Below are 117,279 nucleotides of genomic sequence, written 5' to 3'. Positions count from 1 at the left end.
GAAGCATGCAGCCGGCTTCTGAAGTTTGTCTTTAGTTACAACTTTTCACAAGAAAGCAAGCAAGGCTTTCAACCCCATAATAAAACTCTTGACCATATAAATATCAGGTGTTACAGCTAGGACAGATGCGTTTTCGTAGCTATAAGGGAAAGTAATCAGGAGAACAGATGGAAAGTTCAGTGTGACAAAGAACTAGATATAGTTTCATTTTTTAATCTGTTAGAGAAACATTAAAACAGTGGAAGTGGAGCTGCTGCTCAGAATGAACTTCCAGACATGCTCGATGCTTTCCGAAGATAGAAGAGTTTTCTAATTGCATTCTTCATGTCCTTGTTTCTCAGACTATAAATGATGGGGTTGAAGAATGGGGCAAGGACAGTAAACATCAGTGCAATGGTTGTGTCCAAAGCTGGGGGGTAGGTGGCATTGAAACGCAAGTACATGAGGGACACACTGCCAAAGAAAATCAGGAAGACAGTGAGATGGCCCCCACAGGTAGAAAAGGCCTTCTGCCGACCCTCAGCAGAGGGGATCCTCAGGATCACAGAGACAATTCTGATGTAGGATAGGGCAATGATTAGGATGGTGATGATGATGGCCACAGCGTGGATCACATCTTCAACCAGAATCACGGACGTGTCTGTACAGGCCAGCCTCAGCACTGGCACCAAGTCACAGAAGATCTGATGGATTTGGTTGGGCCCACAGAAGGGCAGTGTCGAAATCGTTACAATCTCAGGAAGTAGGATGAGGAAGCCAAATATGCAGGAGCCTGCAGACAGCTGAGCACACAGCCGGGGGGTCATGATCATCTGGTAGCGGAGAGGGTTGCAGATGGCCACGTACCTGTCAATGGCCATAGTGATCAGCAAGATCCCCTCTGAATTCCCAAGGGAATGGAAGAAGTACATCTGCAAGAGGCAGCCGGTCATGGAGATGGTCTTCTTCTCACTGACCAGGTTGGAGAGCATCTTGGGGATGGTGGCTGTGGTGTACCAGACCTCCAAGAAGGAGAAGGTGCTGATGAAGTTGTACATGGGGTTGTGGAGGCGGGCGTCCATCCTGACCGCAAAGAAGATCAATAGATTCCCAACGACAACAAAGGCGTAGATGAAGAGTAAGGGGAAGAAGTACAAGAGGCCACCATCCTGGAGCTGGGGGAAGCCAGTGAAGACAAATTCTGTCACTGCTGACCGGTTTGCACCCTCCATGTGCCCAGCACAGCTCCCTGTGAATGCAGGAGAGGGCACATACCAGCTCACGGGGAGGAGGAGAAGAAAGGATGATGTACAGCTAAATAACTCCAATGCATAACAGGATAGAACTGGAAGTTTTTATTTTTTCCTGATGCCACATGCTTGTGCATATTGATTAATATTTGACATGTTTTCTAACTCCTTCAGAGGCACAATCACAGAAACAGGTGTCTCCAAGTGTTTTTGATCGTCCAGGTGTGTTCAGCTTCACCTGTAATACAACTATGGGAATTTTGTAAGTTACACACAATTACTATATTATGATCTAATAATTCAAAATATATGTGCATATTATAATGAATTTTAGAAGTAAGGGACAAGAATAAAAATAAACACAATAGAAATTGTATTATTTTTTTCTTTCTACCCCAATGAACATTCTTGCACATTTTTCCTTGGAGCTTTCTGTTCTAGGGGATTGGAATGTAGACCAGTAGTCTACACTGAAACCCCAATCGAGTCTCTTACTACCTACCCGTCTTTTGGCAAATTACTTAATCTTTTAGGCTCAAGTACTCATTTGCAAAATGAGATTACAATAGTACCTATCTAATAGGGAATCTGTAGGATTAAGTACATATATTCACAGGACTTAATCACTGCTTAACAGGCAGCTTCTTGGACAGGTGGTAAATTCCAACTCCCCACACCTTTCGTTCTCCTACAGCATGGCTGCGCGCTCGCTCCCCCACTTCTGCACTGAAGCTCTTCCAACCAAGCTCAGCGTCGCCCTGCCTGCCCATGTTAATGGAGACTCTGTTGTCCTCTGGCTCTGGACACAGTTCATCCCTTTACCTGAGGCTTTCCTCCTCCACTTCTATGATTCCATCCCTAAGAGTAAGGGGCATGAATAAAAATAAACAGAAGTTACATTACATATTCCCAATGGCTCTCAGAAGTGGTTCTGGTTTTGTCTTTTTCTTTTGTTTCACTTATTTTCATTCATTCTATCATCCTTACTCTTCTCTTCTCTCTCCCACTAACTGTTCTCCAAGTGCTCACTTCCTGCATCTACTCTGTTCTCAATAATTCTATTTGCTCCTGTGGTGATCCCATCCACTAACAAGATCTCAATTATTACTACTTGCAGATGTTTTTCTCCAGCCAACTGTCTTTCATGAGCTCTAAGCCCACACATCTGACTCCAAACTTGCTCCGGCTTCTCCTCCTAGCATCCCCAGTGCCGTTCCCCCAGAGTGCCCTCATGCACACTGCTTTGCGGGATCACCATAGCTCCTGTGTGTATCATGTCCTTGGACTGTAGGATAGCCATTCCCCCTCTGCTTACAAAAAATAATGCTTAATACTGGTCATGTTTCTGCATGCTCCCCACCCCTTATAAACCCCCTGACTTAGCTTTTCTATGCCTTTAATTCCTCTCTTGTAAGATGGAGAAAATATTAATACTGGCACATAATGTTCAAAGAACGGGAGACCTGTATAATAGCAGTAACAGCGTTCTAGAGTGTGGTGGGGTATCAAGTCACTTACTGCACAAGCAATGCCCAAAGCGCAAGCTATACTTACTACCTAATGCTCTAAAGAGGTAAGATTATTCCCACTTTACAGATGAAAAGACATGAGCACAGACAGATGAAACACTTGGCCCAGGGATTCTCAGCTGAAGTCAGAACGTAAATCCATGCTCTGTAACCTCTAGTGATGCGTTTCAACCCAGACACTTGGCTGCCTCTACAGATTTGTGGGACATCTTTTCAATGCCTTAAATAGTGTCAGGAATATAGTAAACACTCCAGAATGTTGGGCACTATGACCCTGGGGTTTCTGTCATGTATGTATCATGTTTGATAATAATTACCGACTACTTGTTTTGTCTTCTTTAAACAGGGTTCCTCCTTCAGGGCAGTAAACTAAAAGAGGGTTGGCATGCAAAAGATGGTTGGTGTCAAGTAAATTAACCTGGAGCCAAGCTACTGGGTGCAATGATCATTTAGCCCACAAGACAGCCATGGACAGGGAACAAAGAAAATTAAGGACTGTTTGGAAAGGGAAGTATGACAATCCACTTTGAGTAAGAGTCCTAATCAAGTCTGGAAAAAATGACCTCTCAAAAGATGGCATCATAACGGGAGTATCCGGCTTCACATACATGTGTACCCAGCACAGTCTCCCCCATATGTGCCTTTGCACCTTAGCAACATTTGAAGCTTTTGAGTCCTCAGGTTATGACGTTCTTATTCTTACACATGGTGAGTGAATTCTTTCTCGAGACTTGGCCTTCTGCACTCACCTCTACCAAAGACCACAGGGACTCCTCTGTCTGTCTGGGTCTCTGCATCCTTGATATCCCTCCAGCCCTCCACAGGGGGACCTACAGCTACTTTCACAGATATCCCAGGGAATAGCAAGGAGGGAAGTGGGTGCCATAGGGGATTCCTGCCTTGCACCACAGTGGAAAGGATCACTTTCCCTCATGGGGTTAATTAGCAGAAAGATCCTCACTGTACTCTTCTCTCATTAGATTTTAGGATCAACGTTTTTTTTTTTTTCCTATTTGTACTTATCACTCCGAACATTGCAAACTACTTTCTCCAGCAAAGTGCTTATTGCCCCAAGTATGTGTGTCTACCAGGACGCCACACAAAGAGCACGTTTGTGGCAGTGCTGCTCTTCTTACATGGACACACGTGCGGAAAGTCTCAAAAGAAATGTACTGACACCAGAAAAACTTGAGAAAATATTTAACAGAAAATAAGATCTTTTCATAACAGACATGTCATTGAGATTTTGTGCCAATACTGAAGTGTGAGGACAATGCATGTATCTCTCTTACCCTAAACAATTCACATTGGTCCTACTCACCTCTCCCTTGAAAAAGTCTCACAGGATTTTTTCTGTACTCCATGTGCTCAATACACTGCTCTGTTGAAAACTCAAAGTATTTTTCTTCCTTCTCCTCCTATCCTTCTTCTTTTTCTCCTTCTCTGCTGTGTCTTCCTTCTTCTTCTTCTTCTCTTCTTCCTCATCTCTTCCTCTTCCCCCTCTTCCTCCTCCTTTTCTTTCTTCTTCTTCTTCTTCTTCTTCTTCTTCTTCTTCTTCTTCTTCTTCTTCTTCTTCTTCTTCCTATTCTTCTTCTTCTTCTTCTTCTTCTTCTTCTTCTTCTTCTTCTTCTTCTTTTTCCTCTTCTCTTTTTCTTCATCTAGTTGTTTTTATCATGTAATCTTCTTGGAAATATGTATCAGACTTTGGATGGGAAGACATGCTTTCTTTCTCTCTTGAGTTTTGTCTAATATGTCTTCCTGTGACTTGGGGGCCTATTTTCCTTGTCTAACTTCTTATAATATTTTTTCTTGAAATTAAAAAATAGTAAGCCATGGGAATAAAAGACATAGCATAGGGAACATAATCAATGGTGCTGTAATAGTGTTGCATGGTGACAGATGGTGGCGACATTTGTGCGGAGCACAGCATGATATACAAAGAAGTTGAACCACTATATTGTATGCCTGAAACTACTATAATATTGTGCATCAATTATACTCAAGCTAAAGAAGAAAATCACATGAGGGGATCTGAAAAAAAATTTTAATTGTCAAAATTGCATTTCCAATGATTTAACACAGTGTGGAAAGGTCTATTTCATTTTTAACGACTTTATTGAGATATAATTTGTATACAAAGAACATATTTAATGTGTACAGTGTGATGAGTATGAACATATACAAACACCATATACAATCACCATAGTGATGGTAATAGGTGTATCCAACGCCTCCCAGGGTTGCTTCATGTTTAAAGTAACAAATATGAATTTTAACCTCTTCAATAGATCTTACCACTATGTTTTGCAATCTGTAGTTGTTACTAATGCCTTTGGAATAATAATAAGGATAATATAATAATAATAATAATAATAATAATAATACTTATATAGTAACAATAAAATTAATGTTTATAAGATCTATTTTAATTATTTAAACATTATATTCCTTTCTATTATCTATCCATCTATGCTAGTCAAAACAAAAAGTCCATGATACATGAAATGTGTATAAATAAACATGTACATGGGGAGATGGGAATAAATAGAAACTATCAGTGTAACATTGAATTAGTTATATGTTAATTTTATGATTTAGTATGTCAGAGTAACATCTATAGTGAGAGGTGCCTAAGAACTAGCATCAACTTGCAGATGCATTAAACACTTTCTGAAGGCAGAGAAGCTTCTTCAAAAAAAAAAAAAAAAAGATTATATCTACTTATTTGAGAGAGAGAGAGAACCCAAATGGGAGTAGGGGAGGGGCAAAAGGAGGTGAAGAAACAGGCTTCTTGCCCAGCAGGGAGGCTCAATCCCAGGACCCTGAGATCATGACCTGAGCCAAAGTCAGACACTTAACCAACTGGCCACCCAGGTTATCCAGGAAAGAGAAGCTTCTTAATAGCAATCTTCATATCCTTGTTTCTCAAGCTATAGATGATAGGGTTGAAAAAGGGAGCAAGAACGGCAAACATCAATGCAATGACTGTGTCCAAAGTTGGTGGGAAAGTGGCAGAGAAACGCAGGTACATGAGAGAGACACTGCCATAGAACATCAGAAAGACACCAAGATGAGATGCACAGGTAGAAAAGGCCTTCTGGTGGCCTTCAACAGAAGGGATCCTCAGGATCACAGTGATGATTCTGATATAAGAGAGAGCAATGATCAGTACAGCGATGATGATGGCCACAGCATGGATCACATCCTCAATCAGAATCATGGACGTGTCTGTACAGGCCAAGCATAGCACAGGTTCAAAGTCACAGAATATCTGATGGATTTGGTTGGGCCCACAGAAAGGCAGTGTGGAAATCCATGCAATCTCTGGGAGTAACACAAGAAAGCCAAAGATGCAAGAGCCTGCAGAGAGCTGAGCACACAGCCGGGGGGTCATAATGGTTGGGTAGCGGAGAGGGTTGCAGATAGCAACATACCTGTCAATGGCCATGGTGGTTAACAAAATCCCCTCTGAATTTCCAAGTGAATGGAAGAAGTACATCTGCAGGAGGCAGCCAGTCATGGAGATGGTCCTCTTCTCACTGACCAGGTTGGAGAGCATCTTGGGGATGGTGGCTGTGGTGTACCAGACCTCCAGGAAGGAGAAGGTGCTGATGAAATTGTACATGGGATTGTGGAGGTGAGCATCCATCCTGACTGCAAAAAATACAGTGAGATTCCCAACAATGATAAATGTGTAGATGATGAACAAAGGAATGAAGAGGAGGAGGCTACCATCTTCAAACTTGGGGAAGCCAGAGAAGAGAAACTCTGTCACCATAGAAGTTTGGTTAGCTCCTACCATGGTCTCAATGGCCTTAATTTTATGGGTAGAAAGACACAGCTCACTCCCTAGATGAAATATAAAGAGTTAGATCTCTTGGCTCATGTAAGAGTCAAAGAAAGAAATGCTTTAGGTAGATGATTTAACTCCATCACTCTTGGGTTAATTAAGCAGATATCCATTTAGTGTCCATTATGGGCCAAGCACAACTATAGGTTTATTGAATTCAGTAATGAAGAAAGTACTCTGTTTTCATGGAGCTTATATTCCAACAAAGAAGACAAATAGTAGTAAACAAGCTATTAATAATGTCATGTTTAAAAACTATACTAACTAAAATAAAGTAGGATATTAAGGATACTAATAATCATTGCTTTTTATAAGAATTCCCCAAATCATTTTGAATCCATACCAGATAAATTCTCTAATGTTTTCTGACTATGGATTAGGCAATTACAATTTTTAGTTTCCTTTCTACATAGTTACTGTAAAGTTGTATTCTGCATTTTCTGGAAAATCCCGTTTTTAGTATTATGTTCCTTTTCCAGACCAGAGAAGAGTATGGTTAGAGAAGAAAGTAAGGCTTGTAGGCAAATCTATCAAGCTGAAGCTATGGTAGGAAACTATTCCCAGGATCAGAAAAGATAGAACTAGTGGAAACTGGTCAGCACAGAGGGAAGGGACGTGTGAGAAACTGCGCTTTAGTGGGTTCTGGAAGAACAAAGAAAGTCCAGTGGGTGAACTGGGAGTTCTCTCTTTAGAACTTAGTTCTTGAAATCTTTCAATCAGGCTTCTAAATGTCAGTCCATTAGAGATATTGGAAAGAAGCCAAGAATCTTAATGAAATAGCTAAGTGTCTCCACACAGATCATTTATACCTTGATGAAGACCATCAAGGAATGAGAAAGTGAAGGCCAAAATGTGAGAGTCCAACACAATTTGGGTCTCTTGAAAGTGACATGAAGCATGAAGAGGTCTCTAAAGGTAGTCCATGGAAACTCATCAGGTGCATCAGGATCTAGTCCCCTGACAACTCAGAAACCTGATCTAACAGAGAAGAATCAGTTAAAGAGAAATGTTGAGAACACCAAGAAATCTGAAAGATAAGTTCTCTTTGGAAATAATGTAGAGCCATGTAAAAATGAGCTTCATATGATTAAATTAGATCACTTGATTATGCTTTATGCCAATATTCCTTGGAAAACACAGCCAAATATTTCCCCTTAGCTGATACTATTAGAAAATTACTTATAAGCAGAATTGATGTAAAGCTTATAACTTTATTGAAGAATGGCATTTGAAATTCCAAGTTAACATGAGGCATTTAAAATATAAATGGAGACAAAGAAAAATATTTGACTCATTCTGAGATTTTTCAGAGATCTCATTACAAAACTGAATATATATCTTGAGAAAGTCCTTTTAAGAACTGCTTTATATAAACTAAATTTTGTAAACAGCAGTTCATCAGCTTCTAGCAAAACAAGTGCCCACAAAGTATTAAGAAATATTGATTATTACATGTATACATGTAAACCCTTCAGGTTTTCATAGAATAAGATTATTGTAAATGTCATTATACAGATATCAATTGTCATTAATTTTTCTGCTGGCTATAGGACATTTGTTTCATGAATATGCATATAAATGAATGTATACACTATACGTTATATATAATACAGAGATTTGTTCAATGCAATCTCAACTAATATCCAGGTAGGGGTTTTTTAATAGATATTAAGAAGCTAGTTCTAAAATAAATATATTAAAAGATAACGGACTAGGCAAAGCATCTTGAAAAAGAACAGATTTGGAGGACAGAACTGCTGATATACATTTCCAGATTTACTGTAACGCTAAAAAAAGTCAAGACACATTGATCAATAGAGCCAAGTAGAGTACAAAAATAGACACTCGTATATACGGCCAAGCAATTCAACAGAGAGAAAACAGTATTTTTGGCAAATGACACCAGGAAAACTGGAAACAAATGTGCTTTTAAAAAATCTTGTATCATACGTGAGAATTCACACAAAATGGATCATAGACCTAAGTGTAAAACCAAAATGATAAAAGATCTCCCAGGAAGTAGAAAACATCTTCATGACCTTCAGTTCAACAAAAATGTATATGCTATGGCATCAAAAGCACAATATGTAAAAGAAAAAACTGCTAAATTGAACTTGACCGATTTTGATTGCTCTGCAAATTTCACTGTTAAGAGAATGAAAAGAGAAGCCATTCTGGGAGAAAATGTTTGTGACTGCGTATCCAGTAAAAGACACCTCCAGAATACACGCAAACTCAAAACTCTTAAAACCATGACAAGGTACGTCAGCATAATGCATCTATGAGAACAATCACATTTTCTTTTTTTACAAAACAGCTGGCGATGCCAAGTGCTCGTGAGAATATGCAGCAACTTGATGTCTCCTATAGTGCTGGCGGGCATATTTACCCAAAAGAAGTGAAAGTTTATATCACTAAATTCTACACCTGAAATCAATTTTACCATATACATTCCTAAGTAGAATTTAAATAAAAACTTGGGAGAAAAATGAAAGTTTATGATCACACCAAAACCTGTAAACAAATATTTATAGTGGTGGCTTTATTTATAAAACTGTAAACAGCCCAAATGGCCTCCAGCTGGTAAATGGATCCATGAACTTGGTACATCCATGTAGCAAACTATCACTCAACAGTGAAAGTGAACAGTATACACACAAGGTGGGTTAATCTCAAATGCATTGTGTTAAGAGAAAGAAGCCAAAGGCTACATGGTGTAAGATTCCATTTATAGGACTGTTGTGGACTGAATGTTTTTACTTCCTGCTGCTCACATCTTCACGTTGAAACCTTACCTCCCAATATGATGGCTCTAGGAGATGGGGCTTTGGGGAGCTGAGCTGATACGAATTAGATGAGCTCATAGGTGGCATTAGTACCCTTCTAAGAGTCTGGAGAGAACTTGCTCCTCTCTGTCATCTGCCACATGGGGATACAGAGAGAAGCAGTCATCTACAAACCACACACCAAGTCTTCCTGACCTGGACCTCAGGCTCCCAGGCTGCAAAAGTGCTAGATATAAACGTATGTTGTTTAAGCCACTCTGTCCATCATAATTCTCTTCTAGCAGACTGAGTGAATGAAGATAGAAACCCATACCAAGAAGTAAGGGTACTACTCTAATGAATACCTAAAAACGTGGAAGCAGCCTTGGAACTGGGCAATAGGCAGAGGCTGGAAGAGTTTAAGAGAAAGCATTTTGTGTCTAAGAAAAGCTCAGTCCCAGGTGGATGGAATGTTGTAGTGACTCACATCTGTAGGACGATCATCAATAGTAACTTTGGCTCATCACTCTAGGCTCGCCAAACCCAACACCAAGGAGATCAGGAGAGCGGAGCTGGCCTGAGGAAGCCCTTTGGAAAAGATTTGCCCTTCTTGGTCTTCTGGACCCTGTAAAGCTTAGAACAGGTGAGTGGAGGAGCTTGGAGAAACCCAGGAAAGGATGAGGACCAGGAATGTTAGGCCGGTCCAAGACCCAAGGGGCTGGAATCAGCTTGTGGTTGAGAAAGGGAAGACATTTAAGTTTATGCAAAAGTTTTTGAATAAAGGACTTAAGAGTCCAAGGCATAGGAATAAAATAATAAGGGAACAGACTATCTCTCCTATCTACCCTCCACCTCTAAAATATATACGCACTAAGGAGTCTGGCTGAAAACCTCTATGATTTTCAGACTGATTGCGGGCGATTACAATGACTTTCCCTGGCAGGCCCCCCAGAAAAGTTGCCCCCTACCCTCCAGCACCTGGTTGCAGCTCATGTCCTGCAGCCTCTAAAAGAGTTGCAGCAAGGACTAGGGCTCTTCTGGCCTCTCATGCCCTTTGCATGTCTCCAGTCACCCCAGCAAATGCACGCCTACATTGCTAGTTGCAGCCTTGGGCCAAAGTCCTCTTCTGAAGCTACTTTAGGGGATGAGGGAGAGAAACCCTGGTGTCATTTCTCCCTGCTCTAACTTTGTCCACTCTGTATCCTCCTTTCTATCTCAGGGTCCATGAAACTGCTGGAGACTTTGGTTCAGGGGTCCTTTGACAGTGAAATGACCCTCACGTCTGCACTGATGCATCAGACCCTTGATCAGGGCTATTTCTCAGGGGATATGATGTGGGGGAGGGAAAGGGGCTTTCTCTGCTTTCAGCCTTTTGCTCAGACTATCATAGTAAGTGATTCTCACAGTATGTGTTCGAAAGCTTCGTGGTTACATTTATTTCGGCTCAAGGTTGTTTTAATCTGCTACTCTGACACGCGGTAATTCAATTCTCTCTTAACTCAGCTGAACCCCTGACACACACAAGGAGATTCAGGGAAGGGGCAGAGCAGGTTCATACTATCTCCATTTGCAAATCAGTGTAAAGATGTCTGCATCTTTTGGGGTATTTCAAACCCCAAAGCAGTCGGAGTTACTGTCTTACTGTGATTCTGGCATCTCTACTTATTTCCCCTAAGTGAGTGCTGTTAATCTTTTTAATAGAATCTGGGTGCTTATGTTTTAGCGAAATCGGTGTTATACTTTACAGAAATTAATGTGCCAATTCGAAGTTTATCCATTGGAGACTGAAAGGAGAGAAATGAGCTGACCCAGTCCCACCAGGAGAAAGGATGGTGAATATAAAAATTAGCCCCGGCGAGGGGTTATAGACTGTGTTCAATTGGACCGATTGGATTCCAATTCCTTGGAATAAGATTTTCAGGAATCAGCTCCTTAGACGTATAGATGTATCTGACCCCTTTATTCATGATCTTTTTTGGTTTATATTCACATGACTGGGAACAGAGATCGGTATGTAAAGTGGTGTCCTCATGGATCAGAATTAATTTAGAAAAATCCTGAGGCTATGAAATCAGACGAGCAATATCATTGCTAGGGTACAAGTCTTATTATTCCATTATCACAGCACAGACAAAACAGAGCATCATCACTCATTTTTAATCCTACAAGTGTATCTCCTCTTCCAAGACGAATTCTATGCAGCCATTCATGGAATCTAGAACATGTCCCCAAATACTGCGATTTAAGTCAATAGAAGGAGCACAAGCTAAATGTCCTTTTCTTCTACCCAGTAGGCAATTCACGTTCACCTTGACTCAGGGCAAGCCTGCACCTTGGACACACATGCTTCTCCTCTTACCTCCAGCAGAGACAAAGGGGATCCTTTCCTGGGTTTACGTGGCTGAAGCCCCTCCAGTTCATCCGGTGGACCACTGAGTCTGTTTCTAAAGCCTTCTTGGGTAGATTTCTCTACTGGAGATTTCCCTGATGACCAGAGAAAAACATCAGTTTCATTTCCCCACAGATTAATTAGTGGGACCCCCTCTTCTGATCTTCCCTCATTAGTTCTCCTTAGTGAGAACAACTCCAAAAGTCTTTTGAAAGTATGAGTCTCCTTTGGCATTTGCTCAGAATAAATAGATTATGTGAATACATATTTTTTCCTGTTTTATTGAAAAAAAAAAGCTGACATTCATCACTGTATAAGTTTAAGACATATGGCGTGATGGTTTGATTTGCATCTATTATGAAATGATTACAATAGGTTCAGTTAGGACCCACCTTCCCATGTAGATATAATGCAAAGAAGGAAAAAGGAAAAAATGTTCTCCTTGTGACAAGAAGTCTTAGAATTTCCTCTTTCCTATATACCATACAACAGTGTCAGCTCTGATTGTCATGTTGTGCGTTACATCCCAAGGACTTATTTAGATTATAATTGGAAGTTTATACCATTTGACCACCTTCCTTCAGGTTCCCCTCTCTTCTCCATCACTTCTACCAGAGTCAGATCTCTTTCTATGAGTTTTTTTTAAGATTCCACATATAAGTGAAATCATATAGTATTTGTCTTTCTCTGATGTATTTCACTTAGCATAATGCCCTCAAGGTCCATCCATGTTGTGACAAATGGTAGATTTCCTCTTTTCATGGCTGAGTAATATTCCACTAGATATATAGATCTATAGCTAGAATATATGTAGATCTATAATGGAATATTACATATATATCTAGCAGAATATTTTTGTGATATATATATATATGAATGAATAGGGAATATATATGAATGAATAGGGAAAATGTGATATATATATATCACATTGATGGACACTTAGGTTGTTTCCATGTGTTGATGCTTGTAAATAATGTTACTGTGAACATGGGAGCTGTGAGTGTGAGAATGCAGATATCTTTTTGAGTTGGCACTTTCATTTTCTTTTTAATTTTTTGAGGACACTCCATACTGTTTTGCACAGTGGCTGCACCAATTTACTTTCCCACCAACAGGGCACAAGGGTTCTCTTTTCTCCACATCCTCGCTAACACTTATCATCTCTTGTCTTTTTGATAATGAACATTCTAATAGGTGTGATGTGATATCTCATTGTGATTTTAATTTGCATTCTCATAATGGCTAGTGATATTGAGTACCTTATTATGTACCTGGTGGCCTCCCACTTATCTTCCGTGGAGAAATATCTATTTAGGTACTTTACTCATTTAATTGCATTTTTGCTCTTCAGTTGGATGAGTTATTTATATATCTTGGATATTAACATCTTATCAGATATATAGTTTGCAATTTTTTTTCCCATTCCATAGGTTGTCTTTTCACTTTGTTGATGGTTTCTTTTGATGGTTTTGTCCTCCTCTCCCCCAACACAGGTTCTCTTTCCCTACTAAAGGAACCCAAGGCTCAGGGAAAGCCTCCTCACGTGCTGGCCTAGGGGAAGAGTAATGGGTCAACTTATAGCCACTACTTTTCCCCTTCTACTGCAGTCTGTCATGGTCTCTATGGTGGAGGGGTGCTTCAGTATCATCCTTGAGTTCTGGGGTTCTCTCAGTGGTGACTTATTTTTGAATAGTTGTTATTTGTTCCTGTGTGGAGGAGCAAAGTCAAGGACAGCCTATGTCATCGTCTTGGTGATGTCGCTCCAGAATACACATTTTAATGAAGAATTGCTTTCAACTGGATTAAGGATTTTTTTCTTCTCTACTCTCTGAAATGATGGTGGCATTTTTCTAGGTGTGTTGAGTTTCCCTGGCACATGGTTTCCATTGCAATAACATTGTTGACTACGTAAGAGGCAGTGCTATGAGCGGTTTGTTTTCTTTGCTGAAGATACTCCTTTACTACCATTTCCAAATATAGACCATTACCCTACTCTTTGAGTCCATATATGTGATTAGTTCCACTGGTTCCATTGAAGATTTCAGCACAATGTGAGGATATCAATCTCTACGTTGCAAAGGAATATAAAACTCCTCCCTGTATCCATGCCCCTTACAAGGTGATTTGGCAACTCTTACCATCAAGAGGTGGAGTCTCTTTCCCTCCTCTGAGTCCCTCTTGTGATGTGATTTAACCACCAAATACAGTGGAACACATCATGTGCCAGTTCTGAAGCTAGCGCTTAAAAAGCCCTACATACTTAGCCAGTCTCCATAGCCCCCATTCTCAGAGTAAAGGAGAAAAATATAAACCCTTACAGTGGCCTTCAAGGCCCTATGGGATCCATCTTCCACACTTCTCTGCACTCACTGCAGTGGTCTACCTCCATTTCCACTCCACTTCAACCACAGTGGCCTCCTTGAGTCCTTGAACAGACCAGGGTTTGCCCACCTGGAGGCTGTCTCAGAAGCTTCTCCTGCTGCCTGGATTATTCTCCTTCCACATATCCATACAACTAACTCCTTGTCCAAATCCTTGTCTAAATGTGACCTTCTACTAAATGAGGTCCAACACGACCATACTACCTAAATTATGATCTCCTTATGCACACCAGACCCTCTTATCTTGCAACATTTTCTTTTATTTCCCACAGAATACAGTTTCATACAACTTATCAGTTTTTTTGGTTTATTACTAATATATATTTTAAAATATCTCCCCTCACTACAGTGTTAGTTACATAAAGGCAGGAAATTTTTCTCAATTGTATCCCAAGCACCTGAAACAGCACTTGGCATAGCAGTCTTGGAAAATATTTGTTTCAGAAATGGGTCACATAATAATTTCTGTAATGGGTTAGCATCTTTTAAACTCAGCAAGATTTTACAGCTAACTGTAGAAATAGGTATTAGAATAAAAACCCACTATTCATATTTTGCACTAAGTAATTTATATATATATATATATATTATTTTATGTATTTGTGTTAAGACAGTTTGACCTATTAGAATACCAAACTAACTTGTAATTTTAATTTTAAATTTGTAAGAGAGCAAGTAATTTATACTTTTAAAAAAATCAACATTATTGAGGTAAAATTTATAGTAATAAAATTCAAAATATTTGGCTTGCTATTTAAAATTGAAATCTTACCACATTTATATACTGCATCTTCTTTATCCATTCATCTTTCAATGGATACCAAGGCTCCTATATATATACAATGGAGTATTCCTCAGCCATTAGAAATGACAAATACCCACCATTTGCTTCAACGTGGATGGAACTGGAGGGGATTATGCTGAGGGAAGTAAGTCAATCGGAGAAGGACAAACATTATATGGTCTCATTCATTCGGGGAATATAAGAAATAGTGAAAGGGAATAGAGGGGAAAGGAGAGAAAATGAGGGGGAAATATCAGAAATGGTGACAAAACATGAGAGACTCCTAACTCTGGGAAACAAACAAAGGGAGGGGAAGGGAAGGTGGGTGGTGGGATGGGGTGACTGGGTGACGGACACTGAGGGGGGCACTTGATGGGATGAGCACTGGATGTTATACTTTATGTTGGCAAGTCGAACTCCAATAAAAAAAATACAAAAAAGAAAAAAAAAAGAAAATAACTCAGTCGAAAGAAAGAAAGAAAGAAAGAAAGAAAGAAAGAAAGAAAGAAAGAAGTCTTACCATGTTTATCACAGTATGGAAACATTTCAAAGAATTTAGGACTAGCCATATTTATAATTTTTTTTCATATTATAAAGGTTGTTTCTAAAATCTGTGGAGGCATTGTTAATTAAGTCAGAAAATTGTGGAGCTCAAAAAAATACTGTATACCATATTTAAATGTCGTTTAAAAGGATTTATTTGCCAAGTTTATAAATCAGAGCAAATATTTATCAAACATCTCTAATAGCAAATGATTAAATCTATTAGATTTATAAATAGAATACTAAGGTTTCTAAGCAGGAACTCTAATATCAACTAGATTCCTTAATGTTTACCTCAAATAAATTTAATTTGATTTTATAACCAAACAAACTTCTGTATAACTTTCTTTGCACAGAAATTTTTTCTTGAGTTTCTAAAAGCTCACAAAAATATGAGAGGGAATTTGCATTTCCAGGAGTAAGAGGATAAAAGATGCCCCTGGGGCCCCCAGGACCCAGCCAGCTCTCCTTCCATGTCAGCTCTCCCAAATGGGTCCAAGAATTCATCCAGCAGCAAGGCTGGAGCTGACCGAGACTTGTTTCTTGTGCCCTATCCTACTGACTTTCCGTTCTTGACAACTTTCCTGTCTTCCCCCACCTTCTGGTTCACTTCTTCTCTTTATGAAACCACTGACAATTGCCCTGTGTCCTTGGTTTGCTTCCCACAGGAGCTGAGCCAACACTTCTTTTTCCCAGAGACGTTTCACTCAGCCCCTAAAACTACTGGTGCAGTTTGGGAGGAAGGCAGAGACCTTTATCCTGGTGGATAGCATGTGTGTGAGCTTTTTGAGTAGGTTCCAAGGCAGAGGAGGCAGGGAGAAACAATCCAGGGCAGAAAAGCAGTAAGAACAAAGACACCAAGGTGATGTGGATATGACATTTTATTAAAACCTAACACAACATGGAGGATTTTAATATAGTGACGTCAATTTAAAAAATGGACACATATACACCCTTACATAATTCATATATTTCCTGTTTTGGTCTCAAGCCTAAAAAGCTCATCTATTTAATCTTCAAAGTTCCAAGAATGTCTGCTCTGGAATTTTTAAGGCAATGGGAAACATAACCACAAAGGAGCTGATGAGAACAGGATGACACAGATGTGAAGCCAGTGGCTCTATGTGCTGCATTGTCACTGTCATGTGTCAGACCACAACCCAGGGAAGGTGAAGGTCTCTGGGATGAATGTTAGGAACTAGGGTTTCTCATGCAGGCCAAATCCATCTCACTGCTGCACATCTTGTTAATTTTTAATTTTTTAATTTTTATAAGATTTTATTTATTTATTCATGAGGCATGCAGAGAGAGGCAGAGACACAGGCAGAGGGAGAAGCAGGCTCCATGCAAGGAGGCCAACGTGGGACTCGATCCCGGGACTCCAGGATTACAACCCTGAGCCCAAGGTGGTACTAAACCGCTGAGCCACCCAAGGATTCCCTCTTGTTAATTTTTTAAACTGAAAAAAAAAAAAAACACCACCCTGATGTAAGACTATTGTGAATATAGAATAAAAGAGCAGGAAAGGAGAGTTTTCAAATGTGTAAGAAATAAATATGATTATTATTCAGCCTCATATTCTCCTTTGATTTGAAGAAGATAATACCACGCTATGTAGAGCTCCAAAGTGGAAAAATATCCCATTATATTCTGTAAATGATGTAACGATGGGTGAATCACAGAAGACCTCCTCTCTCGGATCAAATAATAGTTCCTAGTTTAGAAAGCTGGAAAAAAATGCCCAAACAGCAACATGAAAAGTGTACGTGGTAATTTTAGAAACTGATTTGTTAGCATTTTAAATGGAGGGAGATATTTGAACAGATGCCTGTGAACTCTCATTGGCTACCAGAGACATTGAACATTGATCGGAAACAGAGAACTTTCCTGATGGCATCTTTCATGTCTTTGTTCCTCAGGCTATAAATTATCGGGTTGAAAAGCGGGGCAAGGACAGCAAACATCAGTGCAATGGCCTTGTCCAGTAGAGGTGGGGACGTAACAGAGAAGCGCAGGTACATGAGGGCCACGCTGCCAAAAAACAGCAAGAAAATAGTAATGTGGGCCGCACAAGTGGAGAACGCCTTCTGACGGCTTGCCCCTGAGGGAAACCTCAGGATCACTGTGATGATTCTTAAATATGAAAGGCTGATGACAGTCACAGAAGTCAGGATGGAAATAGCATGGATCACGTCTTCAACCAGAATCATGGACGTGTCTGTACAGGCCAAGCGCAGCACAGGTTCAAAGTCACAGAAGAGTTGATGGATTTGGTTGGGGCCGCAGAAGGGAAGAGTAGAAATCCACACAATCTCTGGCAGCAGCATAAGGAAGCCAAAGATGCAAGACCCGGTGGAAAGCTGAACACATAGCCGAGGGGTCATAATGATTGCATAGCGGAGGGGGTTGCAGATGGCAATGTACCTGTCGATGGCCATCACCGTGAGGACTAGGGCTTCTGTGACCCCAAGCGAGTGGAAGAAATACATCTGCAGGAGGCAGCCAATGAAAGAGATGGTCTTCTTCTCACTGATGAGGTTGGAGAGCATCTTGGGGATGGTGGCTGTGGTGTACCAGACCTCCAGGAAGGAGAAGGCGCTGATGAGATTGTACATGGGGTTGTGGAGGCGGGCGTCCAGCCGGACAGCAGAGAAGATGGTGAAGTTTCCCACAATAATGAACGCATAAATAAAGAGCAGAGGAGTGAAGAGTAAGAGGCTGCCATTCCCAAACGGAGGGAAATCGGAGAAATAGAACTCAGTCACCCCTGTCTGATTCTCCAGATCCATGTTTTCAGCAAGGCCGCTTGTCAGCAGATGGAATCAAATACGGACAGTCAGAGCCCCACCTGCATTTAAATGATGGGGCCTTTCTTTTCAAGCAGCTCAACAGCCTGGAAATGAGGTTCATAAGTAAAATGTGTATGTGAGTTGCTTTGCAAATGATAAAGTGATCCTGTCTGATTTGCAAATACTTATCAGTAACCCTGAGCTCTTACAGTATCAACTATTCTGTTAGCTAAGCGGACAATCTTGCTATTTGGACATTTAAGTTGGTACGAACTCCCCTAAATGACATTTTGGCGATTTTTTACTGAGACTCTTGAGACTGTTTAGAGCCTTTCACCGTAGAGCATAAGGAAAATATTTTGAATGTTAAAATATTATGTACAAAGATGCATTGGAATATCCATTATAATAGTAAGTTGGAAGCAACTTAGGTAGGTAGGCATTTTTATTGTTTGAGGTGAAATGTCGGAGACACAAAATGAATTGTGACGGAATGATCCCCTCTGTGGGTAAGAGTAAGACCATTCACTGTGAGTGTCTGAAACACTGAAGTGCTGGTGCAGGCTTCCCTTGACCAGCCTCATCATTAACCAAGGAGTAAAAAGATAAAGCCAAATATGATGCTAAATTTAACTTACTTTAAAATATAAGAGCTCAGAGCCATGCAATATGTCTGTATGTACAAATTAATCTTACCTGAATCCAAAGATGATTAGTTAATAGTTGGAGTATATTAATCTAGAAATCAAGCTCTAGGAGGGTTTGGTGACATTTGAAAGAGTGATCAGCAGTCTACACCCAACAGCAGGTTGGCAAGAGCTTCAACTATCCATATCTGTACCCACACCACATGGCTCTTTAATTAGCACGGAACAGGTCTTCGCAACCAACATTTGGACCAGATGATTCTTCGCTGGAAGTGAAACATGGGACACTTTCCTGTGCATTGTAGGATGTTTAGCAGCAATGCTGGCCTCTACCCACTAGGTGTCAATGGCACAGACCTCTCTCCTAGTCACGATCACCAAAATGTCTCTAAAATCACCAAATGTCTCAGCAGAGGAGGAGAGGGAGTAAAATTGCTCCAGTTGAGAACTAGTGGCATACAGAACACGAGAATCTGTGGGAGGTGAGGGAAGAGTGAAAAACCAGGTGATGAAGATGTGTGGATTGGCTAGAAGTACACGTAAACCCTCCCAGGAAGTGATAAAATAAGACAGTGACCCAAGCCACCCCTAAACCCGAGAGGGCACAATAGGTCCATGAGGCATTCATTCCTGTGCTCACCCTAACAGAGGATCCACCAGCTGATCTCCATCACTCGGTTGGCTTTTCTTCCAGGGAGAATTTTGTTACATTTTGTCTTTGACAGAAACTTTTATTCCTTCCTCTAATTGGAGAGTATAAAGTATAGAGATTTGGGTGAAAGAGATCAAGAGGTACAAACTTGCAGTTATAAGATAAGTCACCGGAAAGAAAAGTACAGCATAGAGGATAAAATCAACGATATAATCACGGTGAATGGTGACCGGCGGCAGCCACCGTTCTCATGGTGCACATGTGTAGGGTTCACAATTGCCAAGTCTTTATGTTGTTCACCCCAAACTCATATAACATTATATGTCAATTATACCTCAATAATAAAGAAGAAAAAAAATAAAGTTGGGACTTGCATGAGCTTCTAAGAACAGCTTTGACTATGCTTCGGCGCCAGCGGACTCATAAACGTCCACACGTGAAGCAGATTTCTGAGACTTGCCTTCACTGCATGAAAACACCTGGTGGTGAAGGTGTTGGTGATGGGGCCTCCACGTGTACATGACGAATTGGCAGTGCGACAGCGGTCAGACTCCGGTATATACCAGAGCATCACGCCAACATACATACTTTTTTTTTTAATTAAGTTTTATTGGTGTTCAATTTACCAACATACAGGAAAACACCCAGTGCTCATCCCGTCAAGTGTCCGCCTCAGTGCCCGACACCCATTCCCCTCCAACACTCGCCCTCCTCCCCTTCCACCACCCCTAGTTCGTTTCCCAGAGTTAGGAGTCTTTATGTTCTGTCTCCCTTCCTGATATTTCCCAACATTTCTTCTCCCTTCCTTTATATTCCCTTTCACTATTATTTATATTCCCCAAATGAATGAGAACATACACTGTTTGTCCTTCTCCGATTGACTTATTTCACTCAGCATAATACCCTCCAGTTCCATCCACGTTGAAGCAAATGGTGGGTATTTGTCGTTTCTAATGGCTGAGGAATATTCCATTGTATACATAAACCACATCTTTATCCATTCATCTTTCGATGGACACCGGGGCTCCTTCACTTACACAATGTTAACTGCCAATTAAATCTCAATTTTTTTAAATTAAAATACGTAAAAACATAAATGGAGAAAGCTACTGATATCTACCCTAAAGAGATGACTGTGAGTTGGCAACAGATATAAAAAAAAAATAGATAAAATTATTTTGAGATCAGAATACCAGAGGATTTAAACAGACAAAAAGTCAGCTTGGTATATGACAACCAAATAGTTTCTTAAAAATTTTTTGTTCTTGCTTTTTATAGATGCAGCAGATTATGAAATCTGTGTTGAAACAGGAGAAATATGGGAGATAAAATTTCCCTTTGTTTTTCTGTAAGAAAACTTCTACCTAAAAAAAAAGAGAGATTCACAAGAAAAAATAATGTGTGCTTTGATGGTTTCTTGCCTTAATTACTCCTACCTAGATTCATGTTTTCAACCTTGATTTGTCTCAATTTTCCCTCCACCCAGCTCCTGGAATAATTTTTCTTAAATGCAAAGCTGTCAATACCGTGTCTGAAAATAGACCTGGAGGTGGATCACACAGGCTTCCAAATAAAGCCTGAACTTCTTAGCATGATAAATAATATGGATGTATATGAGATTTTTAACTCATTTTGACATCCCAGTATCTCTTGGTTCTATTATCCCCTATTTGAATTCCTCATATGACAGACGTTAACGCTGTTATAATATTCTCAATTCTTCTTTCAGGGGTAGCCAGGAGATAAATAGGGAAATCAGCACTGTGCTCAGTGGCCAGTACATTTTCAAATTAGGAAATTGAAACTCAGAGGAGGGAAAAATTGGCAGGTCATCAGAAACTTGAGTCTTTAGGAAGGAAAGAATATTCATATATATATATATATATATATATAGTGCACATGTGTAGGGTTTATATATTATATATTATATATATATAATATATATATAAAGGCAATTCGAAGTAGATACTTGGGCCTCAAACCATATCTAACTGGACTCCTGTGTTTTCTGGAAGGATGGGTAGCTCAGAATCTCAACTACTTAGCTCAACCAGTTGCCACAGCATTAAGAGGATTTTCTGACTTGACTAAATAAAATGCAAGCATCCTACATCAGAATTTAACCCAGAAATCAGAGGTCAAAAGAGTCATAGAGCTAGTGGCACAGACAAAATTAAATAGATGCTTGTTATGGCTGTCCAGTAGTCCTGAGACCCAAATTCACCAACCCGTTCATCCCTGAGCTAAGAATCTTTTCCCCCCTACCTCATGTGTCTGCAAAACCTCAATGAAGTTTCCACAGGTCTTCACTGAAAACCAACAGAAAAAAAAAAAATCTGGTCGTGTGACAGTCTTCCTTAATATATAGCAAAACGCCCCCCGTGCACCCACCAAAGCACAGAGTCCACCCCTCATCCCATAGCCACCTCTTTCAGAACTTAGGGAGACACTTCCGTTTGCCAAATGTCTTGGTCTCCATTGTTCTGTGGCCCAACAAACAGGACTGTTATAACTGCAGCCACAACTCTAGGTGTCTCAGGAAGCCTCCAGGGGGAGAAAGGCTTTCTTCAGAAAGGCTCTCCCCTGTCACAGGGACAGCAACTCCACGTCCCATTTGGTTAATTAGGGGAACACTTGTCGCCATGCTCCCCTTTCGTGATGTTGGCACACCTTTGGGAAGCTGGGTCTGTGAGTCAGGCTAGACATCAAATGGAAAGAGACGCTTGGTTTTCTTTTTTGTTAAAGGGGTGAGAGAATTGTTTACATATAAAAGTATCTGCTGAGACAGAGGAAGGATGAGGAACAAGAAGGGCCAAGCTAACAAAATGTGGTTCAAGGCAGAAGGGTTTCTCCTCTTTGCTATGAAGCAGCGGTTCAGTGGCACACAGCAGCTCTGAAGTGCATCGCTGAGGAGTCCGCCAGCAGCTGCCCAGCATGGCTCAGCAGAACTTCTCACGGGGACCCAAGAGGTCACAGAACCACTAGCAGTAGGGGCAGGAAGGAGAGGCTCCCATCCATGATGTGTCGCATGCTTCGGGCGTCCCAACGGCAGGTGTCCCCGAGGGGTTGGAATGGAAGGGGTTTGAGGACAGCCTTTCCTCAACAGGAAAGATGTATTGATGAGCACATATAAGCTAGCCCTTAGAAAGACCTGCGGTTCAAGAAGCTCCCCCTATAATGAGTTGGGAATACACTATGGCAGTCTCTCGTGGAGCTGAAGATGTGAGTGCTCCTCAACACAAAATGTTCATGCCCCATGAGTGATTAGTTTGTATCACATTAATGTAAGACAAAAGTGATTTTCTTTTAAAACTGCTGCACCCCAATGTTTCTAGCAGCAATGTCCACAATAGCCAAACTGTGGAAGGAGCCTCGGTGTCCATTGAAAGATGATGGATAAAGAAACTGTGGTCTATGTATACACTGGGATATTCCTCATAAATATAAATATAAATTTATTTTTTATTGGTGTTCAATTTGCCAACATACAGAATAACACCCAGTGCTCATCCCGTCAAGTGCCCCCCTCAGTGCCCGTCACCCAGTCACCCCACCCCCTGCCCACCTCCCCTTCCAACACCACTAGTTCATTTCCCAGAGTTAGGAGTCTCTCATGTTCTGTCTCCCTTTCTGATATTTCCCACTCATTTTTTTCTCCTTTCCCCTTTATTCCCTTCCACTATTTTTTATATTCCCCAAATGAATGAAACCATATAATGTTTGTCCTTCTCTGATTGACTTATTTCACTCAGCATCATACCCTCCAGGTCCATCCACATCGAAGCAAATGGTGGGTATTTGTCGTTTCTAATGGCTGAGGAATATTCCATTGTGTACATAGACCACAGCTTCTTTATCTTTTCATCTGCCGATGGACACTGAGTCTCCTTCCATAGTTTGGCTATTGTGGACATTGCTGCTATAAACATTGGGGTGCAGGTGTCCCGGCGTTTCACTGCATCTGTATCTTTGGGGTAAATCCCCAGCAGTGGAATTGCTGGGTCATAGGGCAGATCTATTTTTAACTCTTTGAGGAACCTCCACACAGTTCTCCAGAGTGGCTGCACCAGTTCACATTCCCACCAACAGAGTAAGAGGGTTCCCCTTTCTCCACATCCTCTCCAACATGTGTTGTTTCCTGCCTTGTTAATTTTCCCCATTCTCACTGGTGTGAGGTGGGATCTCATTGTGGTTTTGTAGACAGGTAGGACAACTGGAGAAGTGACATCTCTGTCCGAGATGACATGAGCCCAGAGCTGGGGGTGCAAGCAATGTGTCTTAGCTGGTAGGGTGCTTTTAGGGAACCAGAGTGCAGGAGGTGAGCAGGAGAGTGACGACAGACCAGCCAATCACTGGGTCACTATCTGACTCTTAAAATTAGTTAATTCACTCTTTCACCAATTATTTATATTTATTTAACCATGTATCATGCTTCAAATGCTTATCAGGGGTCAGTTTTAAAATACCACCTTTTTGCTGAACAAATGAATGAATGAATAATTTTGTTATAATTAATGGGGGACACCTTAACAAGGTGATTTATATTGCAAACAGCATGTACAAGTGTTTAATTAAAACTCCATTGTGTGAAAGTAAAATAAAATAAGATAAGATAAAATAAAAAAATAAAATAAAATAAAATAAAATAAATAAAATAAAATAAAATAAAATAAAATATAACATCACCTTTTAAAAAACTAGTTATTGAATAATAGAGTCCTCTCTGCTCCACTCTATATATCCATTTCTTATCAAGGTTTTTTGTTTGTTTTTTTTTTAAACTCAAATCCATTTTCAAATTCTGTTTCCTTTCTACATCCATGTCTACCAGATGATTAGATATTTAACACTTCATGTCTTTTTGCAAAAGGATAAAAATCAACTTGTGTTGTATATTTCTTTTTTCTCTGGCTTTACTCACATGGGGGTAAATTTTAGGCTCAAGATTTAGTTTAAAAAGGAGAAGAAGGAAGGAAGGAAGGAAGAAAGGAAGGAAGGAAGGAAGGAAGGAAGGAAGGAAGGAAGGAAGGAAGGAAGGAGGGAGGGGAGGGAGGGAGGGAAGGAGTCCTTCTGATTGTATTCCCCACTCACTATGAAAGCTCTGCTCTTGCCAAACCCAACACCATGTAGATCAGGAGAGTGGTACAGGCCCTTGGAAGTCCACTGTTTTTCAAGGTCTGTATTCTATCAACAAAGCATGAATTTCTATATTGCATATCATTTCTAGCATTTTGAGTTGTCACATTGGTTCCTGTTTGGCTGTGTGTATAAAAAGTTCCCTGTTGTTTAGATTTGCATTTCTTTGCTTATCAGTGAGGCTGAGTCCAGATATGTACGTGTGTGTATGTATCATACGTGTTTATATATAATATATATATTCACCTATAATAAAAATCATTTTATTTTTAATTTGTAAGAGCTCTTTATATATTCTGAGTAATATTTGCTTTCAGTTACATAATTTATAAATACAGACTCCTAATGTGTAGTTTGTCTTTTTTACTTTCTTTATAGTACCATTGGGTAATTGGAAATATTAATATACCTGAATTTAATGATCTTTTTTCCTTTATAGCTCATATTTCTATTGAATTGTTTATGATTTTTCCCCACTTGAAGTGATTAAATATTCTTCCAAATTTTATTTTAAAGTATTACAATTTTAAAAATATTTAATCTTTGGGGGGATAAAAGGGAGTGCCTGGCTGGCTCAGTCGGTAGAGCATATGAGTCTTGGTCTCAGGGTTGAGTTTGAGCTTCATGTTAGGTGTAGAGATTACTTAAAAATAAAATCTTTTAAAAATTAAAGTATTAAAGTTGACTTCTCATTAAAATTTTGTTCTAGCTGTAGACTGTGGGAATGTAATGAGGCCAGGACAAATACTATTTTATGTGTCTCATATGCTTAAATAACGGTTCTGGGACCATTTATTAACAATCAGCCCTTTCTCCACTGACCCCTTGAACCAACTTTCCTCATGCTCCCCCAGCATTCTGCTGTCTCTGTCTCACCATATGTCAAAGCTCCATACTGCGTCCATCTGTCTCCTGGCTTCCGTTAGCTTGTTAAGCTGCTCTATTATAACGTTTGATATACAATAGGACAAACCTTCCCATTTTAAACTTCTCCTTCAAAATATCTTAGTCTTGTCCCTCACCTTGACACACTCCACTCCCCCCTACCCAAATGGAATTTTGTTTTTTTTTTTTTTTTTTTTTTTATGATACTCACAGAGAGAGAGAGAGAGAGAGAGAGACAGGCAGAGGGAGAAGCAGGCTCCATGCCCCGGGAGCCCGACGTGGGATTCGATCCCGGGTCTCCAGGATCGCGCCCTGGGCCAAAGGCAGGCGCTAAACCGCTGCGCCACCCAGGGATCCCTGGAATTTTGATTGAAGTTACATTGAAGGCACAGATTGGTTTGTGTAGAATTGGCATGTTTCCACAACTCAGACATTCTATTCATTCATACATCGTATCAACCAATTTATTTAGATGTTCCATGTCTTCTAATAACTTTATAAAGTACTACATTTATGTATAACACATCCTTTAAAGTTCCTTGTTTTTGTTGACATTCCAAATGAGTTATCATCATTATTATTTTTAGAGCAGCAGAAGGAATGGAAAGTGAAAAATGAGCAAAGTAGTGTTTACTTTTACTGAGTGTTTCCAGAGCAGTGTGGTCCCAACAGGTCTGGTATGACACCCACAGCTACTTTGTCCCCAATGTCCAGTTTACACTCCCCTGTGAGAACGGGGTATTTGGCCTTAGGGAAGCTTTTGAGACTTGACCCTGGGGAATGTCTAATTACTGTGTGACACTTTTCCCTTAATTTAACCCTCAGAGAGGAGAGCAGAACGCACCACTTTTCTTGAGATCCTGCATCATCTAAAGAGAAAGTCCCCGGAAAGGATTGTTTTCCACTCTACAAATTCCCCCAAGAGCCTCCTAAGACATCAATATCCTTGCCTACAAACTGGCAGAGGGGAGGTAGCTGCGGAGACCAAGGAATGTCGTGGTGGCCTCAGACAAGGTAAGTGTGGAAGATTGTTGAAATTTATCCAGTCGAACTGTGCACCTGCCTCTACTCCTCCTCTACTTTCCTTGTATTTGGACCCAGATTTGCCTTCGTTTTCTGAGTAAAGTTTCCTCAATGCATGGGGTAAAACTTCATATTTTAGAACTTGATTGCATGAGTGAAAAGGTTAAAATAATAAGATATGAAATCAAGAAGAGCCATTAAAATGAGCATAGTGTAGCTACCAGGTAAAAATACTGATAATATGTAAGGTCTTCCCAACACTAAAATTTTGTTGAAGCCTAAAGAATTATGGATTCCTGGGGAGTCACAGAGAAATTCACTATTTTTTTTTCCAGGACTAAAATCAAATTCAATTTTTTTTTTTTTTTTTTTTTTTACTATACAAGGGATATTTATAGGCTGAACTTCTTGGGCACAGCTGATTATTTGTCATTCCAGGAATCTTTCAAGTGTTCTGTACATATCTCAGGAGTAAGAGTAATGTTTTTTCTACCTTCACGTAGCCCTCGAGCCTATGGCAGTGGTTGGCACCTAGCAGAGGGTCAACGAACATGTGAGAGTCAACTGAACAAATGTGTGAATGATGAACAATGGTGCAGTCTTCCCAGTGAAAAGGGTCTCACCCAGGGCAGCAAAATAGACACTCTCTTGCCTTTTATGAGACAATTTGTGCTGAACTTGCTTGTCTTTTCTTATAATCTCATAGCCTCCTGTTTTGTCCAGCAACATTCTCCATAAGGACCACTCAGCATGGCCATTCTCTGTGCTTTCGGCTGAGAAAGGACGGAGAAGTGCTTGCTTCAGCCCGAGGGCACTCTGATCTCACGCCTGTCTCCATGCAGGCTCTGCCCTTCTGCCAAGCACTGATGCTTCCTCCGTCCCAAAGCCTTCCTCAAGACAAGAGGCACTTTATAGGAATTCATTTTCCTAACCTGCGATGCATTTATTTTAATCTGCTTGTGACCTGAAAAGAACAAAACACACCTCCACTCTCTCATTTCAGATTTGGGGTAGTCCTGAGAATATAGGGGTACTCAGAGTAGGAAGTAGACAGGGTGACTGGTGGCTCCTGATCTAAATTTCCCACTGTGGTGCAAAAACTAATAGTGGAATTTAAAATAATAATAATAATAATAATAATAATAATAATAATAATAGAATTTTAAGGTCTACAGACCAGGCTTCCAGTTATTGTTTTGGATCGCAGAAATGTGGATTTGAACAAGTTGTTCCTCATCTTTGGTTCTCAGTTTTTCTATTTATAAAACAATAATAATAATCTGTCAGTCATAGGTAAAAATAAATGGGATAAAATATGTAATGTGCCTGCTATCATGACCATCACATGGGAACTCTTCACTAACACTACCTCATTCATCCTTTATGGTTCCTCCTGTGGAGCTTTCAGGCCGTGGTTGGGGGGCAGGAGTGGGGAGATACTGCTGATACACAAATATTTGAAGTGTGAGAAGCTTAGAAGTCACGAAAGAGGAGAATACCAAGCACTCATGGGGGTCGGAGGAGAGAGTGTTCACTTCCAGCGGCGCAGATCCATGAGAGCTGCAAGATGATAGGAGTGTTTGTTGGACGCTGGCAACGAGGATTCCAATAGGAAGAGAGTGAGAGAATGGAGGGAAGGAACGACATAAGCAAAAATAGAAACACAGGAAATGCGTCCCGTTTGGCTGAGCTAATGAGTATGTAGAAAAATATTTGGCTCTAAAATTTGATTGGAATCAGATCAGAGAAGACAATAAATATCAAGCTAAGATCGGTGAGGCTTATCCTTGAATCATTTTGAAAAGAACAGGGACAGTAAAAGCCATACTTAGGCACATTCATCTGCAGAATGGCTTGTTGGAGGTAAGAAAATCATGAAAAAGTTGTTAAAATAGTCAAGGGTGAGAGGTACTGTACATGACTATCACGAACCTTAATTCACCTTGCAAAAAGTCTAGTATATGACAAGTAGATGTGGGTCTGATTTCTACTGCAGCTGCATTGTGTGATGTCTCCTTCCCAAGACAGTCTTAGTTATGTTAGAAGTGATTTTTTTTTTAATTCCACGGCCCTTAGGTGTGGCCCAGGAGGGGGGGATGTGCGAGGTGGAGTTATATGCTTGTCCAACATCCAGTGACCAACAGGCACAGTGGTTCTAGAGAGACTCTTGGCCTGAGCAACTATCATGTCAACTACTGAGAGAGAGGAGAGGGAGGAGAAGCAAAGGAATGTGAGGAGTATTTCCTAACATCCGGGCACTTAGCATCTAACAAGAAACAGATGTCACCATGAAACGAACAGAAATGGGGCAGAGACGAAGATGACTATTCAGCCAGCTCAGATCGTGGATGAGGGCCAGAAAAGGTGGGAAAGCCATGGGAGGAATTATTGAGACCAGGGCTCCTGACAGCGTCTCTGTATTTTTTTTAAACCACTCTGAAGAACAGGAGGGGGGAATAGTTGAAAAGAGACGTGCACATTTTGGGGGGGCCTGGGTGGCTCAAGCAGTTGGGCGTCTGCCTTCTGCTCAGATCATGACCTCAGGGTCCTGGGATGGAGCCACCAGTCGGAGTCCAGCATCCAGCTCAGCAGGGAGCTTGCTTCTCCCTCTCCCTCTGCCCCTCCCCTGTTCGTCGCTCATGCCCTCCCTGCGTGCATGCACGCTCTCTCAAATAAATAAAGTCTTTAAAAAAAAAAAAAAAGAAGAAGGAAGAAAAGTACACATTTTAAAGCTAAACACAGAGGGACAGAGGGTAAGGGGGGAAGAACCAAGAAATTAATGAACCTCCAGAAAATATGTCCAGATAATTAATTTGTTGTGTGGTTTGTGTTTTCTTGGCATCCACCGAAGATGTTTACAAAAGATGCATTGAGGGGCCTCAAAGCAAATATTCCAGATGTTTCTGGCCGCAGGAGCTACAGCTGAGAGATATTTCCAACTGGCCTATCTAGGCCCCCCAGAGTCAGCTTACGGAGCTGACCGCGAAAAGGAGTGGGGCGGTTTTCAGTGGCTGGGCACCACCCCCGTTCCAGGAGTTTGTCTCCTTTCTTCCCCTTGCAGATGACACGGCTGGAGACCCTGGGGAATCAGACTATGGTGACTGAGTTCTTGTTCTCTGTGTTCCCACCTCTGCATCAAGGTGGCCTCCTGTTTTTCATCCCCCTCCTTCTCGCCTATGGATTCATCATCACTGGGAACCTGGTGATAGTCATTGTGGTCCAGCTGGACGTGGCTCTGCACACTCCCATGTACTTCTTCATCAGTGTCCTCTCCTTCCTGGAGGTCGGGTACACCACCACCACCATCCCCAAGATGCTCTCCAGCCTGGTCAGTGAGCAGAAGACCATCTCTCTGGCCGGCTGCCTCCTGCAGATGTACTTCTTCCACTCCCTGGGCATCACGGAAGGCTGTGTGCTGACAGCAATGGCCATTGACAGGTACATCGCCATCTGCAGTCCTCTCCGTTACCCGACCATCATGACTCCCAAGCTGTGCACCCAGTTAACAGCTGGGTCCTGCCTCTGTGGCTTCCTCCTTGTGCTCCCTGAGATCGCGTGGATTGCCACCCTGCCTTTCTGTGGCCCCAACCAGATCCAGCAGATCTTCTGTGACTTCACACCTGTGTTGAGCTTGGCCTGCACAGACACATCGCTGGTGGTCATCGTGGATGCTATCCACGCAGTGGAGATCGTGGCCTCCTTCCTGGCCATCGCCTTATCCTACGTCCGGATCATCGTGGTGATTCTGGGGATGCCCTCGGCCGAGGGCCGCCGCAAGGCCTTCTCCACCTGTGCCGCTCACCTTGCTGTGTTCCTGCTCTTCTTCGGCAGTGTGGCTGTCATGTATCTGCGGTTCTCAGCCACCTACTCAGTGTTTTGGGACACAGCAATTGCTGTCAGCTTTGTAATCCTTGCTCCCTTCCTCAACCCCATTATCTACAGCCTGAGAAACAAGGACATGAAAGATGCTATTAGAAGGTTTTTCTGCCGTCGGAGGAGGGCTGGTGGGGTCAGAGGGTAGACCTGGAGGCTGGACTCTGAAAAACCTCCTGGAAGTTCAACATTTCACCATTTCCTGACATGATCTTTTTCTACTGCAGAAAAATAACACGACTCGCTCTATTGTTGCAAATAAGAACAAAAAAACCGCCTCGTCCAGGTTGTGGGCGGCAATGTCATGGCCTGTTTGCGTCAGTGCCCCTGCTGTGTTATGTCACCATAGCAGTACACGTGGCTTCTACTGCTATTGGGCACAGGCTGGCTTCCTCCTTGCCTGGCCAGCCAGGCTCCTGCCCTTCTCTTCTGCGGCCGCACATGCTGGTGAGGCCGGACAGCGGGACGAAAGGGATGAGAAAGACATTGTAGTTCTGATCATTGCTACTGTCAACTTGCCCCAAGTCCTCTTTCCATCCCTGAATCCCCTTGTTCAGAGAGAGAGGTGGTTTCAACCTCAGGGCTCTACTTTATTCTCTGTCCTCAGTAAACACATAGTTTTGTTTGATCTATTTGGTGTTCAAGAAATGAAATTATACCGGGGCGCCTGGCTGGCTCAGTTGGTTAAGCGTCCAACTCTTGGTTTCAGCTCAGGTCCTGAGATTAAGGGCCAGGGTCAGGCTCTGTGCTCAGCAGGGCGTCTGCTTGAGACTCTTTCCCTCGACCCCCCACCCCACTCCTGCACATGCTCATACTCTCAAATAAATAAAAAAAAGTCTTAAAAAAGAGAAAAAGAAATGACGTTATACCAATCAATGTCTTTCCCCAAAATTTCATGAAACCCACCAGTCACTGATTGTAGGAGTCACTGACTCTGTCCTCCACGGGCTTCCAGTCTTCACTGGGGTGACTGTGGCATCACAGAAACACCGTCCAAACCAGATTTTATACCTTGTTTTGCCACTAAGTTGTGCTGTTTCTGTATCTGTAATACTTCTGGCTGGATCAGATCAGCGATTCCCCAAAACCAGTTGGTCATCAGAACTTATGATTTAGAAAATCTGAAAGTGAAGCCCATGCATGCATTTGCATTTCTTTTGTTTTTTTTTAAGATTTTATTTATTTATTCATGAGAGACAGAGAGAGAGAGAGAGAGAGGCAGAGACACAGGCAGAGGGAGAAGCAGGCTCCATGCAGGGAGCCCGACGTGGGACTTGATCCCGGGTCTCCAGGATCAGGCCCTGGGCCGAAGACGGAGCTCAACCACTGGGCCCCCCGGGCTGCCCCTGCATTTGCATTTCTGAAAAGCTGACCCTAACTTTCTGAGGATGGGTCAGAGTTGGTCACTAAGATCATCTCCAGCCCTGGGGCCCTTGCATATTTATAAGGGCTGACATTTTTTAATAACACCTGAGCTTGTGGTAAGTATCTTACACGCACTGTCTCTTGTGTACTCATGACAATCCTGTGGAAGCAATATTAACCCTGGTTTCTCCCAATGAGAAATGCGAATCATAGAATTTCAATAACGAGTCCGAGCGCATGGAGTTAATGATTAGGAATCCAGGGCAGAAACACAACTGCAGCTGCCCCCAGAGCCAGGGCCTATTCACTGTAATCCGGGCTGGCTTCACGCAGCCTTCATCCCAAAACCAATTACTAAACCCAGGAAGAGGAAATGTGGTCACTAAGTATTATCCAGGAAGTGCTGATAAGGGTTTGCTCCTCCAGATTTCAAGATTGATTTATTAAAAAAACTTTTAAGTAGCAATTCTATGTTAGTCCTGTGCTAGGTGCAGAGGATCCATTAGCGACTGTCACACGGGTGGCTTGGCCTTTGGAGACCTCAGAGTCTCGAGATTCAGTAGCTGCTCTTGATAAGAACGTCATTGTCCGTCGAATTCTCTGGTTTTCTTGGCTTGAGAAGCAATGGTCCTTGTACACTCATTGTTCTCTTATTTTACTTCCTTTAAACCTTCCCAAATGTGCTACTTGTGTTCCACACCTCTTTGAATACACACCCTTTTGTGTTCTTTGCTCTATCAACTCTGTGCATTGATTCTCTTCACGAGGACATCCTTAACCTATGGGATTATTTTTGCCGCTGTCGTCCCCTACTTCCCAACATTGCTCCAAAGTATCAGAATCATCAAGAAAGATTCCTCACACTAATATCGCCACCACCGGTGTCAGGACCAACGTGGGCCCTGTTTGAGTGAGACTTGCTTTCTATCCTCTGCTTCTCTCTGCTTTCCTGCTTGCCCCCATGCCTCCTATTGGATTAAGGGCACACAGACAGCAGGAAGAAGGGTCCCTCGTCTTTAACACCACAGCCTTCAGCACAGGGTTCCGTTGACGGGCTGTCAACCAGCTCAACTTTTTTCTTGACTTGTGGACCAACTAATCTTACAGGTGGGTTGAGGCCTTTAAGAGCAAAGGCAGCAGAAAGAAGAGTCTTGGTGACAATGACAGACAGGCTCCATATCTGCCCAAGGCAGCAAAAGCAGAAGCACAGGAGGGAGGCTCTGTGGGCTGTGTGGAGGCAGGATCCCAGGGAACCAGGCTAAGCTAATAAGTCCATCTGGCAGCTGCTTTGTTTCCTTGATCTTGTCCTAGCCCCAGATCCAGCTCGTTCCCCAGCCCCGGCCCCAGGCTCATAGGAAGAGCCTCTCCTATGCATAATAGTACCTTTTCTTTTTGCGTAAGCTCATCGCTTTTAGAAAATATCTCTTTTCACCATTTGTTCTAAACCTGAAGTTCCCTTGGGAGACATCAGTTATCATCTCTACACCTGATGTGGGAACTTCTCCTCAGCATTTCTGAAAAAAAAAAAAAAAAAAAAAAAAAAAGGTAACCTAGGCTCTGCTTGGACTCTTTACCCAGATGGTCTCCTACAAAGTCAGGTGGTTATCAGTAGCTCCTCCTTACTGGAGTGAACTTAGGATGGTCACTAAGGCTGAGGACTCTAGGTCATACTGTCTAAACATGAATCTGGATTTCATACTTTCCAAAAATATGATTTGGAGAACTAACACAAGTGTCCTGAAACTCAATGGGCCTGTGTGTCACTTGGGATCTTTGAGGATTTTGAAGATTTAATGCTGTAATTGTGTATAAAATGTTGAGCACACTGCCTATAATATTTATCAGATATTAATTATTTTTTAACTTTTTTGTTATTTTTATTACTGTTCTGAGCTGAAAATTACTTCCAGGGCCCTCATGTCATACCACTCCAGGGGACACCATTCAATCTTTACTTTTTGCTTTCTGGAATCCCAGGAGCAAATGCTGAACCCCCTAGGTTTCACAGGACCAAAAGTTATCATTTTATGACTTTTGGCACGAAACAGAAGAATGCTTTGCACGTGTAGGTAACAGAGTTCTGTTTAGGATGTATGGTGTTTCCCCATGTTGGAAAGTAACTATCTTTCATGAGACATAGTTTTTTTTTTTATTTTGAAAGTAGAAAATGATCAGACTGATTTTTGCTAAATCCCTTAGCAAAAGAGTTGGATATTCTCAGAACGTGGGATGAAACACTACTCCTCTGAGACCAGGATAGAAGATTCTCACCCCAGTTTAAATTTCCTTTCCTCAAACAGGGATAGAAACCACGAGGAACGAAGCACCAAGCCTGGCTAAGGCACGTGTATGGGTCACACAAACCCCTGGTTTGTGTCATTTTAATCAGTGATATCCCACAATTGCATGCATATTTTTCCTATAAAAAATAAACGTTTTATTGTTTGTTTTGCTACACTAGATCACCTTCCATGTGTCTTATATCTTTGGACTAATCAACTCCCATGTTTTGTAAGAGAGGCAGAGACACAGGCAGAGGGAGAAGCAGGCCCCATGCAGGAATTATTGTAAAGTACAGTAATCATGGAAGTAATAGTTATTTTGATGCATTTCTCTACTTTAAATAATCTTTGTCCACCTAAAATCATTATGTTCAGAGAAAGTAGTCACTAAGATATCTATATTCCAAAACAGGATTTCTTTACAAGTTATCTCAACTCTATAAATGCTGCATATGTATGATTTCCTCTATATATTTGATATGTAGGATCTATTTATTTATATACCCATATACACCTGGAACTTTATAACTTTACATATAATGTATATATAACTTCTCTATTTATGTATCTAACTTATATGTTGTAGACAACTAAAGCTTAATTATACATAATATGTTATATACTTAAGCTTTGGTTTGCTTTTTCCATATCCGCACTTACTATTTTTTAGTATAATTATTTTGATTTCTTTCAGAGAAATCAAAATCCGAAAGCATTAGTTTCTTCCCATATTTTTGTCATTTTACATGCTTCAAAGCTATTTGTTAGATGTAACTCCGATCAGAATGAATGTTTTCTTTATAATATCTTAAGAGTTCCTCTCTGTGTTACTGCTAATACTCCTTCATAGTAAATTCTATTTTATTTCTTATTAATATTACCACATCAAACATTTCCTCTCTCCTTCCTTCCAGGTGTTATCTGTGTGTCTGTATGTTTAGATCAATTCCCTTATAAGCAGCAAATACTGGATTAAAAGATCCAATATGATATGTGCACTTAACCATTTACGTATTTTGTGGTCTAAATAGGTTTGGAAGTGTTTCTACCAAAATATTTGTATCTCCTGCTTTCTTCATTCATTTCTCTTGAATTTTTTCCTTCCTTTTCTAGTTAGATTGATAGAATTTAGTAATTTTTTCCTACAAATATTTTTCTCTGCTAGTTTGAATATACAGATAATGACTCTCCTTTAATGATTATCCTTTCCCCTTATTTTTTATTTATTTTTTTATTTTAAATATTTATTTATTTATTATTTTAGGAAGAGAAAGACAGTACATGGGGGGGGGGGAGGGAAAGGGAAGAGGAAGATAATCTCAACCAGACTCTGTGCTAAGTGCAGAGACCATCATGGGGCTTGATCCCACAACCCTGACATCAAATGTTTAATGCACTGAACCACCCAAGCATGCCTTTTTTTCCTTGTTTTCTTAAAAAATGTTTTATTATGCAATATTTGTAAACATCAATGAAAGTATAGAAAATACTAAGCCCATAGAACTCAAATTTTAATAATACAAAATATTTTATACAAAAATAAAATAGTTTTATTTTTACTTCATCTTTTTAAAAATATATTTCTTAAAGATTTTATTTATTTGACAGAGAGAGAGAGAGGGAGCACAAGCAGGGGGAGAAGCAGACAGACAGCGAGAAGCAGGCTCCCCACTGAGCAGAGAGCCCAATGAGGGGCTGCATCCCAGGACCCTGAGATCAAGACCTGAGCCAAAGGCAGATGCTTAACCAACTGAGCCACCCAGGTGCCCCAAAAATATTTTTAAATAAATCCCAAAGATCTTGACATTTCCCCCTAAACACATTTCTTCACTAACCACAATGGGCTGTCACGCTCTAAAGATTCAACAATTTTTCAAAAGCACCAGATACCTGGTCCATAGTCAAGTGTTCACCCACCCCATAAACGTCCTTTCCCATTTGGTTTATTTGAATCAAAATCCATGTTAGTTGATTGTTGTGTCTTCTAGATGTCTTTTATTTTATTTTTTAAAGATTGTATTTATTTATTCATGAAAGACAGAGAGAGAGAGAGAGAGAGAGAGAGGCAGAGACACAGGCAGAGGGAGAAGTAGGCTCCGTGCTGGGATCTTGGTGTGGGACTCGATCCTGGGACCCCAGGACCACATCTTGGGCCAAAGGCAGGTGCTAAACTGCTGAGCCACCCAGGGATCCCCTGTAGATGTCTTTTAATTTAGAATAGTTCTCTCACAGTCTCTCACCCTCCTCGTCTTTCCCCTTCCCCATTTCATATCTATCTGTCTCCCTAAATCTAAAACTCATGTTTAAAGGCTTCTGCTCTACTTGATGGGATGAGCACAGGGTGTTATACTATATGTTGGCAAATTGAATTTAAATTAAAAAATATAAAAAATAAATTAAAAAAATAAATTAAAAAATAATAAACGAATAAATAAAGGCTTCTTCCCCTTGGAGACATCTAGAACAAAGTCTATCTGGCCAACTTAGCCATGTTCTGGTGAGACTGTGGTCATGCACCTGTTAAGCCCAGAGCTTCCCATAAAACTCCAGACAGTGCAGTGCATTCAGTTTTAAAGCAAATAGTCATCAAGTTAGCCTTACTTCAGCCCTGCTTTTAAAAACATCTTTACCGAGATACAATTTACAAACCACAACAATTCATCCATTTAGAGTGTACAATTGAATGGCTTTTAATATATTTATGGACATGTGCAACCATCATTAACAATCAGTTCTGAACGTTTAAACACCTCATAAAGAAACTCTGCATCCTTTTTTTAGGTTCATGTATTTTGTTTTTAGGTTTTATTTAAATTCAACTTAGTTAACATATAGTGAATTATTAGTTTCAGGGATAGAATTTACTGATTCATCAGAAACTCTGTATCCTTTACCTCTCACCACCCCGTACCCAGTTGCCCCACACACATACTTCTGCCTCTAATCCAGTTTTTGTTTTACAGATTTCTCTATCCCAGATATTTTGTGTGAATGATATCATAGAGTTGGTGGCCTTTTTTTTTTGGGGGGGGGGGTCTGGCTTCTTTCACATAGAACAATACTTGCAAGGTTCATCCATGCTGTGGTATGTATGAAAACTTCATTTCTTGTTACGTACAACTACATTCCATTGTTTAGGTATGTACACGTGTAGTTCACTCAGTTCTCCATCAGCAGACATCTGGATGGCCTCTGTGTTTTGGCTACCATGAGAAAGGCTGCCGTAAATATTCACGTACAAATTTTTGCGTGGACACATATTTTCATTTCTCTCGGATACATACCGAGGAATAGAATTGCTGGGTCATGTGACAACCCTGTGTTAAATCTTTTGAGGAGATGCCAGGCTGTTTTCCAAAGTGGCTGCATCACTTTACATTTCCACAAGTCGTGTGTGAGGGTTCTGGTTTACCTCCACCAGCAGCAGCATATGTGGTTACCTGGCCCTCTGATGCCAGCCATCCTAGGGAGTGTGACGTGGAATCTCACTGTGAGGTTGATTTGCAGTTCCCCAAGGATGATGATGCTGGGCATCATCCCATGTGCTTATTGGCCACTTGCATATCTTCTTTGAATAAGCACCTACCCAGATTCTTTGTTCATTTTCCAATTGTATTATTTGCCTTTTTCTTACTGAGTTGTAAGAGTGCTTTGTATATGATAGATAGAAGTCCCTTACCAGATACATGGTTTGCAGATCATTTTTCTTATTCTGCGAGTTGTCCTTCACTCTCTTGGAGGTGAGTCCCACTTTCACACCTGCCTCTGCAAGTCCTCAGGTGCCCAAGCCCTGGCTGCCACTGCCGACTCCATTCCAGACCCATAGCCTAGTCATCAACTGCTTTAACTGGTATTTTCATCTTTTCTTTTTTCCTTTTCCTCGTGCTTTCCTGGACCTTTTAAAGCCTAGAGGAATTGAACACCAATAAAAAATAAATTTATTAAATAAATAAATAAATAAATAAATAAAGCCTAGAGGAACCCAGCTGGGAAGCTGAAGCCTTTGTTTTCTTCATCAGAGTCCCTGACTGACTTGCCCTGTAACGTTGGCAAGCTGTTTCACTTGGGTCTAAACTTCCAATTTTTTTGAAATTGCTTTCATAAAATGGCCAACTTTGATCTCTCTGTTAGTTTTCAGCTTAAATGTCATTTCCTCCAGAAGAGAGTGCATGTGTTTTATTATTAATTACCAGAGTTTTAATTAAGTGATTATAATTAAGTCTAAATTAATTATGATGTTAATATCTTATCTTCTCAATCTTTCCAACCATTAGCCTAAGGGCAGGAACTGGACTGATTCTGTTTTGCTCATCCTTTTATGTAGGTTGTTGCATGGCACCTGATACAGAGTTAGAGCTAAATAAACATGTGCTTGATGGACTGGATGGATGGGTGAATGGGTATCTTTAGGGTGATTGGAATAGAAACACTTGGGGATTTTTGTAGAAAGTTCTATAAAATTGCAAATTTTCTTATAGTCAGTGTTTGATTCTCTATTCATAGTACATATTCAGGTTCATGATAATCCCTAATACCAGCTAATAACTAAATCACCACATATCTCATATGCTAAGTTATAGGATTATTTCGCATATATTTTCATAGGTTTAAGGACGTAACTAGCTTGAAACATAATAAAGAGGCAGTCCAATGTAAAGAGCAATCCTGTTTCCTGCCAGTGGTACAACTCCTGCACCATCACAGAGAACGGATGTCAAGGCCACCAAGACTGAAACACGCAGACTTCGGGAACCCGAGCACCACAGCTGGCTCACCTCTCAAGTACACCCTCTGGCTCCTTACTCCTTTCCTCTGGGGGAGTAACTGGGAAGTATTTTTGCATAGTTACATTTTCCTGGATCTTGTTCTAAGGCCCAGAGCAATGATGAGAGATTTGGGGAAGAATAAAATAAATAAAAGTAAATATATATATATATATATATATATATATATATATATATATATAGCTATCAGTTACATGCCAGACAATTTGTCTGTGATGTACAGACCTTATCACTAATTCACAAAACAACTTTTAAGAAAGTATTTTTAGCAAATGGCGAAATTAAGACTCTAAGGGTTTGAGTTACTTTCTAAAGACCATGCAATTAATAAGTAACTGAATGACCTTGCATTTAAACCCGGATTTATGTTGTCATAAAAACATGCTTTCCTCTACTATGCCAGTATTTCCCATGTGATCCATAAATAACCAGTAGGCATAAAATACCATTCAAGTGTAAACAGCATGTGAAAAGCCATTTAATTTTCTTCTAAAATTTATTTCACAAATATTATTGTTCAGAAACAACTAAATACGTATCAGATTTACTGTGTTTATTATTTATTTATTTATTTATTTATTGTAAAGCTCAAATTTGACAAAAAAATCCTATGTGTGGTATACAAATATCCGAGATTTGAAAATCACCGCACTAATGTCTATTCCAGTCTGGTGGCTTGCTGCATGCGGCTCCAGCAGAGAGTATGGTGGTCGAGTTGGCACTGAGAGCCGAGCAGCACTTGCCCCAGTTCTGTGTCCCATGCAGAAAAGCACTCAACGCCCAATATCTCGTCGGTGGGGACTGCCGACCCCCAGGGCCACCCTAGGTTGGCCTCACACTTGGCCTGCCCTCCCCACCTTCATCGCAGTATCCCTGACCTCCTCAACTGCCTCCTCACGGCCTCCTTAATATCCTTGTTGCGCAAGCTGTAGATGAAGGGGTTGAGAAAAGGCGTGAGCACCGAGTAGATCACAGCCAGCGCACGGTCATAGTCCAGTGAGTAGCTCTTCTTCAGCCGCACATACATGAAGAGGATGCTCCCGTAGAAGATGAGAACCACGGTCAGGTGAGAGGCACAGGTGGAGAAGGCCTTTGTCTTGCCCGCAACTGAAGGAATCCTGAGTACTGTGCGGATGATCTGGACATAGGAGCTGAGGATCAACAGGAAGGTGGCCAGGATCTTGCAGGAGTTGATAACGAAGTCCACTAGGACATTGACAGATGTGTCTGTACAGGCCAAGCTCAGCACAGGAGGGAAATCACAAAAAATGTGCTGAATGTGATTGGGGCCACAGAAAGGGAGACGGGACACCAGAGAAATTTCAGCCACCGGCCCAGCCAGGCCTCCCAACCAACAGCCAACAGCAATCCGGGCACAGAGCGCCGGAGTCATGAGGGTGGGGTAGTGGAGAGGCTGGCAGATGGCTAAGTACCTGTCATAAGCCATGGCTGTGAGGAGGTAGCACTCAGCAGCCCCAAGAGAGTGAAAGAAATAGATTTGCAGAAGGCATCCGGAGAAGGAAATGGTCTTCTCCTCGCTGAGCAGGTTCGACAGCATCTTGGGGATGGTGGCCGCTGTGTAGCCGAGCTCCAGCAGCGAGAGCACGCTGACAAAGTGGTACATGGGCGTGTGGAGCCGGGGGTCCAGGCGCACCACCAGGAATATCAGCAGGTTTCCCAGGACGGTGGTGATGTAAATGAGAAGTAGCAAGACGAAGAGGTAAGCCTGCACCCCCTGGACATGAGGAAAGCCCAAGATGATGAACTCTGTCACCCAGCTCCAGTTCCCAGGGGTCCATGGCTCACCACTCATGTCCCTGGATGTGAGGCAGGGAAGGACAACGAAGAAAGTCGGACCACAGAAGGTGAGCAGGAACCCTCAGAGCACCTCTGTCCTCCCTCCACCACCTCCAGAGTAAAGTGTTCTCGGCAAGGGCTTTAAGAGGCCAGCGTTTCGATCCCTGCCGGCAGCCTCCTTCACAGGGTCTGCTCTTGTCACCAGTTCTCTGCTCTCACAGCCCAATTTTTGGCCCCCACTATCCCTTCTGTAACCCAGTTATCTTGCCTCGTGGAAACTAAGTAGGTTTTAGAAACCCAAGTGTTCTTCGGCTAAGGTTTATCTTATTATTTATCTATATTCCTTGTCTCAGGTATAAATGATCCTTTATAGTGATAAAGTATTGGTGGTGCCCTGGACCAAGATTACATAATTTCAATGGTATATTTTTATTTTATTTTTTTATTTTTATTATTTTTAAAAAATATTTTATTTATTTATTCATGAGAGACACACACACACACAGAGAGAGAGAGAGAGGCAGACACAGGCAGAGGGAGAAGCAGGCTCCATGCAGGGAGCCCGACGTGGGACTGGATCTCCACAGGTGTGGGTTTCTAGGATCACGCCCTGGGCTGAAAGCGGTGCTGAACCGCTGAGCCACCCGGGCTGCCCTCAATTGTATATTTTTATTTGTAATTTCCATTTATTTCCTTCTTCGACTTTCTGGATACCAAGAATCAGTCCTCCCCCCACTGGGCTCCTTCCCAAGTCCTGATGGAGACCTAGCTGTAGCAGCCTCCTCCCGGGGCACGGAGGTCAGAGTTTCAGCGTTTTGGACACTGGTGTGAACCTCAGTCAAGGCGAAGGGGGGTTGAGTAAATCTGAGAGTCACAGAAAACGAGGAGCCAGTCTATCTCTTTGCATTTCTATTCCAAACTGTGGCCCTCTCTCACTTCCGCTCTGCCTCCATTGACCTCGGGCACTTTTGAGATTTATTTTCTTCACAGATAGTAAATATTTAAGTCATACTGTGAGGTCAAGGTAACAAAACTTCAGTGAACGTTTTCTGTGTTGGAGGCATTATTCTTAGCACAGGAGCTAAACAGTTATGTAATACAGGGGACCTGAAGTGAAGATGCAAATATTCTAATAGAGAAAATAGAGAAGCAACTGATTGCTCTCCAGCTGTGTATTGGAACATTCCCTCGTCAAAGAAACACGCTCCTATTTTCACTTATTAAAGAATTAAAAAACAAGCACCCTCTCGCCTCCCCCATTCTTTTTCTTGACTCATTTCTCCCACGGCCCCTGGTCTGTTTCCTTTCCTGTTCCTGCAACAACACCCTCCCAAAGAGCTGCCTCCACTCATGGCCTCTGGTTCCTCCTGGTCCGTTTTCTCTTAAACCATTGCAGTCAGGCCTTCACCACCTTCCAGCCCATCAAATCGCCCCTCCTCGCTCACACCAGTCATCCATGATTTGCTAAGCTGCCAGTTCCTGGCCCTTGGCTTGCCCGGCCCGTCAGCCAACCCTGAGCGGGGTCTCTGTTCTGGCTCCTGACACGCTCTCCTCCTGGGTTCTCAGGGCACCAGCCTTCAGGTCCTTCCTACCCAAGGGGTCACTCCTCCTCAGCTGCCTTGTCGCTCTTTCTCTCTGTCCTGCTCCTAATTCACAGAGCTCAGTGCTGATTCTTCATTTTGCTTTGCTTTGTAAACTCACCCTTTGTCAATGCCGTCCCATGTCATGGCTGAAAACAAGCATACGTGTTGATGACCTTCTAAATCAATTCTCCCCGCTCCAGATGCATCCATTCAACTGTCTGGTCCCGCCTCCCTGGGGGCGTCTGTTGGCCATCTCAAACCCACTCTTGCGGGTGCCCCCAAGTGCCCCCTCTCCAACCTGGGCAGTCATGGTCTTGAGGCTCATGGACCCAAATCCTCCCCGTAGCCCTTGTGTCTGTCTTTCTCTCAAATCCAGGATCTATTTTCACTGGGTTGGAGCCTTGACCTCCCTCAACTCCATCACTGCAATCACCTCCTAGCAGACTGTCCCTGTTTGTCTGTCTGTAGCCTGATCCCAACCCAGCAGCCACACTGGGCTTTTGATGCTAAGTCAAGTCCCTGCTCAAACCTCTTCAGTGACTTGACAGTCATAGTCTCTGTCGCAGCGGCTCCTTCTTCCTCGAGCTGTTTCCCACTAAATTTCCACTCGGGTACTTTCTCCATTCCTTCGGAGCCTTCATGCAGAGCCCCTCCGCAGCCCCACCTGTGCCAGCCCCGGCCTCTATCACCCCCGTTGGCCTTTCCACAGGACACAGGGTGCCCTAACACATCGCGGGGGCCTTGCCTGTTGTTGCAGAGATCTGTCGTCTGGGGAAACGCGGGACCCGTGAGCTCTGTTCGCTCAGCCACTCAGGTCTCCCGCGTGCCCACAGCTCCACAGTGACTGGAGCATGATAACGAGTCAATAACTATTTGCTAAGTGAATAAGCAAATTGGGTAGGATAACGGCTTCTTTGCTCAAGCAGGAGGAGCCTGGAAGCGGAGGGCAGGACCTCCTCACAGAAGACATCATTTTTATTTTACGTATTAAAGGAAGTGTCAGAATTTGCCAGGTGGGAAAAAAAAAAGAAAGAAAGAAGAAAGAAAGAAAGAAAGAAAGAAAGAAAGAAAGAAAGAAGAAAGAAAGGAAAGAAGAAAGAAAGAAAGAAAGAAAGAAAGGAAGGAAGGAAGGAAGGAAGGAAGGAAGGAAGGAAGAAAGAAAGAAAGAAAGAAAGAAAGAAAGAAAGAAAGAAAGAAAGAAAAGATATTCCAGGCACAAGGAAACATGCATAAAGGCAAAGCAGTACAAAGACCTCCAGGGTCCTCTCTGCCCAGGGGCTTCTCTTCTTCCCCTGCCGAGGCCTCTCATGGCTTCCAGGTCCACCCGGCACTCTGCTCGCTCCTGGCTTCACTGTCATCTGAACCCAGACCCCAGAACCTGGTCTTATACCAAAAGTTTTCTCCGTCTGAAGATAGGATGTTTCTCTCCTAAGATGCCAGGTGGCCACTTCTGGGCAGGATCCACGAGTGCTCTTGCTTCAGCAAGACCTTAATAACCATCTTAATATTAGCTACTTCCCGCTTGCCTTACTCTCTTCACTTCAAATCCGTGTCTATCAATTGTCCACCTCTGCCTTCTACCTCCTTCGAATCGTAGGTGCAGACATGCCTCCTGTAAAAGATTATCTCAACATTTCTATCCAACTCATATCCTGTTTATTCTAAGATGCTTTACATCCCTTCCCCTCTGGGTATGAATATAAAGCTGAATTCCCGGGGCTGCCGCTCCATCTGCAATCACAGATGCGTGGTCCGGGGACCTTGACTAAACTTCCAGATGTACGGGGGCCTGGCCTCAAGGTTTAACATTGGACGGCAATGTCTTACCCTTTCCTTCCCCAGAGGGTAGGGCTCCCACAGGACTCCAAAGACCTCGTCTCAAGCTATAGAGTAGCCCCTCTTATCCACCTGCAGTCAACTGGAGTCTGGAAGCAGACGACCCTCCTTGTGACATATCATCTGAAGGTCAGGAGTAGCCTCAGGCTGTGTCACAGTGCCTGCACCATCCGCCTCCTTCGTCTCATCCTGGAGGCATTTTATCATCTCACATCATTAAAGGAAGGGTTTGAGTGCAATACAGTGAGATATTTTGAGAGAGAGAAAAACTACATTCACATAACTTTTATTACAGCATATTGTTATAATTATTTTGTTATTATTAGTTATTTTTGGTAATTTTCACTAGTTTATAATTAAGAATTTAACTCTAATTTACAAAGTAAACTTTATCATCAGTATGTATGTATAGGACAAAACATAGTATATGTAGGGTTTGGTATTATCCATGGTTTCAGGAATGACTGGGCATCATGGAGCGCATTCCCTACAGACAAGGGGGCTACCGTACATTGCTTCTCTGCTCACTGATGTCCTGCTGGCCCTTGTTCCCTGGATTCTCTACCTGGCACATCAAAAGCAGTGTGGCCAGGTCAAGCATTATTTCCCCCCTGAAACTAGTTCTCCACACCCTCTCTGTTCCCCAGGTCATAATTCTTAGAGATTCTGGCCACTACACTCCCCCCACTCAGGGTCAAAAGGAAATTACTGATGGTTTTCCCCTCACATTGTCCATTTTTTTACTTCATTTTCTTTTACTATTTCTAATTACTATTGTAATTCATTTTTCAACACTGACAGACATTGAATCAGTGTTGGAAGAAACTTTAGGAAATATCAATTCTCTTTGTACTCCCATAATCTTGGGTTTCATTGGATCATTAACAATATTGTAAAAATAATAGATATCCCCATCAATTCATAAAAATAAAAGATCTTTTAAAGCCACCACCAAAATAGAAAAGAAAAGAAAAGAAAAGGAAAGGAAAGAAAAGAAAAAGAAAGAAAGAAGAAAGAAAGAAAGAAGAAAGAAAGAAAGAAAGAAAGAAAGAAAGAAAGAAAGAAAGAAGAAAGAAAGAAAGAAAGAAAGAAAGAAAGAAAGAAAGAAAGAAAGAAAGAAAAGAAAGGAAGAAAGAAAGAAAGAAAGAAAGAAAGAAAGAAAGAAAGAAAGAAAGAAAAGAAAGGAAGAAAGAAAAGGAAAGGAAAGGAAAGGAAAGGAAAGGAAAGGAAAGGAAAGGAAAGGAAAGGAAAGGAAAGGAAAGGAATTTCCTGAGTTTTACCTACTATCCCTGGTTCTTCTTTGTGGAAAATCCCTGTGGTTCTGGTCCAGATTCATGCTTTAAACACTGTTTTCATCATCATAGAAATGTCACTGCTTGCCAGTCTCTGTGTTTAGTCCTGACCCTTCTGTTTGAAATGTACCCTCCTGAGAACACACTTCCTCCTAAGTCTGTCTATAGACATCCAACAATTTGGGGACTCAAGTCCCTACTTTCTTTCCTTGACCACCCATGGTGAACACCAATCTTTCCCATGTCTGAATTCCCAATAGTCCTTCTCCACGTTGCTTCCAACTCTACCCTGTCATGGTGCTACAATATTTTCCTTTCATATGTCTTATCATTCCAAAGCAACTTTCTGTGAGGTTTTTGAAATTAAAGAAATCTCACTTTATGCCCCACCTCCCATAGTACTTGGTCCAGTGTTGGATGCCTCACAGTTGTGAATAGAAAATGAAAAAAAAAATGATGATAATCAGGATGACTAGTCCAGATCCTTAGCTCACCAACTACTCATCTCCTCCCATTGATCTCCTGATATTGGAATCAGGGCTCTTCTAAAAAATAATGCATGTATAAATTAACATTTATCTCACTTGAGTCCTTTACAACCATATTGCATTCCCTTTACTCAAGAACACTTTCAAAATAATTTTTTAAATGTATTTTCTAGTTCCCACAATTGCATTATCCATATTGCCTAATTATTTAGGAATAGAACTGAAGAGCTGGGTTAGGAGGGGATGCAATTTTAGATCATTTCGTTCTGTATCTTTCTTGTGCAAAAGAAGAAAACTAGGACCCAGACGGGATATCACACTAGTGATCTTGCTCAGGATCACACTAATTAAAACATAGCCTGTTTATTCGTCCTGAACCCAGACTCTATGATAGCATTAGAACAACAGAATATTTTTGTGTTTTATTTTAAATATTTTTTGTGTTCTGAATGATATGCCTGTGGGACCTAATTATTCTATACTCTCCCTATTTCTGAATGCTCAGTTTCTTCCCAATACTCCAACCAGAAAGAAATAAGAAGGTAAAAGGACCTGAGTGACAATGTCCTTACCTAGTGCTCAATGGTGGGGAAGGCTCTGCGGAGCTTATGGTGAGGAATCCAAGCACCGATCAGAGTCTGGAGCTGGAAGCAACTCTCTGATCACTTCTCATTTACAGTCACATTGGGCACTTCTGGGGCTGGAAGGGAGTGCAGCACTTTGAAGGGCCTGTGGGAATTCATCGCACCATAGCAGACTCCTCTCCCGTGGCCTGTGGCCTTGATAGGTCCTCATAGAGGCAGAAGCCCCTGGGCTTTGGAGCAGCCCTCCTGGGGTTGCCAAAGTGCTCTCTCAGGGAGGGAACCAAGACACAGGAAGTTCATCAACCAGTGGTCCTTCGTCACCTTGTCACCTGTGAGTTCACTTCAACAATAGTAACTATCTGCCCTGGTTGAGATAGAACATCTCTCAGGGCAATGATTTTTTTTTTTCCAACACAATACAATAATTGAGGTAGGAGCCTGAGTTTCAGATGGGTTCCTGTGTTGTGGGACCTGTGATAAAGCATATACCTTCCAATGATACTAGCGTTTTCTAAAACGTGACTGGCCTCTTGGACCCTGTCTGAGGACAGGGACAGACCAAGGACACAACACTGTCAATACGGACTCCTAATCCTACCTGTTGCTCCTACATACAGTGGCTTTATCTTCTCTTACACACAAGAGCCATCCCTTTACTCTTCTGTTATCTTGAAAAGATACCTGAAAAGAGCCCTGCCTCAGGATCTTGGACTTAAATCTCAGTTGTTCTTCCAACCATTTATGGGACATTGGCTACCCAACGGAGTGTTTGATTTCCTGGATTTCATATGGAGACGATACTACTTGCCTCATAAGACTCCTCACACCCACTGAGGTGACCTGATCAAAAGACGGACAATAACAAGTGGAGGGAAGGATACAGAAAATAGGACCTCAGTACTGCTGATGAGAATGTAAAATGGTGCAGTCACTTTGGAAAACAGTTTAACAGTTTCTCAAATTTTAAACATACCATCACCAAACAACCCAACGATTCTACTCCTAGGAATGTCTACCCAAGAGAATGGAAGTAGAACTCGTACATGGACTCACTGTTCATAGTAGTCAAAAAGTGGAAATGATCTAAATGTCCATCAATGGTTCCTGGATAAATAGAATATGGTATATCCCTCTATCCAATGGAATATTATTTAGCATTAAATGGAAACATTCAACATAAGTATCGATGTGGTTGGATTAAAATCTATGTTACAGTATGAATGAACTTTAAAAACATGCTAAGTGACAGAAATTAGTTGAAAAATAACTGCATATAGTATGATTCCATTTTTGTTCAATGGTCAGAATAGGCAAATATCTAGGGATAAGGGATTGGGGAAAGATACGGTGATGCAAATATTCTAAAAGTGGATTGTGGTGAGAGTTGCACAACTCTGTAAATATACTAAAAGTCATTGAGTTACACAGTTTAATAGGGAAGTGTATGGCATGCGAGTTATATCACAATAAAAAAAATAAACATTTTTAAAGAGGTGAAATAAAGACATTTTCAGAAAAAGAGAAATTATTGCCAGACATGCATTACAAGAAATGTTAAAGAAAATTCTTCAGGTAGAAGAAAAATAATACTATATAGAAATTTCAAACTACACAAAGAAATGAAGAATGTAAGAAATGGCATAAAGTATATAAATACCATGAAATTGTGGTATATCCTACAATAGCCATGAAAGGAAAAGAACTACGACAAAATAAGATAGTAGAGGTTAATTTCATAAACATAATGTTGAAGGAAGCAGAAACAACCAATCTATATAAAATACCAAAACACATAAAATCCACCTACAGTGTTATATGTCAGGTTGCTGGTCACATGTGGGGCAGGAGATGGGTTGTGTTGGATTTAAGGGATCATGGGGAAAATTTTGGAGATGTTTCTAACATCTTGTTCTGAATGCTCTTTACATAAAGGTTTAACCTGTGAAAGTTCACTGAGTTGCACATCACTGAGTTTTTGTATGGATATTTCAGTATCTTCTAAGATCGAGAGTTACCCTCTAGCTTACACATTTTCAATTCTTTGCTGAATTGTAGGTTCTGTGTAATAAAGGGTTGTGATTCCAAAAATAATAGCTGCACAAAGTGCATACATTAGAATGAAGTAGAATAAAACAAATCATATAGAGGGTGCAAATCATATAGAGGGTGCAAAACAAAAAGGGAAAAAAGGCAAAAGACAGGTAAATGCTCCCTTCTATAATTTCTGAATGCTTTGCTGTTTTCCATGGAAATTCCAGTTCTGCTACAATTAAAGAAAGTATGGAGGAGAGGGATGAGAGAGGAGGAATATGTTGCCTTTCTCAGAAGTAGAGAGTAGGAAGACATAGTGTGAAAGCTTTCTTCTCTCTGTATATGTCTAAGGACCCTATGGATAAATAATAGTTGTAATATTCAGTCATATAGAGATAAAAATGGATGCAGAAATAGAAAAGAAGAGAAATTAAAATATAGGTAAAGAAATAGTGATGCAGTCTCATCCATAAAGGAGAGTCATGATTTTTCCTCCCTCTTTGTTCCGTGGAAGTTGTGAAAGTTATATATATATAATATATATAATATATATATTAATTATATATAAATATATATAAATTATATTAAAAATGTACATACATATATATGGAACTTTTATGACTTCATATTCATATGCTGTACACAAGTAAGATAATTTTTAATGTTCAATTGATCTGCATTGCTAAGAAAAGTCTTATGTTTGAAATAATTGCTTGAATACCTAGAAAATTTAAGAAATGAATGAGGAATCTTGAAAGACTGGGAAATTTGTGACTCAGAAAAAACTCTTATTTTTGTGACAAAAGGCCAGCCTTGGAATTCAGGACCCCAAAAAGACATCTAAGAAAGTAGAGTTAAATGGGGTCCTAGAACCATACAATGCTAGCAATAAACATCTCCTAAAGATTGCTTACCTGCCCACCACAGTCTGCGAATAAAGCAATATAGATCAAGAAAAGATAACTGAGAGTCGCACACAGTTGGTGATTAATAAGGGCTTGTTGTCAGTATTATCCAGAGAGATTTAAATGGCAGAGGTAGGACAAGTTGAGGCTGGCTGTATCGGAGACAGGAGTGAGTTCAAAGCACTTTAAAAAGAGTGGACTACAGTAGTCATTAGAGTAGGGATCAATGTGTTAGTGAAAGGAGTGGTTCAGATTCATCCTATTTTACATTCTTGACATTTTTATTGATACTCAGCAAGTTTAGACACTTTTGAGATTCTGGACATATAACAAGTAACAAAACTGACGTGATTTCAGACGAAATGTAGTTTATAGACTTGTAGGAAACAACAACAAATGATATCTATACTGATGCCAGTTACCTATCTATATATTTGCAAATTAGTTGCCATACATATTTAGAAGGAAACAGACATAATTTAAAAGGGGAAAAATGAGTAAAATATGTTAGGCAACATACATTAGGTGATAACATACATCATCCTCTTGAAGATAATGTCACTTGAATGTGGCATTTGAACAAATACTCACACAATGAGGAGTGAACCAAACGAAGTGTTGTGGCGGGAGGAACGGCGCAAAGTTCTTGGAGCCACACAAATCTTCATGTATTTGAATAACTCAAAGAGTTCTGGTGTAGGTAGGAAATTTAAAGCCATAAGAATAACTCAAGGAGGGGATCCCTGGGTGGCTCAGCAGTTTGGTGCCTGCCTTTGGCTCAGGGTGTGATCCTGGAGACCCAGGATCAAGTCCCACATCGGGCTCCCTGCATGGAGCCTGCTTCTCCCTCTGCCTGTGTCTCTGCCTCTCTCTCTCTCTCTCTCTCATGAATAAATAAAATCTTTTTAAAAAAAAGAATAACTCAAGGATCTAGTAAGGTAGGATAAAAAAAAGATAGAAAGGTGGATTTGAAGAATAAGAAGAAAATGAAGAGCTAATGATGCAATCAGAGCTAAGAGACAAACTTTTTTAGGGAGTAAGAAGTGGTCACATGTATCAAGAGTTTAAGAAAAAGGAAAGACAAGAGCCTAATGGATTCAACATGGAGATCATTAATGATCTTGGCAAAATATTGTTTGGAGGGTCTGAGCCAAAGCCAGTTTCAATGGGTTGTAAAGAAGAGAAGAGAGATTGTGTCATTAATCATTTTGAGAACTTTGACTGGAAATGAGAGCAGAGAGAAATAGACTTCTAGCTAGCTGAGGATGCATGCCAAGTAAATATGCGTGTTTGTTAAGAAGGGAGATTCTAAAGCATTCTTAAATGCTGAATGCACGGATCAAGTAAAAAATGGAAAACCATAAAGATACAGGAAATAAAAGAAAAACATAAATTATGTCTTTGGGAAGGCAAGGGGAGATGAGATCCATAGCATGTGTAATAATGGGAAGATTACTCAAGGTCAGGACGAAGGTACAGAGAACTTTCATGAGGCCAGCATTGAAGCGGAGAAAGGACCTTGGTGGAGAGTCAGTGGTGAGTAGGACTAGCTCTCCCCCCTTTCCGGAAGACGGTCCTCTTGATGGCCTTAATGAGTTCCTTGTTACGAAGGCTGTAGATAATTGGGTTGACCAGTGGCGTCAGTACAGAGTAGACTACAGCAAGTGTTCGGTCAAGGGTCAGGGAATAGCTCTTCTTTAGGCGCACATACATGAAGATGATGCTCCCAAAGAAGATGAGAACCACAGTGAGATGCGAGGCACATGTAGAGAAGGCCTTCCTTCTCCCTGCTGCTGTTTTTATCTTCAGTACAGCACCAATGATTCTTCCATAAGAAACCATAATAAAGAGAAAGGTGATTAGGATGATGAAGGCATTGATGGCAAAGTCCACAAGGACATTAGTGGATGTGTCCTTGCAGGCCAGGCTCAGCAGAGGCGGAAAGTCACAGAAGATGTGTTGAATTTCATTGTAGCCACAGAAGGGGAGCCGGGAGACCAGGATGACTTCGGAAATGGGACACAGGAAGCCACAAGTCCAACAGCCAGCAGCCATCTTGCTACAGAGGGTTGGGGTCATAATTGCAGGGTAGTGGAGGGGCCGGCAGATGGCCAGATACCGGTCATAGGCCATGGCTGTAAGAAGGTAGCATTCAGAGGCCCCTAGGGAGTGGAAGAAGTAGGTCTGAAGGAGGCATCCTGCAAAAGAAATGGTCTTCTTCTCACTGAGAAGATTGGCCAGCATCTTGGGGATGGTGGTGGCTGTGTACCACAGCTCCAAGAAGGAGAGTACACTGACAAAGTGGTACATGGGTGTGTGCAGGGCTGCATCCAGTCGTATGACTAAGAAGATGAGCATGTTGCCGCAGATAGTGAACAGGTATGCCAACAGCAGCAGGACAAAAAGCCAGCCTCTGACGTGTCCCACTTTGGGGAAACCAAGGAGCACGAACTCGACCAGGCTCGAGCGGTTGTGCTGTTCCATGGGAGGCCGGGGTGGGAAGGGAGGGAGAGAAAACTGGGTGGAGGTGACTGCCAAACCCAACTCAACACTTCCTTTGTCTTGACGGTTTGTTTGACTGGAAGGCAGTATTTTATTATATGACTGCTGCCACGGGGAATACCGCTCTACGGGTAACAGCAGCTAATGCTCACCAAGCACTGAGCACTTTTGTGAGTGTTTTCTATTTTACGTAATTTTTACATGAGCAACAAGTGCCATCGCGATACCCATTTTACAGACAAGAAAGTTCAAGAATAGAGAGAATGGTGAGACTATGAGCTCTTCTGTTTATTACGGACACCATGTCACAGAAACAAGATTAGAATCCATGGCCTCCATGCTGTCTACACTATGGGCCCTTCCCCAAACATTCTAACCCTCTTCCCCCAGGATCTAGTGTTTTCCTTCAGTCAGATTCAAAAGGTGAGCTTCGTATATGAGATGAGTACAAGGGGGAAGTCTTACTGCTCTGTTCACAGGTACGAATACTTCTTGAAGACACCTGTGTTGGGCAAAAGGAGCAGACCTCCGGCAAGGTGCAGCCCCTCCACCCAGAAAGCTGACGGCCTCCCCGGGGAAGCAGCACACCAGCTCATCATCTTGGTCTTGCCCGAGAAGGGCCCAGCCCCACGGAGGGCTGAGGAAGACGCTTGTTTCTCAGACCAGGGTCACTTCTCAGGAGCTTCTCAGAGGAGGCTCCCGAACTGAATGTTCCAGTTCATTAGCTAAAAGAAGAAAATCAACATTTCAGACAAAATGCACGTGAGCAGGCACCCAGCAGGAAGCAGCCGGCCTTAGGGAAGTGCATGTTCCCCTCTGTGGTGACACCACTGGGAAGTTCGCCCAGCGACTTGGGACCTTACCACCTTGGGATGAATGTTCACTAGACAGACGGCATGGTCAGACGTAGTTTCTGGAACATCACTGATGGTTAATCATTCTAACCTCCAGCTCAGAGACAAAGGGGTCAGTTTGCCTTGTGGGTGCTGCTGGTGGGAAGATAACTGGGGTGGTTCACGACTCAGAAAGACCCCATCAAGGGGCAAGAAGCACACATCCTGCATGTTCAGGAAATTGACCATCGATAGACGTGGGGAACACATGGCTGGCTTGGTGGAATTTTGTGCCAAAGAAAGTGTTGCATGTTCTGATTGTTTTTGAGCACAGTGTGATGCAAATGCAAAAAGAGAGAGAAAGAGAGAGAGAGAGAGAGAGAGAGACCACCAACAGAAAATGTCACAAGCACTGTGACTACGAATACATAAAAATGGTAGCCGGTGACAGCCCCGCCGTATCCTGCGTACGTCACAGTGCGTCTGGAGAGGGCTTCCAAATTTTAGTTTCCAGACAATCTGCCCTTACTTATTTTGTGATCCTAATAGTTGGTATGGTGGCCTTCACATGCAACGTATTCAATGAAACCAATTTTTTAATCAAACTAATTAATTTGTTAACCCGCAGAGCCCCCCCCCCCCAACACCGTGTTCCCCTTGGCTCCTACCACCCACCCAACCCCAGCATCGCTCTCGAACCCATTTAACATATGCTGGGTTGATTCAAAGCCTAGTGCGTAAGGGGCTCTTTTCGAACCTCTTGCATCTACAGGGGCTGCGCCTTTAGCTCTCTAATGATAAAAGATAAATAACATTAAAATAGAAATCTCTGCCTCATTGCATTTCTGGCATCTGTGCCCCTCTTAGCCATTTGCTTGGCGCACACCCCTCTCTCTTTTCCCCTCTTCTGGCAACTGCTTCTCATCCTTCAAAATCAGGTCAAATGTCAGCTCTTCTGGAAGCCTTTCCTGACTCCCTTGGAAAAAGTTCCTGATTCCTTCTACCAGGGTTTCAGAGCCCAGTTAGCAAACTGCATTTCCTTTGAAACCAGTCTGTCTCCCTCAGAAACCGGCAAGATCGTTGGGTATAAATGCAGCATTTTGGTAACGGAGGTACGTCCCCGCCATTGCCCAGGACAGCAAGCACAGGCCTGTGAGCTCAGCTAATGCTTTTTGGACGTGCTTGACATTTTTTGTAGCCTGAATTTAAGTTGTATTTTTTAGTTTCACCTGAACACACCCTTCTGGTGGTGACCTTGGCATCTCGAGCTCAGTGTCCCTAAAGGAACTCAGCCGGGCAAATTTCGTCTTGTGTCCCTTCCCCCCTGATCCTGTTAAAGAACCCATTGCTCTTACCCACCCAGAGAAATTCAGCTCAACTAATATTTTTGATCATCCTTGGTGTGGAGCAATTGTAACTGATGATCTTTTACCTTTCTACCAGTTAACTTTTCTGAAGCCAACTGTCAAGGCAAACGTGGAATGATTCCAGAAGCATCCGTCCTCTAGATCTAAAATTCTAACGTCAGCAAGTGTCTTTAACCCCCCAGTTAGGGAGCCTGCATACAGCCCTCTCTAGGTCAAGTCTTTTCAAATCCAGCTGCTCCCAGGACGATACACCTCATTAGATCTTTGTAGTCACCATTCCCATGTCATGAGTGACTTTCTCGGAAGACCCTGCTATCTGCCCTCATGCCAGCACAGAGCCAGCCTGTGGCAGCACCCAGGGCAGCTTCCTGTCTCTCAACATTTTCAAAGCAGGTGTAAGCACAATTAGTCACCCTCTGGGTTGTAGAGTGAATTTAAGTATCAAACGGGGAGGATGATGGGCAGGATGGCCTTCCCAGTCCCTTCCAATCTAGGATTGGATTGGGATTCGTCGTCTAGGATTCTCAAAACCAGACCCTCCAAGTCCTTATTTAAGTCATCTTTCCACTAAGCCAACTCTGCAATTTCAAAATATTAGCTCTTTTCAGATCTCTTGTTATCAGTCCCACCTTTCAGAGCCCCAACCTGCACGGCTGGCGTGGCCCTCGGATCACCTACCGGCAGCTGCATGTCGCCTGCATCTGCTTCCGTGTTGCTGGGCTCAGACATACATGGGAGACCAAGGCTGGATCTAGGAGCCTTTTCTCCTCTTCAGAGAGTCCTGTCCCCCTGGGGCAGGGTCCCCTGAGCCAATTCTGAGTGCTTCAGGCCACGAGGGGACGCAGACAAGAGAGACCACCAGCCCCAGGGGCAGGTGAGCATCAGGGCCAGCCTCCAGGGAGGCCTCCTGGATGGATGCCACGTCGCCCTCCACCACATGGGCTCTAAGCAGCTCTCCCAAATGCTCCCTGTCTCATGACCCCGTCCACATCCCCCCGTCTCCCCATCGCCACTGACTTCTTTTTTTTTTTCACTTAATATATCACTTTTATTAAAGACAAAGCTGATTTCTAGCATCTCAGAGTATTCTGGCATAGTCCATTTATTTATTTATTTATTTATTTATTTATTTATTTATTTAATCTTGTTATGGCTTTACATCTCTCATTTCTTTTTTCTTTTCTTTTTTAATAATAAATGTATTTTTTCTTAACACAGACTCTTGGACTCTGGCTCTGAAAACATGCCCCCCTCTTCCCACAACCACACACACCCTTGCATTTCCTATCTGGCCTCACAAGTCCTAAGGGACTTTGTATTTCCCCACATCTTTCCAACTAATTACTTCCCCTGATCATGTGCTGGATCCAGCCCTGCATGGCTTTTCCTTTAGGAAGCCTCTCTAACTCAAGCTACCCATTCTGGGGGCTGGGGGGTGGGGAAGTATGGGTCTTGGAGCTTCAGAAACCTTCATGTCAACCTCAGCTCTGATAAAATACCGGTTTACTGAACCTCTGCTAGGTCACATGTACCTGTCCAAGTGCAATGCGTGCACCAATAGGATCCTCACAGTTGCTCCGTGAGGGTGACACAGTTGTTATTCCCATTTCACATTTGGGGAAACCAAGGCACAGAGAGTTTAATGATGTGGCCCAGGTCACACAACTGGCAATGTCCCTGCTCAGACTCCTGAACTGTGCTCATCACTTCTAAGCTCAGAAATGTTGGTAGCAGTTGAAGGTACATCGCCAAGGTCTCAAGTGCAGCCTGTTTCAAGGCCTGTACTCCTGAGCCCAGCTCATTGCCAGGCACCCTTTGGCAATCACGTGTGTCTTTGAGTCTAAGTCGTCCCTGGATAAACATGTGTGGTGAGGGTTAAGTGAGATGAACACAGAAGGTGACCGCATTCGTTCTCAAATGTGTCTATATACCTTCCTGCTTCCTGTAGTAGATTTAAACTCCTCAAAATAACTCTGTAACCACATCCAAGTTACTAATCTTACAGTCTTAGTTTCTTCATCCTTAGAGAGAGACTATTTAGGGCCTGGTAATGCCTTCCAGCTGAAGGATGGACCGCTGGCTGACCACAATGAGGGGGTCACACTCTCAACACAATGAGGGGGTCAACCCTCAACACAGGGTTCCAGTAAGGGGGTTTTAGAGCCGATTTTTAAAGGATTCATGGATTCCTGTTGGGTGGTCTGAGCAAGGGAGCACGGCTTGGTCTGAATTGGATTCTGCCAGTTACTTCCTGGAGAGATCTCTATAATTGGGCATCTTAATGAGTCCCACCCTGCAGGTAGGTGAAAGCTGTGATTGATAAAGGAGCATCGGTCACTCATATTTGCCAGGAGACTGAGGTTCTTCTTTTATGTTTTGTACAGTGATCTCGTTTTTGTACATGCTTACACATGATTATTAAGTGACCTTTTCCCTTTTTTTCTAATGTTATCTGATCCCAGAGGGACCTAGTCTGATGTTGGCATCCTGGTGACAACACCATACCTGGCTTTGAATGTCTTTCTCTTTCTCAGGCAAAATACATAAAAGATGGAATATAAAATCTAGTTCATACACAGTGATCCATACACTTTTTCTTCCCCCTTCCCTGTTATTATAGTATTTTCCTTTCTAGTGTTTCCTACATTAATTTATAATTTCCCCATTGAGGAGTTGACTGTATTACACAATAAAAGGACCTATCTGTATCGTTAAAATTTTAGTTTCCTTGAGTGAAACCCAAGTCCGTGTCACTCCCACGCATTGGTCATGAAGCAACCTTCTGGGCTCCATGTGACTCTAGTTTCATAAATACTGGAACACAGCTTTCATGTCCTGCCTCGATTACCTTTCCTTCCAGCCTAAGACCTGCCAACTGAGCTATGGGGATGTTGAAGTCTCTCAACGTACCACTTGATCTTTCTCAGATTGGCTTGGGCTTGTTGCTGTCCTTCTTACTGAAAATAGTAACAAAACTACCAGGATTTAATATAAAAATAGGAATCAGTGACATCCCCTAAGTGTTTGAATCACACTCCACTCTGCTTAGCGTACTCCACAACAAAATCCTGTCGTTGTGCCCATCTGTCTGGGCTCCCCTCCACCAAGATAGGGCCTCCTAATTCCTTGGTCTTCACCTTAACCTCTCTTCTTCGAAGACGTCCTACCTGCACACATTCCATAAGCACCCCACCTTCCAACCTTTATTCTGCTCACCACAGCCTGGCGATTTTTTTCCTAGCAATCATTTATATGCTTATTTCTCTCTTTTTACCAGTAAAGGATGAAGTCAGTGAAGACAAAGACCAAGTTTGCTTAACACCATCGTGCAGTGCTTGGCATTTTTCTTTTTGTGTAAAGTAGATATTCAGTAACAATTTGTTTTGTGAATTAAGAAAAGGCCTTCCCTAGGCAAGGGATACAAAAGCAAAACTGAACTATTGGGATTTAATCAAGATAAAAATCTTCTGCACAGCAAGAGAATCGGTCAATAAAACTGCAAGACAGCCTACAGAATGGGAGAAGATATTTGCAAATGACCTATCAGATCAAGGGCTAGCATCCAAGATCTATGAAGAACTTATTAAACTCAACAGCAGAGAAACGAACAATCCAGTCATGAAATGGGCAAAAGACATGAACAGAAATCTCACAGAGGAAGACATAGACATGGCCAACAAGCACATGAGAAAGTGCTCTGCATCACTGGCCATCAGGGAAATACAGATCAAAACCACAATGAGATACCACCTCACACCAGTGAGAATGGGGAAAATTAACAAGGCAGGAAACAACACATGTTGGAGAGGATGTGGAGAAAGGGGAACCCTCTTACACTGTTGGTGGGAATGTGAACTGGTGCAGCCACTCTGGAAAACTGTGTGGAGGTTCCTCAAAGAGTTAAAAATAGATCTGCCCTTGGACCCAGCAATTGCACTGCTGGGGATTTACCCCAAAGATACAGATGCAGTGAAACGCTGGGACACCTGCACCCCGATGTTTCTAGCAGCAATGTCCACAATAGCCAAACTGTGGAAGGAGACTCGGTGTCCATCGGCAGATGAAAAGATAAAGAAGATGTGGTCTATGTACACAATGGAATATTCCTCAGCCATTAGAAATGACAAATACCCACCATTTGCTTCGATGTGGATGGAACTGGAGGGTATGATGCTGAGTGAAATAAGTCAATCAGAGAAGGACAAACATCTTATGGTCTCATTCATTTGGGGAATATAAAAAATAGTGAAAGGGAATAAAGGGGAAAGGAGAGAAAATGAGTGGGAGATATCAGAGAGGGATACAGAACATGGGAGACTCCTAACTCTGGGAAATGAACAAGGGGTAGTGGAAAGGGAGGTGAGCAGGGGGTTAGGGTGACTGGGTGATGGGCACTGAGGGGGGCACTTGACGGGATGAGCACTGGGTGTTATGCTATATGTTGGCAAATTGAACTCCAATAAAAAAAAAGATTCAGGGGATCCCTGGGAGGCGCAGTAGTTTGGCGCTTGCCTTTGGCCCAGGGCGCGATCCTGGAGACCCGGGATCGAATCCCACATCAGGCTCTCGCTGCATGGAGCCTGTTTCTCCCTCTGCCTGCGTCTCTGCCTCTCTCTCTGTCTGTGACTATCATAAAAAAAAAAAAAAAGATTCATACAAAAAAAAAAAAGGGATTTTTAAAGACAAAGGGGATGTGCGTGTGTTATTGACAAAGAATTCTGATCGGTGTTGGCAGCAGGAAGCTAGCCTTGGCTGAACACCTTGGTGGTGAGAGCTCTCACCCAGTAAAGCCTGTTCCTCAGGCTGCAGAGGTCCCTGCGGAGTCCTTGACACACTCGAGGTTTGACCCAGCTCAGAGTCCACGGTCCTCCCGGGAAGGGCGCGCGTGAGGCTCACTTGTCCAATGGCCTCCCTGCTCAACCCTAAACCCCTGACCTAGGTGAGCCCGTGTCATGTCACTTGTCACTTGTCACACCTTACAGAGCTCATATCCACCCTTCCCCTGCCACTTAGAGCTGGTGTGCCCTTTGCGTGAGCTGCTGGTGGCAGAGATGACACCTACAGCCCTGGGGAGGCGGGTGGTCACAGTGGGAATGTCGGATAAGCCCCCTTTGGAAGAGGAAACATGAAAATTTCAGAATAGCCAGCCCGCCAGGAAGGAAATAAGCTATAACTAAGAGGAAACTCTAAAGCCATCACTTGGAACTCAAAGTTTGCTCAGAAACTTTTCTATAAGTCTCTTGATTATTATCAATAAGAGAAGCATAAAAATATAATTATAGAAGCCCCTGGAAGCTAGACCGTCGTGCCCAGGAATCCCTTCGAAGCGAGCTTCTTAGACAAGACCCACGCTAATGCTGCCTGGTGTCTACCACAGGCACGGCCACAGCTGTTTTGTTTCTATGTTAATACTGATTATGTGGATTATTTACTAGATCCAAGGAGGTCATAAAACACATCCACTAGGAGAGACCAGGAATAGGTCGTGACTTGCACGTGCGGTGAATCATTTCAGCTGTATCTGAAAGTGGCCTTGCTTTTTCCAAGAGAGAAAATTATGGAAGTTCAGAACAGCTCTTTAATTTCTTTTCTTTTCTTTTCTTTTTTTTTTCTTAGCTCTTTAATTTCTAAAGTGATCATCACATTCACTTTCTTCCTCCCTTCTGGTCCCATTCATAGGATTCTAAATAAACAAATAATAAATAAATAAATATCCTTCTGGCAATTTTTAAGCTGGAATTATGTGGAGCTTTTTATAAAGCACGGCAGGCACCCTACAATCTCCTGTTCAGGATTCCAAATGCTGAATATTGTTCAGCTTCTCATGTGGATTTAATACTTGCCCACATGGCCCGTTCTAGTTCTGTTTCTAAAAAGCCATCAGAGCAAAGGTTTGCATTCGAAATAGTTCTTTACTGTATAAACCAAAGTTTAAGGTATCATTTCTTCTAATACCGTCACTTCCACAGGCCACTGAGTATAACTGAATTATTTTAATTAAATCTGACTCAGCTGATGTCTGGTGGAAGCCCTGTCACACCTATCCTCAACCCCGCCCCCCCCCCCCCCCCCCCCGCCACACACCACCTTTCTTCTGGACTCTCATTACTATTCTTGACCTTGGGGAATATGGTCCGATCCCGTGAACACCGCATTGGGAAACTGTATGAGATATTGTTCCATCAAAAGGCCAATTTGGGGTGAAGACGTGTTTTTCTAACATTGGTTTCCGTAACCACGAGTGTGTCCTATCTCACCATCAGTTATAAAAGTGTTAGATAATGACCTTGAATACCGATGTATAAGAATGTCTCTTATGAACATTCTTGAGTAAGGGGGCGGGGGGGACTGTTCACCGTGAGACGACTGCCACGATGATCAAGCTGATAAAACACCCATCACCTCACATACTTCACATACTTCATTTTCTTTCTTTCTTTTTCCTTTCTTAATTTCTTTTCCCTTTTGGAGAGAACTCTAGAGATCTAGATCCTTTTTTTTTCCCCCTTGGAGAGAGCTCTAGAGATCTGCCCTCTTAGCAAATTTCAGACACACGGTGCAGTACAGTTAACCACGGCCACCGTGCTACACATCAGGTCTTCGGGACAAAGGGCACTCCACTGTAGTGCACGTTATTTCACAGCCCAGCAGGAGTTTAATTCCGTGCATGCTTCCAATTGATCTGCACTTTATGTGCCTTCAGGGGGTGAGTCATGCTAACTATTATCTTTAAATGTTTTATATCCTTACGTAGAATTTATCTGCCCAGTGTATTATTTACGCTGGGAGGGCTTTCGGATATCCTACTTTGACAGTGGGTGCACTCGTGGTGTGGTTCCCCCACCTGGTGACCGTCCTCTCTCCTTGAGCACCATCCCCTTCCAGCCCGTGGCAGAGACCAGATCACGCCAAGGGGCAGCCAGCTCCCACTGGGAGCAGGGCAGTGGGCTGGGCCACACATGCCTGGGGCCTCCTCCAATTTCAGATCAGGTCAGTCAGGGGTTCTCAGCCTTGATCTTGCTCCAAATCATCTTGAGGCTTCGTGGAAACACAAATTGCCAGGTCCCACCCTCAAGCTTTGTCATTCAGGTCTTGGATGCACATTGTCACTCAAATAAAATTTGTTATTTATGGTTATGGTTTCCCTGAGAAGATTCCAGAAAACTGTTGAGCCTCATTTACCCCTCGGCTAATTAATGCCCCCATGTTTGGTAAAACTCAAAACCGCTGTCACTTGTTCACTACGGGAGGCAAAGAACTAGAGAAATTGCCTATAATTTCTTATTTTTATGAGAAATTACCTATTATTTCTTATTTTCTGTCTTTTTTTATGACTCTAAAGAACAAAATACCTTTCCAGTAATGACTCTGTAGGCTCACATAAATACTGTTTAAAAGAATTTTCTGCATCTGGGCTACCCTGAAGTGAAAAGTCAGGGCTGCAGACTCTCTGCATCAGGTCAACAACTCAGAGACCAGGGTTACAGACCCTCAGTGCTGACCCTCTCCCAGCCTACTTTCAAATTCCCATGTAATCTTGGTCTGGTTATTTCCCACCTACTGACTTTGGTTTTATCCTCTGTAAAGACAGAGGGGTTTTGATCAGATGGCTACTTGGGCCCCGCCTAACTCAGAAGTGCACCTCCCTGCGGACGGTGTCTGTTGGCTTAACCTGGACTCGCACCTCGTCCCCGTGTCTCACCCGGATAGGCCCCTCCACTCCCCACCCCCCTCCTGTAGGAAAGCAACAATTGCTTTGACCGGGGATGGGATAGGGTCATAGGTTTGATATCTGCTGTTGTTGTTCCTTCCTGTAAGATTAGCCTTCATGGTTTAATATTAAAACAGGTTTCTTCTTACTTAGAAACCTGCCCCCCCCAACCCCCACCAATGGTCAGAGCAGAGAATGGAGCCCAGGTCTGGATTTGATGGTCAGAAAACTTGACCTGAGGCCAAGGTTACATTGTCCTTAGAAAAACCTCAAGTTGGACAGTCCATCTTCATTTGATAAACAGAGATTCCCAAACATCCTATAGCTCTAGTAAGGATCACTGATTTGGGAGAGAGGTCAGAGCTACTGTATGTCATCCCACATATGTCACGAAGCCAGGATAGTCAGAGGCAATGATATGAAGGAAGACTCAGAGTCTCATGAATTTTAATCTGGGGGATAGGGGGACCAAGACTGGGACCTGGACTCAGACCCGAGGCTTTGTCTTCTCAAGATTTTTATTATGAGAGCTAGCAGTTTGGCCATAGGAATGATTAACTTTGGGAATCAGATAAAACATGTTCACTTTAAAGGGTAAAAGGATAGGCTACTGACTCCAGGAGGGGGGAGCAGAGGAGCTGTGTCTGGAGAACAAGGTGGTCAAGAGTCAGTGTGCAGACTCAGGGCCTCCCGTGTCCCCAGTGCACGGAGGACTACGAGATCCAGTTCTCAGATAGGCTCTGCACCTGCTTCCCCACACGCATACATTTTCCTTCCAGTTAAATAAGTTAAAAGTAACACCAAGTCATCCTTGCATTAGAAATAAAGTATCTCAACATCATTAGGAAAAAACAAGAAACCTGAAACTCATTCACTGTCATCTTTTTAAAATGCTGCCCAGTAGAATTATTTTTTAAATGTATTCTTTTAGTATTTCCAATAGAGCGGCTGAGACAATGTGTCTCCTATGAGGACCCAGACGGTTCAATGTCTGAAGGGAACTTGCAGAGAAATCCCAGCTAGGTTCCCAGGGAATTAGAACTCAAGGTCCAAGGCTTGGGGAAAATATCAGAATCAACATCTATGAAGCTCTTTTACTTTCCCTCAGTCTCTTTCTGCCAATCCAGGCACTGCTTCCCTCTACTTTCATGACCTCCCACCACCACAGAGGCAATAGAGCAAATGGGAAATTGTTTTTCTTGATATTAGTCAATATGTCACTGGTGGTAATGGTAGAAGTTAAGGTGGTGGTGGTGGTGGTGGTGATGGTGATGATGGTGGTGGTGGTGATGGTGGTGATTATGGTGGTGGTGATGGTGGTGGTGGTGATGGTGATGGTGGTGGTGATGGTGGTGGTGGTGATGGTGATGGTGGTAGTGATGGTGTGATGATGGTGGTGGTGATGGTGGTGGTGATGGTGGTGATGGTGATGGTGGTGATGGTGATATGGTGATGGTGGTGGTAGTGATGGTGGTGATGGTGATGGTGGTGATGGTGTGGCAGGAAGAGGGAGAGGGAAGGTGGGAGAGAGGGAGATGGATGGAAGACCAACTCTTCAAAACAAAACTGCAAACTCTCTAAAAACAGAAATTGTGCCTTCTTTTTCTTACCCCCTCTTGGTTCTCAGAGCTAGTTCCATACTCATGGGATTCCATCCATGATGTTGCCTGGATGACTAACTGACGATCTCAAACTCACAATGCGGGGTGTATTTCTAAGACTCACTTCTCACTATCAGCACCCCTAGCACCCTCCTCTCTAACCCCCAATCTCCCCCTGTAGACAATAAATTCCCAGCTCCAACTTCATACTTTCTTGAACTGCGGGTTTCTGGGAACATGGAGCCCTGTGCTTCTACAAGCCCTCTTCCCATGGATTCTTAATCCACATCACCTGAGAAATTCTTTCATTTTGCATTTGCTAACCTTGTTTTTCTCCATTCTCAGAGCTTCTCCAGGAATCCCATCCTGAACACGATCCCACAGTCAGCTTTTGTTATTCCAAATTCTTTCAAACGCAGTTCCATCTCTCTCTAAGTTCTAAGTTTACCTAAATATCTGCACCTACATTCTTATTTTTGTTTATTTTTTCTCAGATGTGTCCTTTCACCCATATCAGGTAGGTACATGTTCAGAGGCCATGTCTACGATGTTCTTGGTTTGCCTCAATCCAAGATTCAGCCCACTTGAATTGGAATATGGAGTATGTTTGAAAAAATTACTTTATTGATTGTTTGACTGATTAACCAACTAAATCCAACAGTCTATAGATCATCAGGGTCCTTTCAAAATGGCCCTAATCTTCCGGATGACCCTCCTGACAGCCACCTTCACCTCCTTGTTGCGAAGGGTATAGATGATGGGGTTGAGGAAGGGGGTGAGAAGGGTGTACACCAAGGCAATACACTTATCTGTGCCCTCAGCTTGACTCCCGGGCAGCCCCACGTATACAACAAAGGCAGAGCCAAAGAACAGGGCCACCACGGTCACGTGCGAGGTGCAGGTAGAGAAGGCCTTGGCCCGGCTGGCGGCCGAGGGCAGCTTCAGCACCGCCCTCAGGACACCCCCGTACAGTCCTAAAATCAGCACAAAGTTGCATGTGTTGATCATGCCAATCACCACCCTGTGCACTCGAGCATGCCAGCCCGTGTCCACACACGCCAACCTCATTAGGGGGGCCAGGTCACAAAAGTAGTGGGCCACCTGCTTCCGGCAGAAGGGCAGGGCAGCCATGAGGCCCGCTGGCACCAAGGCCGCTGAGAAGCCAGCCACCCAAGCGGCCCCCGCCAGCCCCAGCTGCACCTTCCTGCTCATGAGCGCGGGGTAGTGCAGCGGGCGGCAGATGGCCAGGTGGCGGTCCAGAGCCATGACGGCCAGCAGGGAGCACTCTGTCATGCCCAGGGAGTGCACGGCGTACAGCTGGAGGAAGCAGCCAGCCGCCGGGATGGGGGGGTGCCTGTGGAGCCAGGTGAGCAGCAGCGTGGGCACCGTGGCGCTGACGTACCAGACCTCCAGGAAGGAGAGCACGCCGAGGAAGAAGTACATGGGCGTGGACAGGCCCGCATCCGCCTGCACCAGCACAATGATGAACGAGTTCGAGGCCAGCGTGAGGACATACACGCCCAGGGTAGCCAGGAAGGCAAGTGGCCGCACGGGCCCCGGGGCCCCGAACCCCGTGAGAATGAAGCTCTGCGGCCACGTGTGGTTCAGCCGATCCATGAGCCCTCAGAGCAAGGGGCAAAGACAGGAGATTCACTACCTCTAGGAATCTTACTCCTAACAAATTCCCCAGGGCCAAGAGTATCAATGAATAAACCTGAAAATAATGTAAATGTTATCAAAACACTGTTCAATCCTCACTTTTCAAAAGAGGAACTGAAAGCCTGATGGCAGAAGGTCCCGCTGACAGTTGGGGTGGAGTCCGGGTTCCTGCTGCACAGCTGGTGCTTGGCCCAGTGGATAGAATGTGATCCCAGAGTCAGATCTGGGGTTTCCTCCCACATCTCCCACCGGGAAATGGGAGAGACCAGAAATCCTCACGCTCATCCCCTCACGATCCAAAGGAAACATCCGTCAATGCTCTAAAGCATCCACACCTGGGTGCCCTGTCGTCAAGAGTCAGTTGTGGTAACCTGTGGAAGAAGGGGACATAATTACTCAACTGTGCCTGCTGGGTCTCCTGGGGGAACCCGTCTGCGATTCAGGGATGTTCTCAGTCAACGCTGGAGGAGAAAACAGTGAGAGAAGAGAGAAATGTCCTCTGAGAAGAGCCCTTCAAAACTCAGAATGGCAAGGCCAGAAGTGGAATCAGGAGTAGACGTGGTGAATTCTGAGGAAGGATTCCCACAGAGAATTCTGTCCCAGGAAGTCCCTAAGATGGGTGTGTGTGAACAGATGGGGCTCCATGGTGTGGGTCTAGAAGGACAAGGCATAAGATAAAACCCATTCTCTTTTGGAATTGGCTTCCTAAACTTGCATTGCCACTAACTCAAAATGAACATTGAGCCTGACCTTTCCCCTCTCTTTACCTTCTCTTCTCTAAGATGCAAAGATTTAATCAAAATCCTAGAGAAGAACACAGGCAACAGCCTTTTTGAACTTGGCCACAGAAACTTCTTGCAAGATACATCCATGAAGGCAAGAGAAACAAAAGCAAAAATGAATTATTGGGACTTAATCAAGACAAAGAGCTTCTGTACAGCAGAAGAAACAGTCGACAAAACTAAAGACAGCCTACGGAGTGGGAGAAGATATTTGCAAATGACGTATCAGATAAAGGGCTAGTTTCCAAGATCTGTAAAGAACTTATTAAACTCAACAGCAGAGAAACAAACAATCCCATCATGAAATGGGCAAAAGACATGAACAGACATTTCACCAAGGAAGACACAGACATGGCCAACAAGCACATGAGCACATGAGAACATGCTCCACATCGCTTGCCATCAGGGAAATATAAATCAAAACCACAATGAGATACCACCTCACACCAGTGAGAATGGGGAAAATTAACAAGACGGGAAACAACACATGTTGGAGAGGATGCGGAGAAAAGGGAACCCTCTTACACTGTTGGTGGGAATGTGAACTGGTGCAGCCACTCTGGAGAACTGTGTGGAGGTTCCTCAAAGAGTTAAAAATAGACCTGCCCTACGACCCAGCAATTGCACTGCTGGGGATTTACCCCAAAGATTCAGATGCAGTGAATCGCCGGGACACCTGCACTCCGATGTTCACAGCAGCAATGTCCACAATAGCCCAACTGTGGAAGGAGCCTCGGTGTCCATCGACAGATGATGGATAAAGAAGCTGTGGTCTCTGGATACGCTGGAATATTCCTCAGCCATTAGAAATGACAAATACCCACCATTTGCTTCGACGTGGATGGAACTGGAGGGTATTATGCTCAGTGAAATAAGTCAATCGGAGAAGGACAAACATCTAATGGTCTCATTCATTTGGGGAATATAAAAAATAGTGAAAGGGAATAAAGGAGAAAGGAGAAAAAATGAGTGGGAAATGTCAGAGAGGGAGACAGAACATGAGAGACTCCTAACTCTGGGAAACGAACTAAAGGTGGTGGAAGGGGAGGTGGGCGGGGGGTGGGGGTGACTGGGTGACAGGCACTGAGGGGGGCACTGGACAGGATGAGCACTGGGTGTTATATATGGCAAATCAAATTCCAAAAAAATATGTATGTATAAAAGATATATATGTATCTGTTAAATATAACTATGGACAATTTTTAAAAAGATTTAAATAGATGTCTTATAAAGGCCTTATCGCCTTGGTAGTCTGTGGTTCCCTAAAGCTACTGAAAAATGTTTTTGAGGAGAAGGTGGAGATAGGTGATCTACACTAAGGTCCCCGGAGTTCTTCTCCCACACCCTACACCCTAACGGGCCTCCCCCCAGGAAGGGTTGACACCCTCCCCGGGTCCTCTGCTTCCCTACGCTCGCCTGTGCCACCCCTCCCTGCCCATTACCTGACTGTTGGGATGACAGTGACACTCACAGAGACCTCCTCAGCATCCTTTCCACCCCCAGACTCTCCCCTACTTATACCTCATGTTCCTGCACACGCTCGCCTCCCTGGGCCTCCGTGCTGGGTGCTCCCCAGGGTTGCTGAGTGTGACTAGCTCTTTCCCAGGGGTTCCTCTGAGGCAGGCAGTTGAGCACAGGGAAGTGAAGCACGTATGTTCTGTTGTTCAAGTGACTTTTCTCAACCCTGCAACCCTGATCCTTGGGCTCTGGAGTCCAGCCTCGGGGCCGTTGCTGCCTGTGGGTGACTACAAGCTTTTGCAAGTTCCACATAGCTTTCTCTGGAGAGAGACAGCCCATCTCACATAATCTTGTGCACACACGGACGGTAACACTTTGAACACCCCCAAAGTTTTGTGTTTTCACAATTCCCCTTACAAAGAGTTTCTTCATCCAGCTTCTCTTCCCGACCACCCTAACCTTGGCACCCTGTGAGCATAGTCTGTACAGGCACTGCTGCCATTTTTTCGCCCAACATCACCACCTCCATGTTGTCACGTTTGTTGTGTCTCTATCATTACTCACTGGTTCCGTCATGGTTTATTGAGCACCTAATATGCTGCTGTAAGTGCATGTTCCAAGTCTCCATTACCAGTACGGCTGCCATGACCTACACCACCTCCATTATGATCACCCAGGACTTCCGCATGAGGTTTATCTACCCTTTCATGATTACTTTTACTTATGTTCATTCATACCCTTGATATTTTCATCAAAAACCTTGAGATGAGCATAACCTTGAGTCCTCAGCTTAGCACTGTCTGTGAGTATATACCTGAATAAATATGGGATTCAGAACAATAATGGGATAAAAGCATTTATCCCATAGTAATGCATTTGAATCCTTCACAAATCCAAATGTACTTATCTTCTTTGTTTTGAATCAAGGGTGGGAACAAGACAGCTCCAAAATTAAATGTAAGGTAAAGAGGTAACCGCAGAACATGAACAAGTACATCAATACCAAAGCAGAGGGGATTCATGAAATGTTCTAGGACCCAATTGGAGAAGCTTTTGAGCAAACGGGAAAGAAGACATTTGCCTTTGAGGGGTGCAAATGTAATTTCAGGACTGGAAGAGTCTCTGAGGAAAAAAATCTCAAGTATTTGGACAGAGGGCCTGGTTCAATCTGAGCCAGCATTGAGCCTACCTCCCACGTCACGTGAGGTGCTGACCTTTCTCCTGGCAGAGAGCTCTAACTGGACTTTAACTAAATCGTGTGTCCTCCACGGTCCCAAGTACCAAAATACTCTTCATTTTTATCCTCACTTCATGGTTCTGTATAGATTCCTCATCTCTCTAGACTCTTCAAATGAATAATCATGCTGTACCTAGAATGGTCACATTAATGATTATATTTTGCTGTCGCTCTATCGCATCACATTGGTATTCCCACAGTCAATTTTTATTGAGGCTTTTATGAGCTGGACTCTGAAACATGTTGCATGTTCACTTGCACTCAGACACCTGGATGTCTTGGCCTTAACTCAGAGGATTACAAGACTGTGAAGGTGATGTAAATACCCAGGAATAGGACTTGTAGACATTATCTGGGACCAACAGTGCAGAAATTAAAATATGTATTAAAGGGCCAAAGTCTTCCATGTAGAGGCCTTGCCAGGCCAAGAAAGTGGTGTCTTCTCCTGTATCATCCCCTTTCAGCAGAGACGGCTTTCCTGGCATTTTACTCTGCAAGAGAAAGACACAAGACCTCATGTCTCCCTCAGGTCCTTCATGATGTGGACAGGCAGACGACATCTAAACTTATAGATGCTTAAAACATAAGTGGAAAAAGCAGGACTGGATGTGTTCAAAAATTCATAGTATCATTGTTAATATTTGGGGGGGAAAAGTCTGTTTATTTGAAATTAAAAGTGAGCAGATGAACAATTGTTTTAAGGCAATGGCATTATAAGTGATTTTAAAATTTTATTTGTCTCAACATCTTAATATGCTGTATTTCTGTATAAGGTGTCCTTGGAAAGTGTGATTTAAAGGTTAGAAAAATTGGGGATCCTTGGGTGGCTCAGCGGTTTAGCGCCTGCCTTCGGCCCAGGGCGTGATCCTGGAGTCCCGGGATCAAGTCCCACATCGTGTTCCCTGCATGGAGCCTGCTTCTCCCTCTGCCTGTGTCTCTGTTTCTCTCTCTCTGCCTCTCTCATGAATAAATAAATAAAATCTTTTAAAAAAATAAAAAAATAAAGGCTAGAAAAATTGTATCGAGTATCACAAAAATAATGTGAGAAATATGGGAAATCACAGTCACTCGTTTTATTCTTTTATTTAATAGATCTTCCAAACATCTTGAACTCCTAGGCCTTACGTTAGGAAGTGGGCAAAATGAGATGCCTTAAACACAGTCCTTCCCTTCATGATGTTTACCATAAAGTTTGGGAGACAGGCCCACAAATCAATCATATAAAAAAAAATGTAAGGTTTTTTAAACACAGGAAAACATCAACTTCATACACAACGAGATCGATTTGAAAGTAAAATTACAATGGACATTATTTCTAGATTTTCATATTTATAGAGGACCGAGGTTTAGAAATACACTTTATAGATATTGTTGTGGGAAAACGAACTTTCATCCACTGCTGGTGGAAGAACAAAGTGACATAACCCCCTCCCAGGAAAATGCAGGCATATTTACCTGTATCCCGTGCATCTGCACTATTGGCCAGGAGCAGCGTTCCTGGACATGTGTGCGCACACGTGGGAAGTGAAATAGGCACAGGCTGTCCGTGTGGCTCTGTACTTAATAGGCAAAGGCTGGAGTGACGCAGGGGTCCTTCAATGGGGCCCAGTGAGGCTAAGCACAGGACGGAGTCCCATGGGGTTGATTTTAAAATGGGAAAGCACTCTCTGCATGGAACTGGAAAGCTCTCCAAGATTTCTCATTAAGGAAAAGGACAACAAAGGACGAGGAATAAAGTATATAGTATGGGGCCTTCTGCTTAAGGCGGAGACATTACAAGACATTCTCATCTTCAGGGCTTTGCCCGTAGAAACGCCGTAATCCTACAGGAAGAAGCATTACAGGTGGTTTCCTATCTGAGGAACAGAAAGGAACAGATGGGCTGGGAAGGTGGGCAGCAAGTCTTTTGTATGGAAGTACTTGTTGACTGCTCGGTTGTCCAACTCTTCAGGAATATCATTTGCTGAAGCAAAGAAAATTATATATATATATTTTTTTAAAAAAAACTACCTTACTTAGATGATACACTCTAGTCTTATGTCTGTGGACTCTAGTGTAGCACCCCTGATGTTCCAGAGGAGTTATTAATGGCACCTCTTTGCTCTCTGATGCATTTAGCTGGAGCAACAAGTGCCCGTGCGCTAGGCAGGCAGCTGGGCCGTGGGCACAGAGCCTGGCCCGGCGGCGGTGAGAGTGCTGCTCTCTCTGGAGCCCATCTAGGTGCCATCGGTAGCCAAGTGCACAGAGCCTGGCCTGGCCTTGAACGCTCACCCCAAAGAGCCTGTGCTTCTCTCACATTTAACTCATATCTGAAAGATTGATGCCGACTGTAGAAAGCCGTCGGCTGAACAGAACTCCGGCCAGAGGCGAGCAGCCGGGGTGCAGCTCCCTCGCGGGCCTCATTGGGGTGGGAGGCAGCTGCTCGTCTTCCCCGTTGGGAAACTGCGCTAGGCCCGACCTACACTTTGTAGTTTGGAGGGAAGGACAGTGAGGGGGGTCGCAAGAAGGGAGAGATGGGGACATGAAGGTGAGGGGACTAGGAGCAGGGAAGAGCTCGAGGTAACGTCCCGTCTGCAGCTACGAGCGGCCGTCGACCCGTGGTCCTGACTCTCCAGGGCGCCTGCGAGTTCGGGGGTCAGTTCTTCAGTCTGTGGACACCCAGCCCCAAGCCACGGGCCAGTGGGCTGCCTCCAGGTGTTAGGTGGCCGCTGACCCCTCCAAAACGGGATCCGGAGCCCCAGGCACCCCGCGGTGTAGACCCACAGAGACGAGACCACAGGGCCATCAACTCCTATGACCCAGGCTGACCCAGGCTGCCACAGGGCCCAGGAGCCTCCAGGCTCCCTGCTGCCACCACCCCAAGAACAAAGGCCCCACTGGGTGCACTGACTGGCCTGCTGAGGGTGGCAGCGCGAAGGAGGGAGGAGAGGCCGCGGCCGAAGCCGGTGCCTGCCTTGCAGTGTTGCCGATTCCTCTGGCGCCCACGAAATAAAGATGTGAGCTGCGGGGGGTCCCCAGGGGCACAGCAGTTCAGCGCCGCCTTCGGCCCAGCCCGTGACCCTGGGATCCCGGGATCGAGGTCGCGTCGCGCTCCCTGCATGGAGCCTACTTCTCCCTCTGCCTGGGCCTCTGCCTCTCTTTCTGTGTCTCTCATGAATAAATAAATAAAATCTTTAAAAAAAAAATGTGAGCTACGTGTGGAACTAAACACCCTCACAGGCAGGAATTTCCACTGCAGCAGCGTCTGTGGAGAACCTTTGAAGAGATGGCGACTGATGATCATACAGTGCCTAACGTTCTACTGTTGTCCTCCTTTTACAGATCAGGAAACTGAGGCACAGGGAAGTTAAGTGAACTGTCTAAGGTCGCACAGCGAGCAAATGATAGAATTAACGTTGGAGCCCAGGCAGAGAGGCAGTAAGGGCCATGCTCTGACCCGACCCCTGCGCTGCCTCTGAAATACGGGGTCCACTCATGCATCGGGCACTTAGCTTATGTCCATTCACTTCATCATTAGAACTCTTTGTTACAGAGCCTTTTTTTTTCTTTTAAAAAGGTTTTATTTATTCATGAGAGACAGAGAGAGAGAGAGAGACAGAGACACAGGCAGAGGGAGAAGCAGGCTCCATGCAGGGAGCTTGATGTGGGACTCGATCCTGGGACCCCGGGGTCACGCCCTGAACTGAAGGCAGGCGTTAAACCGCTGAGCCACCCAGGTGCCCCCGTTATTTTAAAGACAACAACAACAAAAGTAAATAAATAAAAAAAGACAACAAAAAAGAGGTTGAAGAAAACATACCGGTTTTTTTTTTTTGTTTTTTTGTTTTTTGTTTTTTTGGTTCAGGATCACATAGTCAAAAAGCAGCAAATCTGGGGTCTGGGCCAATGGCCATCCCTCTCCGTCCCGGATACGTGGATGTCACCTCCGGGGCTGCTTCCCCGCTTGGCTCCTCTCAGCTCTGTCAGCAGGAGCGGGTGTGAACGGCCGTGTGCCGTGGCCCTCGCTGGGCAGCGGGGACGAGGCCACTGCTCTCACCAGGGTCATGCCCCCCGGGGCAGACCCGTGAGCCTCGGACCCACGGACCCGGCTTGGGTCCATGTCTCCCGATGGCAGCTCCAGGAGCATTTCTGCCTCCATCCCGCTGAGATGGTCCCTCCTTCTTCGGGGGATATGGGAAGATGACAACATCTGAAAGCAGCCGCCACTGTCTCCAGCACAGGGCAGACGCGTAAAAACTAATTGGGTGGATTTTTTAAGAGTCACTTGTATAAAAATGACCACGGGAGAGGCCGTCCAAGCCCCGTCAAGCGGCCTCCTCTGCACCAGGGTTTGGGTCCCGGCCGCCTCCCTAGGCCCGGGCCCCTGGCAGCGGTGGGCCTCCCATCCGCACATGGCCAGAGGACGGGAGTTTTCAGACTTTGCTCAGCAGAGGACCCGGCGGGTGGGGAGTCGGGGAAAAGGCAGGCAATGTGACCCGACTTTCTGTCCCGACCCATTTTCTCCTTGGCACACGTGGGCTTCGTCTACAGGGCGCACAGAGCTCTTCCGTGGGCGGCTTGGTCTCTGTCCATTTAGCGGGGCTCCAGACCCTTTCCCAGGAATAGTCCGTGAAGATGGGTGGGAACCCAGACAACACCCTCATCGTCCCCCCAGCGGGGAGCCAGCAGTAGTGTCGGGCTCCTAGCCGCCGGCCCCGCGACTCTGTTGCTCCCGGCAGGGCTGCGGCCCAGGCCAGGCCAGGCCAGCTGCACCCACCCGCTCCGCCCACGCTCACCGCCGCCCGTTGGGGTCCTGCCTGCCGGCTCCCATCTTCCGCGGTCCCACCCCTCCTCTGGGACACTGCCCCCTGCCCCCAGCTCTACATGGTCTTCCTCTCCCCACGTCGTGCTGTCTCCCCTGGTCAGGAGTTTACATTGGACCCTGTTGGTTTGCTTTTCTCCTTCTCCTTTGTGGTGTTTCCCACCCACCCCCCACCCCTGTTGGATTGGAATGGAATGAAAACCCTGTCCCCCTTGCCCCTCCTTCCACGGCTGTGAAGCCCGGTTACCCAGACCACGTCCTCCCCGAGTGGCCGTTGGCAGCCCGTGTGACCCATCGTCTGACCGCTTCGTTCACGGGGGTTTACTGTCGCTGTGACCGGATGTCTGGCCGACCCACCAGCTGGTTCCCACCATGGCCCAGGAGCTGAGCGGCGATAACAGATGTCGTCAGTGTTGATTCAGAGCAGTCCCGACCCTGATGGTGACCCTCTTCACCGCCGCTCTCACCTCCTTGTTGCGAAGGGTATAGATGATGGGGTTGAGGAAGGGGGTGAGAAAGGTGTACACCAAGGCGATACACTTATCTGTGCCCTCAGCTTGACTCCCGGGCAGCCCCACATAGACAACAAAGGCAGAGCCAAAGAACAGGGCCACCACGGTCACGTGCGAGGCGCAGGTGGAGAAGGCCTTGGCCCGGCTGGTGGCCGAGGGCAGCTTCAGCACCGCCCTCAGGATACCCCCATACAGTCCTAAAATCAGCACAAAGTTGCAGCCCGTGGCCACACCGATCACCGCCCCGTGCACTCGAGCGTGCCAGCCCGTGTCCACACAAGCCAACCTCATCAGGGGAGCCAGATCACAAAAGTAGTGGGCCACCTGCTTCCGGCAGAAGGGCAGGGCGGCCGTGAGGCCCGCTGGCACCAGGGCCGCCGAGAAGCCGGCCACCCAAGCGGCCCCCGCCAGCCCCAGCTGCACCTTCCTGCTCATGAGCGCGTGGTAGTGCAGCGGGCGGCAGATGGCCAGGTGGCGGTCCAGAGCCATGACGGCCAGCAAGGAGCACTCCGTCATGCCCAGGGAGTGCAAGGCGTACAGCTGGAGGAAGCAGCCAGCCGCCGGGATGGGGGGACACCTGCAGAGCCAGGTGAGCAGCAGCGTGGGCACCGTGGCGCTGACGTACCAGACCTCCAGGAAGGAGAGCACGCCGAGGAAGAAGTACATGGGCGTGGACAGGCCCGCATCCACCTGCACCAGCACAACGATGAACAAGTTCGAGGCCAGCGTGAGGACATACACGCCCAGGGTAGCCAGGAAGGCGAGCGGCCGCACGGGCCCGGGGGCCCTGAACCCAGTGAGAATGAAGCTCTGCGGCCACGTGTGGTTCAGCCGATCCATGAGCCCTCGGAGCCGCTCCAGGATCTCCTTCTCTTTGGAAAACTGTCCTCGTGCCAACGAAGCGTGGGCACCTGGTGGGAACAGAGGTTCTCTAGCCAATGCCCTCCCTTCGCCGCAGAGGAGCCGCCCTCCTGAAGGCAGAAGTGGTCCGTCCCCCGTGACCAGATCTGCTGTTGACAGAGCTGGACCTCGAGACCAAGGCCCCTGACCCCACTGCAACTCTTTTCTAATTTATAGTATTGGGTTCTGGAGAGTCAGGGACCTGGATTTTGTCCCTGTTCCACCATCAGGAAATAGGACACATAGGAACGATCCTTCCTCTATCCTTCCTGTACCTTCCAATGATGCAAAGACCAGCCAAATTGGGCTGTGGAAAAGACAGAGGTCATCCCCCATATGTGACTGTCAGGGACTCTTCCTGGAAGCCCCGCTGGAGCTTATAGACCGTGCCTACAAGCACTGGAGGAAGAGGTGGGGAATGACGGAAATGCAGGCGCTCTGACAACAGTCCCTGGCATCTCTATTGCACGGTGCCCGACGGGTGCTCGCTCCCTCAGCAGACACACCGTGTCTTTTGAAAGATGATCCCCACCGGAGAAATGCACCAGGAATTCCCATGGAGGAAAACCCTGTGGTCAGAAGTCCAAGCAAGAAGTCCTGTGGTATAAAGAAGAGGCTTCTCTGAATCAGGGATCTGGCTTTGGCGGTGTTGCGTCATTGGCCCACAATGCACACTGAGCTAAGCCTCTTCTCCCCCTCAACTTCTTCTCTAAATAAATTTTTAAAAGAAGTTTTGGACAGATGTTTCCTAAGACTCTTACAATACAGAAAGGTCATAGTTCCCTAGAGTCACTGAAAATGTATTTGGGGTGAAGGGGGAGATAGGTGATCTACACTAAGGTCCCCAGAGTTCTTCTCCCACACCCTACACCCTAACGGGCCTCCTCCAGGAAGGGTCGACACCCTCCCCGGGTCCTCTGCTTCCCTACGCTCACCTGTGCCACCCCCTCTCTGCCCATTACCTGACTGTTGGGATGACAGTGACACTCACAGAGACCTCCTCAGCATCCTTTCCACCCCCAGACTCTCCCCTACTTATACCTCATGTTCCTGCACACGCTCGCCTCCCTGGGGCTCCGTGCTGGGTGTTCCCCGGGGTTGCTGAGTGTGACTAGGTCTCCCCCAGGGGTTCCTCTGAGGCAGGCAGTTGAGCACAGGGAAGCAAAGCACATATGCTCTGTTGTTCAAGTGACTTTTCTCAACCCTGCTACCCTGATCCTTGGGCTCTGGAGTCCTGCCTCGGGACCATTGCCGCCTGTGGGTGACTACAAGCTTTTGCAAGTTCCACATAGCTTTCTCTGGAGAGAGACAGCCCATCTCACATAATCTTGTGCACACATGGACAGTAACAGAAGGGAGTGTTGTCTTTCTAAAACATTGCCAGTGTAAGACGTGTCAATCAGCTTCATTTCCTCCAAAGACAAGGACTGGATGACCCAAGAAGACCAAACCAACTGTTTGCCCATGACTAGCTTTGCCATGGTTTGAGAAAGGTCAGCAGCCCTGATATACTTCTTTGGCCCCCTTCATGTCGATGATGACCACCATCGCCACCACTGATGGCCCACATCCACTATCACCCATTCACTGATTCTCTCATCAGTGCACATCTGCTATGTGCCAAGTGTTGTCCAGACCACCAGCACCACCAGCACCACCACCAACACCACCAGCACCATCACCAGCACCACCAGTACCACCAGCACAAGCACGACCAGCACCAGCACCACCAGCACCACCACCACTCTGCCATCACTGCTTATGCTACCACCACCATCACTAGCACACAGATATCCTGATCCAGCTCCCTGACATCCCTCTCAGTTTATGACCATTGGCATCATCTTCAGAAAGGCCCTGCACTCAGCATATGAACCCTGACCTCAACTGGGTACCATACATGTGCATGCACTGGATAGATATAAAGGCCATAAAAGTAATAGACTAAAAACATTAATCCATTGGAGAATAATAGGTCTGCATCATTGGTAGGTGCAACCACAGTTTACCATTTAGGAATCAGAGGCACAGGACAAGATGGTAGCAAAGCTGAGTTGGCCAGCAAGACATTAACGATGAAAGATTTGCACATAGACCCGTAAACTTAGAACAAACCATCTCATCTCTTCAAGTCAATCTAGAAAATCTTCCTGAGAGAGCTAGAGTAGTTTAAAAGGTTTTGAGAATTTAACTTTAGAAAATAATGTAGCCAAGGGAATCAGAAGAATCTCTACTCGAGTAAAAAGTTCTCAGATGCTTGGGCAATTAGAGGTTCTCATTCAGTCGTTTCTAGCCTTCAGCCTATACTCGGCATCACCTGAACACCTGACCTCCCTCCAGGATGGATGTTTGCAACCATCATTTGACAAAATTGCTGCCTTCCCCACAGTCCCAAACACCAAAACACCCCCAATTTGCAGTCTTAGTTATGGATCTGTGAGATTCTGAGACAGACCTCCCCCTCGCTTTATAGCGCCTGATTGTATATCACCCGGCTCGGCAGTAAGAGTATATCATGACTGTGTGTTTGCCCGCAGAAAAGCAATCGATGGGACACACACATGTATTTATAAGAAGCTAATACATAAGCCCAGATCAATGCAATAATTAGTGCTAAAGATTTGGCGGTATTTATGAATAAGGACTGGGGTGTTCAAGTTAAAAGTGTCAAGAAGAAAGAAAATAAAAATTGGAGCATTTTAAGTGTAGGCTTTGCTTGGCTGGGGAAGACATTTATTTATCTTCTTCACGTCACCCTCCACCACAGGGCGTGCTCACTAATATTTATTCTGTATTAGACACAGAGCAAGAGCAAGAGGTACCTTTCGATGCCTCCATCAAATACTTACAAGCAGCAAAAGAGAACAAGGTAGTGTTGAAAATGATTGTATACGTGATTTCTTTCATTTTTATTCATCTAAATATTCTGTTTTATGGAGATAGTTACATACGATATTGTTCTTTAAAGGAAAAAAAAAGTGATCCAAAGAATAGAAAAATTATTATCAAAAGCAGCTTAAATAGTATGAGGAGGGAGAAAAGCACAATGATTCTGTTACTCATTAATTAAATATATTTATTTTTTTATTTTCTACGCTATTAAGGAATGTATGAGATGTATAAAACATCATCTTTTTCCTCAAGATGCTTAATTTGGAGTGAGGGAGACAGACCCCAAAATAGGCATTTATAAACCAACAGGGACACTTAAGTGTATGAAGAAATATTCAACCTGACTCATAATAAGATTCACAGAAATTTAAATACATTGAGGTGCTTTCCTCACCTTCGGATTGACAAGGATCCAGTAGTCTAAAAACACCCTTTGTTGGCAAGACTGCAGGGAAACAGTCTCACGCGTTGCTCGTGGGAGTAGAGAACAGCGTGATACATTTGGAGGAAAATCTAGCAAGACTTAGGCGGGCTACGCACTCACTTGTGCACAGCAATCCCTCTTCCAGCCTCTGTCTCTCAAAGATCTCTGCACTATCTGAACTGATGTGTGCCCCGAGTTCTTCCGTAATTCCATTTGTAACGGCAAGACTGGAAGCGACCCATGACCCTTCCCATAAGGGACTGGATAACCTAAACGCACAATGGAACGTCCTGGAGCCAGTTATCAACAGGCCATTTCTACAGCGATGTGGAATATTCTGGAGATCTCCAGAGCACATATGAGAATACTCTACATTTACTTGTTTTTGCATAAAGAAACACTTTTGAGGGTTGTAGGAAGCACTTGGGAAAGTTGTTTCCTTTCGTGGGGATGATGGCTAGCAAGGATAGAAAGGGGCAGATGGACACGGGTTGGAGAAATGCTCTGCTGCATATGCAATTTATAGTATTTTTTAAAATTTTTGATGATGTAGGTATATTATCTATCAAGAAAAATATTTTTTAAACCCATGTTAATATAGTGACGTGGTGAGATCATACCCTGGTTTGCCCAAGCGAGTTTGGTCAATGCCTATTTCCCAAGGATAATTATTAGTAGTGCCCTGCTTCATTCTTAAAAATACCTGGGTTTGGGGATCTCTGGGTGGCTCAGTGGTTTAGCGCCACCTTCGGCCCAGGGTGTGATCCTGGAGACTCAGGATTGAGTCCTGCATCAGGCTCCCTGCATGGAGCCTGCTTCTCCCTCTGCCTGTGCCTGTGCCTCTCTCTCTCTCTCTTTCTCTCTCTCTCTCTCTGTCCCTCATGAATGAATAAATAAAATATTAAAAATATATGGGTTTATTTAATGGATAAACTGTGTAAGCACCTGGGTGATAGAATGTTAGCTTTAATACCACTGCAGAGTTTGTGGTCTGAATATGTGTGTCTTTGTACATATGTGTATCATTCTCTAGCTTTTTCCGGGAACACCATGTGGACATCAGGTTATCACTTCAGAAAGAGAGAAATAAGTCAAAATAAAGTATATATATATATATATGTATATATATATATATACATATATATATATGTTAGTGTGTGTAGGTGAGTATATATATATATATAATACATAGAGATATATAGGATATGGCATACAGAAATAATCATATGTATGTGTATATAAGTATGTAAATAGCACATACAGTCTATAGAAATAGGTACACATGTGTCCTATAGATAGAAATAGGTATACATAAACGGCATGTAGAAATAAATGTATTACTTATTTCTCTCCTCCGAGAGTAATAGCACTGATGTGAATGTAGAAGAAGGAAGGAACCGAAGAGCTGGCCCTGTGTCAAAGACCCAGTGAGTCACATGGATGCGTCGTTTCCAACTTCTTTCCGCATCACAGCGAAAGGGGACAAAGTGGCATTTGTAAAACGCAGTGAGGTGAGCAGAAAGGCTGCTTGCTGAGCCGAGCTGCCGCCCAGGGCACAGGGGTCCTGGGGCTGTGTACTGCTGCTCAAGGGGAGCCATGCAGGGAGGGGAGCCAGGGGCTGGCCTCCCGTGTGTACCTGGTGGGGAAGCCTGAAAAGAGAGACCTCAAAAAGCCCGGGGGTAAGAGAGAGGGTGAGCCTGGAGCACTGCACTGAGGTGGAGGAGATGAATGACTGGGTCGGGGGAAGGGGACCTCATCACATCGTCCTCACTCTGTCTTCAGGAAGTCCAATCATCCCTTCCTTCCTTTCTCACTCACCCGTCCATGGCCGGACATGCAGCTCCACAGCAGGGGTCATGGTGGGACATGTGCTGCCCTGACTTGTTGGTGCGCAGACGTCCCCACAGCAGCACCCAGGGCCCTTTGGTCACCGCACGGTGCTGAGCCATCGCTGGAGATGCTTTGGGTCTGCCCCTGGGGTGGTGCCCCCAGGATGGTGTCCCATGGATGCCCCCCAGGATGAGATGCTGGAAGGATGGACAAGAGGCCCAAGACCCCAAAGCCGTGCATTAGGGCAGAGTGGCGATTTTGCAAGGGCACAGAGAAACCCACACGAGGTTCCCGGGTGATTTTGGAAATTGAGACCCAGAGGAGAGCGCTTGATTTGATGAAGCAGGCTCCATGCAGGGAGTCTTAGCAATTCCACTGACCCACACGTGACGGCAGTGGGAGGTCCGCGACCACCCGGGCTCTAGGAGAGGAGTTCCCACCGCAGAAACCTACACGGCAAATCCAAAGTGACCACCATCTCTTACGCCGTGTTTACCTGTCTATGTGCTTCCCGAATACAAAGTGATTTAACCCTCACAAGAATGACTTAGACCCGACGCCACTGGGGGCCTCCTTTGCCAGATGCAGTGGAGAACCTCATCCAAGGTCACGGCGCAGGAAGGTGGTCGAGATGATGATTGATGGAGTCAGGGACCCGGGCTTCGGAGGCCCTTCTGTAGCCACTACCCTGCCCTGCTCTGGGACAGTAAGACGGCCCTCCTGTTACGGAATAGCCCTCGCCGTCAGGAACACTCCGCGTGAGGCCCCCACGAGCGTGGCTTCCTTTAGCCCTTAGAGAACGGTGTGGGGGGATCGTTCTGTATTTCTATTAAACGACGAGAAAAATGGATGTTTGGAGAGAGGTTATGTTGGGCCAACACCTCCCCCTCTCTGCTCTGGATATGTGGACCTTTCCTCCTGGGCCCACTTCGGGCCCTGCTTTCTTTAATTTTTTTAAATTTTATTTAAATTCAATTTGCCAACATATAGCATATCACCCAGTGCTCATCCCACCAAGTGCCCCCCTCAGCGTCCGTCACCCAGTCACCCCAACCCCCTGCCCACCTCCCCTTCCACTACCCCTTGTTCATTTCCCAGACTTAAGAGTCTCTCATGTTCTGTCTCCCTCCCTGATATTTCCCACTCATTTTCTCTCCTTTCTCCTTTATTCCCTTTCCCTATTTCTTATATTCCCTGTATGAGTGAGACCATATAATGACTGTCCTTCTCCGATTGACTTATTCACTCAGCATCATACCCTCCAGGTCCATCCACCTTGAAGCAAATGGGGGGTATTTGTCGTTTCTAATGGCTGAGGAATATCCCACTGTATCCATAGACCACAGCTTCTCTATCCAGCATCTCTCCATGGACACTGAGGCTCCTTCCACAGTTGGGCTATTGTGGACATTGCTGCTGTGAACATCGGGGTGCAGGTGTCCTGGCGTTTCACTGCATCCGTATCTTTGGGGTGAATCCCCAGCAGTGCAATTGCTGGGTCGTAGGGCAGCTCTATTTGTACCCCTTTGGGGAACCTCCGCACAGTTTTCCAGAGTGGCCCCGCTTTCTCTGAGACGTGTTGCAGTCACAGAATCCAAGCTCTGGAAGCAGGAGGGAATGTGCACAGCCCCACGTGGCAGCTCTGGCTGGGCAGAGCGAGTGAGGCCGCAGGAGTGGATCAGGACCTGGGCTTCGGTCCATGTCTCTTCACAGCAGCTCCAGGAATCTTTGGGATTTTTTTTTTTTTTTGGTCATTTTTACAGAAAAACAATTCTCCGAGGACGGTGACCTGTCTCTGCCATGTTCCAGTCCCGTCTTTGTCACCATCGAGCTGTGTATCCTCAGCAGGAGACTGTGACCCCCCTGGCCCTCGGCTCATTGGTCTGAAAAGCAAAAACAAACTGAACTATATGATCTCGGTGGAGGGACTTGCTGGAAACCAAGGGAGAAAAGAGGGTATAGAGAGTGGCCAGGGCTTCCAGTCCCCACTTCTACTTTCTATTTGAGTCTGTTTTCTTTCTGTTTTTTTTTTTTAAGATTTTATTTATTTATTCATGATAGACATAGAGAGAGAGAGGCAGAGACACAGGCAGAGGGAGAAGCAGGCTCCATGCAGGGAGCCCAACGTGGGACTCCATCCCCGGTCCCCAGGATTGCTCCCTGGACCAAAGGCAGGCGCCAAACCAATGAGCCACCCAGGGATCCCCCCTTGAGTCTGTTTTCTACCTTGTACATACCTGCTTCAGGTGTTATGGTTCTAAAGCTATTTGTTTGAAAATATGGGATCAGATGGTTTCCTGAGTTTCTTGACTGATCCTTCAAGAGAGTCTGCTTCCTGCTGGGCGAGGCTGCAGTTGCTGAATGGATGAGGGAGGAAGGACCATCCCAGTCCCCAGCTGCCCGCGCACTGCAGCAGACACAGACCCTTGTGCACGCTCCACAGGTGATAGGATGAGCGCCCTCCTCAGGACAAACAAGAGCCTGGCCTTGGGCATCTGGATTGGGGTCCAGGGCCCAACGGCTGGATGGTGGCCTGACTTATTTATAAACTCATTCCTGGCAGGGGATCCCCGGGGAGCAGGAATGGGCAGGTCTGAGCTTCGACAGGCCGACGACTCTTCTGTGTCTAAGGGAAACTGGGCGCACTGACACGCTGCAGGTGAGTCTCCTGGCAGGTGCAGAAGGTAGGACCAGGGCGATGATGGGCCCTAGCGCTTTCTGAACACATTGCCCTCAGTTGTGTGTCCCACTTACATGCCTTTTTTCCCGGCGATTCCAGACTGGCCCTGATCAAGGAGCCCATCTGCTCACCTGCCTGTTTTGGTCCCTAACCTAGAATGTCCTCCTCCCCACCTCACCTGGGCACCATCACTAGGTCCATCCGTTCCCTAGACTGGTCGTGGAACACTGAGCCTCAGTTTCCTTACGTATGAGCTCGTACACCCACTTCCCTGGGCTCTCAAATAGCATCTCTGTCATTGCTACCGATGTGTTGGTGGTAGATGTATAAGCATTGAATAAAATTACTGATGGTTGGTCTTGAGCAGGCCGAAAGGTCAGTCAGCTTTGTTTTTTGTTTTGTTTTAAAGATTTTATTTATTTATTCATGAGAGACACAGAAAGAGAGAGAGAGGCAGAGGGAGAAGCAGGCTTCATGCAGGGAGCCTAATGCGGGACTCGATCCAGGGACCCCGGGGTCACGCCCTGGGCCGGAGGCAGAGGCTCAACGGCCGAGCCACCCAGGAGCCCCCAGATCAGGCAACTTTGTTATTTCAGCTGAGCTTCCTGAACAAGGGCTAACCCACCCCTCATCCACGAGGTCTCCATTCTGGGGAGGCTCCCGGGGCCTCAGACCTCCGCCTCCTGGATGGGGTTCAACAGGTGCCCTGTCTGGCCTTGTTCGGTGCAGAGGCTCCTGAGATTGGGGGCAGGGGGCCCAGAGCTGTGCCCACAGGTGGGGCCTGAGGGAATGCTCGGGGCCGGGGAGGGGCCGGACAGCACCTGAGGCCTAGAGGAGGCCGAGGGGAGGGCCTCGCTCAGCTACAAGGTGCTACCGTGGTTGGGGCTCTGCGGCCCTGGGCCCAGAGACTCTGCTGCCCCCCAGCAGCAGGACGCCAAGCCCCAACCCTGAGCAGCTGTCTGGGCCAAGCCTTACTGTCCCCGGCTTCTCCGCTGGTCTCAGGCAGTGGCGCTGAATTCTGGGTCCCTAGCCAAGCCGGCGGTCGCCTCCGCTGCCCTGGGCCAAGCAGGGGAGCCTCGGGGAGCCTCGGGCCCACAGGGGCACCGCCCCCGCCCCGCAAAGCCCGTCCCAGCACCCAGATCCCTGGACGGCCAGACCCACCCGGCCAAGGAATCCCTGCACCAAGCTTTCCTCCCTGGCGAGCCAGCTAGTGAGTGGCTCAGGGGACACGGGCAAGGCGCTAACAAGTTTGCTAATAAGAAGGCAAACAAGCTGCTTAATTGAGCTATGGGCGGGCGGCCAAGGTGAGGCCCGGTGCTGCTCCCAGGGGCCTCCCAGAGGCCTCAGGAGGCACAGCCTCAACGGTGCTAATTAGCAACGTGTTTTTTTTTTGTTTTGTTTTTTTTTTTTGGCAGAGGCCTTCCCCGGCTGAGTCGTGCAGCAGACACTTGGGGAGCCTCAGGCCTCTCCCTGCTGCCTTCATTTAATACTAATTGGGAACACGGGGCTGCAGAGCAGGATGTGGAAAGCAGCTGTAGCACAGGCGCCTCTGAGAGCCCCCCACCCCCAGGCCTGGGTCGCTCCAGGGTCCCCAGCCCGCGCGAGCCACGTGCAAGAGCCTGTCCCCTGTGCTCACTGGCAGCTCTGTCCCACGCGCGGGCCACAGCGACAGGCCCGAGCCTGCACTGACTCATGACCCCAGACTCGCTCACACCCTTTCCCCGGCCCCCTGTTTTGTAGCACATGAAATATGGAGATGGATTTTATGAATTACATGGTTTCTTTGAACCCCAATTTTATGAGCCACAATACACAATACATTTTTCATTCTGATGCCCAGGAAAACAGCATCAGGAATCAACAGTAGGTTGACTTATGCTTTAAAAAAAAAAAAAAAGTCTCTTAAGGGAAGGAAGTGAAAGAGAAAGAGGGATAGTCAAAGATGTGCTCTAGCCCCGCCAAGAGGGGCACACGCCATCTGAGTCCAAACACGGGAAGGTATTGCCACATTATTTACTCTTTTAGATAATTTTTTAAACTCTCACTTCCTTTTGTAAAAAAAAAAAAAAAGTCACCATTTCCTTCTAGAAAAAAAATCCAGTAGTTCTGATCAGCTGCCTGTCAGCATCCCCCTGTTTGTGCACCCGCCTAACCATGCACAGGGGCCAGTAACCACATGGAAGCACACGCCGTTGGAAAAACCTGGAATTTGAATTCCACTCCCACAAGTTAGCAGTTATGGGGTGTAGTGCAGTTTAGCTAGACCCTTTTGCAGAATGTCACAAAGTTGAAATTAGTCAGTTGGGAGACTTTTCAGATTGGCTTCTTCCACTTAATAACATGCAATTGAGGTACCTCCATGTCTTTTCATGGCTTGACGGCTCATCTCCTTTCAGCACTGAGTAATCGGCTGGGTCTATGGATGATGTTGGTTTGGATTCAGACAAGCAGCTTTCTTCCTTTCTGTAGATGGCCTCTGAACATTTGCCTACATTAGCTTTAGGGGAGCCTCATCCTTCTGGAAGATCAGGTGGTGGTTTATCACAATACTGTCTCCTGTGGGGCGCCTGGAAAGCTCCACGGTTGAGCGTCTGCCTTCAGTTCAGGGCATGACCCTGGGCCCTGGGATCGAGTCCCGCCTTGGGCTCTCTGCAGGGAGCCTGCTTCTCCCTCTGCCTTGTCTCTGCCTCTCATCAATAAATAAAAATCTTTAAAAAACTCAAAACAACCCAATACCGTCTCCTGACTTATGCCATTTGTTTGATGTCTCAGGGTTGACGCTACTCCAGAAACGCAACCACTGCGTCACACACACACACACACACACAAAAACAAAACACTACAGCACAAAGGGTTTATCAGGCCCCCTAATCTTCAAGATGCTCAGTGCTCTTCCAGACTTTTCAAGGCTTCAATACTCTCATAATAGGAGTCCACTACCCATTCGTATTTACCCATGATTCACGCAGAAAGCGTGCATGACCATGACTTTAATCATTGAGGCAATGTAGCCTAGTCAAAAGGCAGTAGGGCCAAACTCCTTTGACACGTTTGAGTAAGGACTTGTATTCATAATGATCTTCTATCTCTGTGAAGCTTCAGGTTTGCCAATTATTAAAAATTGGGTGGGGGATCCCTGAGTGGCTCAGTGGTTTAGTGCCTGCCTTTGGCCCCGGGGCATGATCCTGGGGACCCAGGATCGAGTCCCACGTCGGGCTCCCTGCATGGAGCCTGCTTCTCCCTCTGCCTGTGTCTCTGCCTCTCTCTCTGTGCGTCTCTAATAAATAAATAAATAAATAAATAAATAAATAAATAAATAAATCTTTAAAAAAAAGAAATTAAAAATTGGGTGCATGCTTAGGGACCATTTAAACCAAAGCAATGTCATATAAGGCCCACGCCCATCCCAGAAGATGCAGTCAAGTGCTCATAGAAAGAGAGGCCTCTCCAACCACTCCTGCCACTGCGGATCCGTGAACAGGTGCACAGGGGGATGCAGCCAGGGGGCATGCCACGCCCGCGTGATATGCTGAGCCTCATTCAAGGGCCTATAGGTTTCTAATAACCCACATTAGAAAAAAAATTCCAAAGTTCAAACTCCCTTCAGCTACTGATGCTTGAAGTCAAAAGTAAGCAAAGAGGGATTATGTAACTATTGTTTCTCCTTGTGCAAGATTACTATTTATAGACAGCAAACTTCAGTGTCTGGAGCTGCTGAAATAGAGACCGACAAGTCCGAGAGGTTGAGCCTCAAAACCGCCCCCTGAATACGTGACCCCGTTGTCCTCAGATGTTGGCACGGTGTGAGATGAACGCCAGCAGCCAGGTCTTTAAGTGACTCTGCCCAGGGCCCTCTCTCCTTTGTGATCTTTCAGAAAACATCATTTTCTCCACCCATCATAAGATTATAATATCCTGAAGTAGCCTTTGCAGAGCTTTTCTGACATTTTTTTTTTCATTCAGCGAAGGCAGTGCCCCTGCGTCTCTGAAGACCGCCACAGAGGACGTCTCCAGGGAGGTGCGATGTGTGAGACTTTCTCCAGGAAAGCCCCGGGCCCCCAGTGGGGAACTGCACGGTCACAGTGGAGAATTAATTATGGGACTGTCGGGGAACAGGGCTGTATCAACAGTACGCAGAAAAGTGAAAGCTGGTTCTTATCCTCCCTCCATCTAGGTGGAAAATAGATATCTTTCCTTCTACCACACTGAGGCCCGAACAAAGGGCAACATTTTTCGACAACTGCAAGTCGAACATTAATTCCCAGATGTCTCCTGGCATCCGTGGGCAATTAGAGGAAAGCTTCGTTTTTGTCCATGGGAGGATGAACAGGAAACTTGGTGGCGGCTGTTGGGCAAGACAGCAGCGGGAGAAAACCATCACGAGCTAATATTAAGGAAAAGATAAATCAGGACATGGACCTGTGTTATGCATCTTAATACTAAGGCAATTATCCCAATTATGCACCAGGAAATCATGTCTCACTTCCACAAACACAGTTGCACCAAAATGTGGCTTCTTTATTTTTTCATGAGTCTGTTTAATTTTTTTTTTTAATTTTTTTTAAATTTTTTATTTATTTATGATAGTCACAGAGAGAGAGAGAGGCAGAGACACAGGCGGAGGGAGAAGCAGGCTCCATGCACCGGGAGCCCGATGTGGGATTCGATCCCGGGTCTCCAGGATCGCGCCCTGGGCCAAAGGCAGGCGCCAAACCGCTGCGCCACCCAGGGATCCCGAGTCTGTTTAATTTTATTTTGAGTTTCATTCTATGACAAGGACGAGAGGCACTACCGCCACCCTTTTTGGGATGGCTGCTCCTTTACTCTGAGACAACGTACATTGGTGCCAAAGGGTAAGGAAAAATCTCAAATATATCTAGCTTTGGGATATATGTTGACGATGTATGGCCTGGTACACGATGAATAGCTTCTAATTATTTCATGTGTGCTTGAGAAGAGTCCATAAATGTGGGATTCAGCAGCCTGTAAGTTAGATAAAGGTTCTTAAGCTTGTTAATTGTGTTGGCCAAATCTGAATCTAAATCTTAACTATTTTGTACTTTGTCCTTCCAGCAATGGAGAGATGGTAAAGTCTCCAACTCTGATGGTGATTTTGTCAATTTCTGTCATCGTCTTGATTTCAACCATATATTTTCATATATAGTTTGCCTATCTATACAAGTATTTATATACTATGTGTGTATATGAAAATAAAGAAATAAATTTACTGTATGCTGCCCTACTGAGTCATGTAAAGTGATAACAAATTATATACGTATCTATTTTATTATTATTATCTATTTATCATTTATTATTTATTATTATTATCTATTAATATCTATTTATGTACATAAGTACATAATTTAACTTCTATTTTCTTGGGGGTTGAATATTTTGTCATCACGTGGTGAAACTCCATCTGTACTGACAATTTCTTTCTAGAACTTTATGATAAGCTACACTGTTAAACTGGCTTTCTTCAAGTTAAGGTTTGAATAATATAACTTTCCAAGTTTTTGTTAAGTGACTTAATGCCTTATGTGCATCTTCTCAAGGTTGTATGGCTGGATTTATTTTTAATCCAAATTGAAGACACTTGTCTCTGAGCTGGTGAGTTTGGTCCATTTATATACACATTTTATGAGTATGTTTTAATTAGATTCTGACATCTTAGTTCATTTCAGTCTGCTTTCTTTTTCTCCCTTCTTGCCAAATTTCTTTAACAATTTTTTATCTATCTTCTCCTTAAAGACAAAGGCCATAGCAACTCTCCTACCTCTGGCTCCTACTGTCCAGTTACTATGTGGATGTACTTCTCTTTGGTTTCTTCTCTTTGGTTCTGGCTTATTTGTAAGGCTGCAGATGATGGTGTTCATTCTCTTTTACTTCCTTCCTTGTTGGCCCCCAACGCTTCTTGGCCTTATTCTTTCCTGTTGAATAGTTTTTGCTGAAGGGTTGTTGAGCCTTTGTGTTGCCCCACCTCTGAAGCTTTGAATCTGAGATTAATTTTAATTGGGGAAAAACATGTAAAATGTACCCTCTTCACCAGTGTTAAGTAGACCATTCAGTAGTGTTGTGTACGTTTACACAGTTGTGTGACCCAGCTGCAGACCTCTTTTCATCTTGCAAAACTGAAACTCTGTCCCCGATGCACAAGTTCCCCATCCTCCCCCCCCCAGCTTCTAGAAAACACCAGAAACACTGCTTTCTGTCTTAGTGATTTGAAGACTCTTGATGCCTCATACAAGTACAATCATGTAGTCTTTGGTCTTTTTGTGACCATCTTCCGTCACTTAGCATAGTGCCCTCAAAGTTTATCCATGTTGATCAGGTGACAAAATTTCCTTTATTTTTCTTTTTGCTATAAATGATCACATTTATTTATGTACTTATTTTAATTCAGGTATAGTTAATGTACATTAGTTTCAGATGTGCAATAAAAAACAGACTCAAATACAAAGAACAAACTGGTGGTTGCTAGAGGGGAGATGGGAAGGGAACGGGTGAAATAGGGGGTGTGGATTAAGAATGTGCTTTGTGATGAGAATTTCCTTCCTTTTTAAGGTGGAATAATACTCCATTGTATTATATAACACATTTTATTTATCCACTCACCCATTAATGGACACTTGTATTGCTTTCATGTTCCAGTGGTTGTGAATGCTGCTGTAACAAACATGGGTGTGTAGATGTTTCAGTTTCTGCTTTTGCTTCTTCGTGCGTATATGCCTAGAAATAAAATTCTTGGATCATAATAATTCTTTTTTTTTAATTTTTTGAGGGTTCATATTGTTTGCATAACCATTGCACTATTTTACATTTCCAGCCACTGCACAAGCTTTGTGACTTCTCTCCATCCTGACTGATTCTTGCTATTTTCTCTCTGGTAGCAGCCATCCTAGTGAATGTGCTATGGTATCTCACTGTGCTTTATTTCAATTTCCATAATGATAATTCTGTAATGAGCATTGATTATTATTGAGCATTTTCTCCTATGCTTATCGTTCATTTGTATAGCACTAAAATAAGTCTACTAAAGTTCTTTGCTCATTGTAATATCAGATTGTTTTTCACTGAGTTATAGGAGCTTTCATATATTCTAGACATTAATCCCTTAGCAGATATACAACTTGAAAATATTTTCTGTCATTCCAAAGGAAAAGGTTTCCTTTTCTCTCTGTTGATTGTGTAATTTTGATGCACAGAAGGTTTTCATTTTGATGTGGACAGAGTTATGTGTTTTTCTTTTGTTAACTGTGCATTGGGTGTCACATTGAAGAAACCATTGCCGACTCCAAGGTCAGAAGCCTTTCCCTGATGTTTTCTGACAGTTTTATCATTTTAGCTCTTATGTTTAGATCTTTAATTTATTTGAGTTACTTCTGTATATGGCATAAGTCCAATTTCATTCATTTGCATATTAATATCCTGACTGCCCAACACTATTTTTGACAAAAATAAAAATAAAAAGGAAACAGATTCACAAATGCTGAGAACAACTGAGGGTTGCCAGAGGAGGATGAGTGAAACAGGTGAAGAGGATTAACTGGCACAAACTTCCAAGTATAAAGTAAATAAGTCTACTCAGCACTAGGAATATAGCCAATAATACTGTAATAATTGTGTATGGTGACAATCGGTAACTACATGAGTGGTGAGCACTGCATAATGTATACAATTGTCGAATCACTATGTTGCACACCTGAAACTAAGAAAACATTGCACGCAAATGATCCTTCAATTTAAAAAGTATGACTTAAAAAAATCATTTGACCTTACCATAGGTGATAGGGGTTTATTTCTGTGCTCTGGTTTTCCATCTGGTTTTCCATTTCCATTCCCTGTCTGTCTTTATGCCAGTCCTGCACTGTTTTGATTGAAATTAGAAATGTGAGACCTCCAAATCTGCTCTTCCTTTTCAAGATTGTTTGGACTATTTGGAAGCTTTGAATATTTCATATGAATTTTAGCATAATTTTTTCTGGATCTGAAAAGAAATGCCATTGGGATTCTGATAAGGATTGCACTGAAACTGTAGATCACTATGGGTACCACTGATACTTTAACGTAATAGGTCTTCCAGTCCATGAATACAGGATGACTTCCCATGTGTCTGTGTCTTCTTTTATTCCTTTTAATCATGTTTTATAGTTTTCAATGTACAAGTCTTTCACCTTGGTTAAGTTTTTTCCTAAGTATTTCATATTTTTGAAGCCATTATAAATGAAATTGTTTCTTAATTTCCTTTCTGGACTGTATTTTGTTAGTGTATAAAACTGAAACTGATTTCTGTGTGTTGATTTCTTTTCATCCACAACTTGGCTGAATTAATTAGTCTAATGGTGCAGTCTTTAGAGTTTTCTGCATATAAGTTCATATTATTTTGAGTTGATTTTTGTGCATGGTATGAGGTAGGGGGTTCAATGTCATTTTTTGTATGTAGATATCCAGTCTCCCCAACACCATTTGTTGAAGAGATTGTGATTTATTTGTTGTGTATCTTTGGCACCTTTGTCAAAGACAGTTGACTATATATTCATGGGTTTATTTCGGGGCTTTCTATTCTGTTCCATCAGTCTATATGTTTGTCTTTATACCAGTTGAAGTAAAGAACCATCCCTCTAAATCAATTAACTGCTTTTAACAGCGATATTGCTAAGGTTGAGAATTCCATTTCAACAAGAGATTCAGTAGAATTGGCCCAGCATGTAGGCATTTTTTCTTAATTTCTAAAATTTATTTCAATTCAACTATACTTAACATACAATGTTATATTAGTTTTAGGTGTACAATATAATGATTCAACAATTCTTTACATTACTCAGAGCTCATCATGATAAGTGTACTTTTACTATCCTCTGCCTTCTCACTCATCCCCCCACCTGCCTCCTCTTCTGGAACCCATCAGTTTGTTCTCTGTATTTAGGAGTCTGTTTTGTTTGTTTGTTGGTCTCTTTTTTGTTGTTTGTTTTTTATATCTGAGCTGTAAGTTAGGTTGCTTTTTAAATAAAAATTTCTTCTTATATTCTTCTGTTTCCTAGGAATACTACAGTTTGCATATAACACCCAAAAAGTAAATAACATTTTATAAAGTTTACTTATTTTATTTTTCTGTATTTTCTAAGAATATTACATTTTCCACCTCACACATTTATAACACAAACAAATAAAACTTCCTTTTTCAAAGGGCCTTGTCCACCAAAGTGGCAGATATGGTCCCTTTAATCCAGGAGTGAGTTGGGTCAGGTGGCGGATTTGTGCACAGGGAGCCACGCAGGGTGGGGTGCCCTGGACCTCACCAACATGGGGGTCTGAATCCTGACTGTGGCTTCCAGAGGACAAGGCCTCACTGGGGTCAGCCTCAGGTTAGGCAGATTGGCATCACGGCCAATGTGAAGATCAGTGAGTCCTGTGCCCTGGGGAAAGGTTTATTTGGTCCAGAAGAAATTCCTCCTTTCTGCTATTATATCCCTCTGAAGGGGAGTGTTCCTGTCATTGGTTTCTCTGGAGGAAGCACCATTGGTGCTTGGATTGGATTTATACAGATGGAGCCAATAATTTCCAGAAGCCTCCCTATCCCTAGCTGCTGTGAAATATCTAGTCCCAGCCCCCGATCTGAAGGTACATCACATTATTACCTCTTCAGCTGTATTTTCCTATTCTCATTTTTTTTTTCCTCTTCTCATATTTTAGATGTGTGGACTCCAGACCCACGTGAACCAAGGAGGGACACGCAAGAAGCAAAAAGTTATGAGATAGTGAATGAAATCTACTCTAAATGACAGTAAATATCACCTAAGGAAATGAAATGGCTGAGATATGACATCAAAGTACAAGCAGCAAAAGCAAAAACCAGTAAGTGGGACTACATCAAATAAAAACTTCTACACAGCAAAAGAAACAACTGATGTAATGAAAAAGCAACCTCGGGAATCAGAGGAAATATTTTCAAGCCATATATCTGATGAAGGATTAACTCCCACAACTCAATAGCAAAACAAAAACAAAAATCCCACAATAGAAAATCTGATTAACAAATGGACAGTTGAACTAATCGACATTTTTCCAAGGAAGACATATCAATAGCCAACAGGTATATGAAAAGATGCTCAATATCACCCATCATCAGGGAACTGCAAATCAAAACTACAATGAGACATCACCTCACACCTGTTAGAATGACTATTATCAAAAATATAAGAGATAACCAATTAACCAATGCTGGCAAGGATGTAGGAAAAAAAGAACCCTCGTGCACTGTTGATGTCAATACAAACTGGTGCAGCCACTGTGGAAAACAGCCTGGAGGTTCATCATAAAACTAAAAATGGAATTCCTATATGATCCAGCAATATGACTTTTGGGTAGACATCCAAAAGTAATAACAGGATATCAAAGAGATATACGTGTACCTTCATGTTTATTGTAGCATTAGTCACAATAGCTAAGATATGGAAATAACCTACGTGTCCATCAGTGGCTGTATGGAAAAAGAAAATGTGGCATATATACACAATGGAATATTAATCAGCCATGGGAAAGAAGGAAATGTTCCTATTTGCAGCAAGGTTGGATCTAAAGGGCATTATGCTAAGTGAAATAATTCAGACGGAGGAAGACAAATACTGTACGATCTCACTTATATGTAGAATCCAAAAGAAAAGCTGAACTCATTGAAACAGAGTAGAGTGTTGCTTACCAGAAGTTGGGGCACAGGGTGTGCAGGAAATGAGGAGGTGTTGGTCAAAGCATAGAAACTGCCAGGTGTAAAGTGAGTAGGTTCTGGGGATGCAATGCACAGCATGTGATTACAGTTAATAATCGTGTATCACATACTTGAGAGAGTAGACCTCAGATGTCCTCAGCACAAGAAAGGAATGACAATATGTGATATGAAGGAGGCGTTAGCAAAGGCTAAAGTGTCGATCATTTTGCAACACGTAAGTGTATCAGATCAACACACGCGTCTTAAACGAATGCATACGATATATGTCAATTATATCTCAATAAAGCTAAAAAACAATAGAGGTACAAGAGAGCAAGCAGTGCTGGGGACATTGCAGATGGCTTCAGTAGAGATATAAACCCTTGCCATCCAGCTTGACGCCAGAAAGACTGAATCCTGGGGAAGAAGGCCCAAGAACCAGAGTAGGGACTGTTATAAAACACACTAACAAAGCCCTAAACCAATCCCTGACAGGAGTCTGAGGTTGAGTCATGACAAATACATGAAACTAGGGAGACAGCTTGGGATTTACACACATCCACCTTAACAAAGCCTAAGCCAAGCTCTGACATGAGAGACGGTTGCTTAGAAACAGGACAAAAAGAGAAGCTTGGGAAATATCGCGGCCAATTTATTGGAAATTCATAATAACTCAAGAAATGCATCAAATTAAATTTCCAATTATAAAGCAAAACCCAGTAGCATTAATGCAGTATAAGATAAACCAACAATCACAGATATTTAAAAGCTCTGATGTAGGAATTGATAGGACGAGAAGAAAATCACCAGAAAAGAAACTGAAAAATTGTAGGCCTACATTCAACCAATATGATCTAATTTTCATATCAAGAACATCGTAAAAACAACCAACTACTACATATTCTTTTCAGGTGTACGTGGAATGCTCACCAAAGTGAGATATATGCAGGGACTTACAGTGAGTCTCCGTAAAACTCACCTCTGGGATCTTAGAGTATATTTAATGACCACCACTGGACTAAATTAGAAATCAACAATATGATATCTAGGACATTTTCAACTTGCTTGAAATTATGTGACACTTTTTTTAAAAAAAGATTTTATTTATTTATATATGAGAAACACACACAGAGAGAGAGGCAGAGACACAGGCAGAGGGAGAAGCAGGCTCCACGCAGGGAGCCCGACGTGGGACTCGATCCCAGGTCTCCAGGATCAGGCCCTGGGCTGAAGGCGGCACTAAACCGCTGAGCCCCCCGGGGATCCCCTATGTGACATATTTTAAAATAAGCCATAACTTAATACATGCCAAAGATGATTAGGGACAATAAAATCTACACCATACAATGTAGGCAACAAAGCAAAAGTAGTGCTGACAGGAAAAAAAAATTGTTATTTTTAAGTGTGTTAATTTGAAAGAAGAGAGTCCTAATACAATTGATATAAATGCATGTCTTGGGACATTAGAAAAAAAGGAGCAAAGCGAACAATTAATAGTATATAGAATAATGACGCCGTAAGCAGAAGTCAACACACAAATTTGACTTTGATACGAAACACAGGTAAACAGACAAAACAGAAGAGTCAACAGCAAAGAGACGAACAGCAAAATAGACCAGAAAAGATCAAGAAAATTAATATAGCCAAGCATTGGTTCTTATAAGATATTAATTCAGGTGGCTGATAACGTGGTAAATGTGTAAATGAAGACGGTGGCTGAGGCTCACTCAGTAGTAGGTTCTGTTCTGGCCCTTCAGGAAGCGCCAGAGGTGGGGACTTGTGGCTGGACGATACCCAGCATGCCGTCCCCTCCCGTGTTCTTCTCTGAAACTGTAGGGCTCGCTACAGGATCTTGATCCCAAGGTCCAGCACGGAATTTTTAAGGACCTGCCTGTTACTTCTTGGTGCAGCTGCACTTCTATCTTCTCTCGCTCCTCCCCTTAGGACCTCTCCTCTCAGGGACACATACTTAGGGCATCAACCCGGTGGTGGACTCTTGACTGAGGATCTCAAGTGATCCTCTCAAGTAGAACTAGGAGATAGGATTTGAGATGACAGGAGGTCACACAGATATCCCAGATCCCAGATATCCCCACCACCACCACCAACAGCACCAGTATTGAGTTCTCTGGTTTCCCAGTTGGCTGATACCATGACAGCAATGAGGCCTTGCAAATTCTGGAACACTGATCTTTTTGATGTAGTTTTGGAATGTAGGTGAGGTGTGGTGGGGTGAGGTCCGGAGCTGACAGCTAAAAAAAGAATTCTTGAGACATCTTTGGTGCAAAATGGAGGTTCTATGAAAGCCCCGGGACAGGTCCCGTGGGCACAGAGAGCTGCCCCCAGGTTGAGAGGGAGGCTGATTACGTTCTTGGGAGTTGGGGGAGGTAAGGAAAAGGGAGGCTTCAAAGGGATTTTCATATGGTAAAGAGGACCTAGGACACTGGAGGCCTTGCTATTGTCACGTTAAGGTCATTTTTCCCTCTAGCAAGGCCTCAACATTAAGACAGTTGGTCGAACTAGGGGTGGTGGAAGGGGAGGAGGGCGAGGGGTGGGGGTGACTGGGTGATGGGCACTGAGGGGGGGCACTTGATGGGATGAGCCCTGGGTGTTATGCTATATGCTGGAAAATTGAACACCAATAAAAAATAAATTTATTAAAAAAAAAGACAGTTGGTCACACCAGTACCCTCCTTAATACCTTAATCCATCCGGCCATTCACCAACCGTCTCCCTCTATCAACCCACAGTTCTTGGTCTTAAAGAGCCTGTTATGGCTTGTTTCCCTCTTTCATTGTTTTCTTTCCCCCTTCCCATACATTCATAGATTTCCTTTCTTCAATTCCACATATGACTCCTATTAACACATAGTTAAAATGAGCACTGGGGTTGTATACAAGTGAGGAATCCCCGAATTCTACCCAAGAAACCAATGTTAAACTGTATGTTCACTAAAATTTAAATTAAAAAAATAAATCGATGTGGGTTAACATATGATGAGTTAACTAAATCTGCTTTAAGCAAAGTAAGTATTATAAACCCTAAAATTTGTATTATTGTACGGATTAAAACATATAACCCACATGAAAAAAAAAAAAGACAGTTGGGAGCTGCTCCAAGGAACGTGACCCTCTGCCCCTTCAAGTCTCTGCCCCTGGGCTACAGGTGACCGGGACATTTAATTGTATCTACATTTCCTCCTGGAAGCAAGGTTATTGATAAAAACGCTTTTAATTCTTGTAAATTACTAAGGTGTTGGTAAACGGAGGGAGACGCACGTCTCGCAGGACCGTGATCTCCGTAAGGTATCTTTAGGGCAGCCAGGAGTGCCCGAGGACCTCACGCACGTCCCACCTGGGGCGTCAGGGTTTCGGGCTGTCCACTGGTGCCTTGTCCTCTGCTCACCTTCTGCTCCCTCATCGTTATAGTAGGTTGAGGTCCTGGTGAATCCCTGCGTGTCTCTACAATGGCCCAAGTCACTGATTGTTGGACCACTGACCAGGAGTCGGGGCAAAGGCATAGTTGTTTTTCATTTCTTCGGTCCACTTTTTAAAATTCTAAATTTTTTTTTAATTTTTTATTTATTTATGATAGTCACAGAGAGAGAGAGAGAGAGGCAGAGACACAGGCGGAGGGAGAAGCAGGCTCCATGCACCGGGAGCCTGATGTGGGATTCCATCCCGGGTCTCCAGGATCGCGCCCTGGGCCAAAGGCAGGCGCCAAACCGCTGCGCCACCCAGGGATCCCCACTTTTTAAAATTCTAAATGCACGTAGGTGATGAGAGAGAGGAAGGGAAGCCAAGGACGAAGCAAAGCTGATACACCCCCACGCACCCACCCAGCCCCGTCCGGCCTTTGGCCAAGTGTGACATTCCTCAGGCACTTCTGGCTGCCCTAAAACTAACGGGAGGAAAAAACCCAAACAGTTAATTAATAGAGATCACAGTCCAGCAAGACAGGAGTCTCCCTCAGTTTGCCAACGTCTCAGTGATTTACAAAGAAAAAGCTTTCTTATCCACAGGCTAAACCTCAGAGACCCATAACTCCATTTCCTGGAGCCCTCCAGGAGCCCTCCAGGAAATCCTCCATCTCCCGTCTGCGAGTGATGTGGAAACCCAGGCAGGAGTCAATGTAAACAGAGATAAATTTCTTTAGGATCTGTAGCCTACGGACAAGGACCCGCGATGGGAGGAATATCCGGGTCCTGGGGGAAGCTCCCGATTGTCTTAATGTTGACGCCTTGCTAGAGGGAAAAACCACTTTAGCTTGACAATGGCAAGGCCTCCAGTGTCCTGAGGGTCTTGAGCTTATCAAAGTCCTTTTGGACACCTCCTTTTTCCCTTAGCTCCCCCGTACTCCCAAATACATAATCCTCCATCCCTCACAACCCCTGGGCAGCAGCTCTTTCTGCCCGTGGTCCGTCCCCCGCACTGTGCATTGGTAAAATCACTTTTATTTCCACCAAGGACTTCTCGAGAATTCTTTCCTGGCCATCGGCTCCAGACCTCGCCAACCTTCCAAAACTACATCATAGGGACGGAGGAGCATGTTCCCACTTCCCTTTGTTTGGGGCTGTAGTGTGTGTGTCTTCTGCTGGAGAGACGACAGAGGGCATCACTCCACAGGAGCCAGTTTCCTCCACAAGGAAAAGGAAACAGCCTGAAGCCTGATATCCCTGTCCTGGGTCTCCTCCCTCTGGCCTCCCTCCAGTCCTTCCCCTCTTCATGCTACCAGAGCTCAATGCGTCCACCTAAACTGCACGAAAGTCTGCAGTAAAGAGTCAGGGCACGGGCCAGACCCTCCCGGGTTTCTCTGGACTCCTTCCTGCACATTTAGGGGTTTTTCAAGCCCAGAGTTCAAAGCCACAAACCTGGTTCCTGTGAATCCCATCAGTTTTCACCACCTTTCGCATGCGGGCCCCTTCCTTCCTGCAAGTCAGCCAGCGGGTGGCCACCATGCCACGTGCCCGCTGCTTCCCTTTATTTGACATCTCGGGGTGACAATTCTCCAAATTGCACCCACTGTACAATATAGAAAAAAAGCTTTGTAGACAAAGTATTTAGCAGGCCCTCAACTCTTCCAGAAGCTTCCTTGCTCTACCAGAATTTGCAGGGTTCATTGCTGTGATGGTACGGGTTGATTAGCCGCTTGTGCTGACCCGTGAAAAATTGCCCCAGCATCTCCGAGTGTCAGCCCGGGTGGCTCCGTGAACAGGAAAGGAGGACGTCGGGGGTGGTGACTCACTCCTCCTTCGTGGCCTCGCTTAAGGGGCCCTGGCGGCGGCTGCCCCGCCGGGAAGCTGCTGCTTCGGGAAGGTCTAACGCCCCAAGTGCATTCAGACGTTTGAAAAAAAAAAAAATGAAACAAATGATTATTTAGCTCGGAGTTCTTCACGGTGACTAAGATGTTTAAGAGAGAGCTGCTGTGCTCCTCGCACGAGGGAAACAGAAAGCTACAGACCTGGGTGGGAGGAGTCTCAGAGGAGCTCCCTGGGGCCTCTGGGGCTGGGCCCGCCCGGCCAGGCCCGGTCACCCTGCGAGGCCATTTTCTTATCTCGGGAAGTAGATTCTTCGCTTCCCGGAGATTGCAGTGGCCGCAGCGCAGTTCGTGGGAGCTTCCCTGATTTATCTGCCTCCTGGAACCACACGGATATTGATCGGCACCCTTCTGAAGAAGACCTCAAGACCTGAGCTTCTGGGGAGAACCTTCAGCGAGGTAGGTCCGGCCGGAGAGCCGTGCAGGAGATGCGGGTCCTCAGGGGATCCCGGGATCCCGGGATCGCAGGATCCCAGGATCCCAGGATCCCTGGATCACCGGAGGCGGGCAGCTCTCCAGTCCTCGTGGTGGGAAGGTACGGGGCGGGGGGCATCCCCTGGATTCTGCAAGGTGGGCACCTCGGTGCCTTCATTCTAATCCTTCCACTACGTGGGGAAATAACGTCCACCTGTGACTCTCGCAGATTTTAAAATTCACTCTGCAGGTGTTTATGATGCGAGCTGGTAGTTAGAAGCGGGCCTTGGCTTTCCTGCCTGGAGGGGGCCCAGGAAACGTGCTGCCTGTGTTGGGAGCCGGGGGAGGGGACAGGACGGTGTCAGAAAAAAGTATTATGCAATGATATTAAATAAGAAAACACATCTGGACACAAAACCCTATTCTATGGTATTATCCCAGGGTCACAGGACAGGAGCACAGCCCCCCCCCCCCCCCCAGGAGCAGCAGCTCAGGCTCCTGGGTCCCCGGCACAGCACATGGGCCCTCGCCCTCTCCCAGGTGCTGTGGCCCCGCTCGGCCCACGGGGGGGTGGGGGGGCACTTGAGGTCCCGACAGGCCTGCTGCCCCCCTTCTTTACGGCACACTGTGGGGGAGTCTGTAGGAAAGAGGTGGTTGGAGACAAATCTGTAGCCACATTTTGGGATTACTTCAGTCTCTCCATAGAGCTTGGTACCCAGACACTTCGTGTAGTACAATGTTTTAAATGTTAGTTTCAGAACTTCCTAAGGGTTAGATCAAGCTTTTCATCCAAGCCTAACACAGTGTTGGTCAACTTTTCTAAGTATTTTCTGCTGCTTTTCTTGCTTTGTTCAGTAACTGACAAGCGAGAATCAAACAATCATCGTGATTTTGTCCATTTTTCCTTGTAGTTCTCTCAATCATTAACATATATTATATATATGAATATAGGTAGAGGGAAGCATGCTGCATAACACTATCCATAATACAAATATATAAGCTCATAATACATAATAGGATTAAAACTGTTCCATCCTTCTGGAATATAAACTTTCTATCATCCTGCAGTGAAACTCCAGTTCTGATTAAAACCTTTGTCTTAGGGTCTATTTAAAGCTACGCTGACACAGATACACCACTGTGCTTAGCATTTCTACGTACAACTGCTTGCAACTTTATTTTTAAACTTTTAATTACTTTTTATCAATGACACATGTGTAGTTTTTCTTTTTTAAATCCAGTTTTGAAATGTTGCCTTTTAGTAGGTTTATGACTTTTGTACACTGGGTGAAATGCTGTATTTTGACTTAATTTATAACACTTATCTATAGTGTTTATTCTGCGCTTTCTTCTTCTCCAATAGTTTTGGATTCGTGTCTCTAACCCCTCTTAACTGTCAAGTACCCAGTGAACACACATCCTCCTTCTCCCCAGTCCGCCCCGCTGTGTTGATCTACTTCCTGTTTCTCTTCAGTTAGGGCTTTATTTATCTTTAAAATATCGAAAGAGGCAATCAAAGTCTTGTTCTCACTTACTTTTTAATCTGCAGCTTTTTCGTTTTGTTTTGTTTTCCCCTGACCTCATTTATTTTCTTGGTGAATACTATTTCCAAAGCACTGCTGGGTCGGTGTCTCTGGGTCACCAATCTTCTCTTTTCTGTGCTGGTCAAGATCAGGGATTGATCCATCGCCCATTGCCTTTCAATGCCATTGGAACTAGCCACAAAATTCTGGTCTCAAAATTATTTTTCCTTCATGTTGACAACACTTCTCTGAAAACTTTGGGTTCACATATGTTTTGAAATTTGGAACGTGAGTGAATTAGGAAAGGCTGTCTGGAACATGGAAAACTCTTAACTCTGGAAACAAACTAGGGGTGGTGGAAGGGGAGGTGGGTGGGGGTGACTGGGTGACGGGCACTGAGGGGGCCACTTGACGGGATGAGCACTGGGTGTTATTCCGTATGTTGGCAAATTGAACACCAATAAAAAATAAATTTATATATAAAAAAATGAAAATAAAAAAAGGAAAGGCTGTCTGATGCACACAACGCATCTCGTGTCTTATATAGTCGATCTAAGTCCATATAAGTAAGATCTGAGTCCTGACTCTTGGCTTCACAGGCATCCATAGTCCTGTAGCAAAGATGTGGGAAACAAAGGCAGAAGGCAACATATATAAAATTAAACATCCTTATAACCTGCAGCCCACTGACAAATAACTGAGGCAGGCAGAGGTAACGTTCCTCTTGGAAGCTCCCAGCTGTCTTAATGATAATGCGTTGCTAGAGGGAAGATCAACCTTGGCTTGGCAGTGGCTAGGCCCCCAGGATCCTGTGCATCTTCTTTACTATGTGAAAATCCTTTTGGAACTTCCTTGATCTTTACTTCCTCTCACCCCAAACTATATAATCAGTCACCCCTCACAATCCCGGAGCAGCAGCTCTTTCTGCCCAAGGGTCCTGTCCCCTTGCTTTAGTAAAACCACCTTTTTTGCACCAAAGATGTCTCTAGAATTTTTTTCTTGGCTCTGGGCTCCAGGCCTCAACAACTCTACTCAAAACCACGTCAACAAGACCCAGGAGCACTTGCACTAAGATGGAATTTAAAAAAAAAAAATTCTATGTAGGCTCCTGAGATCTCACATCACATATTTTTCTAATAAATTTTGTCACCAAATTGACACACTCGTACAATGTGCAGTCACACACACCCACACAACTTTTGCTTTCACGTTTTTTGAGAGATTTCAAAAGTGCAGACATGGAATTTGGGTGAGATACTATATAAAGGTAATCCCTGCCATTTTTGCTGTTGAAAATCTGCTTTCGAAACTTTGTAAGTGATCTTCTCTTTTCCTCTGGAAATTAAATTTTTCTTGCTGTTTTGGGTACTTCTTGGTTTCTCTACATTATGTCCTGATGTGGGTTTTTCCTTCACTCTGTTGGCCAGTCCCTCTGAGGATGTTCCTGTTATTTTAATTCTAGGAAGTGTATCTCATTATTTTTTTAAATATTTTCTCTCTTTCATTTTATATTTCACTCTTTTAACAGCAAACAGCATGTGGGCATGGACACTTTGACCTGCGCTGACATGTCTGACATGCACTTTCTATCTTCTATTTCTGAATCCATTCTGTCTTCTGGTGGGACAGTTTTCAATCTCATCTTACAAATCACCACATGATCATATTCTAGGAGCGAAGTCCTCTGAACTCCAAAGTCTAAGCTGTTAACCACCATCTTCCACTTAGAGTCATGTGTTGAGGAAAGGTATCAGAGAAAAGAAATTACAAAAAAAAGGCATTTTTCACAAATAATGGTTTTCATAAGCAGAATTACATTCAGAGTTTAGGATTATGTGAAAATATCCGACATAAGAATATGATTGGATTCAGGCTGAACACGTCTGCACGTTCACATAATTTGCTGGAATTTGAAGTTAGGTTATACTAGTTTCATGAACATCATGTATTCTCTAGATTTACCATTTAGAAAAAAGGTAAGAAGTACATTCCATGTAGATAGCCTGAAATAGCAGGATGCAATGTATGCATCTGGAGCTTAAATATGAGAAATGGAAAAGGCGAGAAGTCAGACAAAGACATTATTCTGGGTGCCTGGGTGGCTCAGCAGTTGAATGTCTGCCTTCAGCTCAGGTTGTGATCCCAGGGTCTTGGGATCGAGACCCTGCTTCTCCCTCTGCCTATGTCTCTGCCTCTCTCTCTGTGTATCTCATGAATATTTATAAATAAATAAAATCTTTTAAAAAAGGAAAAGAAAGAAAGAGACATTATTCAAGACCTCCAAGCCAGGCTTGATATCAAGGAGTACTTCCTAAGGAAAGCAGGGAAATACTGAAGGGTTTCAAAAACAATAGAAGTGCAGTTTATGGAGAGAGAAGTGAGGAGAGAAATTAGCCTGAAAGGAGGAAATTCAGGCAATAATGAAATAGTCCTGGCCAACCAGTGCTGTGATTCTGCGGGAGAGAGCAGATAGATGTCCCATGGGAGGTAGAGGGGCCAGAGGCCTCGAGAACATGGGCTGAACTGAGCCCCAGGAAGAGAAGATGCATGATGGGCTGACTCGGGAAGAGCCAGCTGCAGAGGGCTGAGGACCCGGCATGGTGGGAGGACAGTCGCGGGGGGTGAGAGGCTGCAGCCCACTCTGCACGTGGCCCCTTCAGCCAGAGCGGGCAGCCCAGTCAGGAGCCAGCGGGTGGGCATCTAGGGAGAGACACAGGCCCAACGCGGGATGGGGGAGAGGGGGTACTCCGATGCCCTGTAGCCCACACACCATGCAGGGCGACAACTGCCTCTTCCACACCCATTGCAACCCAACTCAACTGTCATTATTAAAAGGAGAGAATTTCGTAGAAGTCCCAAATATAGCTCAACCCATATATATGAGTTCCAATATAGTTCTCAACCCATTTTCCACTGTGACACACCTGGAAATTCAGTTCTTCTTTGTCACACACACTCGAGGATGACAGCCCGGCATGGGCCACTCACTGATGTAGACACAACCAGGCTTTTACATCGTGCGGATGAAAGTCTAACGCCCTGCGGTATTTTTCTCTCCCAGGTTCAGCCACACCTGGAGATGGAGAGTGAGTACAAGAAGATTATTCTGCTGAAAGGACTGGAGCCCATCAACGACTACCAGTTTAGCATAGTCAAGTCCCTACTGGCCCGTGATTTGGGACTGACTGCAAACATGCAAGAAGAATATAACAAGGTCAAGATTGCCGACCTGATGGAAAAGAAGTTCCCAGGGGTTGCCTGCGTGAACAAGCTAATAGACCTGTTCAAGGAAATGCCATCACTTACGGACATTGTCAAACAACTTAGAAATGAGAAGGTAAAAGGTAATAAGGAAGATCCCACACCCAACTGTTCCACCTTGACCCCCCTCCCCAAACTGAGTACAAGAGCACTTGGTGGCGGCTGGCATACCCCTTTACCAGGGCACGACTCCGCAGCCAGAAGGTCAGGGGCTGCTAAGGCCAACAGGCTGGCAGCCTGGGGCATCCCCTTTCCTGTGAGAGGGACGGACCTATGCTGGAGGGTGCATTTGGGGGGATGCCTTAGAAAAATCACGGGGGCAGCCCCGGTGGCTCAGCGGTTTGGCGCCGCCTTTAGCCCAGGGCGTGATCCTGGAGACCTGGGATCGAGTCCCACGTCAGGCTCCCTGCATGGAGCCTGCTTCTCCCTCTACCGCTCTTTCTCTATCTCTGTCTCTCATAAATAAATAAAATATTTTTTTAAAAAAGGAAAAATCACTAAATAATCACTTATTTTAAAATAATTGCATGAAACCAATGAATGTGCCTGTTCTATTAATACTGTTAGCCACGTGATCACTTCCTCTCCAGCAACAAAGGTATGACGACTTACCATAAAGCCTGCCTCTCAGAGAGGGGGACTCAGAATACTAAAATAAACTTAAAAAAAAAAAAAAGTCCAAAGGCCAATGGCACCATTTTGTCACAATCTGTAGCGTATTTCCTTTCGTTGGTTTCTGTAATTTTAAGGGATCTTTTGAAGAACATAGCAAGCAGTCAGTATCATGAAAACCTTGGATTTTTTTTTTTTTTTAAGAAAACGATGGGAGATCAGGGCTGGGAGAGGGTGGGGTTGGGGCACCTGGTAGCCCACGCTCACTGCATGGGAAGGGAGAACAGGAGCCACTGAGGAGCCGGCTGCACTCCCCCCAGCCTGCGGTGCTTCGGGGGCCGGGGCCGGGGCACAGCAGGGCAGGGGGCAGGAGCGCACCTAGATCCCCCGCAGGGGCCCAGGGGACTTAGCTTGGAAACCGCTTCATCTCTGGCTTCATCGTGTCCTCCTTGTCTGTGTATCAGCTGCAAAGAAAACCAAAGCAACAGAAGAAACTCCAAGGAGAAAGAGGCCACGGGAAGGAGCAGACCCCGCTCCACGCGCACCGACCGCAGGCAGCGCTGTGCCGCGTGGGGAAGCCGAGGGGACCAGGAAGACTCAGGTAAGTTGAGGAGGGACAGCGGGCGCCGGGTGTCAAGAAAGGAGCTTTGCCGAGGCCCTTGCTGCTTCCTAATATCCTAACGGTGCGGATTTGCCAAATTGAGGCATCATGGGTCACGGGCCTGGTGCCGGGCAAAGAGGGAGGCGCCCAGAAATGAGGTCCAGGCCCCTGCGGCGGAGACGTGCTGACCTCGTGGCCCTTCTAGGATGGGCTCCCGGTCAGTGGGGAGCACGGCTCGTGCACCGTTGCGACCTCGATCACCTGTCGTCTAGAGCTGTCCCCTTCCCCCGGGGGGCTGTGTGTGCTTCGGGGAGTGTCTCCTTTAGGTGTCATCTCTGCCTGCTCTGACCCCTGCCTGTCTCTGGAGGTGATAGGCGGGGGCATCCTAGGGTTTCTAAGGACATCACGTGCCATATAAGAACCTACCACAAATAATGGAACTATGTTGTGTTTCATTTAGCACAGGCGACTGCTAACAGGGAAATTACATTGCTTTCAGAAAAGAAACACGGCCACCAAAGAACTGGCTTCGACAAAAAAGAATAAGGGGTTCGGGCCGCCGACTCAGCCCGCCTGCCATTCAGGAGCCAACCCGTCCGCAGCCATGGGCTTTATGGGCTTGCTTCCGCAGCCCCACACCTCATCGTCGACGCCCTGGGCCGCGGCCTTCCCCGAGGTACCCCCGCCCCGTTCTCCTTGCCGGGCTCCCGTCAACCCACCAACAGCCACTGCTGTCCATCGCGGGCACACCAACTCGCTTGGGCCCAAGTGTTTCCCTTGTTGTGGGTCAACCAGTCACATGAAGAGAAGCCACTGCCACACAGAGGACAGTGGTGGTCGCCGTGTGTCCTGGCCCCGGGCCAGACCAGTCCAAGTACTTCTAGTCTGTGGGGGGCAAATGGTTTGGCTCCAAGTTCTCTGGGCCCAACACCCATCCGTCCCTCCATACTTCCTGCGCAGACAAGGGGGCTTCCTCTTCATGGCAGGATTCGAGAAATGCTGTGGGTACATGGTTCTAGCCACAACTCCTGTCCTGAGCCAAGTAGACTAGGGGATTTGGAGCCACCACGTGCCCTTCTCACTACTTGTCACACACTGTTTCTTGAGCAGAGGTGACATGGGTTGGATCCTCAACATGACCCCGGACACACCGAAAACTGCGATCTCTGTGGCTCGCGTGGGTGCCACTCCTCACCTTCAGGGTTGTCAGCGTTCTTCACTCGCTCTTTATTCTCTTTAATCTTTTAAGACTAAACGGGAGGAGGATATAGTCGAATAAAAGATTTGAATCTGTTCCTTAGGGCAGGGCTCTCGTTGTCCCCAGTTCTGTGCCGCTCTTGCTGGGAACCATGCTTTCATTCTTCTGAGGGCAGAGGGACGGGCCCTTCTGTTGAAATGCAGGGTCCGGACTCCTGCGCCACCGCCCGCTACCTGACACTTGCTGCCGAGCTACCAGCCCCTTAGCTTTTCCCTTTTGTGAGGCGATTCCTCTGCAGCCTGGCTCCAGCTCCACATACCCGTGGGGGCCCCTCCTGCTCCCAATGTTATTACTGAGGTTTTACGCGTGTGAAAGTGACCAGTATTCATCCCCTAGGTCTGTTTCCCTGCTTCTGTCCCCCACAGAACCGGATGGTGCAGGGCCAACATCAAGGTGCCGCGAGAGGACGTGTCCTTCAGAAGGACCCCCTGACAGTCCTGGTTCTGAAGGCAACGGAGCCCTTCGAGTACGAGTGCCCAGAGGAGGGGAGAAGCAGAATGTTTCATGCTACAGTGGCCACCTCCAGTCAGTTTTTCCAAGTGAAGGTCTTAAACAGCAACCTGAAGGAGAAGTTCACCAAGGAGAATATCCTTACCATCTCGGACTACTTCGAATGCAAGGGAATCCTCGAGATAAACAAAACCTCATACGTGTACGAGGCTGATCCTTTCCAAGTGATTGCGGTCCCAAACAGCATCACCAAAAGAGCAAATGAAACCCCCAAGATCGATAACCTTTACAAGCAAGCATCGGGAACATTTGTGTATGGATTATTTCCGTTAACTCAGGTAATCCCTTAAAATCGTTTTTATTTTCTCCATCCACACCTGAACGGGAGTGTTAGCCCTTGTGCTGCTCTGTGTACTGACCGGGAGTGGAGCCCGGCTCCGAGCCCTCTCCCTTGACAACAGGTAGGTGGTCAGGTGTGCCGCCCGGCAGGACGCAGGACTGGGGACTCAGGGCTTCCACCTAAGACACCTTCATGCAAGTTCTTTGAAAAAGAGTCACTAGAGCCTTGTCATTTCCCCAGTAATGATTATTTTCATTTAGCCTCTGTGAGCAAAGACAGCACAGGGTATAAATCAGAGTGCACATGTTCATAAGTAGCTCTGTGCTCCTCCACGACTGTATACACGTTTTTAAAAAAAGAAAAAAACGCATATTTTTTCAATACTAGATTGCCCTAACAAAGATTAATTCTGGTTGTGACACATATTCAGAGTAGAAACTATATTGGCTTGTATTCTCCTGGAGGTGAATGCCTTCAACGTGGACACAACTGACAAAATCATTCAAGGCTGCCTCTTTTCACCTATTTATTTAATACGTCATTTATGAACAGTTTACTGAAGACTAAGGTTTCGTATTGCATGATATTTGGAAGACATGGCGATCGAATTCCATTATATCCCCGAAACGGGGGAGGGATGGCATGAAGAGTTTTACTGATACGTCATGTCCAAATTCAGGGTCCTCATTAGTATGATGCATTCAATTCTCCCCAGAATCTACAAACTGCCATGAACTCCCCTGGTAGCTCATATGATCTCATGTGATCCTATATGCTTCATGACCCCATGGGCTTGTCTTCCAGGAGAGCCCCTTAATTTACTTCCATTACTTTCTTACACTGTCTTTAAGAGACCACGTGGTTAGAAATGCATTTATAGAATCAATGGGTTATAACTTAAGAAAGTAAGACTCCATGGATTGTGAACTGTAGGATCCCAGTGGAGATAAGATTTGGAGAAGAGTGGGTAAAAGGAGAAGGTGGAATAAAGAATTCGTGAGCTCCTGGAAGCTTACTTGTTATATAGAATCTTTATAATGGCCTGAATGAATAGTCGTGGCCAGGTCCATTCCTTTCTGCATGAGGGCAGGAGCTAAGGGAGTCCACTAGAGCTCCCCAATTCCTCTGATTCCAGTCGTTTTAAGGAACCAAAGCTTCCCTTGTGGGGAAGCAGTAGAAAATAGGAAGAAAACTCATTGTTGTAGGATTGCCAGGTAGAAAATGTCTAGAACAAGGAAGGGGAAGAAAATACAAAAGCAGGATAGTAAAGGGAAAGTTCTCTGCGAAGACCTTACCCAAGTTGTATGTGTCTCTGTGCCTATAATTGCTTTTTTATGCCTTGCGGTTACTGTGCCACCAGGGGCTTCCTCATACATATGAAGGTCACTACGAGGGCTTCAGGAACTGAATGTCAGGGACACCTGGGGGGCTCAGTCAGTCAAGCATCTGCCTTCAGCTCAGGTCATGACCTCAGGGTCCTCAGATCAACCCCGCATCGGGCTTTCTGATCAGTGAGGGGTCTGCTTCTCCCTCTCCTTCCGTCTGCTGCTTCCCATGCTTGCTCTCTCTCTCTGTCAAATCAATAAATAAAACTATTTTTCTATTAAAAAGAAAAAGAAACTGAATGTTAAATTTCTGTGACAGATAAAAGTGAATAGGAAGACGACGATCTACACAATACAGGATAATACAGGAGCGATGGAGGTCTTGGGCACCGGAAGATGGCACAACATCCAGTGCAAGGAAGGAGATAAACTCCGACTCTTCTACTTCCAACTGAAAACCATTGACCAGAAGCTGAAACTGACCTGTGGAACTCACAGCTTCATCCAGGTGGGAACTGGATAGAGGAACGGTAGTTTGCCAAGGACGCAAATAATTTTGTTTAGATCCTGAGAGCACCAGGTCCCCGTTTTCTTATCCATAGAGTCCAGCAGGTGGGAGGAGAGCACAACCTTGCCTTGCATTCACTTTTAGGTGGAGGGTTTTTAAGAGGCTATGAAAAAAAAAATGGCATTCATGTGGATTTCAAAAGGATATGATACTTGTGCTACATAAGGAAATATTTGAAGAAATTAGGAATGAAGGAAGGCAACTTCTCATAATGGTTGAGAGCAGGGCTTTGTATAGGACAGACCTGATTAGAACCCTGGCTTCAGCAGTCACCGCTTGCCTGACGTTGGGGATGTAGCTTGACTGGTCCTCCCAGGGTCAAAGTCTCTAACTTTAGCTAAGTCTCTGACATTAGCTAACTGTCCAACATGAAAACGGAAATCAATCTGCCCTGGTGACTATTTTTCTTAGCAAAGGAGACACTGGAAAGAACTCTAGGCAAAGGAAATGATGTATGCGTATCCTCAAAAGTGTGAAACAACATGATTTCTCTATGCCTGAAGTGCCGTAGGTGTGGAGACAGTGGGAAGATGGGGCCAGAGAGTAAAAACAGAGGATTCAGGGCCCAATGGTGTATTTCTTTTGTCAGAAATAAGTGGAAATGGAAAATTCATTGTGAAAAAAGTAACCACTTGAAAAATGGAAAGATTTTATGTAGAAGAATGCTCGACTACTTTGACATCTTAGCAAAAAGTATTCTAGTAACTATCTGGAGAGATGCCAGGTTTGGAGACTGGGGTAGCAAGCAGCAGCTGCATTTGTCAGGTTAGGGGATAATTCTTAAAGTCGTGGCTGGGAACGATATTGTATAATAACATTATAACATGTATATTTACACTAATAAGAAAACACATAGCTGAGTGCTTACTGTGTGCTGGGAACTGAGACAATGATGAAGATACATCATTATTCCCACTTCATTGATAGAGATACTGATTATCATTATCTTTGAAAGACCTGTATTTGCTGGAACTGAGATTCCTATGCTGGCCCAGGTGCTTGGGCTCCAGAGTCAGATTCTGGGGCATGCTCCATGGGCAGATCAGACACATAAGAGTGAAGCTTTGGGGAAAAACCGGTCCTTGAAAGTGGCCCGAGGTGAAACACACCACACAAGAATGAAAGAAGTGAGCACAGGTGTCAGAAGTAAAATGGAAAATATGTATAATAAGCACGAAGAACGAGATTAACGAGGAAGAGAGTCAACAGTGCCAACGCCAGACACAAACAACCAAGGGGGTCCCAGGACCTTGGACAACTGTATGTTAGAGCAAAAGGTACCACATTGTAGTGCAGTGCACATCCTGGCCCACGTGGTACCAGGCTCTCTCTCTTAAGGACACAGTCACAGAAGTCCACCGTGGAGTTCCTGGTACACTAATTAATGTTAAATTGAGTCCAATAATTAATTTAGAAGTACTTATATATTCATGTTAACCGACGTGGACCAGCACGTCGGTGCCACTTCTCAGATCTCCTGAAGCAAGAATCCCTTACTTCTACCTTAAATCCAGAGCAGTTGTACTGGGAAAAATACTTCACCTTTTGTGACTTCCTGTCCCCTTTCTGCTCCAGTGAGGACTCCCCTTCTTTCACAGTTCCTCCCCACCCTCCTGTAGAGCTCTTACGCTGTTCAGATGGACCCATGGGGGCTCCAGGAAATATCTCCTTTAGGCTCCAGGTAGTGAGGAGGGACAGGGCTCACCAGAGTGGGTGTGTGGCAGGAGATGGGAGACAGAATGAGCAGCTCTGAGAAAGGACACCGGAGGTAGAAGGAGAAAAAGCAGCAGAGCTCTCCTGCAGCCCTGAGGATCTCATTGTGTCTTTCTCACTCCTCCTTTAAGGTCATCAAGACGAGGAAAACCAAGAAGGAACCAGTCGGCTATGATTTTCAGCTGGAGTTTGATATGATGAACTCCCCTCCAAATCAATTCATGGCCTATAACAGTGACATTGTTAAAACTGAGAATTTCTTTTAAAAACAGAAGCCGTAGAAATACTGCAGCATATTAAGGGCTTTTTATGTCTGAGCTGTAGATTACATTTCTTTATTTTATGAAATTTACTTCTTCTTCTGTATTTTCTAAGCATATTATTACATTTTGCACCTTACACATTTATGATGCAAACAAATAAAACTGCCTTTTTCAAAGGTCATCGTCTGCCAACGTGCCAGATATGGTCCTTTTAATCCAGGAGTGAGCTGGGTCAGGTGGGGGATTTGTGCACAGGGAGCCACACAGGGTGGGGCGCTCTGGACCTCACCAACATGGGGGTCTGCATCCTGACTGTGGCTTCCAGAGGACAAGGCCTCACTGGGGTCTGCCTCAGGTTAGGCAGGTTGGTCCCGCGGCCGAGGTGAAGATCAGTGAGTCCTGTGCCCTGGGGAAAGGTTTATTTGGTCCAGAAGAAGTTCCTCCTTTCTGCTATTATATCCCTCTGAAGGGGAGTGTTCCTGTCCTTGGTTTCTCTGGAGGAAGCACCATTAGTGCTTGGATTGGATTTATACAGAGGGGGGCCAATATTTTCCAGAAGCCTCCCTATCCCTAGCTGCTGTGAAATATCTAGTCCCAGCCCCCGATCTGAAGGTACATCACATTATTAGCTCTTCAGCTGTATTTTCCTATTCTCTATTTTAGACGTATGGACTCCAGACCCATATGACCCAAGGAGGGACATGCAAGGAGCAAAAAGTTATGAAACAGTGAATGAAATCTATTCTAAGTGACAGTAAATATCACCTAAGGAAATGAAATGCCTAAAATCAATATTTAAAATAGACCAGTTGACTTCTTCTGGGGAATTACAGAGTAGCCTCCCCGCAGAAGCAATACCATGACTCCATCCTAGAACGTGAGGTGACAGTTTCAGGCTTTGAATAGCAGGCAGCCCAAAGATAAGATCCCTGAGAGAAAGCAGACTCAGGTCAGGGGTTGGGCGAATGCCTGGGTGGCTCAATCGGTTGTGTCCAACTCTTAATTTGGGCTCAGGTTGTGATCCCATGGGTCATGGGATCTAGCCCCACATTGCATCAGGTTCCACACTCAGTGGGGAGTCTGCTTGATTCTGTCCCTACCCCACTTGTGCTTTCTCTCTCTCTCTCTCTCTCTTTCAAATAAATAAATATTTAAAAGAAAAAAAGAAAGTAGACTCAGGAGATAAGTACCACAGTTGCCTGTGGGCTTAACTGAGAGGATTTCCTGACTGCAACCAGTGGTGCAGTTGTCAAAGCAGAGCTTGGCAGCCACACTGGCCATGGCAGTAAACACCAGTTTTCATGGCACCTAAAAAAGCTGGAATCTAGAGAGAAGAGAGCTATGCAGAAGGGGCCTCATTCGCTGGCTGAATCCTGGGTTGTACCTATTAGGGGGGAACAAATGAGGCCCATTAGCTTCTATGGGGTTGAACACAGCAGAAGGGCAAGAGAGCAGCACAGTGTGGGCAAGGTGGATGTTACTACAATAGAGACACATCTTTCCAACCTGGGCAACAAGGTGAAGCACGGAGGCTGCGCGTGAGGGGTCAACCTCACACCGTGGACAACCCTAGATCCATCCCAAGGCTTGAGCCAAGCCTCAACCTGATTGAGCAGGGCTTTTTTATTGGACCCTCTGAGGTCCCTAATGTTCCTCTCTACCCACGACCAGCTCAGTGCATCAGCAGAAGCAGCACTAAAGTCTGTGATAAAGAGTCATGAAAACCCACAGCTCTTGTAGGACCCATGCCAGATCCTGCTGGATTTTCCCTGACTTATTTGTGCTTTGATGAAGTAAAACAGTTTGCAAATTCAGACTTCATCTTCTCTTCCATGTCACTAGTCTGAATGAACCAAATCAGTTTCTTATTCCTTCAGATGACCTTGGACAATCTCCACATTTAGCTGTTTTGCAGGGACCGTTTCCAGTCATGGCCTCACCCTCGTAGCTCAGACAATAGCTCACCACAGTACCTACTCCTGACTCATCCTATTCACTTGGCATCTTGACATTACAGCTCACCAGGGAGCATTCATTATCTCTAATGGGGAAAAAACAAGTATTTATCAGATCCTCAAGTCTTCCACAAGCTCAGTGCTCTTGGGGAATATGAAGACTTTATTGTGGTCCTATGAGTTCATTACTCACTTGTTTTTCTGTGTGTAATTGAGAAAAGCAAAGCTAATAATGAAATTCAATCACTGAAGTGATGGATCCTGAGCATAGACAAGAAGATAACTGGTGAAAATTTCATCTATAAATATCCTAGGAAGGTGCACATATTTATGATGATGCTGTGCCTCTGTTTCCAGGATTGCCCACTGTTAATAACTAAGAGAATGTCCTGTATTACTGACAGCTCAAGGAGCTCATAGCAGACCTTTCTCCATCCAGGAGGTACAATCTAGTACAAGGGATGACAGATGCTCCTCCCAAGGTCTCCTCCCACACAGCCACTCTGAGAACAGGACAGGAGGCACAAGCGGTTGGGTGACTCACCTTTCATTTGGATCTAATATAAGGGACTGTGGTTTCTATGGACTCACATTTAAGTTTACTGGATGAGAAAAGTCTAATGTAACTCTTCAGCTATGAATGTATATTAGGACCAAAAGAGGATATTTCTGCTATCATTTTATTCATTTTGAATAAAATATTTAGAGAAAGGAAATTGTTGGGTTTTCCTAATAATCTCAAAAGCTATGAACATTGATGGGTAGAGTGTCCAAATTACCTCATACCTTCAAAACTCTTTCTGGGAAAAAGCAAAAAAGGGGAGACAACTATCTCATGGCACCACATGACGGGGCAGGACTAACCAACTTTTTAAAATCATCTGAACTAGTACCATTTGCCATTGAAATCTTCCAAAATAGTTCATTCTCTTAGGCTTTCACAAGCTTATAATTTTCTGCAGTTCAGTTTCCAGAGATTTTCACTAAATTATATTTCTACACAGTGATTTCTGAGATTTCTGAAGACTATCTCCAGGTCCAGACCCCTGTGGAGAAGTTCGGTGGGGTAAGACATGTAGGGATTTTTGCAGAGAGAGATCCAGATACCTAGTTAGTGATCACATGTTCACAAGGGAATTTTACTTTAAATAAGATATTTTCTTCCTGTTTCTCCTTTGCTCCATTTTCTTTAATGTATATTATTGTGTCTGAGCCTTAAAATGTCACCTCATTTCATCTTCTACAAAAATAACTCTAATTGTCATTTAATCAAATGCGTATGTTAAGAATTAACTGCAGTTTAATGTTTTGCTTTTACAAGAGATACTCGGTGAATCTGACATTATTTCCGACCTCAGGAAGTTTTCTGTCTTTTCTCTTTCTGGTGGAGGGAGAGAAATCTGTAGCATCCAGAAGAATACTTGTGAACGCAGCAATGGGCTCATTGTCTCCTGGTGGATTTTCTCAAATGTCTTCTTTTGTATTCTACTCAGAGTTTCTTCAAGACACTACTTCCTTCTACTGAAGGACTCTCACAAACCTAATTTGGTCAATCTTTTCATCCTCTGGTCCCCAATTTAATGTCTTCCTCTTAGGAAATCCTCCCTTAGGTCCTGTCTTAGGCTAGAAGGAGTACAGGGTCTTGGTTTTTCCTTTTCTACCACTTGTGACAACTGTAATTATTGTTTGTCATGTCACTCACACTATAAGCTTCAAGGGTAGGAGTGCCTCGTCTGTCTTTTAGAGTACTTTATCCAAGTTACTAGCTCAGGACCTGCCTCAGAGTACACTCTCAATAAATACACTAGCCTGACAAAATAACAGCGAGTACCAAGGTAGGAATTCCACAGCATCCAAGGAAGCATAAATGAGAGTCGTCTAATCCAGGCAAGAAGTAATATGTAAATTGAGGTCAAAGGATGTCCAACCACACACACTAAAGTACCAAGAAAAAGGTAGGAGACACACACTAAAGTACCAAGAAAAAGGTAGGAGGCTAAAGGTCTAGGAAAATCCAGGCAGAAGAAAAAACATACACCAACACCTGGTAATGAAATAGAGAAAACTGCCTTTTATAATTACATGATTTTATCAGTTCCGATTATACGGCTCTGACACCTGGATTTGCCAGACTCTTGCTATGTCCCCCGTATGAGGGCCAGTCTAATAGGTCATTGAAATACCAACGACCCTTCGTGTGAAAGAAGAGCGTTTTGTTCTACACAAGAAGAGGGAGAGGATTACGGGGAACCAGAGTGGCAAAACCATATCAGCTATAATTTCTTATCTTTCCTTCTATTTCCTTCTCCTTTTTAAAACTCTCTTGTGGTGTAATTAATACATACTTATCTCAGCCAAAACTGATTAAATCCAGACCAGAATCACTGAAACAAAATGCAACTTAACCTGAAATTCCAGCATCCACTTATACATCTGAACCCTTTCTGATTTTCACCGTGTGGATACACAGAATTTTTCTGAAAGTGGCATCCTACATTAATCAATATTCCATAACCTATTTTATTTGTTTAAGATCTTATGACCATCTTACAAGTCCATATGTAGGGATAGAAAGAGACTTAAGGAGTAGAATGTTAAAATGCATGGATGTCCTGAAGTACATTTAAAGCCATCGTAATCCTATGTGGTATGAATTCTCTATATCCAGTGCTACAGTTTCTCTGTAATGAGCGCACATGCTCTCCGTTGTCCTGTCGCGTCACTCCAAGTAGTTGTACAGTCTCTTTCAGGCTGAATCCCACTGTTACCATTGTTACTTTCATACAGAAATCTATTATCGCTGATTTCACTTTCCTGGGTTCTGGAAGATTGGTAACATTGATGAGAAGTCAAGCACAAGGAAGGTCCACTCACACACAGGTGACTGCCCTGCGTAATGTCAAGTTCACACCATGCTTCAGCATTTCTGGTCTGAGGAGGTGGCCAGCAGGGCTCCTTGGACTTGTTTTCCATCCCTGCCTCCCTGCCTCTCACAATTCCTTCTACAGATTAGGCAACTTTCTCTTCATAAAGCATTCTGATGAACTCATGTGATCCCAGGCCACTGTGGAGACAGGATGATGAAGGCGAGCCAGTCTGCTCCCACGTTCTCTGTTGGCAGCATGCTGGCTCCGAGAGCCCTGACATTGAGAAGTCCCCTTTATTCACGCTCAAGGCTGTGGCTCTAAAAACACAGCCCTGAGACTGATGAATTAAGAGATGCATGGGGGTCCACCAGCACCTGTCTTTCCCACTCTTTGCAACACAGAGCTATTTTTTTGGAAATGGACAGTAGGAGTTGGCCACTCAGCCCAGGGTACACTTGGTATGATGAAAAGTGTTGTTTGTGGCTTCCAGTGGCCATCAGTCTCCAATTTCAATGCTATGCAAGGCAGCCTTTCTTTTTTTCTTCTTTTTATTTAGCTAGTTTCATTTTCTTTGGTAACGTAAGTGGTTAAAGGTATATTTAAATGTGTTATTCTTTTATCGAGAGAGCAAACAAAATTTCTAAGATCAATATTCTTCGCAAATAAACTTCAGAAACAATTGTGAAGGTGTGGTTCGAGTTACGTTAAGACAAGCCCTCCAACGTTTGCTCAATTTTCTTCTCCAACACACGGAATTAGAAGTCTTGACTTGAAAAAACGGAAGCTTTGGCTGATGATCAAATACAAAAAGCCAGGACTATCTTTTGACTATCAATGGTGTGAAGTCTTCCCACTGGGCAGGATATGGATTAGGGGCTCTATCAATACACATTGTCCCGAGATATCGCCCTGAAAGCTCTATAGAAAAAGATTCATCAGGCAAGCCTGGCATCTAATCAGCTATGATTATCTATTTTTTGCCACAATGATCAATGACAAAAGAACAGCTGATATTTGTGTATGTGAGATACAATCTTTCCCAACTGAACTGCATCAATAGTCATTTTATTTTCATTTATATAATGCATTCCCAACCAAGCTTGGATTCGGGTTGTGATGTGTCATCAGAGTAAGATATAGATTGGCTGCTATTCCCTGGGATGGAAATACATTCAGCGGCTAAGCATATGATTAAACATTCAGGCCTGTCGACGCTGTTTAATTATAGTTAGAAGCGAGTATTTCAATTCATAAAACTATTTGCATGCTGCTATCAGCTCAACTAACTCTTACATGACCAGCAGCTCCATAACCCCAACATACTTGTCTCCTAGGATGGTTCCTTCACTTTACCTTTATTATTCTGTGTGCATTCTCTTAAAGAGGTCATTGTCATAGAGCAACTCTTTAACTGCTGAGTAATAGACTTCCTGAGGTTCCTCTCTACCTTTCACCTAAGACCAGTGCAACACAACTACCTCTGCAGGATTCACG

The 117,279-nt window shown here is 44.3% G+C and overlaps 9 protein-coding genes across 10 annotated transcripts; 2 read left to right on the top strand and 7 right to left on the bottom strand.

The window, feature by feature from the left end:
- Nucleotides 1–257: 257 nt before the first annotated feature.
- On the bottom strand, nucleotides 258–1,256 carry LOC112910113 (olfactory receptor 6K3). The gene has a single exon (XM_025986369.2). It carries the CDS (start codon nucleotides 1,209–1,211, stop codon nucleotides 258–260), a length of 954 nt encoding a protein of 317 aa, XP_025842154.2. The 5' UTR covers nucleotides 1,212–1,256.
- Nucleotides 1,257–5,401: 4,145 nt separating this feature from the next.
- On the bottom strand, nucleotides 5,402–6,560 carry LOC112910034 (olfactory receptor 6K3-like). Its single transcript, XM_025986262.2, has 2 exons — nucleotides 5,658–6,560; nucleotides 5,402–5,449 (listed from the first exon to the last, which is right to left on the bottom strand). Exons 1-2 carry the CDS (start codon nucleotides 6,558–6,560, stop codon nucleotides 5,402–5,404), a joined length of 951 nt encoding a protein of 316 aa, XP_025842047.2.
- A 10,751-nt stretch (nucleotides 6,561–17,311) lies between these two features.
- LOC112910112 (olfactory receptor 6K3-like) lies at nucleotides 17,312–18,262 on the bottom strand. The gene has a single exon (XM_025986368.2). It carries the CDS (start codon nucleotides 18,260–18,262, stop codon nucleotides 17,312–17,314), a length of 951 nt encoding a protein of 316 aa, XP_025842153.2.
- Nucleotides 18,263–29,666: 11,404 nt separating this feature from the next.
- OR6K6 (olfactory receptor family 6 subfamily K member 6) lies at nucleotides 29,667–30,626 on the top strand. Its single transcript, XM_025986366.2, has one exon. It carries the CDS (start codon nucleotides 29,667–29,669, stop codon nucleotides 30,624–30,626), a length of 960 nt encoding a protein of 319 aa, XP_025842151.2.
- Nucleotides 30,627–39,768: 9,142 nt separating this feature from the next.
- Nucleotides 39,769–40,722, bottom strand: LOC112910109 (olfactory receptor 6N1). The gene has a single exon (XM_025986365.2). It carries the CDS (start codon nucleotides 40,720–40,722, stop codon nucleotides 39,769–39,771), a length of 954 nt encoding a protein of 317 aa, XP_025842150.1.
- Nucleotides 40,723–50,955: 10,233 nt separating this feature from the next.
- On the bottom strand, nucleotides 50,956–51,909 carry LOC112910057 (olfactory receptor 6N2). The gene has a single exon (XM_025986299.1). The coding sequence runs from the start codon at nucleotides 51,907–51,909 to the stop codon at nucleotides 50,956–50,958; it is 954 nt and encodes a 317-aa protein (XP_025842084.1).
- A 12,202-nt stretch (nucleotides 51,910–64,111) lies between these two features.
- Nucleotides 64,112–65,056, bottom strand: LOC112910108 (olfactory receptor 6N2-like). The gene has a single exon (XM_025986364.2). The coding sequence runs from the start codon at nucleotides 65,054–65,056 to the stop codon at nucleotides 64,112–64,114; it is 945 nt and encodes a 314-aa protein (XP_025842149.2).
- An 8,727-nt stretch (nucleotides 65,057–73,783) lies between these two features.
- Nucleotides 73,784–74,728, bottom strand: LOC112910106 (olfactory receptor 6N2-like). Its single transcript, XM_025986363.2, has one exon. It carries the CDS (start codon nucleotides 74,726–74,728, stop codon nucleotides 73,784–73,786), a length of 945 nt encoding a protein of 314 aa, XP_025842148.1.
- A 23,852-nt stretch (nucleotides 74,729–98,580) lies between these two features.
- MNDA (myeloid cell nuclear differentiation antigen) lies at nucleotides 98,581–111,144 on the top strand. Of its 2 annotated transcripts, none has more exons than XM_025986322.2 (7): nucleotides 98,581–99,034; nucleotides 103,634–103,916; nucleotides 104,910–105,046; nucleotides 105,546–105,722; nucleotides 106,670–107,092; nucleotides 108,739–108,927; nucleotides 110,832–111,144. In XM_025986322.2, exons 2-7 carry the CDS (start codon nucleotides 103,652–103,654, stop codon nucleotides 110,964–110,966), a joined length of 1,326 nt encoding a protein of 441 aa, XP_025842107.1. In that variant the 5' UTR covers nucleotides 98,581–99,034; nucleotides 103,634–103,651; the 3' UTR covers nucleotides 110,967–111,144. The 2 variants fall into 2 exon arrangements, with proteins under 2 accessions (XP_025842107.1, XP_072615870.1); XM_072759769.1 differs by having other exon boundaries at nucleotides 98,904–99,034; nucleotides 105,507–105,722.
- The last annotated feature ends 6,135 nt before the right edge of the window (nucleotides 111,145–117,279 follow it).

Source organism: Vulpes vulpes, chromosome 5 (genome assembly GCF_048418805.1).
Source record: "Vulpes vulpes isolate BD-2025 chromosome 5, VulVul3, whole genome shotgun sequence".
NCBI classification, from domain to species: Eukaryota; Metazoa; Chordata; class Mammalia; order Carnivora; family Canidae; genus Vulpes; species Vulpes vulpes.
This window is presented reverse-complemented; position numbering and strand designations above follow the sequence as displayed.

Excerpts from the sequence above, each read along its gene's own strand:
- LOC112910113 (XM_025986369.2), bottom strand. The coding sequence starts at position 1,211 with ATGGAGGGTGCAAACCGGTCAGCAGTGACAGAATTTGTCTTCACTGGC.
- LOC112910034 (XM_025986262.2), bottom strand. The coding sequence starts at position 6,560 with ATGGTAGGAGCTAACCAAACTTCTATGGTGACAGAGTTTCTCTTCTCT. Across the intron at positions 5,450-5,657 it reads AGGATATGAAGATTGCTATT|AAGAAGCTTCTCTGCCTTCA; the intron begins AAGAAGCTTCTC and ends TTTTTTTTTTTG.
- LOC112910112 (XM_025986368.2), bottom strand. The coding sequence starts at position 18,262 with ATGGATCTGGAGAATCAGACAGGGGTGACTGAGTTCTATTTCTCCGAT.
- OR6K6 (XM_025986366.2), top strand. The coding sequence starts at position 29,667 with ATGACACGGCTGGAGACCCTGGGGAATCAGACTATGGTGACTGAGTTC.
- LOC112910109 (XM_025986365.2), bottom strand. The coding sequence starts at position 40,722 with ATGAGTGGTGAGCCATGGACCCCTGGGAACTGGAGCTGGGTGACAGAG.
- LOC112910057 (XM_025986299.1), bottom strand. The coding sequence starts at position 51,909 with ATGGAACAGCACAACCGCTCGAGCCTGGTCGAGTTCGTGCTCCTTGGT.
- LOC112910108 (XM_025986364.2), bottom strand. The coding sequence starts at position 65,056 with ATGGATCGGCTGAACCACACGTGGCCGCAGAGCTTCATTCTCACGGGG.
- LOC112910106 (XM_025986363.2), bottom strand. The coding sequence starts at position 74,728 with ATGGATCGGCTGAACCACACGTGGCCGCAGAGCTTCATTCTCACTGGG.
- MNDA (XM_072759769.1), top strand. The coding sequence starts at position 103,652 with ATGGAGAGTGAGTACAAGAAGATTATTCTGCTGAAAGGACTGGAGCCC. Across the intron at positions 107,093-108,738 it reads GATTATTTCCGTTAACTCAG|ATAAAAGTGAATAGGAAGAC; the intron begins GTAATCCCTTAA and ends TTTCTGTGACAG. Across the intron at positions 108,928-110,831 it reads GAACTCACAGCTTCATCCAG|GTCATCAAGACGAGGAAAAC; the intron begins GTGGGAACTGGA and ends TCCTCCTTTAAG.